Source organism: Chelmon rostratus, chromosome 18 (genome assembly GCF_017976325.1).
Source record: "Chelmon rostratus isolate fCheRos1 chromosome 18, fCheRos1.pri, whole genome shotgun sequence".
Lineage (NCBI taxonomy): Eukaryota > Metazoa > Chordata > Actinopteri > Chaetodontiformes > Chaetodontidae > Chelmon > Chelmon rostratus.
This window is the reverse complement of record NC_055675.1, coordinates 11,879,998-11,981,015: the sequence shown is the minus strand read 5'-3', so window position 1 is coordinate 11,981,015 and position 101,018 is coordinate 11,879,998. Positions and strand designations below refer to the sequence as shown.

Sequence of the window (101,018 nt, the reverse complement as noted above, 5' to 3'; positions counted from 1 at the left end):
GGTTGAGAATGCTTTTATTTTGAAACTCATAGCCGGAACAGCCATGCCGTTGCGCGGTGTTTGACTTGACAGATGGCAGGCGGGAGACGCTCCTCTCGGCTGTCTCTCTCGGTCCGTTGGTCCATCCCGGCTCCCATTGTCTCCCCCGGTTTCACTCCTTGAAGACAGCCCCGAGACGCCAAACTAAACTTAGCCGTTATTCCCGCTCGTATCGCCGTTTGTCCGTTCCGTTTGGACACTTACCTCGACCTGAAATTTCACCCTGTCCCACTGCATCCGAAACGTGGACACGCTTTTCAGTCATCTTTGCCCTTTTTTTTCTTCTTGTTGTTTAACGTTGTAGAGATTTATTTGCCGTGACGGAGGAGGCGGCGAGTTAACCGAGCACCGGCTGACAAACCGGCGGCTGTGTCGCGGAGCTGATGGGGAGATGAACCGGAGGAGGTGGACTTATTAGCCGACACAGACACCGAAATCAGCCTCCGGTGGCTGTTGACATATCACAACATCCTAGCAACAATTCCGATCACCGTCCTCTGAGTGGGTAAAACGCCAAAATTGGGGATCAAAACCGCTCTTTTGTCTTTTCCTCCTCTTTTTCGCCTGAGTGAGCCGTTGAGGATGTTGCCGCTTCATGCCCGTTACTTCCCCTGAGAGGAGAGAAGAAGAGAGGAGGAGCAGGCACCGCTCGCACTTGTTTTCTCCACCCTAGAACAAATTAGCCGGATCCAAGTAGCTCTTACTCGGGATTATGCAACAAAGGGGCATTTAATCCCGGGGAATGCGTCCTCCTAATCTCACCATCTCTCCCCCCCGCTTTTATTGTGTGTCAGTGTTTGTGGAAGTGGCGGCTGTGCGGTGCTAATTCAGCCTGAGATATTCAGCGTCGATAAGGATGCGATCAACGGACGCGGCTGTCGACCGGACTTTCTAGTCCAGCGGGCGATGACTGGACAAGTGGACCCTGTGTGGACGTAACTGGAGAGTCAGTTGGTTTGTGAATAGAAATCTGAATTAATCCTGGGACCGTTATTCAGAATGCACCACGCCACCTGATTTATCAGAGCTGCCTTCACTTGCAAATGCTTGGGAAGGGTTTGTCTGCAGATCCAGGCTCTGTTGGCACATCAAGAACAATCTGTGGACTTGAATCATCCCCGAGGCCCACCTTCCATCTTTGATCCCTGACCCCTCCCAGTGTGTTGGAAATCCAAGGGGCCACATTTCCCTGCTGTTTACCTGTCAGAAACCCCTCCATTTGAATGAAGTGGTAGCCTTTTATTCCCCTGAGCTCCGGCGAGCGCTGTCGCTGCACTCTGCTCAGTGAGGCCGAGCAGGGAGCGCCTCCACCTGGGCTGCGAGCCAGCCAGACGGCCCTCCGGGGGCTTTCGGGTTTTGAAGGTCCAGCTGGAGATTTGGGAGTTTTACCCAGAGTTTGTTCTCCACGTGGATCACTGGAGAGGGGGAGGAGGACACCATGGGGTGCTGTAGTGGCAGGTGCACCTTGGCCTTCATCTGTGGCATGCAGCTGGTAAGTGTTAAGATTACTATTGATCCTGTGCAGAGGGGGCTAAATGGGCAGATCTGTGTGGAGAAAGAAAAGTTTTTTTTTTTTTGGGGGGGGGGGATTTTGTAGGAGTTCAACAAAAACAAGTCATGTCAGGCAATCGGAAAAGACACATTTTTACCTCAGTAACTAGACATGGAGCACAGTGGAAAGATGGATGGATGGAGGGGAAAAGATGAATGACTGAAAGGTCACATTTGATCAGTTAATAGGTGTGTAAAAGGTCATGATACAAGGTAGGATCTGGTTTGAGGGACAGATTGACGAATAGGTGAAGTAAATGGATGAATATCTGTTGGCGGGAGCTCTAAGACGGCACTGAGAATCCATATAGAGCACTGATGGATAGATGGAGGCTGGGAGTGATGAACTGAGGCAGTCAAGTAAAGGATTGATGGATGGCAGGGACAGATGTATGGGAAAAGATGTATGGACGGAAGAAAGGAGGAGCAGACCTGATAAAACTCATAGAATCAGCTGCTGCCAGTCCCTCTGTGTCCGTCTCTCCCTGTGTCTCATTCTCCCATCACCATCTGTGTCAATGGGAACTGGTGCCAAGCAAGACAATAGGGAGGGAGGGATGGGTCTGTAGGTGTGTATGTGGTTGAATCCTTCACAAATCGCATATAAAACTCCAGCTATGAAACGAAGCAACAAACGCGAGTTGGTTGGTCCTCACGTTTCCCAAACAAAAAGATGGACGAGCGCGGGCAATCTGCTGTCAGGTCTAGAAATTTCCAGGAGAGCAGTACAGCACAATGGATTTGATTAGCAGAGAAATGTTCCCCAGAAACATTCAACAATCACGCAGAGAGAAATCCATCACAGGGAAAGGAAGAGAAACTTAGTGCAGTATTGATTGCTTTGCCGACTTAGAGGTAGTGGAACAAGCAACAAGCACAACATTGACTGCTGCCTGTTGACTGACATCGATTGCATTATGGTCTTATAAAACTGATATGGCGAACATGTTGGCAAACAGTTGCCTATTTACAGTGCTGCTCACGGCATCAGTGTTAATTTGAAATGGTATTTCTGGCCATTGATGTAATCTCTCCTGTTAGCTTTGTTTTTGGTCTCCACCACCTGCTGAGGCAAACATCTGGCTAACTGCTGCACTGTGTTCACCAGCTAGTCGCTAACTCTGTTTGTCTGCCGTTTGATGCAGAGCAGAAAGGGTACGGGGGGTATAATGGAACTTTTTCGTTGTAACTGGAGGTGATAAATCGCTGTGGGCTCACATTGTTTATGTAAAGAATATCAGCTAGTGCACCTTTAATACAAAATACAAAGTTTCCACTAAACTGAGTGAGGTTCATGATCATTTTCAAACGGTGGATGCTTGCTGTGTGAATTGCTTTCATCATTGATTCCCCACATTGGCTAACCAAAGGAGCATCATTACTGTACATAGTAGCAGCAAGAATAACAGCTATACATGGACACATCAGTTCAGGCAAGATTCTCTGGATGCCTCTCTGGAAAATGAATCAGTGCTTCACATCGAAGCAGAGTAGGGAGATTTAGGCAAACTGCTAATTCTCTCCATGAAATAAATAGATTTCTGAAATTCAGCAGTGTTGGAGGGTCTTAGGGTGGACCTTTTTTCTCTCCATGTGTATAGAAACTGAAGGCATACTGTGATGTAGACAGAGACATTGCACATGCATGTGCATAAATGCATAAATGTGAGCAGAAGTGCTTGCGCTGTAGCATTCTCAGCTCATGGAGTCATGTACAGTAGGTGTGTGCCAACTGAAGACCCATTGTCACGTTGAATAGGACACTGTCATCGACGTGATTCCCTGCGCGTGTGTGTGTGTGTCTGTGTGCACACATGTGCGTTGCTGCTCAGCGCATGATACATGAAAATCACCTAATTTACCGTAGGATATTAATGTGCCTGACCCTCGTGGCGCGAAGGTGTGCTTGTAAAAGGACTATTGTGCTCTGAAATGGGACATTTCTGTGCATATTTTCATTCAGAAAAGGGCCGACCGCGGTGTAAGTGATCACGTCTGCGGGACAATGCCGGTGAGATTGCCACGCTTGCCATACATACACGAAACACGCCATTGTGCTGTAAATGGGGATGCTGCATGCATGTGTAGGTGAAAACGAGGGAGGGTCCGTGAGTGTGGTGGTGAATGAGTCGCTGTCACAGTGATAGTCATTGTGTCTAATGTGGTGGAACTAATGCTATGCCATAGTCAACAGCATGTTTTGCTCTGTTAACTGTTGTAATAGCTAAGCCAGCTGATACCACCGCTAGCTGAGCTGGAGGTCTAACACTGCTATATGTTACAGTTTGGCCATGCACAGTTAGCTCTGTTACAGTTGCAGCCGTTTAGACAGAAGTCTCCTAATGCTGGAATCCATGCCTTCACAAGAAAACACAAATTCTCCACAGCGTGCAAGAATAAAGATACTGAGATGTTATCATGTATTTTTTTTGTGAGTTTTTCCATAAGAAACCACACTGCCCACAATCCTCTTTGCTCAACGGAACCTAATTGACCACAAATTAAAAGATAGCCGATTTTCCCTCTGCCTGCCTCTCTGCTCACCCCCTGCTGGAGGTAATTGTTTTTGCGATGTGAGCTTCCACCCAATAGTTGACCTCGCAGAGTAGAAAACAATGTTGGCCGGGTCGCCTTATGTAGTGGAACTGATGTCTTTTGTAACTCTTAACAGCAGTTTTTTCTCCTGCTTCATTAGCGGGGTTAATTGGCAAGATATGTGATGTCACCATAGCTGAGCAGAGATCAATGATCCAGGCTGGAGATGTGTCAGCTTCACAGCTGACAGCACCATGTGGCAAGTGTCCACTGTCCCAACACATGAAATTCTGCCAGTGTGACTCAAGTTAGAGTGAATGAAGTCATTATTTTCATTATTGATTACTGATAATAATAATAGTACATTTTATTTATAGAGGGCTTTTCATGGTACTCAGAGCATCCTAACAAATGCCTCTCACATATTCCTGAAGCCCAAGGTGACATCTTCAAATTGGTTATTTAATCTGACAAACAATTCAGTTTAATATTGCAGATAAAGAGAAAAACAAGAAAACAAATCCTCATGATAAAGAAGCTGGAACCAGAGAACGTCTGGTCTTATAGATAGATCGATTATGATACTTGCAGATGCGTTTTCTGTCAACGGGCCAATTCGATTAATCAGCTAATTGTTGGAGCTACATTTGAAAGCCTGGAGGGCTGATCGTAAATGCTCAGATTCAGTGGGAGACACTGATTGGAGGATTGGCCCAAGTACTGTGATCATGTGACTTGGTTCTCACACTCTGGGATCATGTGTATACATAGGTTTTATGAATCAACATGTCAGCCTGCAGTGAAAATTATACAAATCCTGAAATTACAGTTGATTTTTGCACATTTATAATGTTTTGGAGAGATTTTTCTTTGTTTGTGACGATATCAAATAATTCAGAATTTTTATAGTTTTGACCGTTTTACTTGAAATGTCTGTTTCCCTGAGGAAACGTTGGCCAAACGGTAAAAATCACAAAGTGATGCATTTATAGGCATAGTTTGGCTTACCCAGAAATACGTTTATTTGCTTTCTTTCCCAGAGTTAGATGAAAAGATCAGTGCCACTCTCTTACCTGCATGCTACAGCCTGCAAGAAATAGTCCACATAATCAAACAGAGGAGATATGATATTTATTGTATGGGCGTGAGAGTGATATCAATCTTCTCATCTACAGGAAACAAGTAGTAGTAAATTCCTTATTATGTTGTTATTTTGAGTCCCAATGAGTTGAAAATAACTACAACAGTTTTCTTCGTTATTCAGTTCATTTGAACTTGAAAGGTTTTCGAGTGGCAGTGGTTGTGGTGCAGAAGGCACAAGGCATGCAAAGTGCGAGGAGTGTGTCGTGGCTCCATGAGCCAACAGAGAGGACGATTTTTAAAGTTGGTGCAAACAGGAGCAGAAAGACCACAGCAGATCAGATGGTGTTTTTATCAACACCTTTTTCACACACACACACACACACAGATGCACATATGCCACTGGTGACTCACTTTCTGTGGCGATGGTTGTGGTCCTTGTTGCTATATTAGTTCATACACCCACATGCTGCTGTCACAAAGATGATGACTAAATTATCCAATGGCGTGAGAGCTAACAGGACGGCAGCCGACGGCCTCGCTCCATTGGCTGGTTCAGTGGAGCTTGTGCAGAAGGTTGGTGCGTCGGTGGGTGTGTATGATGATGCAACGTTAATTATGCCGTTGGTGTGCAAGTTAATTGAATAGAGTAAATGAAGTAGAATTATAGCTTTGCAATTCAGCGTCGTGCACAATCACAGAGACGATAATTGACGATCCAATAGAATAGATATGGAATTGATCTTTCAAAAATTAACAAAACAAAGCTGTCATAGCAGGCAGTGCAATTTTCCTGAAGCAAATTTTGAGAAACATCTTCAGTCATAACCCCCATTGTTCAAATACACTTATCTTTGTACAGCAAGGGGACAAGATGAAGATTGTATATATGTACTGTAACAAGATTGGACATATACAGCAGCCATAGGCTATCTGAGACACAGTGTTTGTCTGTCTGTGGCACTACATTCCTGTGACATTTCCACCATCGAGGGACGTAATGAATAATTTACCACTTGGAAGCTGCGACATGAATACAGAAATTGTATCTCTGCATGTGAGCGGTGTGTGTTACCTGATTGCAAAACAGTGACTGTGCAGTCGTTCAAACCCAGAAGTCACTACTCATCAAAGATGCATTTCGGAAAAAGATAAATCAGAAAAAAGAAAACATTTACTGGTGGCTTTGGTTTAATATAATTTCAATTGAATTGGTTTGCAAATTGGAATAAATTGTCCATTTAAAGTCAGATGTTGCAGTTATGGAAAGAGGTTCCGACTCAGTTTAATTGTAGCTCAACTCCCATACTATTTTGTAAGCGATATTCAGTCATTTTGCAACATGCTGCATATGCATCATGCTGGTGGTTTTACAGCATGTTGAAGTACTGCACAACAGTTTATCGAAATATTAGTGAAATCGCAATATGGCCAAGTGCAATATCAAAATCACAGGAGGAGCAGTTTCTTTGATGAAGGTAACACTAAGGTGTCATGACATGCTATTATACATGAAGCCTCGTGGCGCTGCAGAGATGCCCAGGTCTACAAATCATGTTCTCCAGATGTGAGGGAACGTGCTTGTTTGGTACAGACAGCGAAAAATTCCACCATCATTTCTATGCCTCTGTGCCGGCGGCTGCTTTGGCCAGAGGCGTTCTGTTTCAGGGTTGTCCCTCTGTATGTCTGTACATCCGTCTGTCTGTCCCGTTCTCATGAGAGCAGACAAAACGTCCGCTTGGACCCGAGGATGAACTGGTAAGATTTTGATGTTCAAAGGTCAAAGGTTACAGTGTCACAAAACACATTTTGGCCATAACTCAAAAATTCATGAGCTAATTATGACAAAATTTAGACAAATGTCTCAGGGAAAAAATGATGAAGCAATGACATTTTAAATCCAAAAGGTCGAAGGTCAGCTTCACTGTGACATCATGATGTTCTTCAAAAACTCTTTTCTGACCATTTTTCAACACCATAACTCAGGAACAGAAGGAGAGATTGTGACCATATTTCACATTTGATCAGATTCTGGATTGTTGACACTAATCTCGGGCGTTCCCCTTGAAACTGTGCTGATTGTATAGGTCTTCTGTTCTGCCGGGTTGAAGGTGTGTGTGAAGCATCCACGTTTTACAATTTGTAGCTTCTTTGCAGCAGCATCTATGTATACTTGATGCATTGTTGTCCACCACAAGTTCATTGGCTCTGCTGATATGGAGCTTTAGGTGATTTTTGTTGCAAAATCTGATGAAGCTCAGTCCTTTGGAAAAACAGTCTCTAACTGAAGACAGCAAGTTTCTCACTGGACTTTATTCACTAGAATCATACATGTCAGTATAGTGACAACTTCCATCTCGCCAAAGAATACACTAACTACTTCTTATTAAATTCCTTTGAAATCTTAACTACACATATTATATGAATCTGTACAGACATGGATGTAAACCGCTGAAATCGTGACTCGTCTCACAATATCTGTAAAAATAACCACAGTATGCTTTTTTGTTGCAATATCGTTCAGCCTTATTTTCAAGCAAATTCACTTTGAGGGCGCTTTGAGTTGAAGGCGAACAGAGGTCCTGCACTCTGGCAACAATCTTCACGACTCCTTCCTCATCGCACAGCTCGGCGAGATAAAAAGGCTTTGCTATCCTTTATGTACAACGCCGCTTTCAACAAGGGCCACACACAGTCTCAGCTCTGAGTCAATAGATTTTCTGTCACTTTTTCTTTCTTGCAGTCTCTAATTTGTCAGTCTCTTTTCCCCCAGGTCTGTGTCTTTCTTGCCTTTTTCATTTCTTTATCTGTCTCCCCCTCCTCTCCTTTTCTTGGTCTCTGGCCGCGCTCGGAGGAATATAGCCATCACGCCTTGGCCACTGACTTGACTGGCAATTCATTCAATATTTTTCAATAGAGTCTGCGAACAAGACGAGCTCTCTCATACCAGTGCTGTTCAGGACCTGTAGGTGAAGTACTGTTCCATTGTGCCAAATCAGATCTCGAACCTGGCAGATCAGACCAAGCTGCGACCGTATTGTTCAGGCTGTGCTCTGTGATTAAGGGTTATTGTACTTTTCCTGCTTTCAGCTGTCAATAAAATACAGTGTCTTGAAAAGTGGTGCCTTTTTGAGAAAGTGCTGGTGAATCTAGGCGCTTTAGAGGCAAAGGTACCTTTCTGCCTCGCTTGAGCTACTTTTGATATGATTTGTACCTGTTGAGGGCTCTTATTTTTACATATCTGACTTTTTCTTGTAGACATTATTAATTGACTGTTTTCTGTTTGCAACCTCGAGTTAATATTGCTACACCTGTCAGGCTTGTTCTCTCACTCAGCACGTCTGAAGTTTGAATGGTAACTTTGGCAGATTTACAACTCAAAAATGTGCAGTAATTTTTGAAACAATGGGTCTGTGATTTCTGTAAACTAAAGCAGATTTTGCAGTTTAGCCAGTGATCATTTATTTTCTCGGCTGAAATGACGACTGCTGCTAGCTGACCTTGTCACCTGCAGCTAGCTAGCTTCAGCTAATGCTAACTCCTTTAGTTGGTTAAAGCCCAGTTTCCCGCTGACTTTTTAATTCAGAAAGTTCTGATTTTATTTAAAACAAAGCCTTGTTTCCAGTTTTAAACGTGCACGTGAAAGCTACATACATGGTACTATGCTAGAAGACTGGCTAAAGCGTCATGTCCCAGACAAAAACTCAGCATCTTCAACAGCCGATGATCCTTATAACACAAAAGAGCATCATTTATGTATTTCAGGGTATAGATAGTTTAACACAGGTTAGATTTAACCTTTAATATTAGCATTGTCCTTACCTTTGGAAATAACGGTAGGTTGCGACTGGCGGTAGTAAGTTAACTGGGCATGCTAATGTTGCCTGCTTCCATTGGAGCCAACAAACACATGTATTCTTGGTTTTGGAAAGGCAAACAAAAGTGACCCGAACCTCTTATATCTTTAGTACGAAGTACAGCTTCTGTTAGAGCCTCGTGTGCACCACTTCGCCATGGGAGATATCAAAAACTTAACATAAAATTAAAAATAATTAAGTTTTCAAAAAAAAGTTTGTCAAACCTGCAGTGTCTCATCATAGTTGCTAATCCGTGATTGGACAACCGCTGTTCGGGGATGGGGTTGAGCGAATGGGCGATTGCACTGTAAGCGTTTCTGCGGTGTAGGTGTGTTAATCCGCAGATGCTTGAAAGGCAAAGACAGGAAAACAACAGGCCAATCAACCTGCATTGCGAAACAGTGCTTGAAGCCATTTTTTGCAGTGGTGCAGAAGTAACATTTTTGCTGCAGGAAGTGTACCTGCAGTGGCTGAACTCTCCCAAAACAATTACTGTTCACTTGACAGTCAGCATCACTAGAAGATGTTGAGCTTATTTCAGGGCAATGTACTGCAGTGCTGTGATACGCATTATCGTAGGTCAGGCAAATGGATCAGCTCTGTTCACGCTCACAGATATTTTTAATTACTCTTGTCGGAACCCCTGTTTCCTCCGCATCAGAACACTAACAGGGAATGAAAGTACTTCTTCCTTTCTTAGCTCTCAGCATCAAGTTCTTTTGCTCTAGTTCTTTGCAAATTAACTTGAAATACCTCTATCCTCAAATGATGGATAACTGTGAAGTTACATGTATTACACACCAGAAAATATATGCGCTTAAAAGTGCAAGTAGCCCTGCTTGACACTGCTGTTGATCACAGTACACTTTGTGCATAATCAGGGTGGTCGGTTGTCATAGTGAGCATCTCTAGGGAAGGGTTTGAAAACTTAGCTTGATCAAAAGTGTGTGTGCGCACAAATCCGCAAGTTTCTTTGCATTACTTTGTTGTTACGTTCCACTCAAACTAAATGAAACCGTGGATACAGTTATTCAGCATTAACCACTGGTCCGTCCCAGATGTTCTTCTAATCTAATTTAACTGAAGCTGTCATGGATGATGAGTTTTAACATCTGGAATGTTTGGAATGTTGTGATAAACAGCAAGCAGATAATACTGTATAATGGGATAAAACTTGTCTAGTCTGCTAATGCTGTTCGGCTGTAAATGTGGTGCCATATTTGTTGTGCCGACGAAAAAAAAATCCATCAGCCGACGAAGTCTGTCAGGTCCGTCAAAGCTGTCACCAAACAGCACATAATTCTGCACTCCCGCTCAGATTCAGTAGATACATTAGGGCTTGGAAAAAGACCAACTATTGCGATGGAAAATGTGCAGTAAGATGTATTTTACGCTGGAATGTGTCCAAGGGCTGAGAAGAAGGCTGTTAGAGCCTCCCATCCTCCATGTTAGACTACGAGTGCTGCTGGTGACGAGGTCTCAGTCACATCATCTGGATGTGACAGAACTTCTCTCACCAACTGATCGCTTACGGAAATGTGCCGTTCTAGATATTTGAGCTCTACTTTTAGTTCCTCATATCATATTCAAGTCAATGATGAGTGCTTTACAGAATTGTAGACCCTCCCCCCGTTAGCCTGTGCTCCATTAGCCTATTGGATAGTATTGGATAGTACATTTTTAATGATTGTTCTCATGAAACCAGACTTAATCAGTAGTTGTCAGTGGGGGCTCCTTAGATCTCAGCCCAAAAAGATCGAAGTCTGCAGTCATGCTAGCTGGAAGGCTGCACTTGAATGGAAACACTATGTTTTTAAATGCTAACATCAGCATGCTAACATGCTCACAGCAGCAATGCCAGCATGCTGATGTTAACCAGGTAACTTTTGAAACATATCTCAGTTTAACATGCTAGCATGCTAAATTTGCTAATTAGCACCAAACAGAAGGTACAGCCGAAGCTAATGAGAATGCCATCAGTTGGAGGCATTCCGGCATTAACCGAACAGTCGGGCAAACTGACCACCAAGGTTAGGACACTTCCTCCTGAGGGGGGACACCAGATTTCATGGCAACCCATCCGGTAGTTGTGTAGACATGTTACACAAATGTGAACCTCATGGTGGCGCTAGAGGGAAGTATTGTGAGGGACAATCAACGTCTGCAAAAATCATAACAGCGATCTATGCAATAGTTCTTTAAATACTGGATTTTAGTGCGCATCTTAGTGGTGGACTGACCAATCGACCAGTTGACACACTTACATTGCCATCTTAAAAATATAGTCACTGACTCCATGTTTCCTGTTGTAATAACTAAAGCACATACTGTATGCATTCAGCAAAATGCTTGCAGATTTGGGTCTCAGTTCATGTGTTCTTCTTTGTGGCGGTCCTTGTGATAGACCCTCAGACGACCAGAAGTGTTTTCATTTGCTTTTGGCCCCTCCGTGAAAGATACAGTAAATGTTCCTGTTGGATGCAAAGCTGAAGAACTTTTATATGTAATCTAAAAGCCGGCCTCACCACCACCAAGCTCACCGCAGCACCGCTCTTCTGCTTTTTTCTTTGGAAAGCTTTCTCATAAACTGCAATTTTCTACACTAGATGTTTTTATTGTAAAAACAACATGAGTTCTCCTCGCGGTTGTGGCATGTCTGGTAAACGCATTTGGAGGCTCGCAAAAAGGGTGCAGAACTATGATGGTGTATCAGCTTGCACTGTCATCATAAAACAGTTTGTGAAACTGGAGGAGTGGAATCAGGAAGAAGTGAAATCTCTTGTTTGAGCTGGAAAAGCTGACTCAATCTATATTCTTCCACGGCACAGTGGAGACTTTAAATTGAACCCTTACACACTTGGATTATTTGTTCTGTAGTCTCAGTGATGCTGACACGTAATGTGAAATCACATCTGCTGTTCCACTGTCGTGCCTCTGTATGTTGAACCACGCTGTGCCATAGCACACAATGTTATCTAACAGCAAACAGTTTTAATTATCACTGTGATTGCAATATTTTTTTAGTTTGGACATACAATGTTTTGGTTTATCCAGGTATTCTATGTATAATTTTGTCCAGATAAGCTTCTAAACTACAGTCTCTGGTTACGATTCCAACATGAAAACTTGTAGAATTTACTGCAAACTGGGAGAGGCCACTGGTTCTCACTCTTAATACTACAAATACCCATTAACCTCTGCCACTGTTGCTATGGAAAGGACAGTTGAAGGGCTAAATCTAAGTGGTAGCAAGTTAAAAACACTGAATTATTGCTGAATTCATCCAAATTTGATTCAGATTCCACAACTGAATTAAGTTAAATGATAGATTGTAAATTGTAAATCAGGTCTCTCCAATAAGTATATGCCTTTTTCACAGGAGACAATTTGATGTGTAACAGCAGGAAAAACTCAGGTTTCAACGCTAAATGACAAGACGGCTGCTTCACTTTCAGGGTCCTGGTATTGTTCTTGCTGGCTCACTGGCTGTCAGGGCTTACTGGAACACTTGAATAGAAATGAGCCATTAATAATGTTATTATTAACACCTGTGCTTTTCCCTCCATCACAAGTCAAAATGTCCGCCGTGAAAAAAGGCTGTTAGCTTCCGTCCACCCTCAGTGGCACAAGCGAGAGGATCTGAAGCTCGGTAATTGGATATTTGTTACCTTGGGAGTCACATTGTCAGATATTTTCTAATGCATCTGTTATTTCACGTCAGTCCAAGTAAAAATGCTCCAACCGTCACCTGTTTTTGTCTATGGACGAAATGAAAGGGGGCCTACCCAAAATACGTCCTCTTAAATCACGAGTCATTAGAGTCCACTGGCCTGCCTTGATTCTGTATTTCAAATGCAAGACGTTTATGACAGTTATTATGCCATTATCATAAATGCGATTTCTCACGAACAGCTTGAGGCAATTTTTATAAATTTGGCCCAAATGGTTACTTAAGCTCAAGGATGAACTCATCAGATTTTGGTGGTCAAAGGTCATAAAACACATTTTTGAGACATGGCTCTTTCCATCTGTTGCGACAAACCAAAAGGCAACATGTCTAGAAGGTGATACAACTTCATATCGGCACACTGCCATATAAAATAACAATGTTTTGAATCCTTCAAAGCATTCTTTCATACATGTCATTAGTGAGTGCTTTTATAAACCCAAATGTTCAAAGTTATCTTCCCTGCATCCCCCAAAAACCCTTCAGGACCTTTCATCTTAAACCGGAGCTGTGGAGGGCGCCGACAAATCTCCTGCAGCCAGTCGATTGCTTGCCTCTTCACAACAATCTGCCGGCCAATTTCAACCCTCCCGCATCGCATTCCTGAGCCCTGACCACTTTTTCTAAAAACCGCTGCCAGTGTCACATCGACGCTCTGCGGCTGAGAGCGAGGAGGGGGGGGGGAAGTGAGGCGACGACATGCAACAAAGGTCGTGCGCCGGATTTGAGCGAGCGATACCACAGGCGCGTGTGCCTGCTGAGCTGCAGAGATGCGTATCGACGGAGCTGGGAGCTGACCTTGTGTGTGACCACCACTGATGGATGAGCTGAGATGGTGTTTGGCCAAATACTGCTGCCTCAATATTTACGCAGAGGCAGACATCCAGACAGACAGCTTGACATAAAGGGCAGGCAGACAGACAGACAGGCAGACAGACACTTGATTTTCTTTCTGTTTTGTTTTAATACGCTTCAAACTGTTGTGGTGCTGACTTTATGTTACTCGCTGCTCCTGTATTGCTATTTACCCCTCAAGGTGAAACACTTCCCTATTGTTCTCTGAGAACTCATATCCTGTTGATGTGGTTGTTGCTATTGTTGTTGTTGCTGTGAATCCCGATATTCCGCCTGCACAGTGGTTTTGATCTTATTACATCAAAGGAGCGCTTGAATTATAATGGCGAGCGACTGCAAAGCGATGCCTCGGGCTTCATTACACATAATTAAGAGATGGAGATATGACTGGTGTCAGATGAGCGCTTCCTATCTGAAGAAAAAACAAGCATGTTTTCAAAATGACACTGATATTTTGTTGAGTCTAATGGATTCCAGGGGGCTGCGAAGGTTGCTCGGCTCAGAAAGGAGTATGAAGTTATAAAAAAAACTTATATTTAGCTGAAAAAAGCAAGAGAAATGAGGTTTTCGGGCAGGATCGGTGCTAAAATTTCATTAAATTGTTTTTCTTGCTGCTTGCCACAGAAGTAAATTGTATTTCAGCAGTGAACATACTCCTGATGAAACATCCTCTTAGACGGCCTATAAAGTTTATCACATTGTGTAGAGTTACATAAACATGGTTGGAAGCTTGTAAATTGATCCTATGTCCAGTGTTATTCAATTCACCCTCTTTGGTTTTCTTTTGGTTTCTTGTTCTGTGCCACCATATTTTTCTCTCTCTGTATCATTGTTGCCCTTGTTGCCTTGTAATTTTTCTCTCTGTGGCTCTCAGTCTTTCTCTCAGGCTCGCGCTCTCTTTTATTCTCTCCTCTGCTGCTCTGCACAGACTCTCCCGGGCCATTTGAGTTGCTCAGGGAGCTGTGAAAACGATGTCTGTGTGTCTTTGCGTCTGCATCCTGTAGGGAGTGCCTTTGTGTGTGTGTGTGTGTGTGTTTGTGTGTGTGTGTGTGCTCGTGCAGGGACAGCGGAGGTGGTGGAGCGTGTTAAGTCTTGCTGTAGAAGCTTCTTGACTAGGATAAGGAGCCAAGGGAGGAAGGAGGGAGGAGGGAGGAGGGAGGGAAGAATGTATGGTTGGACAGATATATTCATAGAGGATAGATGAATGTCTGGGTGTGGATCGATACTGGGATGGAGGGATTGAGATTTGGATGAATGAATGGAGAGAGGGCTGGGGGAGACGAGTCGGGGGAACCAGGGAGGGGTAGATGATAACAAGAGGGGATGGATCAATGATAGATAGATACGCAAGATGTATGGATGAATGGATGATTAATGGATGAACGGGTCGTTTAACACTGCAAAGTTGTCAGTAATGACCATAGATGGCAGACAGTGGAGAGCGGCAAATGTGTTGGGTGTTGACTTTGTGAAAGTGGAGCAAACAATGTGTCGGTGCTGTAGTCTGACAAGAAAAGACGGTAGTTTAGTTTAATGAGCCTTATGGCCTACCTGCCAGGGACCACTAAGATAAATAAGAACAGGAATCCAAAAGGTCCATTAGCGGCCACTAGAGGCCACAATCAGACCGTAGTGGTTTAAACTAATGGTCCTCACAGGTCCAAACGTTTGTGCCCAAACCTGAAAAGACCCGTAAATGTACTATCTGGAACCAAACCGGACCCCTTTATTATTTCAAAGCTGGGACCTGGACCCCTGCAGAGCAGAGAAATGCCAGACCCAAACCTGAACCAGACCCGTCTATTGTTTGACAACTGGGACCTGGACCCATGCAGAACCCAGAAATGTCGGGCCCGATCCCGACCGGGAGACACAGAGTGTCAGCAAGCGATGTCTGCCACCAAATGAGAAACATGTTAAGATGGTTAACCACCATCCAAAGAAGCGATACAACCTGCTTGGCTGGGGTCACATGACCGATAGGGGCCAGCCGAGCAAGCACTACTGCTAGCAAGCTAATCCGTTAGCATGTTTCCCGCGTGAATTGTGTTGTCACGTATCATTGGCCTCTGTGCTTCGGGTCACGGCATAAATGAGGCGTCACGGTGGTAACTGGCTGCGGCTCGGCGGTGAGGTTAGGAATCATAGTAAATGGCTGGTTGGAATTAAAGAGTTTTTTGGGCTCAGTCTAAGGTCAACACAGAGTCCTTCAGATTAAACATCAAACACGCCATCCGTCCGTGCCCTCCAGAGCGACGCTTTTCTGATCTGACACCATTGCGACAACGTTGCTTGATGAGTTTTTATGAAAAAAAAATGGCGCGACAGATACACTCCAGCAGGAGCTGATTATTGAAGATGACATTTGCTGTCTTTTTACTACAGCGGCATTCAGCTGTGTCCCCTTCATTATCTGATATTTCTCCAGCCAGTCAGTCTGAACAGAGCTGATGGAAGTCTTTTGCTGAGTTACACTAGCAGTAGATAGTAGAATGGTGATAAATTGGAGAGTAACTTGCATTGAAGGGATAGTTTGTTCCTCTTCTAATCACCTTTTTACATTTGAAAAGGTCCCTCTCTGTCAAAACTAAGCAGAGGTGAAAGAATTAAGTATGGCAGCTGGTTGATTAACAAGCTTTATCTAATTTTCTTTTAACCAGAGAGTTATATTATGAGCTTCTTCGCTAATTACCTTATTATAGCGGACTGAACAGCAGCCCGCTGACTGCCACTGACGCTTTCAGCTGTCTCTGTCTGATACATGGCTTTCTCATTTGACTCCATAGTCTCCCTTTTGATATCAAGCCTTTCATTTGCTTTGATGTGATTGGCTCACAGTCAGAGGGAGTGGACAGCGGCCAGAAAGCGACAAAGTCTGAGAACAGGCCAAAACCAAAGGTTATTGGAAGGAAAAAGTGACCGGCCAATAGAGCATGTGACCTTTATTGATTTATCTGCTAAAGATTTACTGCCTCTTGGTCAATATAGACTCTTCCTCGGGTTCAGGGGTTCGATTCGCTCAAAGAAGGTCTGATTTCTAACCCTGACTCCATCCATTCATGGCTGCTGAAATGAGGAAAATGCCTGCGGTCTGATGTTTCTCTTGCGGCAGCCATGAAAGAAACACAAGCTTTAGCGAAGGAGATCTTTCTGTTCTTGTTCAAATGAAGTATTAATCGTTTCAGGAATGTGAGAATTGGCAATGAACAAATCTCAGGACTTTCACAACACTTTTGCCACTGAGCACGTCCAGCGTGGAGTCAGATCAGTCTCAGTATTAATGAACACACACAGAAGGACTCACAAATGTATTTGGGGATTTGTATGGAAATGACTTTCTCCACATATATATTATATTTGTGGATGCACACATAAATAGTTATTGTATATAACTCTCTCTCTTACTTTTTCCTCTCATCTGTGTCTTCAAATGGCATTTTCTTACAATCCTGGGGGCTGACTAGAATTCCCTGTTCAGTTTGCTGAAATTTGTTACTCAGGTTCTTTCTTATGTCGTCGTTGTTATTTTTGGCACCGTTTTTTGACTTCAGCGCAACAACACAACAGATGGCACAGCATGTTTTGCCTGCAATCACAAGGTAGCGTAGCACCGTGCCTGATGTGATAACACCTAACACAATGTCTCTTTTCACGCTTACATTTATTTATTTTTTTTGCAAGTGTTTTTTTGCATTTATGCTCAAAAACTTACATCCTGGCTAATCGTGACTTCTGTAATATTCAGCAGGATCATTTAAAAGATGAAGAGAAGCAGATATACATGATGCTACATTTTGCACCGTGCCGTCAAAGAACCATAAATTTTGTACAGCATATTAGCATATTTCCAATGAATACATAATTCTGCCATTCTCCATGACCCCATTTATTTATTTGTATTATACACCTCGTAAAATGTGGCCTCGGACAAGGTGTCTTCGTCTTGTTTGATCTCTGTGTCATTCTGGGCCAGAATGTCTAACAAACTGTTGCCAAGGCCTCAGTGCATCTGGCCCAGAGTGTGCTCAGTTGCTACAGCTGAACTTGTTGCAATTAGGCCAGAAAGACCCTGAAGTGGGACTATAGAATAAATTATATAATGCTGAGCCAGTTTGTTTCCCACAGTTTTGGTCTTCTGGGCTCTCCACAGAAAGACATGTTGCTCTTTCGTTGTTCTGTGAAACATACAGAAAACTTTTCTTGTGAAAACAGCTGTGGGAGACAAGAATCAAATCCCCGTCCAGCCTCCACCCACCAGCCTACACATCTTTGTCTGCGTTTTAAACCTTGTTCCCCTCACTTTTTGTCTCTTTTGTCTCCAAATCTTCCCCTGTCGAAGTATTGCGATTGCATAATCAAGATTTTTTGATCTGACTGCGATCGTTTTGCACAATTATTAGATTTACCAATCAAAAGGAATTTTAAGACAATACATTGAACAAACATAAACGCCATATTTCCATCATGTTTTCCACATTGCTTTGTGTGTATTGCACTGTGACTGGTGCTCTTTTGATTACAGCGTCTTGTCGTGAGGACCTTTCTTCAATACTATTGAGTATCAAAAAATGCCTTGTCATTGGCACCAAATTGCGATACTAAGACGTAAAACTCATCGGTGGCGGTGAGCCAGTAGCATGCAGCAAGCTCGTGCCAAGATCTTAATAATGGTGGTGATTGGCTGTCTAACGTTAAACGTCCACCGGTGCATCCTCTCCTTGCCACCATGGAAATGGATAACCTGCAGCCGAAGTGGACCCAGGCTAGCTGCTCTTTAGCACAGAGACAGTCAGAGGTCTCACTCTGCCACTATTTCCCAGTACCACAAACATCACAGTGGATTAGGCAGACTAGACACTACAATGATTGTTCAGGAATTGGTATTGAAGGCAGGGTATCAGTACCAGTACCAGCACCGGTATCAAAACTTTTTGAATGACACCCAGCCCTACCTGTTGTACCCTCTTCTTCCGCAATGGTTTAATGGCATCTGACTCGATAATTAGTGCCCCCAACTGTTGATGCACTCAGCTAATGTCATCATAACAGTAATAGATGTAAAGGTGCATTTTTTGCCTGTGGCCACTGTTAAAAATATATCGCAGCAAATAGGATGCAAATTTCCATCTGTTGGGTTGAGGAAAATAAGCTGTTCACCTGAGCACAAGGTTCCAATGTCAGGACAAAGCATGGAAAAAAAAGAGCCTGGCTGTTTAGACCTTACTGTTCTTTGGCAGGTTCCTTTGTTGCAGGTCACATGAGACCATATGTCTTGCTTTCCGAAGCAAAATAATGACAGAGAGGTGCCAGTGGGTCTTTATAGCAGAGAGTCTCCCCTTAGGGTGCAGCAGTGTGTTTGACAGCTTTGGTTAAAGTTATGATGGAGCTCATGTACACACAGTCCTGTGCTGCTCCATGTCAGTATGTTTAAACCTAGGTTAGGATTGTTCTGCAATTTGATCGGACTAAACAGCTGGTCTGTCATATAACATTATCTTCATCGATTTATTTACTCGGCAACAAACACATTTCCGTTGCCTATTTGTCACATAATGTTGAACCTTTTTAGTAATATACAAGTTTTGTCAATTCTTTCCTTCCATTTTTATTGAGATAAAAAAAATGCTTGGATGGAAACCTGGCTTTGTGTTTCTTTGTTGCATATTATTTCCTGAATATAAAGCCAAGCCTTCTATTACATTAATTAACTGTCTTAAACCTCCTTTTATTTACATTAGATCGGCCTACACAGCAGCCTTAGAACGAGCGACTCAAAATAAACATGCAGTATGTGCAGCAGAGCGAGGGGTGAAACATTGTTCAGAACGCCCACGATCACAAACTATTTGAAGATTAATTGAGACTCTTCTTCCAGCAACTGCAGCTATTGAAATTGATAACATGGATTTAGACGGAGTTGCAAAGACAAGCACAGCAGCACCACTGTGTGGCAAGAAGTGAACCAAGTCGACCAGACAGTTAAACGTTGCTCCCCTCGCTAGTTGACACCAGAAGTACTAGCTGGCTAAACTTATTATTATTTGGTTAAGGCAGGCTACACATTTAAATTACAGGATAATGCACGGCAGGCATTCCATTATCTGGTAATCACTGTTTTTTTTACTGGGAAAGGTCTACATTTACCAGCACATGGACCGGCACCGAAACCCTGATACATGGCGCAAAATGCTACATATTTCAAAATGCAGTTTGGTTATTGAAGAACGTGATTAACGGTTTAAAATGACGCTTATAACATACACAATATTTTTCCAGACAACGTTTAACCTTTTCAATAAAATTGTGTTTGATTTGATCTGAGTGTTTTCTTACTTATACCAGTCGATCACTCTCAGTTCAGTTTAATCCTCAGGGAAATAAGTCGTTAGGAACATCCCTATCATTAATCACAATTATTGTATGTTGTTTATTTATCGTGCAACACAAGATAATTAGCAATGGGTTTGACAGTTAAAAGAATAGTTTAAAAAATTGAGAATATCAGTATCTTTGCTTTAGGGTTGAAGCTGGAGTTTGGAGTAGATTATTCTATTTTAGCATAAAGACGGGAAGCAGAGATACAAACATGACACGATGTGGTTTTACGGGGAGTTGAGAGCTTTAACCATTTCTCGGTCAACAGCAGCCAGTCACATCCTGGAGTCTCTACTGGTAGCCGTATTTTTGACAATGCTGTTTGCTTGAAAAATAACCTAAACAATTATTAAGATTGCTGGCGATTCATTTCATGTTAATTGATCGATTAGCACGGATCTTGTCCTTTATTCAACTAACACGCCAAACTTACGTGACTCAGGGAAATGTCTTTCTTGCAGTTCCTTACGCTTAATGTATTTGTAAATAATTATGGGGCATGTCGATGGCTTCCATTTTGACAAGCACATTCGTGTTTCCCACAGACAGGATTAAGCACATCATTTTACAGCCCTGATAGTTGCTGGCTTCTCCGTTTAGGTAGCATGAAAAGATAACGGTACAAAAGCGCGTTTTGACAGCAGCTTTCTTATCAGCGATGGGTCACATTTTCACTGCCGCCTGCCAAGGTCTGCTGTCACTACTCCAAAAGCTGCCGTTATTTTGATCTATAAATATATTACTTAGGTCTTTGTTCCCTTGCACACACACGCACGAACGCACACACACTCAAATGAACACACATTCCCATGCATGCACCAGTTCACATCCATGCAAGGCCAGGTGTGTACACACAGACGCCGAGAAGCCGTCTTGCTGTTCTTTGCTCTGATGTCTTTGCAATACGAACCCGGAGAATCCGCTTCTCCTCACATGGTCCCTGAAGGCACCATTGAAGAAGAGTTTTGTTTCAGTTTTGAATCCCTTTAAGGAACAGAGAAGATACTGAGAGCAGAGAGGGCTCAGCATTACACTTTCATCTTTACCTGTAATCATTTTTCCTCCACCACTCATCCCTCTCTCATGCCCTGCTCTCCTCTCTCTCTCCCTCTCCTCCCTCACCCTCTCAGTTTGAATTGATTTAGTCTTATTACCTTACACACCTGCCCTCTGGTTTGGCTCCACTCTTCTCTCTCTCCCTCTCTCTCTCTGACATAGACACACATATACCAGCCACTGCCTTCTGTTTTTTTTTCCGCTCCCCCTGTCATACTTGCACATGCACATGCACATGCACACACAGACACAGTAATCAGATCCGCCAATCTCTTGTATTTTTGAATACGGCAGCTAAAGTGAGATACGGCTACAGTCTCAGCTTTCAGCCCAGACTCCGTATCAGCACACCAGCCAATGGTATGCGTGTCCCACCAAAATAGAAGACAGTATGTTTTTGAATGTAGGAGATGTGGTGGCGGCGGTGTGTGTGAGAGAAGGGGAGCCCATGCATAGTCTTGTCTATAAAACAATGCTATGCCCCAGTAGCATGCCTTTAAGGTGGAAATACCACAAAAAGACCATATATATATGAATATATATTGAACATATAGTGCAGTAAGCTTGTGCAACCTGTTTCTGTTTTTATATTGTATATTTTAATATTAGACCATACATGCATATGTCTCAGTAGATGATATTACCCCTCAGAATTTCAATAGAATGTGATTTACATTCAATCCAAGACTCCAAGATGGTAATTGTTCAACATGTCCTCATATTTACTGTAAAGGACAAAATATCTTGTTCTGTATACAGTCTTCCAAAATGAGATATGATCAATTGAAACGTCACTCATATAAGCATCTTCTGATGAACCATGTCTATGGTTGGGTAGCAGGCTTAGGTTGGGGAAATACTGCGTTCATGGTCAAAAGAGTTGATCATGCGCCCATGCCTAGCACCCTGTCCGAAGAGTGCTGGTGGTGGTACACAAAAGTCATCCTACGTCCAACTTTTACATATTGGAAGCATTTTTTTCATGCCTCCAAGTTTCTGACTTAACTGGCTGTTAGAGTACTTCCAAGGCTTGGATGGGCATGAAACTCTACCGGTTGAATCATTGTGATAAGCGCTGAGCAGTTGTTCTGGGGCACTTCATGGTTTGGTGGTTGAGACGGTGACCATCCCCACCTCGTCCCTGGTTGGAGTCTGGCTGGAGATCATTGTTGAACCTCTCTTTACGTTTTCTTTAACTGAGCTTAAGCTCCTGTAATATATGCTGCTAACAATGAGAAGAAGCAGAAGGAAATGCTTTTTATTTTAAACTGACAACACAGTCTGCAGCTCAAGTGAATTCACTTCCAGACTCTGAGTCAAATTTGGATGAATTCAGCTCTTTTCCCGCCATGTTTTGTTTTGTGCAGTGACACATTGCAACAATGAAGCGGTTTTTGATTTTGCTACAGTTTTGATTCAGGCCTCTGACTGGCTCACTAGCAAAGGGGGCTGAGGCTTGTGGGTTTTGTGCTATGTGGGGCCATCTGCCGTCCAAAACTGACGGAAAAAAGCATGCTTCTTCTGAAACAAGATGGCAAAAAAATGTCAACTTGTGGCCAAAACATTGTTACATTATTCTGGAGCGTCCTGTGTTTCTGTGCAGAGTTACATTTTGAAGAAACATTTGAAACAGGAATTTACAGTCAGGAAAAACGCTTTTCTACAAACAACAAATGCTGCCTTTTTCTTGTGAGTCGGTCTCAATTATTTGTTGTTAAAATTAATTTAATATGTTGCACTACATGGCAAAATTGATGTTGAACCAAGAATTGTTTCTTGCAAACTGAAATTCTCGCAGTAATTGTCATACATTAGCATCCATAATGAGCGGTGCAGCGACATTACTTGCATCTGAAAGAGTTTCAACAAAAATGGAACATAATGACCTGCATGAAGGTGGGATTTACTGCAGGACTGTTCTGTTAGACTGCATGAGGAGTCCACAATCCCATCAAATCCACCTCCAGAACAGAATTCAAAATGGCTCAAATGAATGCATTACATAGAAAAGACCTTCATTCCTCCTGTTTCTCTTATCATACTGACAGCAGCGCCTCAGTAACTCAGGCAGATTGACTTTTTCTTTTTCACCTTTGCTCGAGGTACTTTTGTTGACACTTTCTTAAACTTTTCTTAAACCTCACACCTACGGCCATGTTTGATTTCGAGGTGATAAAAGAGGCTGTCTGTGTTGCCGCCCCTGGCAACGACAGTCCAAATTTTTAAAAACCAAACCAAATCCAAACTGTCTGCGTCACCGTCTGCTTTATTGGCCTGACAGCGGCATCGTCTTCAGCGCACGAGCAGCTGCACTTAGCGGCGTAAAAAACAATCTGCATTACCGAGTGCTACACTGCGTAGCTACGCCCTATCATAGCACATCTCTACCAGTTATTATTACACTGGCCTGGTGTATCAGAGGCAGCAAACTGGAAAGATTCCACTAAAAAACACAGAAACACATAACCTGAGCGAACGTTAACACAAAGCAAGTCTCCCCCCAGAATCCGACATAATAATTCACTGAGTGTGATGAAAGCAAGCCAATATCATTTGGCAATCTTAAGGCCTCTTGCAGTACTGAGGACATGATTGATCGAAATAAAAGGGGACGATGCGTAATGCCGACAGCTGTCCAATCCCCAGAAAGGATTTTATGATTGATGGCGGGCAGTAGCATTTAGAAGTCTCACACCTCTGCACTGCACTCTCAGCACTCATGGTGATTACATCTGAGGCTGTGTGTGTGTGTGTGTGTGTGTGCAGTTAGTGTGTACGAGACGTAGGTACAAGATGAGTAGAGCCGGGATGTTTTGTGTGTGATTCTGCATGTGTGAGGTTGATTACGGTGTCGAGTGCCTGCCTGCCTGCATGTATTTGTGTTTGTAAAGGTGATGGTGCAGTCTGTCCATGTGTGATTTTGTGGCTGTGTGTCTGTGTGTGCTGTGGAGCCCTGAGTGCTAGTGGTGATAATGTGGGACTAAAGGAGGGAGGCAGTGAAGGACAAGTGAGGATGTAGCAGAAAGGGATAGATGTAGGGAGGAGTAAGTCGGGGATTGAGCGATGCATAGCAGGGATGGGACAAATAAACGTGGACCAGACAAAGTCAGAGGAAGCAGGCGAAGGTGTGGAGGATGGATAGATGGTTAAATAAAGCTGCAGCAGATGGGGACAGAGAGTCAAGGTGGTGTGAAGGAGAGGATGGAAGGACTGAAAGATGAAGAAAAGAGGTGGATTTAAGATATAGGCAGGTGTAGGTAGGATAGAGAGGGAAGGACTGTAAGAAATATCGGAAGATGGGTCACAGGAGGAAGAGAGGGAGGAGGAGGCAAAGATGTACAGAGAGGAGTGAAGGGCGTGTAAAGGTGTGGCAAAATGGAATAAACAGGTGAGACGAAGGGAGAAATGTGCTGATGGGTAGGAAGCTTTAGCGATGTGTTATTAACTACTCTACGAGTGGTTTGTGTGTGTGTGTGTTGCTCTCTGTGAGCGAAGCAAAGGAAGAAGAAGTGTGTGGCTGCCAGAGAGCCGCAGAGGGAGGAGGTTGGAGTGGATGAATGGGTCAAAAAAACTAATACGTGAGGCCGTCCGAGGTGTCCTGCTGACAGTCACTGTTGAGTTCTTTTAACCATGACCGCGACCACTTGGTCATTCCCAAACCTTTAACAATTATTGTAGAAGACCCTTGCCGTGTCTTGGTCGGGTGACCGGCAAGACTATAGACTATAACATTAAAAGCAAATGCAAGAGGCGGTGTAAACTACGGCCCATTCGGTCATTATTTGTACATCTACTGGGTAACATCCTGATGACAGTTGGGACAGGTACAACCAGTTTCACATAAAGTAATTTTATTTCCGTAGTTATTTATTCTACATGGGGCTGGCTTGGCTGTGTTGGCCCCATCAAATAGGCTACTTTAACATTAGATCTGGAATTAGCAATGATAAACACATTCCTGCAGTTAGGACCGTGGATAATGTTACGGCAGCACAGCCAGCTGCTTTCCTAGGCTGATGAAGTGCTTCTACTGTTTCTCGCCAACATTAATAGGCAGGGGAACTGTTGCCACAGCTCAACAAACTTTTCCCACCTGACAGCAGCTACCTCAGCATCACTCCTCGCCATGTTGTCCTGAATGCGCTGTGGAGAGAACCTGATTGTGTGCCGTCGTTCTGAAGGGAAGTTAGAAGCAGCATATTTTCTCTTTTAATTTGAGGGACATGTGATGTCACACAACAGCACAGCGTCGACTGGTTAAGAGTCAGTTGACAGCTGGAGATAGATCGAGGAGGCCGCTGACATCCAACGCCAACGCCGTCCTTTAAGTAAACAGGGGTTATGATCCGCCTGCATATGTATATGACCACCTGTTATCATGTGACCAAAGCCCCATACTGAGAACTGTCACACGCTCCATGAAATGTATATCAAGTTAGTGTTTTTTTCCACTTTTTTTGGTCAAGCTGCCAAGAAAGCGTGTGAAGAAGCGTAGATGCTTTAACACTTTGAATGTCTCAGTGTGCCTACAGATTGAGTCGTAGTAAACATTCAGTAAACCTCTGTAAGGGTGAAGTTGTCATGTGGCGCAGCCAGAGTGTGTTGTTTTAAATGTGGCAGATTTCACTTTTATTGAGAGTTTATTCACTCCCCAAAAACTGCCTGCTTCTTGAACTGTTTTGCATATTCAGTAATTCAAGGTCCAAATTCTTTCGCATTCTCCTTGTGTGTCATTACTGCTGTCTCCTTGAATAATGAGAATGAACTAAATTACTGGGTTGTATTTTTACAAACACTCAAAAAGTTATTTTAGATAAGCAGCCTTTTTTTAAATGCTCGATTAAAAATGCAAATTGTGACCCTCAAAGATTGTGAGGAATGAATCATCTAGAGGCATGTGTGTGCTGTGTATATATGTGTGTGTGTGTGTGTGTTAACACAAAGGCTTCATTGTGTTGAGAGGCAGACCTGAATCCAGCACGTTCAGGATGTGTTCAGGTACAAGTGTTCTCGATTCTGGAAGATGTTGGACATTTCTAACTGATGTCAAATACTGGATCAAGTTTTTCCTCTGATGCTCGTTGAGACCAGGATCTTAGCTGCCAGTGAGGGAACTGAGGTCATGCCCTCTGTATTTCAGGGGATTTAGGAGCTTGTGCCTATGTTCCGGCTCCAGTGTAGCCAGGGATGCACAGAGCGTTTCTAGTCAGGTACTCAGGTGAGTACCAGAGGATGGTGTTTGGTACTCACTCCATACATAGCATTGTCTTGATAAAAAGCGCCTTTATCGCTGTCCTCCTTGGTCTCACTGTTCTCTACCTCATCTTCCTGCATGGTAGATGATGAAGATGCACCTCCCAGACCCTGCTTGAGCCTCAGATCAGCTGTCTCCATTTACAGGTCACCAGCTGGCTTTGGGTCCGACGTCTCTTTGCTCATCTTTGGCAGATAAATGCGCGTCAGGGCTGAGAGACGAGAATGTGACAGTCTTGATTTTTATGATGCTGAGATGTGCGAATCCCCTCTCACATGCCGCACTGCTCAAAGGAAGCGCAAGAGACAGTTTAACCACCTTGCTGATGTCCGGATTGCTTGTATTAACTATTTGGGCCAAGTCATGCGCAGGATGCTGCCGAGCGCTTTCTTGCTGGATTTAAGCACATCCATTCTCTCACAGTGCCGTCTCTGCGGGGTGGTGTTTGTGATGTCCTCTGATCCATCAAAGAGCACCACCCCAAAAGTCAGCAGACTTCAACTTTGCTCCTAAGTCCCCACGGAATTTGTGCCCCCCCCCCACCACTTCAATATGCACCTCCGCCATTCACTCCTAGCCGCTTCAATAAGTCAAAATCCTCAGCACAGGAAAACATAGGACATGTGTGCCTTAGTAAATGCTAGGAGCTTGCGGTTTTTCTTCATTCAACTTGTTTCACTATTTGCCGAGTGGACGACTGGACCTTTCAGACTGATTAGCTTGTTTGTTAGCAATAGATATAGATATAGATATAAAAAGGCAGCTTCAGGCCACGGCACATCTTGGAGCCACTTGACAGAGAAAAGTCTTTTCTTCTGTTTGGGTTTGGTTTGAAGTTTCTTTGTAGGCGGCAGGGCTACTTAATTGGACGTCATTTCATTGGGTCAAATGTGTCGACCAGAAACATATTTAGACATGAAATGTGTATTGATGTTGTTGAGTTTGGTTGAGTATAAATTTAACTTAATATTGTAAGTAATACTAATAATAGTATAGGGTTCAATAAGTGGAAGCCCACCCGTAAGCACAGCATGTAGGTCTGCACAGTTGACCAGTAGTAAGAGATGTTGCTTCACAGGAAATGATGCATTTGCATATTGGGAAGAGAAACATTTTACATTCTGCTGGTTCTTTTATTATTTACTCGAACAGCCTCAGTGTGGTGCGGCTCAAGCAGCTCCACTGAAGTGACTTCCCCAGTTTTTAGCTCCCAGTTTTCAGGAAAAGGAATTACATCTTTGAAACTTTGCAAGCACAAAAGGAGAGCCTTTCCCTGCACCTTAGAATTAAATATCATTACCAAATCAACTGTGCTGCAGCTTGCTTTTCTGTCCAGTTATCTATCAATGAATCATCACCGATATGGGGACTCTGTGTTGCACTGCAGAGTTTATCTGACGAGAATCATTGGTCTGGGACAAATATTGGACTTATATTTTTCAGTCTAACAGAACAAAGTCCATCCATCATCAGTGCATGAATACACTCCCTGCAGCTCACAACCACTGTAGTCACAAGAAAACTTACCTTGATGCACATAAAGCCATATGTGCATCCAGTCTGTGATTGGTGATGTTCGTCTCAATTGTTTGTAGTATATCGGCCGCTGTATTTAAATTTTTTACAGAAAGGGAAATTCTAACCCAACTAACAGTCTGTTGGAGAACATAATATTTCCTCTGAGCTTGTTATAACTCTCAGATCCATGTTCCGTACTCATACCATTTAGTCTTAATGACATTTTCATTTAATGAACGGCCTGCTCTATCACTGAGTGGCATTACACACTAGTGAGTCAATCTTATTATGATTATTAATAGAGCAAACTGAGCAGTTAGCCGGTGCAGTGATCAGTCTAATGGCAAACAGAAGTGAGAGGTTAGCACCAAATATGATGCCAAATCCCCCCAACAAACAAATGAATTTAGGCAAACCCTGAATACCATCTTTAATAGTGATATTTACTGTACATTCATTTTAAATCTGGAAGGTTTGCCACCACAACATTCACATAGTTCTTATTCTTATACCCAAGTTGCCACTATTGACTCCGTTGTCATTAGTTTAATGAAAAACAGACTTGCAGCGACACAAATATACACATGCAGACGGACACTCATCCTTTCACTCTTTCTCTTTGTCTGTGTTGAGAGAAAATCAGTAGAGACTGTGGAAGAGCTTTTGTTCAGTGCAGACAGACGATGCTGGAGCTAGGATTTTTCTTTTGGGGGCCTAAGGACTAATATCTTTAAGTAGTGTGACTGTCAGAGTGGCTAGTTGGCTTCAGGGGAAGACGGTCACAGGCACAGATGCTGAAACACACAAGCACACGTGCACACACACACACACACACGCACACACACAATTGATGGATTGAAATGGCTGATAAATCACATTACAGAAGAGCATGTAGAGGACCACACAAGCAGTATTGTCAGTAGCTACTCTGGCATCATGCACACAAACACATTTCCACTGGGTTTAATATAAAATAGAGCAGAAACAATCAGTCGTTTAATTGATTAGTTAAGAAGAAAAGTAATTGGTCATCAGTATTGATAAATGTTGATTTGTTGAAGTAATTCATTCAGCAGAAATGTCATAATTTGTTCCCTCCACTGTCTCAGATGTAAGGATTTGCTGCTTTTGTATGGATGTTAATATCTTTGTACATGTGCAACATAAACACGTCACCTTTTTCACAGCTCTTCAGTTAATCAAACAATTAACCAGCAGATTAATCAATAATGAAGACAATCTCTTGTTACAGCTGGAATGTAAAATATCAGTTTATTGCTCAAAGTTCCTGTTTATTTATTAGTGCTCTGATTTCTTCTTGTTATGACTCTGTAAGCACTTGCATCCCTATTTTGTCCTATAAATGAGTCAGTTTCTATGAAGCCATGCCAGCAACAATGTACAAAACAAATCACAGGTAAATTAAGGATTCGCAGACATAACCCAGTTTGGAAATCAGGTCAAGTGTGCCAGGAAGCGGAGACCAGGCCAGCCCGGCTTCGAAAGCGCTGTCTGTTTAGCCTGTAGTAGCAGGTAGGCCGCTGATGGAAAAGCTGCAGAGGCTTCCAGATTCCCAGCAGCAGAAATGGCTCCAGTGCAAGCTGCTTGTGGGCGTTTTCGTACAGTAAGCACACAGGCGAGCCCTAGTGTCCACACGCACCGGGAGCAAGCGCCGGCTGGATGTGCTCCGCTGACACTGAATGGGCGACCGGCAATGCGGCCTCAGTGATAGCACCCGGAGTAATATCATGGAAATGCGGCCACATTTTCTGCTTCATAACAGTGAGCAGGAGGGAATAAAGCGCCCAGCGCCCATTGATGCTATGAGCGCTGTGAGCACAATGAAGCTCATTTAAATAAGGTGACAAAGTTGGCCGGCAGTTCATTGTCAGCCGGGACACCACAGGTTCTTTTCATGTCTCCCATTCAGACGCAAAGTTAATTCAGTCTTGGCCCGTGACCCAAACACAATAAACCACACTGATGCTATTGTCTCCTGACTTAGTGGAGCAGCTGAAACATTTCTGGGGAACAACTTGTGTTTAGAAGGTCTACCTGGCTGTTTTCACGCTGTTGTCACTTCTACAGTAAACTGGCATGTGAATCACACTCCTTCAACTTTTATATTATTTATGGACTCAAATTCCTCCTTTTTTAACAAAAAACATGCAAGACACACTCACTGGTATCCCTCTCTTGTACACAACTGTATAAACACACATGCACACACCACAACCACCAATGATGTGGTTGATTTCATTCGGCTCCCGTGAGGTTATTCAGAGACAGGGAGAGGCAAACATCTACTTACCATTCTGTGTGTTAGTGTGTGTGCGCGCGCGCGTGCGCGACAGAGTGAGTTTGTTAATGTGTGTTTGTGCGTTAATGTGCTTGTGTAGCCTTAATGTTTCTTAGCCCGCTGGGCGTCCATCTGTGGGTTTGTCTGGTGTCATTTCCACTCTACATATCCTGCTACTCCTCACACACACACACACACACACACACACACACACTTAATATACTAACCACACAACACAAGCACTACCATTACATAGTTCATGCACAAATAAAAAAGCTTGGACAAAACCCAGGATTGTACAATGAACCGCACACATTAAACATGTGGACATGGACACACACACACACACACACGAGAGCCCCTGGGTACAATAGAGGTGCTTCCTAATACAGCCTATTTATCATGCAGCAGTTGAACCCCCCTCGTTCTAACCAGCACACACACATACGTACAAACACACACACGCACACACACACACACACACACACACACACACACACACACACACACACACACATTTTATCCTCATAAAAGCACTGCCTGTATAGATTGGCCATTAAGATATAAGAGTGTACGAACGGGAAAACCACTGGTGGGCTGATAATTCATTTACAAACTGACTGAGGAGGGACGGAGCTGTGTGTGTGTGTGCGTCGGTGTGTATGTGTGTGTGAGGTGAATAGTAACACACAAACTGATTAAGAGAGGGAGGGAAGGACGGAGGCGTGGGGCGAGCAGGAGAAAGGAGGAAGGAGAGATAATGGAAGCGGAGGCAAGAAGGAAGGAGAGAAAGTGTGATAGAAATAGAAAAGAAAGAAGAGAGGAGGAAATAATTGAACAGAAAGGAAAGACAAAAAGGAAGGAGAGAGAAGGAAGGGTAAAGAAAAACTGACAAGCAAAAAAGCGGCGCGGAGGAGGAAGGCTTTTGATAAAAGGAAAGAGAAAGGGAGAGCCACTGGGAGTGTTGGAAGATAAAGAAGGAGGGAAAAGGCAATAAGCAGAGGAAGTCCAAGCCATTAAGCGGCCAGGAATGGAAAAGCAAAAGAACAAAAACGTTTGCACAAATTGAAACTCCTGACATCTATTTGAAATCACGGCAGCCATACAGCTCACATTCTTGAATGTACAACCATGGGGCATAACAAGGTTTTACCCCTAACAGCTCCAAAATCCATCATGGAGTTCTGACTAATGTACCAGGAGTATAATTTGAAACGTTAAGGGCTGCCACTCCTTTCTTTGAACGAGTTATCTAATCCGACCGAGTTTTGTCCAGCTTCTGTTGTCTTCCCCTCTCTTATGTGCTTTTGTCAAAATCGGTCCAGTTTAGATCAAAGCGGCAAGGAGATAAAACATATCGAGACAAATCCAAAGCATTTCACTCTCTTTGCCTTCCTCTGATAATGTCAGCGTGTCTTTTGGTCTGGCCGGATCAGACAGGAAAAAGGCAATCTGACAGATAGAGGAAGAGAGGGCTTTCAAAGGCAGCAGCGGGGAGACAAACAGATGGACAAGCTTTCCATCAAAGACATTAAATTTGCTACTACATAGCTTGATTAATAAGGCAGAGATAGAGCATCCGAGGGAGGGCGATCAGGCGAGCGAGACAAAGAAGTAGAAGAAGAGGAAGACAGAAGGCAAGGCGGAGGATAAGAAAAGACGGCAAAAGGACGTCAGGTGTTTTTCTTTGGATGATGTGTATTATAGTCATCATAATCAGTCGGCCAATCATGGTAAATAACTGTTAAGAGCTTCTGCTGCAACCTGCAATTATTAATAATGACACATTCAGCTCGGTATCAGCCCAGGGCTGACACATAGTCCAACACACACACACACACACACTCAAACACACACACACATGTTCTTGTTTGAGGCAGTCTAATGATGTCTGATTGATAGTCTGCAGAGAGAGAATGTCCTCCAGCGCTGTGTGTGTGTGTGTGTGTGTGTGTGTGTGTGTGTGTGTGTGTGTGTGTGTGTGTGTGTGTGTGTATCTATGTATCCATGTATGTCTGGCTTTTGTTTTGTGTGTGTGCTTAACAGTATGTATTGGTGTAGATTTGAATTCACGCGGGTGTGCTGTTGTGTGCGCACCATTCAGTCGCTGTCGCTATAAATAACCTTCCCTCCGACTGAATTTTGGGATGGGGACACGCCATCAATCGTGCCTTGTTGTTTGAGGTTGTACTCGGGTCTCGTTTGACACGCTCCGAGTAATTTGATTGGGGGAAAAAATCTTACCACTGAAAGTCAAGTCAACATGATATTCCTATTCTTAGTATTTTTGCCAATGAGTGCACATTTGGATTTTTTGCAGTCAGTTCATCAAACATGTAAGCACCAAAATGTGGAAATTTAAGTTTCATTTCTGACATGGTAGCAACTCGCACAATAATGTTGACCAGAGTGTGTCAGTGTTTGCTTCTGACTGACAGTGTTACTACTGAAAATTAGACTGCTATGATATCTGTCTCGATGGGCACTAACAATTGTTAGATATATAATTTTAATTCCATCGGTGGAGCAGGCAGTTATCTGTACCAGCATGCTAGCTAGCCCTAACATGAACAAAAAAGTACATAAGTAAGACAACGTAACAGACAACGTACGTAAGTAAAAAGTAAGTAAGACAACAACAGGAAGAAGTCAGTGCACATGTTAGAAAGCTAAGCTCACTAGCTTCAACTTTCTAAGTGGAAAGTAGCTAGCCTAGCCTGCTAGCTAGGGGGACCTCCATTTACCACTGTTGCTAGGTTACAGGGCAATTAGGCAGCCAATGCACCGCAGAAGTTAACAACGCATCTCTTGGCAACACTGGCTTCAAATGTCCATCAGCAGCTGCCTGGCGAACAACCAATCAGAGGCCTGAATTTTAGAATTAGAATATGACCAAAAAAATTTTTTTCCTACTTTTGAAAAATGAAAAAAAAAGTTATATAATTATATTATATAATTATATTATAGTTACACATGAAGTGAGGTAAATTCAAATTTAGCTCATCTTAAGTTATAGGTCCAAATCACTATATTTGGTACCTGCCATGCAGCACAGTTCCCCTGCTAAAAAGTTCTCCAGTGTCAATCAATATCAAAAACAGAAGAAGAGAAGAAAAAAAGAAAGGAAGGAAATTCAAATGACACTTCCAGAATTTGCACTTCCAGAAACCGATTTCAGGCCAGAATTTTTGTCATTGTTGTTGCCAGGCAGCATGCAGCTGACAGAAAACAAAAGAGCACTGCAGAAATAGATGGAGACAGAGGGGTGGACAGTCAGAGACAGGGAGGGAAGATCTGTTGAAATACCAAACTGATTAGCCGGTGTTTCTGACATTTAAATGCCACGTTTACATAAAGAAATGTTTCATAGGAATATTAATCAATCCAGTTAATTCACAAGGAGAACCGTGTGAAATGGATCCATGGTGCTCGTGATGGGAGGAAGGGACAGAGGGAAGAGGCTGTCAGGGACAAATACAGAGGAAACATTGGCAGAATGGTGTGTTATTGGTATTAATGGCAGTGTCACAAAAATAGGAACCCCTGCGTGCTGAAATGTTAGTTGAGTTATTATTCTATTACAAGTCCGACTTCTTTATTATCAGACAAAGATAAGAATATCCTGATGACCTTCAAAACCAGTGGTGTTCAACAAACCATCATAGGACCTGCAATACCTAAGAAATGCCATCTATTTAATGGCTTTTATCCAAAGTACCTTAAAGTAGTAGGGATGCAAACATTATCAGCGTACAGTAGGTTGTTTCAGTATAAAATGAAACCTCTTTTAAGTCAATGGTCCGAGCACAGCACAGCCCATTGAGCTAATAGGTGAAATCATGTTGTCTACCTCGAAACGTCTTCATCTTGACCGCTGGGCTGAAACACCCTCTCCACATGTGGCACCGTGGTGCTCTGATACTCGTTTCAAGGGAGCAGGAACCTGAACGCACCGTACTGCAGCACTGAAGCTCTTTTGGCTGTGGCATTCTAAGCCGAGAGTAAAATCGACAAAAGGACAAAAAGAAGAGAAGCAGACACAGAAACAGAAAAAGGTAATTTCCTCTGTGGCAGTTCTGGTTAGGTAGCAGAAATAAGATTTACATAAGGTCTATCCGTCTGTCTTTCCACTGACATTCCATTTAAGTATGTTGGATGTCTGTGGGACCTAAATTGCAGTTACAATTTGTGCAGGTGCTGGGGCTTATTATTGCAAATTAGGCGAGAAACTGGATTTTGCCTGCGGGGCAGCAGTCGCTCATCACAGTTCTAAGTAGCCTGTCTAGAGCTGTAGTATAGAGATGAGTGACCATAATGACAGCCTACGAGTGCTCCTCTACAGCACAGCTTTCATTAACACGCTGCCATCTTGATCCATCTCGGTTGTTCCACATGACACATCGGGGTACTTACAGGGTGTTGCTAACTGGCTAACACTGCCTCCGTCCTCTATTTCCATCTGTTGACAACCATGGCAGCCAGATACATAAAAACTGACATTCCTACGGGCCAACAAAAGTGCAAAGCAGATTAATCAAATGCGCATAATCTGGACAGGGATCTATGAGTTGTGACAAGTCTTTGGTTAGACTGATTTGTTGGGCCAATATTTTTAATATCAGACATTGGCAACTCATGCAGCGTACTGTAATTATGATTGATGGTTTTCCTTTACAGCTGCATAAAAACAGATAACAAAAGATGCAAATATTCTTGCACGCTGTATTAATTCTGTGGGGGAATTGGGGGTTAGGGGTACACATATGCCATAGGGGGGCCATCCAGTTTAAAATAATTTCTACAGTTGTAGCTTGATATGATGTGTGAGCATTTGCAGTACAGAAGTCATTTAAGTCACAGAAGACTCTGGTCTTGAACCTCTTCCAATGGACGGAGGTGATTTTAGTTTCTCCACACATTCTGAGACCCATGTTTTTTTTTAATCTCATCATTACAAATTACATGCAACCAGGGCATTTGTTATCTGGTCATTACTGGATTACCTGGGAAATCTGTCGATGTCCGACATATTTAAGTCTGTCTGGTCATATTAGGGATCTGCAGGATTAGTTGACTAGATGGTTAAACGCTGGTACCTTCACTAGTCAGCACCAGAAATACTAGTCGATTAGACTCATTATTATTATCTTCTCATTGCACACATTTAAATAACAGGTTAGTGTCTTTATAATGCATGGCAGGGTTTCCGCTATCCAGTAATTACTGCTACGCTTTTACCTGGAAAATCAGTTGACATCTGACTTTTTAAGTCTTTCTGGTCACAATATCCGGTGAAATTAATTGTCTGTTTCGACCAAGCCAGAGTTGATGGCGATTGTTGGAACAGTGGAAAGACAAGCAAAGAAAGTTTTAAATCTGCGCCTGTCAGTGGCAAAAACGAGCGCTTTTAGTGGACGTGCATTGAAGGTGTGCAGACGCACAGAGGCGTTACATTGCAGCCTGTTTCACAGCTGCTGGCTGCAGCGCTCTTGTTCAATACTGGACCAATTTCAAAAATTGTTGCCCCCCATTAGTCATGTACACACAAAAACATGGGAGAATAAGGTCCATAGACACAGATATCTTTTGACTAAAATTTCTCCCATTTGTCTGGGACATCGAAATCTTCCCATGGACCATTTGTTTCTGACAGATACTCTGCATGCAGCTGTAAAATTCCTCTAGCTAATCAGCTCAGTTATTTGCTGTGTTATTTTTAGCTTTGTAAGGATGTATAAGCTAACCTCATCCTCTCACCATAGCAACAATTTCCCACATCACGCAATATTATTTGATCCCTGGTATGTTGTCTTTCACCCTCACCTCAGCATATAAAGCTGCAGAAACACATGATGAAATGCGAGCACAGAACTAAAAATTAAGCTGTATCTCCCGAAGTATTTCGATAATCTCCTCCGCCAGCCTAAAAAGCGCACAGGATCAGAAAAACTGAATGGTGCACCTCAGGGCTCAGAAGGAGCTTAATGCAACTCTCTGGAATGGTCTGCCGTATGAGTCACAGGTATGTTACCACTGCCTGTTCCCATGAAAGCAGTTAATAAGGTTTATTACCACAGCCTTAAGTATATCAGTCTCATGACCATCCTGTAATTTTGATTTAAGTGGAACTCTCTGTTGGAGTTGTGTGCAGTCTGTCTATAGCTGAGTGACTACAGACATTATGGCTATTACAGATATGACTGAATAGTTGTGATGACAATGAGTGGGCCTAAGAGGGGAAATTGGATATTTAATGGAGAGATTTTCACCTATGATCATCATTGTCACTTTCCATCTTCCATCTCTCTTTCCTCTTCCACCATTTGCTCCCACTCCTTCCTTTTTCTTTCCTCCACATCCTTTTATCTTTCCCCCCCTCACGTCGCTCGCCCCATCTTCCCTGCCGTCTTTCCTCTCTCTCCGAGCCCTAAGTAGCCACAAATGGTCCCTAATAGCCTCCAATGGAGATGAATTGATCGTAGTGTGAACCGAATCGATAGGAGATTGCTTTTTGCTGTACACAGTGGGATACGGCGCAGGCAGGCGGCCTTAATTAAGTTAACAGTAAACCACGATTGCTTCGGAGTTTTATTAGGAGAATAAAGTTTACGATGAATACAGGGACGGGAAAAAAAATGATGGTTTCAGAATGAAAGCTGAGGAGAGGATTGTATTTACCACGATGTGTCTTTGATTTGTTGCTACTCAGTCGTGATGCTCCCTGTCTGACTCATGAAGTGTTTGTTGGACATTTTCTCACTTCCTCTGCCTGTTTTCCTCCCCGCTCCGCCCCTCAAGCTTACCTCTTCTCCTCCACCATCTCTTCCTCCAGCTTCTTCTCGCTCTCCACCTCACCCTACCCCGTCTGACCTCCTCTCCCTCCTCCCTTTCCCTCCCTCTCTGTCGTCTATAATGGGATGAGCAGCAGAATTTGATCAGCAGTTTTTTAAAGGTCACAGAACCAAGCGAAAACTCTCAGCCAAAGCGCCGAGGGAACGAGGGAGGGAAGGATGAGACTGAGGGAGGGAGGAGGCAAGAGAAAGAGAGAGACAGAGACACCAGCCGGCAGGATGTAGGGAGGGGAAGGAAAGAGAGCTGGGGAAGGAAATGCTGCATGAAGAGAAGATGTAAGGTGGAGAAGGTAGTGCAGTGATGAAAAAAAGAGACGGAGCAATGGAAGGAAAACAGGGAGGAGGCAGATGAGGTAATTTGTTGTTCTATGACACATCCGATCTGGTAACAGATGAATGCATATTAAATATGTAGTAGAGGAGAAGAGATGGAGAAGAGCAGGGGCTGATGAGGAGAACAGGAAAGAAGAGAGAGGTGGGGAGGAAATGAGGGGATGAGGCAAGATTAGCAGAGAGAGGACAGAGTGGGCGGGAGAGGGAAGAAGGTAAGGATGGAGGAACTGAGAGACAGAAGACGTTTTCATTTCTCTCATCCACTGCCTCCCTCTCATCTCTTCCTCTTTCCTCAGTAAGTGTTGAATCTTAATCACCCCTCCATCTCTTCGGGTCCCTCTCATCAGATCCCTTGGCCTCTCTCTCCGTCCCTCGCCGTCTTATTCTCTCTCCTTTCTCCCCCGCTCTGTCTCCTCTTCCTCACTTTAAGATAAAAGACACTTTCATCGCCCTGCAGTGTCTCATAATGGTCACACGGTGCAGCTGTCGCCCTGTCTGGGGCAATAATAATTCTTTGATATCATTCTATCATTCATTATCAAATAGACAGAAATCTTTTGCAAACTCGCTGGTGAGTCTGTCTTCCCGCTCTCTCCTCTGCCTCCTTCTACCGTCCCTTTCATCACCCTCAGTCTATTCCCCAAGCGTTTGAGTGTGAGTGTCTTTTTCAATCACTTCAGCTACATGTCTGTGCGCTGGGTGAAACACGGAACACACACAGGAATCCATCATCCACCTCCATAAATGACCAATTTCTGTCTCACTTTGCGCTTTTAACCGCACTTTTATTTATTAAAAAAAAAAAGCCCCACTCCCCTGCTGACATCTGAACACTGTGGAGATAGGTCCGGCTATGCGAGGCTGGCCCCTGCAAGACCCCATAGCAAAAAGCAGATCGTTGCTATTGGGTTTACTTTTTTTAATAAAATACATTTTTTTTCTGGTGCCACTACAAAACTAAACTATTTTGGCCGTATTATGTGGGTAGAGGACTGTATACAGTGATGGATGCAGCCTCTCTGCTAACTGCTGCATTTGGCAAACTTGTGCTAACAGGAGCATGAGCATCAATCTATGCTAACAATACAGTAGGTGGAATAAACATTCTTGGTCCCTGAGGGATTTTGTTCTGCCATTAGATAGACTGACAGAAAGCTGCATATCAACTTGTTTTCTATGCTTTGTGAGGCATGCATACACACACACACGCACACAGATACATACTGTACAGTAAATGCAGTCATAGACACATGAAATACATTCATAGCAGACTTGACAGTGTTTATTTAGCTCTATAGACCGTTATGTGCAGCCACTGCAGAGCTATATCAGCTTTATGAGAGCACAAAACTCTTCAGTCAATACTCGCAATTAAGACTAATGCGCTGTGTCCACAGGTGGATGTACTGTGCAGTGTATGACTAGATAAACAAGCTGAATGCGAACGTGCCCCTGCCCTTGCGCTTTAGGCTGCAGGACCGAAATGAACATCTCTGTCGGCAGCATCAAAGCCTGTCGCAGCAGATCCCAAAGGGCCCTGCCAGCCAGCTTGAAGCTCCACCTGTACAGCGCCGAAGCTTTCATCAGCGGCGCATATCACAAAACTGCCATATCTGCTAACATGGCTGCTGCTAGAGACAAGCCCCCCCCCTCCACCCACCTCCCCCGAGTCACAGTTGTTGAAAGGCCGAGAAACTTCACACCTTATCTGAAGCCTCTGTCATTTGACACATGCGAAGGATGCTGGGATTATGGCAGTGGTGGCTATATGCACGCTTTGTCCTTTTCTTTTTTTTTTTTCGTCCGTCAGGAGAACTGACTTAATTACAAAGAATGATGCACCGAGGCGGCTGAAGTTAGTTGTTTTGCAGCTGAGCCATGTAATGAGACTTTCACATCAAAAGACTGTGAGTGCGGTGAAAATGAACAGATGGTCTGGTTTTCAGTATTGCTCTTTAAAGGCCCCCGTGTTAACCCAGGTTAGAACAATACAAAACTAGCAAAAAAATAAATAAATAAATAAATAAATTGCTGACTGACCCTTAAGGATTTGCGTAATAATTACCAAGAGAAATCAAAATGGTTGTTGCCTGTAGTGTGAAAACAAATTCTTTGTCCCTCCCATCACGTTCTCTCTGTGCCACTTGTGTTTGTGTTTGATTTATCTGAGTTTTTTTTGTGTGCGTGTGTGCGTCCCAGCTGGAGTGAAGACTGTTTATATTATTGGTGATGAAAGAGGGGCCCCCAGGGGCCCCAGTAATGGGCTGGGAGGCCTCTGACTTCTCATAATGGTCTCTGTATGTGTGTGTGTGTGTGTGTGTGTGTGTGTGTGTGTGTGTGTAAAAGAGGCACAATTGCAGCAGTATATAATTGTCAATGGGACACACTTGTACGAAATAAAATGAAGCTGATACACAAAGAAACACAGAGACAGAGAGATGGAGCCTGTCCCACACATAAAGGCATGGACACAAAGAAGCACAATCTCTCTCTCTCTCTCTCTCTCTATCTCTATCACACACACACACACACACACACACACACACACACACACACACACACACATACTCACACATTGTGGTGCCAGCTGAGCCCAGTGTGTCCAATAACAGCAGGTGCTGTCAAGTGCAAGCACAGCAGACCTGCCCTGACATGGAAACACACATATGCGCGTGCGCACACACGCACGCACACTCACATGGGTGGATGCACATATGTCAGCACACCACACACTTCATACACCTTCTTCTCATCCCGTAAACATTCTCATAGTTAAAACTAATGTCTGATAGGTGTAGTTTATACAAGGTTACAGTTTACGTATGTGTGTGTTTTTCAGTGTGTGTGTCTGTGTGTGTGTATCCCTGCTGCTTGGCTGTGAAAGGCTGTAGTGTTGCCATATGGTCTCACATTAGGGCACTCCAAACTCAGCCATCCAGAAGTGTGTGTGTGTGTGTGTGTGTGTGTGTGTGTGTGTGTGTGTGTGTGTGAAAACTGAGAGTAATGGAAGACAAAGCCCTTTATTTCATATGTAAGCCGTTCGTGTTTAAATACTCCTACTTGATCGTGTAGAACAGTAAAGATCAGTCTATTTTTGGGCTAAATGAAGCTAATAATTGTATCTCTTTCTTTCTTTCTTTCTTTTTTCTTTCTTTCTTAATGTACATCCTCTTTTGTATCCTGCCTCTTCCCTCCCCGTCTCTCCCTCGTCTCCCTGTGTGTGTGTGTGTGTTTGTGTGTGTGTGTGTGTGTGTGTGTTAATATATTTAGCAGTGCCATATCGTATGCTGTGCTGACTTCATTAACTATCTCAGCGTGATGCTCCAGTGACTGAATGATAATAAACGTACACACACACACACACACACACACACACACACGCACACACACACAGCCCTGGCAGCAACAGTAATGCATATATAACTGATTACAGTTTACTCATTATGATGAAAGTGCTAATTGTAAATACATCCTCTTTAACCCCACAGACCTTTCAGCAAGTCCATCATTAAGAATTGGACTTGATCGTCATTCAAAGCTTAATCAGGGATCCCGATTCTGAAAATCCCATATAGGCTCAATGTAAGATATTTGGCTTTTGTGGATGATTTTGTCTCCAGCTAAAGAGATTTTAGTTGTCACACACTCTTCACTTTAAAGTTGGGTGAATCATTCTGGAGAAAGATCTCTGATACCGGCTGAGTTTGAGTTGAGGGGAGCGAGAGGCACGGTAAATCTGGCGTGCTAACATCACGCGTAATCGCATTGTGGTGAAGGACATGTGGCGAGATCAGCAATGTTTCCCCAGAATGACTCAGCTGATGCAGAAAAGTATATGATGTCACTGTTGATCTGCAGTTCTGTTGAAAATAAGGGCTTAGCATCAAACAAAGCTCTGTTTATCAGTGTAATGTGACTGATGACTGCTGACTCCGTAACAAAACGGAAAATAAACACATTTGTCGTTGGCCATGACACTGAAGGCTGATTAATCAACTAAAACAGGGAAGTAAACTAAATTTTCTTTTGATTAACAGTGGAGCCATTGACAATTACAAAAAGCCTTTATAGCAGGTCTGCAATCAACATCATCATTGAGTAATCTGCCGATTGTTTTTCCACTTGATTGACAGATCGTTTTGTCTGTAATGTCAAAAAATTGCAATGAATGTCAATCAGTTTCCCAAAGCCCAAGGTGATGTCTTTAAATAGCTTCTTTTGTCCGACCAGCATCTGAAAATACTCCATCATGAACCCAACAGAACCATCAGCTGATGCTTGAAATGCGACTGAAACAACGATGAAAATAGTTGCTGGTTAATTTTAGGTCGGTCAACTGATCGCTTCAGCTCTACATCATAGATTTTAATAGATTTTAATGTTTCACAGCTTCATTACATGCTGGATTTTTTAAAATTGAATTTAGGGTTCAAGCGGTTAAGGCTCTTACCAGCTTAAAGAGGTGGATTAACTGTTACTGCAAGTTAAAAGGATGACACTGATGGTTCGCTCTTTACAGCGTTCACCTCTGTATTTGCACCTGCTGGTGGTTTTCTTGCCGTGGCAGCCCGCAGCTGTCGAGTGTTTTGTACAAAACATGACATGCTGTTGTTGATTTGCTGTTTCTCACCCCTAATCTCCTCTCCTCTTCCTCCTCCCTCCTCCCTCCCCCTCTCAGGTCAGTGTGTTGGAGCGTCAGGTGATAGACTTCCTGGGCTACCAGTGGGCTCCCATCCTGACCAACTTCCTCCACATCATCGTGGTCATCCTCGGCCTGTTCGGCACCATCCAGTTCAGGCCGAGATACGTCACTGGGGTGGGTTTTCCACGCTCACACATTTGAAACAGCCATTTTACTTCTCCTTCAGCAACAGCCAATATTCAGCTCTTTCTCCATCACACAAGGACTGAATATGTTTGTTTCTGTCTCACTGAGAGTTAGTTAGTCATTTGCAGGCTTCATAGCACTGATGTCCATGAAAATTTAATCATAGTGACCTCTACAGCTGAACAATGTTAAATATAATGTTTAACAACTGATCTTCTCTCAGATTTTGAAAACATTTCACACCTAGAGAGTCCGCCTCTCACTTCCCTCTCCTTCCCCCTGCTTCTCTGTGCAGTATGCAGCCTGGCTGGTCGTGTGGATGACCTGGAACGTTTTCATCATCTGTTTTTACCTGGAGGTCGGAGATCTGTCCAGAGTAAGAAAGCATTTCCTTGGATTATTTTTGATCCTTGTCAAACTGTCTACTGTACATGACCAGAGTAACAACCACTGTCACTTCACTAATACTAAGATGGAGCTAGAATGGATCTCTTCATTCTCTTCTATCACAATTCAAATGCAAGAAAAAGGCTTCTATATTTTCAACATATACCATGAAAAGACCAAAACAAGCAGTAAATCTATTGTGATCATGCCAAAAACCCCCATTGTTGTCCAAAAACTATTAAAAACACACCATTGAGAAACATTGTTGCACAGGGTGACATGTTCCTATTTCCATGAACATGGACACCGTAGTTTTTGTTCAATCTATCCCACATTCACCGTGCCATTAATACTCACTACTGTGAGCAGTGTGTATTAATGCACAGCTGAAAATAGTCCCTAAAATGCCCTATTTACTACCCGTTTGATTAACGTTTGTTGGAAATGACAAACCACTGGCAGGCTAGAGAAGTACTGAGACTAACACATTTTTGGTTGTGGTCTTTTAATGGGATTTGTTCACATGAGAATACTTTCACTTAACATTTAGCCACAAATATCCTTTGTGATGACGGCTGCCTCCCACGAAAGGTTTTCCTAGCTGACAAGCTGTCGTTAGTTCAAGCCATCGACTTGTCGTTGCACGCTTATGATATTAAGGTAATTATTTAGATAAAGATTTTTGTGGCATCAACACGATGGATGATGCATACTTACAAATGAACTAGCTACAGACTTGCTCCACTCACAACTGGTCTCCTTTGATGACGATTAGGGGGCAGCCCTATTAGTCAGATCACGAATCTTACACGTTGCAGACATGCACAATGCAAATGTGAGTAGACCCTACTCCAGTCCAGAGAAGGGGGGTAATATACTTGAAGTGCTTGAAGCTGAGAACTATGCAAAAAACTAACTCAAACCCATGGATGCCTCCCCTGAAAGAACCGTGAGAGAGACAAAAGTTGTCTCCGTGTGCACTCACTCTTACCTCACACAGATGCAAGCCGGCGTCTGTACTCGCGTCACTGTGTAGCATCGCTCTGCTGTTGCGAGTGGAAGGTGCGTTTGTTAGTTCACAAACATCCTGCTCGATAAAAGGCTGAGGAATGATCTCCCTGCTTTGCCCGCAGGCGTTGAAATCGGCTTTCTTCCTGTCTCTGCTGACAGGAGGGGTCACATAATTTCCGTGTAAATTCAGCTGCCTTAATCGTGGGGGTAAGACCCTGTCAGTGGCTACTTCCACAGAATGCTTACTGACACAGCAGACTACAGTAGGCTGCAGAGGAGTCACGACCAGGTAGGCAGATTGGAGAGATTTACAGCTATTCAGCATCTGCCAAGAATATTGACAACATGAGATGATTTATGCGATCGGATTGAAATCATTCTCTAATGCTTCTTGTTCGCATTTCTACTTGGTTTTGTTATCGGATCAGATCTGATTCACCAACAAGTTATAATTCTCACAGACTGGTTTCCGATGATGTTAAGTGTGTTTGTAAGAAATGCGGGTCTGTTCTTTGCATTGCTCTTACACACAGATTTAGATATGATACATGACTTGAGGTTGTTCAAGTCTTTTCAGACTAACTTTGCAACAATTTTGACTCTCTGCAGCAAAATAAGTCGATTATCAAGTTGGACAATTAATTAGGGCCAATCAGCACTTCTGTAAACAGAAGAAATCAGTTGATGGGGAGTGCTGATTATGGCTGATTACACTCTGTGGTGTGGTGTTGAAAAAAATGTAGTTTTCCCACCACGATTTGCTCCAAATTACCCGTTCTGTTGGACGGTTATGTAACAGGTCTGCTACTCGTTTAATAAATTGCACAAATTGCAGTTACAGCAGCACACATCATCTATCCTAATCCTCGTTTTATTGGTATTTCCAGCTTTTCGATCATAATTACCGTTAGTTTGGACTGAAACTTAATTGGTGCATATTCTTCTGCTAGTTTTTGTGTTCCCTGTGGCGCTCACTGACTGTTCAATACACTCATCCCCAGCCTGCCTGCTCTTCCCACACACACACACACACACACACTCGCACACACACACACTATGCACCTTGTTAAGTTTTGTTGCCATCCAAACTATGTACAGAAGTTTAACAGTGAGTCAACAGTTGTATAAAATCCCCCCACCTTCTGTCTAGAAGCCTGCAGCTTCATTGATCTATGATTTTAATGATATTTACACCTCTCACTTCCCAGACACCTTGTTTTTAACAGTTACAACAACCACTGGGAATACATGGCACTGCTGTTTGGCTTTTGTCTTTATCACACCATTTTGGAAGGCTAAAGAACAAGTTAGAAACATCTGGAAAAGTGAGGTAATAATGGTTCAAAGGTTAGTTAACTAGAATAAAATTCATTATATCACCAAATGTATCATTTATGTTCTGTTATAAAATTATATGAGTCTAGTATTTCTCTTCATTTCATTCGAAAAGTCTTTATTAACAGGCTTCAGCCCTCCTGGCCCAAATCATCACATCTGGTTTCTAACGAGGGTGAAGCAGCTAGTTAATTAGGGCCACCTTTATCAATTACCCGCTGACCAATCAGAGAGAAGCACGCTCGAACCAGATGCTGAACAGCTTGTTTTTATGACCAGAGCAGTTTGTGTGCGTCTCACTCAAGGGCACATCAACCTTGACCCAGTTACTGAGGGAGAGGGGAGCCACAAATGTACCACCACCACCCTCACCACCCCCACCCCTGCCAGATTCACCAGCTGTTGTATGAGATATGAATCCATCATCTACCGTTCCCAGGGCTTGTTTACTGACCTGAGGGCTATTATTACACTGGACCACATGTAAAACAAGTACGGCTATGTTTGCGATTGTTGAATGAAGAAACTCCCCAAAAGACGATGAAATCAGATTTCTGCTTTGTTTAGGACGACTGCATACTGCTGAAACAAAGAGGATCATTTTACTGTTGTGCTGTTTGTTGCATAAAAAGATGTATGATGAAAAGTATTCATTGACAGACTGCCACTCAAATATGTCTCCTCATAAGTTGATTACCTGTTGCGCTAATAAGCAGCATCTTGTAGCAGTAATGTGTCTGTAAAGTATTGCTGGTTCTAACAGAACTACATGTATCTATAATCCCTCTAAAAATTAGACAAGAAGTGAGAAAGAAACTGTTGGGAAAAACACAAAAACCAGCAGGCTTGTATGTTAGCATTAAAAAAAAAGTAAGCTTAGCCTTAACGTTAGCTCACTTAGCTCACGTTAGCTTGCTTTGCATGTGGAGGCAAAGTTGTAATGCGCATTTTCAGCCGCTAGCTTTCGTGTTTACAGACAGTAAGCGTGAGTGAATGGTTGATGTGCAGCAGGCTGACGAGCAACAAAATCTGTCTCCACATGTTTGCTAAAGGAATATGGCTGCGTCGAACATTTTAGCAACTTACGCTAAACCCAGACAGTGAAAGTATTTGAGCGAATGCTGAACCACACATTAGACAAGAACAACACCCGTAACCACTGTAACTCCCAAGCCTCCCAATTTACACAAAAATTAAAAAGATTTACGTCTTCATTTTTCATAAGACGAAGACTAAAACTGACTGAAAATCAGGTGCCAGAATGAACTCCTCACTACGGTCGGCAGCTTACCAAATGGTCACAAGTTGAAATCTAACGTCGTGTACCGTAGACTGTACAGGTTTAGATTTGGGTCACAAAAGATCAAAAAGACGAGCAAGATGAGCACGTACCAGAGTGACATTTTCTCCCTGCTCAGCCTCGCCGCTTTTTAATGCGTCGCTCTCGCTGAGCGAAGTGGATCAGAATAACTCGTTCCTGTTTGATAAGGGTAATGATGGTGTGCTCTGCGCCTCAAGAATGCTGCGATGTAAATGAAAATCTCTTAATCTCCCTCTCTGTCACTTTCCGATGCCGCTTCCCTCTTTGTTGGCCTCTCTTTCTCCCTCCTCCTGTGCCTCGCGCTCTTCATCTCCGTGTAATTCATCCCTCCTCTCCCTCTGCTCACCCTATAATCAAGTCTTTTTCATGTTGTTTTGCAAAGTGCCATGTGACTCTGTCCCATGCTCCTCTTCTGTCTCGCTCTTCGTCACCTTCTCGCCTCCTTTTCATTCACTCTCTTCCTCTGTATCCCCAATGTCAAGACTTGAGGAGATGTGTCCCTGCACTTCTATTTCATAGCGATTCACAGTGCAGGGCTTTATGTATTGGCCAGTACCGAGTGCCAATTTAATACATTTCTTTATACACTAAGGCCATTACTTTGGGGTCACAGGACAAAAGTGATTGCGACAGACTCCATTTTTCTTCATTACAGAGATCCGACATCTTTCTGTGTATGAAAGAGGCAGAGCATCAGCCCGGCTTTGATTTGTGCCATGCTATCAGTGACTCTTGGATTTGTATTGTAGCTTTGATGTAATTTTCCAGTGTTTTATCCTTGAATAGACCCGATATGCGCTTCCCCGGTGCCAGCAGTGTACGTTTATTAGAATACTGATCAGGCTGTCAGGGAGGTAAGTGAATACGTAGAAGCTGGGCATCCTATTCTAAATGAACGAAATTGAATTTACATACATTTGGATGTTGTATTAAACAACAGAAAACAGTGCAGGCAAAGAGAACAAATCCATTCAACGCCTTTCATGATGACAGACATATTTGTTGTGAAATGCGTCAGTTTAAGTGTGCAGAACACTCTGTGCAGACTGTTTGATGTTCTGCAGGTGAACTGCAAACATTCCTGGCATTAAGTCAGAAAGATTAGGACTGAAAGATCTGAAATTTGCCAAAAGCCTATGGCATTTCATCTTTATAGGGAAAAATAAGCCCCAGACAGCGAGTGGAAAGGTGGAAGAGACAGCGAGGAGCGGAAATGCGTCATTGCTTGTCAGCTCAGTTTGAAGCCCTGATGTCAGGCAGCCAGATGGACGGACGTTGGAAGAACAACACAGATCATCATGATGGAGATAATAGTGAAGTGGCTCTGATGAGGCATCATTTGCGTCAGTTAACAGGACATTGTGAGGCGCATGTTGCATGTCAGTGATGAGTCACTGACATTGTCCCACGCAGACAGTAGGCCTGTAACTCAAAGTTGGAGGCAACACCGTCAATTATTTTGAGCTTGACAGTCTGAGCTTGACGTTGTAAAGAGCAGCTGGAAAAACACCCCAACTTAATGTCCACGCATTCTCTCATTCTGGAGCTTTCGACATTGCCACGCAGTTCTCATCTGCGTTTTCAGCTTGCTCAGTTGCAAGCGTAGGTGTTTTCTAGAATTCAGAGCAGCCCCCATTATTCGTCTGGCAAGGTACTGCTGCGGCCAGTCAAACACTTGAGAGCCCTCATTCCTAGTAGATTGCTTTGTACAGTGAACGCAATGCTTCTACTGTTCACCTCACAATCCTTGCAGCAAAACATAAAAGGTGATAAAGTCCTGTGGATTGGACGGATCTATATTTCATTGTCTCACAGTACCTGAAGCAGCACACCCACGCCAATTTCAGTCTGAGCGTCCGCGAAGACTTCTTGTTCGCGTTGACTAAGAAGTTGAGCTTGACAGATCATTCTTGACTGTGGTACGAAACTTGAGAAAGCCTCCTTCACAACCACAAAATATTTTTTTTTACAGCTGTTCACAGATTTTCACACAATGCCACTCGCATATCAGCTGCTTGTCTTGTCAGACGGCGGAACAGCATCCTTCCACACGTCCACCCCCCCCACACACACACCTTTCCAACATGGCAATTTCGTGACTTTCTGGAACCCACAATCCGAAAATCATGCATACTTCAGGCCGCAGTTGGCCGGGTATGTGGAGGTGTGAAAGTAGACTCTATTTTTTAAGCCTATTTTTCGTTCTTCACACAACAACTTCCTGCACTGCCAAGTTCAACAGTACGAACGCCTTTCAGAAGAGAGTGCCATTATTTGCATTTGAAAGAGTATTGCGTCTCATCCTTCTCCACTTGCTGGAGCAAGTGGAGAAGGATGAGACGCAATACTCTTTAAGTGTGACCACTCAGAGCAGCTAAACACTTTTGCCTCCAGGCTCGACTTGACAAACCAGTTTGTTTCAAACACACCCAAGAATTTCTTATTTGTTTGTTGTTATATAATGATATGAAGGAAACAAAAAACCTCTGTATCTGGGAAGCTGTCACCAGAAAATATTTAATGTCAAGACACTAAAATGGTCTATTAAATTTAAAAAGATACTGATTGATGAAATGCTTTATCTCCAGTCTTGTTATGACATGTTTGCCTTCTCAACCGTTCGCGTTTGATGGAACTTTCTATCTAATGTGTATCTTTGCCTTCCATAAGGCCCCTGTAGAGCCCCAGAGGCAAGATAAGGTGTACATCCAGTCTTGACAGTAATTTAAGTTTAAGCCTGAGATTCATACCATATATCAGGCTGTCACACTCCCATCCTCCCTGTCACTCGCTACTGCACTATCTAATATAGCAGCAATGCCATAAAATTAATCTTTAAAAAGATTTCTGATGTGGCATCCCTGACAGATTTGGAGAAGGAGCCTGTGGAGAGAGAGAACTGTCACCGTGTTGCAAAACACACACATACACTCGCATATTCAGCTCTCTCTTACACACTCACACACATGCACACACTCTTAGACAGCTAACTGTCAGTAGTCCACTGTGTCATATAAAGGATGCAGCCACCCTCTGGGCGTCTGATGACACACAGATACATACACACATACGCCACACTCAGCTGTCAGTCATTTACTGAGGAGGTGGGGTGCTGTGTGGGAGGGTTATCCCGCATGCTTTTTTGCATACTGTATGTGTGAAAGTGCATGTCTGCAAGTGTGCATGTGTTGGCGTCTGCCTGCTCTGTCAGTTGTTGGAAAATCTGTCATTCATTGTATCAGTCGGAGGAAAACATGAGGGACACACGCTTGCATATGTGCACGCACCGGATCCAAACAATCCTAAAACAGTGCCATTTCCAATCACACATCCGTCCGGGCATCCAGTTTCAGTGGGCACACACACAATGGAGCGGTGACAGAGAGAGGGAGGAGTGACCACAGGGAAAGTGGTAAGATGGGAGATGGAGAGTGAAAGATGGAGAGAAAGGGGGAGAAGCTGAAACAAAAGAAGACAGAGAGACCTGCAATAGAGAAGGCAGGCATCAGAGGCGGACAGAGAGACGGAGAGGTTCAGACAGGCGGAGGTATGATAGGAGCTATGGAAGATGACATGTGATGGGACGAGGCCACATGTGAATCAGTGTCCCTTTCAAGAGAGGAAAGCGAGACGAGAGGGAAAGAGGGGACAAGGGAAAAAGTAGAAGCAGAAACACTGAGAAAGTTAGAGCTGCAAACCTCTTAGGAAGATGGCCTTGTTTATCTAACAGGAAGAAGTCAAATATGTCCCTTTCCTATCAATTTCATATCAACATCAATAGCTGCTGTTGTCAGTGCTTTTTACTGCAGGTTATATTATACAAGAAATATGACAGTAAATCAAATTGAAAACCGCCCAATTCATCCTCGAAGGGAGTAAAAACCAGATTGCTGGGGCCAGTTTGAATGCTAATAGTCACTTAATTTTACTCCCCTCAGTATTCATTCTGCGCCACCAATTGAGACGATGAATGAGAGGAACCCACACATTTAATCATAGACGTTCTAGTTAAAACATCGACCCTGATTCACTGAGTTAATGCATCAGCCCTGGCTGTGTTTGATCAATGGATGCATTTGTTGAAATCATGGCATGAAATTGCCTTTTTTCAACACACCTCTAGTGGGACATTCCTACCAGCCAATTTGATCATTTTTAGCCCTGAGGTGATTCGATTTGATTATTCTTTGTTACTGTATAGTTTCGTGCGCAATGACGTCTTTGTTTTCACCCGTTAGAACAGAACAAGCTGATTGAACAAAGATTGGCTGTATGCCGGAGTAGATAATGGATTTGATTGACTTGCCTGCTGCAGTCAAACTTGTTCCGGGGTTTGGATGGTGGCTGGTGTTAATTTCAAGCCTTGATTGTAATGGTTTCACCCTGGCTGTGTTAGCAGTAATGTTTGTTTTATTGTACATGCAAGAGGACACTGCTTAGGTACCTATACTTTGAAATCCCTTTAATGCTTATTTCTTGATGGTTTGGTCAAATAAGTGTTCTCAGAACTGAGTAAGGCCAGAGGAATGTCATTTCTACAGATTATAACATTTTACTCAGAAAAGTTATTGGACTTCTGATCAGTGATGTCACCACCTTCCCAGATATCAACAATCAGAGGTAATAACATTGTTATTACAACCAATAGGAACGATCTCATAATTATAATCATAATAAACCACAAATGTGCCTCATTAGCTTGATCTTGAACAGAGGGTCAATATTGATGCTCATATAAGCTCTGTTTTAGTCAAACATATCGGCAGTGTGCCAGATAAAGTTACATGATGAAGAAGATGTAGAAGCTGCATGTGGACAGAGGGGTGGGTGGAGATAGAGGTGGGGACTACTTAGATCCATGCGTACAACATGAAAGCTAGAGCTAGAGCTAGAGCTAAACCTATGTAAGGTATGAAGGGTTTTTTTTCATGGAAAAAACTTCTAAATATGTAATTGTGATTAAACAATTAATTAATTACTAGAATTTTTTTTACTATTAATTATTCATGTTTTTATATTCATTTAATAATGTTGATTACAGCAGCATTAATGGGCAGCTACTTCGTTCATGTGTGCAGATTTTTACTCATTTTCTCAATGCACCAAAATAAAACACAAGCAAGAATTCTGGCATAGTGCATAAGGCGTGGCTGGTGCGTTTTCAAAAAACCAATTAACCCACTAAAAGAATAAATTAGCCACCCCCCGTCCTTCGTGCGATTGTGGATCCCACCTGGGGTACGGCTAGTAGCGCTATAATTGGCCCACCAATTTGAGAGATCGACAGGGTTAATATGGTTGTGTTGAGGCATTTGCTTAGAGATGGTAATGGGTTTGTAGTGGTTAAGGTCAGGGTCAGGAAGAGACTTCATCTTTTCCCACCCACCCCTGAACCCCTAGAACAAACGTACACACACATAGACACAAGCAATTCCCTAATACCCCCGACCAATCTGATAGGGGAGAAGTGCTTTAGGCATTATGGGTTAAGGCCTCATCTAACACCCATGGGAAATCACAGCAAAACAATGTAGGGAGATGCACCGTGACTGATGATATTGGTGCGAAATAACGTAGACAGAGTGACATACAGAGAGTCAGCGGAGAGAGAGAGAGAGACTGATAGAAAAGGCTATAGAGCCACAGATAGAGGTTCAGTTAAATAGAGTGAAAAATTGACTTCGGAGAGAATAAAGCTAATATCGTCCCCTCCCTGATTTTCTGCCCTTTGGTTTGATGATGGCCGATCATTCTCGCTGCCTGCTGGACGGACTGAACGTCTGATTGTTGTTGTCTGTTTGAATATCAAGCTGAATGTGTCTTGTCTGTCTTCTCCGTCTCATGGCTGCCGGAGCGCGCACTGTATGTGTGGAGTATTTGAAAAGGTGTTAAATTATGTGCCAGTCGGTATGCAAGGTGTGCGTAATCTGTGTGGACTCTCCTTCCTTATGGGGACAAAATGCAAGTCACCATAATGTAATATATCCTGAAAAACAGTGTTAATACAACAGCAACAACAGCAACAGTAAAGTTTTGTTTACATCACATCCAACGTGATCAGAATTGAATACCATGTTGCTAAATAATTTATTTCCCACCTTTGTATTATACTGTCATGATTTAGAGCTGTATTTTTTGTTGGAAACAAACATTTTTTTTCCGGTTTGTCCGTCTTTTTTATTGATTGTACAACTACTCTTAAATTTAGCTTCAGGTAGCATCTGAAGGACAGACTGTCAGACTGTCCGAAGAAATACCGTTTTCAGTGGTCTTTTCCCCCTCAGTTCCTCTGTCTCTTGGGAGTGGAAGACAAAGGAAAATAGAGAAGTGGGAAATAGAGGGGAAATTGAGAGAGAGAGAGAGAGAGAGAGAGAGAGAGCAGGGTGAAGAAGAGGAGTAAGAGGTGGAGAGAAAGGCAAAGGAAAAAAACAGATGTGGTTCATTGAAGCGGCACTAGCCCACAGTCAGAGACAAAGACCTGAGAGCATGAGTGCATGATCCTCAACTAGCACACTGGAAATTATAGACTGTGTGTGTTTATGTGTGTGTGTGTGTGTGTGTGTGTGTGCGTGTGCGTGTGCGTGTGTTCGTATGAAGGAGAGGGTGAGAGAGAAGGGGATAAGAGAAGAGAATATGAGAATATGTGAGGGAGAGATGTGGAGAGACTGGAGACTAAAAGTCAGAAGTGGCGCTTACACACACTAGCGCACACTAGCACACACACACATACACACGCACACACACAGTTAGATGTATTAATACAAATCTAGCCAATATTTTTTTGTTTGAGCTTGCGAGACAAACAGCCCATTCATCACCAGACAGATTAATATCTCAAGATTATTTTGGAGCTATGGCTTCATCATCCTGATGGGTTAAAAGCTGCAATGCTAAATAAATTCCACCATATAAAATCAATACATCAATGCCAGTGCACAACTGCAATTTAATTGTTTTGTATTCCACTGGTGAGTATGGAATAATTTGAGTTTTGCCTCCAAATCCTCTGTGCAGGTTGTGAACAATAAAAGTGTTTATATTTGTTATTACTGAAGCGCTATCTCCAAACACTGGTTCTCTACTTTCTTTTGGAAAAATAGGCTTAATTTCAAATGTGTTTTTTATTATTAGATTTTTTCCATCTGTGGTGGTAGGCTCAGTGCTGCTGGATTAATGGAAAGGAGATAATACCATCTTTTATTATTAGTACCAGTCTGCTTCCAAGCTATATTACAGCCCTGTAACCTCAGTGAAGTCATGCACAGGCGCAGGATCATCAGACGCAGCTAAGTAGAAAAGGAAAAAACAATGGTGCCTTTCTAAGTCTCCTTTATGTGTTATGTTTGGTACTGATGTGGCTAAGTGACACCATATAGACAACATGACATCATGTTGACATCACTTCAGTGCAGGTACAAAGGAATGCCATGCAATAGCTCTACATTTTGAGAAATGTGCTTATTTGAGTTAGATGAGAAGATGGAGACCATTCTTGCTAAATATGAAGCTACATCCAGGAGATGATTAGCCTAGCCTACTTTAGCATATGTATTGGAAGCAGGGAGAAACAGCTTCCCTGCCCAAAGGTAATAAATCTGCCTACCTGCATTTCCTAAATCTTGTTTGTTTTATCTAAAAAATGATGTGTAAAAACAACACAAATTGACTGACGCTAAGAACTCCAGCATCCACTAAAGCCCCTGTTAAACCACAACACATTCACTTGTTGCGCTTCGGTTTATGTGCAGATATACAGATTAGAGGCGCTGTAGGCGGATGTTGTGACCTTTGGGCAAAGCCAGGCTAGCTTCTTCCCCTGGTTTCCAGTCTTTAAGCTAAGCTAAGATAATCGTCTCCTGCTGCAGCCTCATAGTTAACAGACCAACAAGACCGCAAGAGTGGTGTCGATCTTCTCTGAGGAAGAAAGCAAATGAATGTGTCCCCCCGAATGTCAAGTGGTTCCTGTAAAGTAGACGTACTGAATAAAGAGTGAATACTAAGATTTGAAGCAGGTTAACTCTTTCTACACAGTTTCTACCAGAGTGGGTTGACTCACTTTTTCTTTTCACCATTTCTCTCTCCATCTAAACTTTTTGCTTCCATTTTTTATTGTGAAAGCTCACCTAAAACTGCTCTCTGTGTTCCAAAAAAGCTTCGTGTAAATTAGGTAATGTTTTTTTGTCCAAATGGAAGGAAGTTGCATCGTGTTTTGTTCCTGTATGCCACAGGTGTTAAGTACAGCTACTTTTGCCAGAGTAACAGCTTGGTCGAGCGCGGACAGTCTTCACGATGCGTCCCTTTGCACCACCTTCACAGGGAACACTGCGGGATTAGCAGCAGCGCGTCCTGCTTTGCCTTGCTGACATTTTGCCAAATTCAGCTTTTGACTGATAATTACTTTCGTGTTTGTGTGTGTTTGTTCGAGAGGCTCATTAGGAAAGCACTGATAGAGACTGTACTGAAATAATTATTGCCCCCCCCCAGCCCCATTTAACAGAGAGAGAGTGAGAGCAGTGAACTACAGAGAAACAAAGAGGAGAAAGAAAAGAGGGGAAGAAAGGAAAGACATAAAAAGAGAGGGGGAAAGATTTGGAGCAAGGCAGTGACAGTAAGAGACAGACGGAGGCAGAGTGATGTCAGAGAGGGAGCAAGAGAGAAATTTAGAGAGATTTTACTCATTAAAAAGAGGAGCACAACAAGGGGAGATGCCATTAATCAGAGCTCTGCACTAATGAGGCATTTACTCATTACGCTGAAATAGAGAGGGGCCGAGGAAGAAAAGGAGGGGAGGAAAAGGGGAATGGGAGAGAGGGAGGAAAGCGAGAGAGAGAGAGCGAGAGAGCATAGTATAAATTAATAGAGAGGGGAACAAGAAGAAATTAAGCAAGAGAGAGAAGAATGTGGAGGGAGGTGACAGTCAGGTGTGAATGTGGAGGGAGGATAAGTGGCTCAGGTCCACGTCTTAGAAATGAATCTCTTTGGCTCACTGTAAAGATCTGCCGTTTGTGTTCTTTACTAGAAGTCGCATTAAATGCTGCTGTGAAAAAGTGTTTCCTGTTGGAAACTGGAAGTTTCAGCTAAATAGAAAGAGTACGAAAACGCCCAGTGACTTGCTTTAATTAATTTCACTAATTTATACAATGAAGAATTGTCAGATACGTGACAAATATTAATCCCTATTCCAGGCCAGACCACACCAGCATCATCACTTGCCCTGCCCCAGCATGCCCAGCAGTACCCAAACCTTTAAAGGGAGCTGCAGTGCACCTAATGCAAAGGTGCTTCTGAGGCAGACAGACTTCTGGGTGTCAGGACTGTGCATTAATATACAATAACTGTAATTGATGTTTGTGATTTGGATTAAAATGTCCTCACTGACACACTCCCAGTCTGCTTTTTAAACTGTCTGTTTCCTTCCATGTGATTGCAGTAGATGAACAGATACAACAAAGCCCTCTGTTTTGCAAACAGACTTAACAGGGGTGGATTACAAAATGAAGTACTTTTGGCACGATGACTCCTTCATCAGGATTACTAATTTATTAATTTTAATTACTGCAATAATTAAGCTGTCATGAAACAAATATTTGATGTCTTGTGAGAAAGTGTGAGAGATGCGTGAAAATCAGTAGCTCGGGATGCCCAGGGTTTCTTGTGAAACCTTTTCCACAGTGAAAGCATTTCTTAATTTAATTCTGGTGTAATAGCACTCTGGCTAATATGTTCAAGTAATGATGCAGGCGCAGAGTGAATCTATGCTAGCTGTAGCTTTGTGCAAAGACAAAGTCTAGCAAGAAGCACAAACCTTAGATTTTCTGCTGTTTAACTCTGTGACATCCAGTAACAGAACAAATGACGGTGAACAGATATTTATCGTTTTATTCATGACAGTTTTGGAAATATATGAATGAGCAACCTTCTGTTGCACACTGCAATGGCTCTGTGAGCTGAATGCTCTGAGTTGAGTTGGCTGCAAAAAAAGACAGTCTTTGCGAGGTGAACTTATTCAGCAAAGCAACTTCAAGGCGCTTCATCAACATAGTGTATCTAACAGATATGATATCAGAGTGTGTCCTTGTTGAATGCAATCAGTGGGAGAATGTAAAAAATCCATGATGAATTAGGGCATCATAAGATCCACTTTTCATAAATATGTTTTCCTTGGTTTTTAGTTTCATAGGACCAGGACTAAACTATGTGTGCCATGCAAGATGACAGTTCCAGACTCCTACAAACAGCTGCTCAGGGCTACTAATGCTAGGCTAACCTCTGAGAGCACCGCCAGGTAACAAACTGGGGCAGTGTATGTGCTAAGCTAGTCTTGAACGGGCCTGATAAAAAACAAAGTTTTATTGCATGATTTCATGTTGCAACTCTGCTGTGTTAGTGACAAACACTGTCGCTGTTGCACTCAGTCTGTGCTCAGATGTCCGTTTCACCCCGCTGGCCTTGCTTGTTTTTTCCATTTTATTTCAGAATAGGAAATTTGTCTCCAGCACTCGTCGGTGCATATGTGGCCCAGAGCCTTTGTGTAACGCTGCACATGCTTGTGCACCTTCCTCTGCAACATTAGATTCAGCAGCTTCAATCAACAGAACCTGACCTCTGTGAAATTCGCTGCAGCACAGAGACTCCACTTCTGTTTCCATCAGAGCACATTTACTGCAGGCGTCACCAGTTGTCCCCGGCGCAGGGCAGCTCTGCGACGCTGTCTTCATCAGCTGCCGATGTTTGACCCACGGCTGTGGCTGCCTCTTGCTCCTCCATACACTGCAATCCCTCCGCACTGTATTCTGGCTCATGTAAGCAGCCCCGAATGTCCAGATTCCAGCATTGCTGTTAAAGGAGAAATTCGCCACTTTTTATGTGGATATCCAGTAAGATAAGGAGGAAGATTTGTTTTTAGCGGCATCTACAGCATGCCCCCTTAATACCCTGAAGCGTAGACTAGAAATCCAAGATGAAATGGCCTGTAATTCCTTCTTAAATCAATGACATCACTGATGGAACAACAGATTTTAAAGAAACGCCCCAGGGACTCAGAAACATTAAAAAACAGTTGTTGGTCCCACCATACCCCTAATTTGGATATAATTGAGAAAAGGCTGAAAATTGTCAGTGTGTCCTTTAAGGCTTTTCATTGGACTAATGCGCAGTGCAAGAGCAGATGTGTGTGTGTGTAATGTGCATTAGTGTGTTTGTGTGTGTCAGTGTGGTTTGCACGTTGTCTGTGGAATGATATATGCGTCCCCTTGCTAAGTGGAGTCGTTAATATGTGCATTATTTAAACCAAGACGACTATCATAACTGATTTATTGTGCGTCTTTCAGGCTTTTAGAATTAAAAGGATTGAACCGGAGCCAAAGCAGATACCCTGCATTACAGCTGCAGGGGCCATTGCTATGTGGTCTTTCTCTGCTGCTGTGAAGTATAACTGAAACAACGAGGGACAGAAAATGTTTATTTACCTACTTGTTGTCAGTTCTGCTGTTCTTTGCAGCTTCTGGCTTATCTCTGCCAGTGATGCCACTGCTCAAGCTGCGGTGGACAAGATGGACAAATATAGAGAAGAAAAATGTCTTCATATCTGCAGAACAACAAGACCAAGAGTCTGCAGCAACAACAGTGGCCCTGTGAGGCTTCACTGAGACACAGCAGTGCTTTGAGCTAAATGCTAATGTCAGCATGCTAACATGCTCATAATGAAGCTGTTAACACGCTCTTGTTCAGCTGGTAATGTTTACTTTGCCCCCCCTCTCAGTTTGGCAAGTTAGCATGCTACCATTTGCTAATTAGCACTAATAAGTACAGCTGAGGCTCGTTGGAATATCATTAGTTTGGCAGATCATAAAAACACAATCTGTAAGTCATGGCGGCAGTAAAGGAGAAGTCAGGGCCTTGAAGTCAGTTGGAGTCATCCTCTGGGGACCATGCACACATTTTTTTTGGATATCGTGGATATCTTCACACTGTGACACACTAAAAATGTCAGCCTCTTGGTGGCGGTGGAGCACAAATCACCAAGAGGATATCACCAAAGTCAGTGGGATTCACTCTCTGGGGACCTTGACTGCCTCTAAGATTTCATGGTAATCCATCCAGTATATGTTGAGATATTTCAGTCTGGATTAAAGTGGCAGATTGACCGACGTAGCTATTTGTGGACCTTAGCTATAGCCCCCTCAGTAATGTTGCCACATTCACATTAATGTGCCTCTTAATATTTAATGGCACCCATATTTTTGGGATTGTACTGCTTGGGAGAAACAAATGAGGAGAACAAATCAGAACTGTGTTGATAAAGCTGAAACAGTAACATTTTAGTTAGTGACCCTCCCATGACACCACAACACATCATACCAGAGCTTTTAGTGCATAAGGAAACACAAAATCAAAACCGAGCTTCTCTCCCTTTTTCCTCCCTCTCTCTCTCTGTCTCTCTCTCTGGCCTTCTCCCATCATTACTCTCTCTCCCCCCTGATTGTCCTTATCATAACCCTGCCTGTGTATGATTCAGATCTAATCTGAGTGATCCCAGATCATTGGAATTATAAATATGAGGTCTATTCTTAGCTCGAGCCAAACCCTCTCCCCTCCTCTCTCTGTGTCTGTCTCTCAGGCCTTGATATGACAAACACTTTGATTTTAATTAAAAGTGTGGTTAAAACCTGCCCTGACATTCAGCCCGACGCCGCCTTGTTCCTGACCTGTATGTCTGAGGATGTAATTCAACTCTCTGTCTGTCTGTCTGTCTGTCTGTCTGTCTCTCTCTCTCTCACTCTTTCTTGCCAGGACTCTGACCTTGTCCTGACGTTCAACCTGTCCATGCATCGCTCCTGGTGGATGGAGAACGGCCCGGGGTGCAGGGTGACACCCATCACCCCTCCTCCCTCCTGGGCACCTGAGGACCACCGATATATATCTATATCTGGCTGTCTGATGGATTTTCAGTTCATAGAGGTGGCTCACTCCTCGTTGCAGATACTCCTGGCTGTAAGTACTTGAGCTAAATAGGTACTCTATATTATGCATCACAATTTCAAACTCAAGTACATGCATGTAGTATACAAACTGTTCGGCTTATGGCTTTAAACGGCCTTTTAACTAATAGGGGTGACCTGTCGCTCACATTGGGTGCTACTGTAGATGTGTTGCACAATACTGTTATTTTGCTTTCTTTCTGGCATTAGACAGTAAATTAACCTTTTGTCTGCATCATAAGTAAGTAGCTGGAGTCAGGCTGTGTTCAGCCTTGCTAGCATGGGGACTAGCGTAGCGGCAGGGGGAAACAGCTAGCCTGGTTCTGTCCAAACAGTGGTTTGTGAGCACAGGTGAAGAGCGCCTCGGGGTCCCCCCGAAAGAGCTGGAGGTAGTGTCTGGGGAGAGGGAAGTCTGGGCATCCCTGCTTAGACTGCTGCCCCCGTGACCGGGCCCCGGATGAGCGGAAGAAAATGAATGGTTGGATGACTGGTGAAGAGTGCTAGCAAATTAGCATTGAGAGAAAGATACTGAATTCAAGAGGAGTCCAGTACAAAATGTTTTGGATGTCTGTTATGACAAAGTGGAAGTACTTCTCCAGAACTGTCCAAGGATGACTGTAACCAAGCACGGTAGGCCTCGCAAGCTTTGTATCTTTCAACATGCTAAAGCTAGTTGGGTTCTAGGAAGAGTGGCATTCAGTATCCACGAGAGTTTGAGAGATTGTGTCTTTTGTATCACCTTTCTATATCCAGCATGTAAGGAATCAGTCATCTCACAGAGTTGATGTTAATTAGATAGCTATCTACAGTTGACGAAAATCTAATCTGAAGTAAAAGAAAGTTCCCTAAAATGCTCCAGCATGTAACCAGCAGCTAGCCAACCCCATCTTAGCTTAGGTTACAATTAGCTAGCTGGCTGCCCCTGTCTTGCATTGCTCTTGGCTAGTAGAAAGTATTCCTTAATTAGTTTGCTTTGCACCATTTTATCGTTTATTGTTGTGTGAATCAACACCGTTTATCGTAATACACAAGTTAGTGTCATGTCGTAGCCAACTAACTTATCCACGCTGATAGTATTTTGCTAGCGATAACGTTAGCAAGCAAACAAGCTAAGGTTAGCCAGCTAGCTGTAATTTACAAGCTACACTGCATGGAGTTGGTTGCCAATGTTATCTGAAAAAGTAATTTGCAGTCAGCAAACTAGGCAATTTATAAGACAGATCAGCCCCAGCAGTCTAGATGAATTAGCTGACGTAATCCACGCCAGAAAACATTTTGCTACATTAGCTAGCTTGCAATTGATCCCTGTTAGCAAGCAAGCTAATGTTAGCTAACCTTGCCAGATAAAACCACAATTTGTGTCACCTACTGCAGTAATGTTGACTTTGGACTTTGCATTGTGGTGGGTCCTGGTCGTTTGTTAGCTAGTGCTGCACACTGTTGGTGCTGTAGGGGAGCAGAACACTTAGTACATACAGTGTCACATCGGATTCGGATTTTAGTGGAAATAGAAATCAGTCCACAGGCTGTTACAGACAACTGAGAAAGTTGTGGACTGCCTTTTTTTTCTTAAGTTACATTACAATCCATCACACATTGGCAATGCAGAGTAATTAATAGATGTAATTTCCTTTAGATTTTTACAAATTGTACATTTAAACATACAATATAAACGTTAATTAGTCAGCTTGTAAGCAGATTTTTTCATACTTTAGACAGAGCCAGGCTAACTGTTTCCTCTTGCCTCCAGTATGTAGGTTAAGTTGGACTAAATAGTGACTCAGCACTGTACTCAAATCAGGCCACTTGGAGGCAGTGAAACAAGCTGTAAACAAAAATGACATAGTATCACCTTATAACGTTGTTATGGTGAGTGGGTTAGCACATTCAGCAGACAGGAAGCAGCATTAGCAGTGGAAGTCTCTGCGCTAGTGTTCAGGGAACTAGTAATAATATGCTGGAGCTAAATTCCATGCTCTGATGGTCTATAAACTTACCTCAGTATTATACCTAATGTATTCTAAAGTGTTTTAACAACCATGCCAACTTCTTTGTCTATTGCAGTGGGTTAGGGAATCATGGATTATTGTGCAACTTTGCGGTATCCGCTTTAGTGAAAAATAAAGCATCTAGGCTCCATTAAGTTAATAACTTCATACCCTCATTAACATAGAATGGTCTGGATAAGCTGCTTTAGAGACTCCATCTATCTAGTTTTTTTTGTCTGTCTCTCTCTTGTTCTCTGTGTCTTATTTCATTGTTACAAAAACAATTTCCTTCTCTGTGTTTCCCTCTGCCTGTCTCCTACCCTCGCCCTCTGTATTTCTTCCTCTGCTGCACCGTCAAACTGCGATAATTAGCAGGATCAAAAGAGACAGCAGAGAGAGAAGTAAAGAGTGAGAATGAGGGAGGCCTGTCACTTTTCATCTTAGTCTCTTCCGTACTTCCGCTCTGTTTTTCGGGGTGTACGCACACATATCAATACAGACGCAGTAAACAAACTGACGCTTAAATGCGACTGCATGCGTCATTACACCAACGGAAAGAGAGAAAGAGTTTCAGTGTGCCTTCCTCTTTTCTTTTTCATTCTGAATCTTCCTCCCTCACTTAGCATGGCTCTCTCTCTCTCTTGCCAGCTCTCCTCATGCACTCTCTGTCAATCGATAGTGGTACTTATAGTGTGGCTGAGTGCCAAGCCACCACACAGCTGTACCACTGTCTCACTGTAATTGGTGTGTGGAAACACTGTCATGCTCCATGAGCACACACTCACCAGTCTGACTAGTTCGCTGGCTGACTGGCTGGCTGCTTTGCTGTAATTGGTGGAAACACTGTCAGGGTTCTTAATAATATCCGTTCAACCAGTCGACTGGCTGACTAAGTGAGGGGTTAGGGCTTGGTTGTGTTGGACTCTAAACTGACTGGTTGCCTGCATGTTTAGTGGTTAGCTGGCTGGTTAACTGATACTTGGCAGTGGCGAAAGAAGGAGGGACATCCGTGACGGGTGAGGCCGTTATTTCTGGAAAACGTTTTCCAGAAATAACGGCAGTTTTTGATAGACAGGATAAAAAAAAAAATTCTGAAATGAAGATATGTCTGGACAGTGTGGGGAAGAATAACCACTGAGGCATTTCAGCTGTCAAGGCCTTCAGCAGAGCATGTTTTTGTTTGGCTGGGTGGTCAGCTGGGTATGCGATGCACTGGTTTGCCTGTCTAACTGGCTCGCTGAGTCTCTGATTTTGTCTCTGGTTTACAGTTAAAGGTTCATGTGTTGTAGAAGTTCAGGTATGGCCGCACACCAAATCTTGAAATTATTCTTTACTTCTGCATAAAATGATAAGAAAATGACATGTTTCACACCCAGCTTCTTTGGGCTTCTTCATATATTTCATATGGATTTTATGTTGAATTGTTAACGAATTTACTGACTTGTAATGTTACAAGCTGATTGGTTGGTTAACTGACTAATACAGTGAGTTACTGTTTTTGAAGAGTTGACTATCTTAATTTCCTTTCGAAACTGCAAAACATAAAAGGGTTTCATTAGAGTTTGGTGATTGGAGCTTCTCCAGGGAGAACCACAGAGTCCTCAGTGAAATGTCGCCTAACACCATCACTGCCAGATTGTAGCACAGTGGGGGAATGCGCAAGTATGTTTTCTGTGATTACAACTTTTTTTTTCAGCGTTAGTCTACCTGCTAATAGCACAGAGTGATAATTAAATGATATTGTACAACAAAAGCTGAGGCTTCCTGCTGGATCAGTGCTCTAGAGTGCAGGCCTGCAAATAATTTCAGTGATTAAGATAACTTCAACTAGTGTAGAGGAACTAATCAGTGAAATCACCTACTGCTGTTTTTTTGTTTGAAAGTCAACGTGCATGCACCCAGCCCTACTCTGCAGACAGTTGGATGTGAAATGTTCGGGGTTCATGTGATGAAAGTGAATATCTTTTGCTGTGCTGACGGTTTGTATGTTCCACACAATAGCAAAACTGCAACAATTTACCGAGCAAATTTGCACAAATTGCAACCTTTTGATGATAAATACTGAACGTCATCAACACCCTTAGGCAAACATGTTTTGCTCCACATTGGCTCATATCCTTGACGTATTTCGGGTGTAAAATCCAAGCTGTTGAGACAGTTCTGTCAGAATGGCTTATAACCAACAGGCAATATAAACTTTTAAGACAGCGATGACCCTCTGCTCACCCTGCACCCTTTCAAAGTAAACTTTTCAGTTGCAAATAAATTTTGTGTACACCAAATAAGCCCACGATGCAAACAGAGAACAAACAAGTGGCGCTGTCAACACAGGACCCGGTTATTAGGTCACTGAAGAGATGAGACCTTGAGGCTGCACACAGCGGTGCTTTGAGCTAAATGCTAATGTCAGCATGCTAACATGGGCACACTGACAATAGTACTATGCTAATGTTTAGCAGGTACAATGTTTGTTTGTACAATGTTTACTAGATTAGTTTAGTATGCTAACCTTTGCTAATTAGCACAAAAGTACAGTTGAGGCCAATGGGAGTGTCATTGCTTTTCAAGCGTTAAATCATAAAACAACCCACTGACTAAACTGAACTTTTGACCTGATTATGGCGCTAGATGAAATGTTAAGGGATCACCAAAGTAATTCTAGTTCATCTTAAGGGGGGCATGAACATGTGTACCAAGTTTCATGACAGTCCATTCAATCATTGTTGAGATATTTCACACAAAACCACAAATTACCACAAATTGCTTGAGGAATAGTCAGGAAATCAAGTCATTATGATTCATCATCTGGGGACCATGTATCTCTAGGAAAGAAGAACTGAAACAGTCTCTAGGCTTTGTTAATCATTGCAGAAAGAAAATTGAGTCATTAGCATAAGAAGTGCTGTTTTTATTTTCATTTTTATTGACAGAATTGAATGTGACGTTGTTGTTGTTGACCACAGTCATGTTAGGGTCAAATTGTATTAAAAAAAAAAGCAGCACTGGGACCAGATTTGTTTTCATAGCTGTTGTTATTCAAAGATCAGTGAAGAGAAAGAAAAGAGAAAAGAACAATGCATGTGAATTGAATGTCAGTCAACCAAGGCAACCGCTGTGCTCCACAGCACTAATCCCATATTTGTTGAATAACCTCCCATCTTTTGTTTGTTTTTTTCAAATTAGCACAGGTGAGGACTTCTTGAATCAATTTAAGAAAAGGCTAGCGACAAGGCATCTTAAATTGCAGCTGCAAAATAGTTGCACTTAAGAGCTGTGACTTCTGATGATGTGAGGGGGAGCAAGGTTGGGACTGGATTTTACTTAATTTGTGATTCATTTGTTGTTGCTATAAATTGTGTGCACTTTCACGCAAGCTCCAAACAGCACAAACAAATCTGGATGAAAGTGATTAGACGTAATTATTGATTGTTGCATTGCAGCGATTTTTCAATGCAGCTTTGACAGGCTGACAAAATATTTTCATCACAAATAATTTACAGACCGCATGGGGGACAAAATGAGGCAAAACATTAGTGTGAGTGTAAGCATGCATCTTCAGCGCATACAGAACAACACATTTAGTCCAATGAGTGTGACACCTTCATCACAGCACAATCTATCCGCAGTAGAATGATGAAGCTGTAATGAATTCTCTCATTTGAGATTAATGCATTTTCATGATAGAGTAATGCATCCAGCACAAACAAGATTATCACACAAGCAGACAACTCTACATTTAAGATTCCTCATAAACAGTGCAAAGGTTGTGGGTGTAAAGACGCAGGAAATGGGAAAAAATTAATTATGGATCTAAATAGCGTCATGATCGTCTGAGAAATTGGTCGTGCATCAGCCTCTGAGCCGATTCGCTTTTGAAAAAACCTTAAGGGGGATGATGCTGTGATGTCAGCGCTTTCCACTGCGATTGTTTTGGCAAAATGCAACCTCACCTTCGTCCTTGGTGGAGGACAGACTGCGTCACTGGGTGACTGACCTATAACTGCCTTCCCCATGGCATCTGTCCTTGCTTTTGTAAAAGGTCTCCTCCCATGATGCTTCCTCTGAATCTTTGCTCTGGGGCTATGCAGAACACATAGTGGAGGTTTTCCTTTCCTCATCAAACAGCTGTTTGACATTCAGCTAATTTCCCCCCAAGCTCCTTTCTAAACTTCCAGGTGTTATCAGAATCTCTGCTCAGGGAGCATTTGGGACTTGGTTATTGTAGGAGAGAATGATGATTCAGTTATCTTTTTTTAGTTTAATGATATTTCTTTGCCACATGGCAAATGCAGCCCTATACTTTTATGAGATTATATATCATTTTGGAAACTGGTGTTAAACACTGTCATAAATCTAGTAATATCTAAATATCCTGACACTGTATGCTACCTCATAACTGTAACAGGAAAGACAGAACAATGGCCATTTTAAAACCCCGCTGGAGTTGTTGCATTGATTTATTCTATATTAAAGGTAGAAGTACAAAGAGCCATGAAAGCCTGTGGTTGGCTGGTCGGTCCACCACTTTGGTCCTGGCTGAAACATCTTAACTGCTGCACTGTTGACCTTGAAATTTGGTACATACATTCATGACATACATGTATTCTAATGATTTGGTGATCCCCTCACGATTCTTCCAGCACCACCAAGAGGTTCACATTTGTGGTTTTGAGAAACGCTTAAAAAACTGATCACTTTGGTGATCCCTTAACCTTCCATGTAGTACCATCACCAGGTCAAAATTTCATTTTGTCCATTGTTTCGTTTAATTACTAAAATACAGGCAAAACTGTTGACATTTACATCAGCCACAGTTGTGCTTTGTGTTTAGTGCTTATTATCCTATGCTAGCATGCTGATAAGCTAAACCAAGATGGTAAAAAAATAAAACTGGGAGGACATTGTGACACCAGAGGGTGTATCTGCAGTGCAGGAAGCCCACTTTGCAGTCATTATCATTGCAAACATTTATTCGGAACATTCTGTTCAAGCTCTGACGGGGAAAATGTTCCCCTCAACTATTGTGGAGAGGCAAGAACATTTGACAGTCTATTACCCATACCATTACTCTTCCATGCCTTAAGAAAATGCTAATAGGTTTTGCTGACTTGCTTTTGCATAGCTAACTACATCGTTTACTATGGCAACAAGCACCTGCTGCACAGTAAGTGTAAGAAATAGGATAAGATTGTCCTGCTGCCTCCTGGGATACTGTGCATCACCATGCACACAACACCCCATGAGAATTGTTTTCTGCTGTGAATGAGGTACATGCCTCTGTGGGTGGCAGTGGTTGAGTTATACAAGTTATTGCTTGTCGAGCTGATCAGGGCAGGACAGGATCCTGTCCAGGCTGAAGTGGTGCTATTTCCATTACCACTCGTCGGACCGAACATCCTCCAGTTGTGCTGCAGTAACTAGGTAACCCTGATCCACAGATGAAATGAAAAAGGGAGCCGTGTCTGTCTGAGAAACCCGGGAGCAGCTCGCTTTAATTTAGTCCATCAAAATGCAGACAGAAGCTGCAAACCAGGGAGGAAATGTTTACAGCAACAAAAAGGAACAGGGGAGAAGCTAAGACACTTGATCTCATTGTTTTTATCTCTCACACAATCACAAACTGTGGTCTGTCACCATTATTAATCGTTAATCATTAGCTCATCAAAAAGAGTTTGGACCTAGAAATGGATGTGTTTTCTGAAGAAAATTGAGGTGTTCTTGCGGCTGAAAAATTGCAGCTGCAACAGGTGAAATACTGAAAGAAGCTGAAGTGGCATTCAAACTTTGATCAGTGAAATGTCACTGTCAGTGCTGGGTGGAGTTGAGCACTGAAAGGAGTTGAAGTTCAAGCACTGAGAGGAACTGAAATCTGCAAAGTGAGATGAATTCAGGCTGGAAAGTGTGAGCCGAAGTGCAAACACTGAAAGCAGATGAATTGTCATCTACAGTGTAAGAGGTGAAAGCAGTGGAAGTGTCAGATGACATAAAGGCACTGACAATTCAACTGTTAGATGAAGAAAGCGGTCGAAATAAAACCTATAAATGATTCAAACGTAAAAAACAAAAGCAATGTGAATTAATTAAATGATTTTGATAATATGTATAATACACATAATAGTAATTAAGTCATCAGTTCAGTCTCAAAGCTTATTTTTCCCAAACATAATCCTCAGTTAGACGTTCACTTCCCCACATTTGCTTTCTCGTTTCACTTGTTGGTAATATAATAATAAGAATGCTGTGAGCTCAACGTATGAGTCACTCTTGAGTAATATATTGTAGACTTGAAAATAAATAATTAAAGTTACCTTCAAGGAGAATGTCAGTTCTGTCTGAATACAAGGCTGTGGGCTAAGAGCCGTGGATGGTTGTTTGGTTGTTTTTGATCTTCATCTTAGTCATACCAACATCTGTTCCAGGCATCCACTTATATATTTTTTAGAGAATTTTTTAGACCTGCAAAACTCATAATGCTAGATACTTAAGTTTACAGTCAGCAGAATAGTCCAAATATAACTGCAGGCACCAAACCTACTCAAACCCAGAGCTCCAAGAATAAACAAGATAAGGCACACACACACGTCACAGCCCCATGGCTAATGTTGATGCACCCCAGCTATCTTATTTGGGTTTCTTCACATCTTGAGAAGATATAATCAGACTTATTGTAAACAGGATATTATGTTTACATGCAGCAACACCAAAACGGAATACTTGAGCATCCAGAATATTAACAGGATATTGATGTGCAGAGAAACGCACTCTGTCACAGCTGATCAAATGTTCTCTATTGCAGGGCGGCACAGCTCTCTGCACTCTGTTCAGTGGCACTAACAAAACTGCACCCGAAAGTCATTTTCAGAGGCAATGAGGCTGCAGAAGACAGAACAGGCTCCGGTTCAGATAGCAATGCAAGTGACAGAAAACTCCCCAAACTCTTGAAAGCCTTTTAAACAACATTTTTGACTTTGCAACACTGAAAGTCTCCTTTCTGTGGATACTAATAATAAATCATTTTAGCCGGAGTGGCAGCGGACAGGGGGTCATCTCGATTTTTTCAAAATAAAGGTATCCTGTTAAACCGCTGTCAGTGGCGGTGACAGCTGAGACTTTGTAGCCAGTAAAGTTTATCAGCCTCTTTGAGCAGTGGTCATTTCTCAAGGCGTCTCTGATACACAAAGCCTTCTACTTTATCCAAATTGATTTTCTCATCACCGTTGATCCCCATGCTGATACTGGCAGCATTGTCTACTTCCAGTATTTGGCTCCGCTTTAAGTAAATTTTCCCCCACTGAGTAAAACACTATATTCCTATGACTCATCTACTTGTCAGAGGCTGGGAAGACAGGGAGAGGAATCGGAGGAGATAGGAGAAATACAGAAAAGGAAGGCAGAGAAAAGGATTGGAAGGAAATAGTGATTGTGGAGGAAGACGGAAAGGAAGGGAAGCAGGCAGAGAGGGAGAAAGAGTGAGAAAAGGAGAGAGGTGCTTTGGGGGGGTGAACATTATTTAGACTAAATGAGGTCAAGACCTTGAGATATACTCTGAATCTCAAATGTAGTTGCTCGCATTTGCAGCTCGCTGTGTGTTTACGTGCTTGTGTATGGCTCTGTGTGTGTGTGTGCTGGCTCGTGTCCATGTAGTCAATAGAATATCAACCAGGTCAATGTCATTTTTCCTACACTTAAAGCCTTATTTGAGCAATAAGTAACATATAATATGTTAGTTTGAGGCCTCATATAAACACACACACGTCCATCACTGCCTGCCTGCATCTTCCTCTCTCTTACGGCTTTCCTCTCCGTCTCCCTGTCTCTCTTTCCTCTTCTATCATTGCGGGGTAATAAGGTCACTAAAAAGCTGACCTTACATTGAACATGCTCTCCTCTGTCTTTGCTCCAATCAGCCGCTTCCTGCAGGTCGCCTAGGCAACAGACAGCCAATGGGAGAGCAGATCAGAGAGCAAAGGTGCTCTGCTAGTGTGGACTGCTATATTGCTGTCTAATCACTGCGCGCACACACACACACACGCGTTTAATGTGTCACACAAAAACACAGCACTGAAGCCCCTTTTCTCAGTTCAATATGCAGCCGTTATTGTTTTCAGGTTTGTGAATGGCTTCAAACGGAGGTGAGACCATGAGGGAGGACAATGTCAGGTACACCTCTGCGTTTAGCTACGAGCCCGACACAACAAAGCCCTGTCAGGGTGGGTGGAGGTTTACATTTGGATGATAGCAACAAACACGGAAGTGTTGTTTCATCAGAATGCCAAATCAAGAGAGAGAGCTGAAAATTCAATTTGAGTTTCAATGATCACAATCTCACTAAGGTTTAATCATGTGTATTAAAACAGTGTCAGTACACCTGTGAAGCCTTAACATTGTGGTCATCATTAAAGATGCCTGACCGTCAGTAAGTGTATATGTGTGGAATGAGCTGCCACATTTTTGAAAAGTGAGGACATTTTGGCCAAATCCCAACTACAAAGGGTTTGTTCTTTGAAGGTAAAGACTTGGTTTTAAAGATGAGGTTGGAATCAGGGCTCAGGGTCGGGGTCAGGGCATTTAGTTGTGATGGTTAAGGGTAGTGCAATGGGCTTGGGAATGCATAATATGAATGAGGGTCCTCACAAGGATAGAAGTATAAGTGTTTGTGTGTGTGTGTATGTGTGTGTGTGTGTCCATTGATTCAAGTGTTCTATTTTGGAGCAAAATACCACAGAGCTGTTCTGCTCCACTTACACCAACACCTGTTTTCTCTGTCCATGCCAAGTCCATGCTGTCTGTCTGTCTGTCTGTCTGTTTGTCTGTCTGTCTGTCTATCTATCTATGATCGATGGACGGATAGTTTGTATGTTAGTCTTTGTTTTACACAAAACAATAATCCTTGCTCTGTTTCTGCTGCTCTCTTTTTCTCCAGTTGATGGGGTTTATCTACGCCTGCTATGTGGTCAAGCTCATTTCAGAAGAAGAGGATAGCTGTAAGTGCACAGTCACACACATGCATGTACACAGACATTTTACAACAGGCCAGCAGGAAAGTCTGAAACAACAGACATGATGAGTTCGTCTGCATCCTGTGTGATCCAATCAGGCGTGACACATCGCCATTAATACGTGTCTTTCATGCGTCTCCATTATATGTACGGGCTATTCCAGGGACACATCAGGATGCATTAACCTTTACACTACAGGTCACATGTGTCCCAGACCACCTCGGCAAGTAGTTTACGTGATCAGATCACAATGCGTCTTGGTGGTTGTTTACACCTGTATTTAGCGCTGTCCACCAGATCACCCAAGACACATGTTAATGCCAGGTGTGAACAGGGTCTATGGGTCTCCAGTGTGCCCACTGAGATCCAAAAAAAAAAAAAACTGCAAGAAAAACACAAGAAAGAAAAATGGCAGCCACCAGTGAAGCTCCGCTATTGTGTGGACTTTTAATTGCTTTTCTAAGTGAGGGATGAAGCCGTCTTCAACAACTGGAAGAGAAAGCTCTTTATGCAACTGCTTTCAGGTCAGCTGTGGTGAGAGCCACCACTGTCCAGAGGATCATCAGGCTGCAGGAGTGCAGTCAAGACTATGCACCGTCAAACCTTTGACTTTACTTGCGGAAGACTGCAGCCAGTGTTATTCAAAAGATGAAGTTGTTGTATTGCATCCCCAGAGCTAGTTAGGCTTAGTATTGTAAGGATGATTAGAATAAGGGACAGGACAGACCTGCCTTGCTTGGCTACGGTTGCTAAGCTATAATTGGATGATCGCTGTTAAGTGAACTGTCAGTTTGGAATATATTTGGTAAAGTATGTTTGGGTGTAAAGTTTATGTGGCTGGTAGTTCTGAGTCAAACTTACGAAGTAAATTCAATCTGTGCCTGTTTTCTCTCCATCCCTCTTTCCTGACATGTCCTCTTGTTCATTCCCTTCGTAACGAACCAGCAGCTTTGAATGAAGCCATCTTGGACTGAGGGCTTTTGCTGACCCTTAGACAGAATTCAAAGTGAAGACTGTAGCCTCCAGCTCTCGCAACCAGCAGCTCATTCATTTACGGTAGCACATGGGGAAAGAGACGAGGGAGAGTGTGAAGGACGAGGAGAGCTAGGTAGATTCATGCAGGATCAAAGTTGCCTTTCATTCATGCGTCTCTCCCACATACTTACCACTTTTAACCACCATCACCAAGCAACAGTCACAGCGAAAAACGAAAAGGATGAGGAGGGAAAACAACAAGAGATGATCATGCATCCATTCATGCTTCATTTCTCTTTATCCAGTCTTCTATCAATACATCAATTCATCAATTACAACCATGTTGATTGGGAGGTATGCAGCTTCTGCAGTCTTTGACAGTCTAAATGAGTTGCATTTGAAGTGTGATACCAGTAACAGACGAGCAAAATGAGGCAAATCAACATGTTAATCCTGTGATCGTTGTATTTTGAATGCAGAGCGCGTCTGCGAGCATTAACTGGAATGAGCCCATTTACCTGAGGCCATCAGTTTAGTTATTCCATTAAAGAAGACGCAGCCATTCTGTAGGAGGATCAATACCCAAGCATGTCTTATTCAACACTGAATTGAGGATGCTGTTTGCTAACGCATAAATATTGATAGGTAATAAATGCAGGCTGGATCCGTGGAAATAGTTTGAAGCTCTGAGAGCAGACAGGTTTTCCTGCTTTCCTTCCTGCCCACAGCAGGTTGGAGAAATGATCTCCATCTGCTATAAAACTGTGGGTCAGGAGCCGGAGACAAGACCGGCTTGTGTTTCTACAGGCTCTTCAGGTGACAACACCACCGCTGCGTTCATTGAGGTCAGGGATGAATATTAAATCGCCAGACTGTTGAAAGATCAGTAAAGAGCACAGTATTTATCCCACTTTGATGAAGGTATGATTGAGTTTCATGGGTTTTTTTGAAATGTTTTAACACTGCATTTAAATCAGCTTTGTGGTGACAGGAACCCTAAAATGCCACTTGTTCCATGTAAACAATTAACATCGAACAGTTACGAATTAGGCCTTATTCTGAATGGAGAATTTGCTGACCAGACATGTGGGATAAGCTGATGTTATTCTGGTTTTCGGAGCATTCTTCAGACATGTGCGCATTCAGAATATGCGTCTCAATTAGGGTTTGTTCTGCAGTTTGCGATGCACGGCTCTGTGAGCTGACTAACCAACAGTTTGCAAGGCTGCAGCAGCGGTGCATGCACAAAAGAAAAGCTTACATCTCCGGTCAGAAGGAGAAACACACCTACTTTTTTTGAAATCAGAGCAAAAACTGTAATATTTTGTGCATGTAAACCGAGTCAATGTATAATATTCCCATGAACCAATCAGAGTTTAGCAACATTTGAATCAAATCATAACGGCCATGTTTCCAGCACTGTCAGTCAACTCTGATCAAACCACACCCTCACAGTCCTGATGGAACAGATTAGCTGAGTTGTTGACTGTTAAACAGAAATAAGAACTGCGAACACTTTAGCTGTGCTTATTTATTCCTAAATATTTAATGCTGTGAAGAAACACTTGTCATTTGAAACCAAGACACATTTCACTGCCACGCATCATCAGCTAACCATCTACAGTATTTATGCATTTGTAAGCTGCTTATGCTGTTAAAGGTATTTGGAAGCTGGAGCCTGGCACGCATTGGAGCAGCGGACATGTCATCACAGGGCTAACGCATGTAGACAAACTCATTCACACTCAAACCTACAGGCAGTTTAGAGCCTCCAGTTCACCGAAATTTCGTGTCTCTGTACTGTGGGAGGAAACAAGAGCGTGGAAATGGGAATTCAGGCTGCACACACGAGCGCTAATATTTTAAGCTACACAAGTGATTCCCACACGTCTTCTCGAGGGACAAAGGTTATCAGAAGGAATCAGGATTCAAATTGAGGTTTCAGGCATCTCTATTAAGGCTTAATGAATACGTACGCAATGGCGGCGCCGTGTCACATGCATCAATTTCATGTGACAAAAAGCTAATTTTCCCCATAATAATTTTGGGATTCATTGTAATCTTCATGTTGCTGAGTCTTAACTCCTGAGCATGGCTGTGGAAAGTGCTGCGCGATAATGCGGTCCGGGGGACTATACAATAATCAGGGAGCTTTGTTGGGAAATGTGCCTTGGGTGAAGAAGCTAATACACACTGAGGACCTATGAAGATTTGGAGTTGCTGAGAAAGCTAATTACTCTGATAATTATTCTGTGCATGTGTGAGCGAGCACGCGTGCGTATAGGATGCGTGTGCGTGGTTGTGTCTGTGTGTGGGAGATTAATCATTACAGTCAGTCTTATCTGTCTCACAGCAGCTCGTACGTGTCAGACAGATTCTTATCAGAGACATGAACATCCCCCGTACAGACACACAAACACAGCAATGTGCTGCAATCTGTGTATGATCAGTGTTTGTGGAAGTGGCACTTCTGTCCAGCGAACATTTGCAACTGGAAAAGAACTAAATACCAAAATAATTTAAGATAATTTGCCCCCCCTCCCAAAAAAAAAAAACAACTGAAAATCTGTTTGCTGCTGTTGTCTCGTGAATTTTTGACACATCAAACTTTAGTTTCTGGCTTCTGGAGGGATACACTCGTGTTCCCACATGCTCATTGGACAAACCTGGGCCTTATGAATAACATATCTGAATTTTTAAATTGGGCCGCTACAGCTAGACAGGCGGCACACTGACAAGGTTAGAGGCTCCATTTCCTCTCGCGTTCAAAGGGTCGAGCATGGCAGAAAACTCTGCTGAGGCTATTTGACTGCAGCATGAATCAGCAGGAAACCCTCACCGTTCACACCAGGCCGTTCCTCCACAAAAGGATGCACACAAAGAAGGAGTACATCAGGCACAGGCAATGGCTCTGCATTGTCTGCGCGGAGCCGCCGTAATGAGCCCGATGATCATAAAATATCACCGTCTTGCAGCGGTCCAGGAAAACCGCCGGTAGACAAAGAAGATCATCTGTCGTCCCGTTGTGTGGCGGAATCAAAATTTCACATGAATGCATTAAGAGGATTAAGGGAGACGTGTGAAAACTTGCAGCTAAGATGTGGTGATTTATAATGAATTTTTATGTAACTTCAGCGGAATCAAAAGAACAAGAAAGGCATGTGAGGACAGACTCGCAGACTCAAATGACTCCTGAAGACTCCTGAACCTTGAGAAAACAAGATGCATTTTGTAAGAGGATCATTTTGGGGGGATGTGTGCCTATTTGCTTTCATGATACCAGTTAGATAAGAATATACCGCTCTCATGTCTGTCCGTTGACACTAAAGCCAACAGCTAGTTAGCCAAGCTTAGCTGGAAATGGGGGAAACAACTAGCCAGGCTCTGTTCAAAGTTAAAAATCTGCCTATTTGCACCAAATTCTACTAAATTGTGTTGTGTTTCTTTCATCTGTACAAAAAACAAAACAAACTTGTGGTTTTAAGGCTAGTTACGTGCTGAAAGCCAAGAAATACATAAATTATATAAAACCCTGTGAAACAGAAAATTGCCATGTGCATTTCTTTTTTTTTTGTAAGAATGAAACAAACTCAATATATCATGTTAACTTTTGCACTTTAGATTGCCTGTAGGCAATTTTTGCATGTTTGGCTAGAGCCAGGCTAGCTGTTAGCCTCTTTTTCTGGTCTTTATGCTAAGCTATGGTGACAGGGTGATGGCTGTTGCCTCATATTGTGCATACAGACATGAGAGTGCTGTTGATCTTCTCATCTGTCACTTGCAAGTAAGCAAATAAGTGCAAAATATCAATGTATTCCTTTAAATCGAGCATGCTCATTATAATGAGATGTAAAGATGCGAATACGGCGCACATTCGTTCATTGTGCAATTTATTTGATTGATAGGCATACACAAGCTAATCAGTGAAATCAGCGTATGTGTTGCCCGACTGCGTTTGCCGCGGGCTCCCGCGTGATGTTTGCGACTCATTGCAAGCTCGAGGTATACTCACAGCTACTTTCATCTCTGCAGCGACAGCCAAACTCCACATTGTACTATATGCTATGAAATCATACTGAATAAATAAGAAAGTGTGCAGCTGATCAAGGCGAGGAAGTACCATTTTATGAGCTCTACAACATCAAAGTAAAAAAAAAAAACATCATGGCTTCCTCGCTTCAAAAGTCCAGGCTCTCTGCCTCAGTCTGAGGAAAACAACCACCTGCTGGCAGCTCCTCAGCCCGGGAATCTGTGGAGCTATCCTAGATAATTTAGGAGTTAAGAGTATTCTCAAGGCATAAATATATATCGCTGCATAAGTCTTAGTCTTCCTCCTAAAAATAGCAGTAGATTTGCATCGCAGGATTTTCATACAGCTGAGGCCAAATTTTCACTCGAAGCAGTTTTCGCCCTACAACTCTGATTAGCTGGAAGAGCAGCAGCGATAGAGGTGGTAGCTCTGGATCTAAATGTCCTGCTGAGACCTCTGCAGGTGTAGGCGGCCTAATGCGATGAATCATCTGTGGTGGGAGGTTCCCAGCTGATAACCACAAAGGCATACGCTTTCTCTAATTGATGTTGTTTTTCTGCAGTTGATTTTATAGGAGGGTTCGACTCGTACGGCTACCAGGGGCCTCAGAAGACCTCCCACCTCCAGCTGCAGCCCATGTACATGTGAGTATACTCAGACTCAGCATTACATGCCGATGTTTGATGATGTTTTTATCACATGCCCACAACATCAGTCTTAAATACGAGGATAGAATAGCACATGTTGCGCAAAATGGTAATCAGAAAACCCAGTTTTCATTCCTCACTGCCTTGAATCTTCCTCCAGATCCTCAGGCCGACCCGCGTCATCAACAGCACGCCGCGTTTAGGGACTAACTTTCATCTGTGTTTGATCTCTTGAGTTCTGCAGTGAGGGTGATATAAGCACATTCTCGCTGTATCAGCATAAGGGCTTATCATTTATCAGCCCAAGGTCTCATCAGTTATCGCTGTTGTAGGGCTTTCATCACCCCCCCCCCTCGCGGTGGCAAGTAAAGGTGGGGTATGTGATGAAAGCCGCCGCATCCTTGTCATTCTCGCTAAAGCTGTGTTTCATAATTTGCTCTTTTACTCACGTCCTCCTGAGAATTGCTGTTGTGCTATGAAATCGTTTTTGTTGTTTTGGAGCTGTTGTTTCATCTCCGCAGGTTAACTTCTGGTTTATACAAGAAACCATAGATTCCAGTTTCATGGAGACCTTCAGGTATTCTTTGGCCAATCGGGTAACACCAAATGAGTCCAGGCTCAGACAACACTGAGCCTGCACTGTCTCACTTTGCCCTGTGGAAAGCGGCAAAAGCAGCTAAAGCTACACTATTGTAACAAACAACAATACACAATAATGGTGATTCCACTGATGTGCAGCGGACAGGTGATCAATATCTGTTTTTATTAGAGAAAAGAGCCAGAGCGAATTAGAGAGAGATACGGCGGACAGAGAGGGAGATGGAGAAAGAGAAATTGAGGTGAAGATGGGCGAGAGACCAATAGGTAGAGAGAGAGAGAGACAGGGGAAGAAAAGAAACACAGAGTGATGGATGAAACGTAAGACTAAACAAAGAAGAAAGGCAATAAAGGGCCATTCTGTAGTTTTATATGTCCCTTGTGGAAGTCATAACACAGATCATAAATCACCAACCCCCGAGATAATGGCTGCAAACGCAAACACACACTCTCACACAAGAGCTGGGGCGTGAATACACATATCTATGCACATACAGATGATTGCACCCACACACACCCGCGAATGCAGCACACACACAAACAAACACGCAGTAAATGTGCTGATAGACATCTTGTGCTGGCACATTAATGTACGCACACATATAGGAACACACACACGCGTTTATGCACACACACAAACATCATCAATATGCTATCATTGTTCCCCAGCTGTTGTCCCCTCACTTTGGTGTTTATTGGCTCTGGCCAGAGGGACCAATAAAAAAGCATCAGCTGTACCGTCCCAGTGGAATGCTCTCCCTCCCTGGCAACACACACGCTCAACCACCCACACACACACACAAATAACAACAACAATTACCGCCTCCAGAATTTTGTAGAAATGTGCACTTCTTTGCAGAAGAAAAAAAAAAAAACCTCTCACATCAACTTATTGTTGACCTCCAAAAGCTTGTGTTTCTCCACGTGCATTCAAATGAAGACGAAGAGAGTTTGGCATAATCCCAAACGCATCCTGAACATGAAAAAATGACAGCACGCGGCCAAAATATCAGGTTCTGACTGTAAACGACTTCATTCATTATTCACGCAACTGGTGTTTTATTCCTGCATCTGTCATTACAAACTCGTGATTATGCTCCTGGTTGCACTCGATGGAGAAAATTAATTCTAAATTAAATTCAGGAATCCGGTGTACTGAAATGAGGGGTAGATTGGTATCAGTGCTATAGCAGGATATTTCATCTAAGAAGTGTATTAAGTAAAGGTATGTTAGCGCTGTGCTAATCAGAGGGAATATGCAACTTATCTCAGCACATGCAAGTGACAGTTATATGACAAAGCTAAATGCTAAAACTACTATTGCTTTTTCTCTTTAGCGTCTAGCCAAAATGCTAAGCTATTGTAACAGCTGCAAAAAGTGGAGAAGAATCATACATTCTGGGAAGCTAACTCAGTGATGAGCTTGCTAGCATTAGCTACCATAAGATACTGGTCATACCAGACCAAGTAAGGCTGTCACAGCAAAATAGCTTTAAAGCAATAATTTCATTCATTTCAGTATTTTGGGTGAAAGTACCAAAGCCAGTGTACTCATGAAAATGTTAAGCTGTCTCTTCAGTATCATTATCTGTTTTTTTTAAAAACCCAGTGCCTCTGATGTCCTCATCAAGTGTAAAACGCTTTATCAAGGACGACACTGAGCAAATGCACTGCTAAGCATCTCATCATAAACCTCTTAATCTTTACTGTTCTCGATTATTCCTCAACTTTCTCAAGTAGCTTTAAAGTTGCATGAAACATTTTTTTCTCACAGTGCACCACATGACAATGTCACATATACTCTGTGTGGCTATTCTGAGGCTGATGCTTCTTTTCATGACTGACCAGTGGCAGTCGTCATTTTGCGTAACGCTCTCCTTTCCTCTTCACGCAGGTCAAAGTAAACCCAGGAGCTACTTCAGGAGCGCTGCCTTACCAATCACCACTGCTTAAACACCCAAACCACTCCAACTGTAATAAACAACAACCAAGACACAGACAAGTAGACAGGATACGGAAAACACGAAGATATTCTGCGTTTCAGCCTACAAGCCCCCGGTCCGATCGCTTCCCTGCTCTGCCTGTCCGTCTGTCAAGCAGTTAGGTCTGTTCCTGATGAAACACTGGCCTCGTGTGGTTGAACACGGTAACTGCAGGACATGTATGCCACACCAATACAGGCAGCTCTAGCATCAACTGCGTTCTGTTTTTTTTGTTCGTCTCTGAGGGATGGAGTCAAGAGCCAATGACTTGCTTCCTCTTTTGTTGTTGGGTATCTTCTTTGTGAAAGCCAACAAAGAGGCCACGAATCATTGGTGAATTACTGACGCGTTTCTTCAGGCTTCCAAGGAGAACTGATGTTGTCAAGCTACTGCAGAAATCAGCTGCTGTGTCAAGCGGTGTGGTATGTAACAGCTCTCAAGTGCAGATATGCCTGACCAAAGAGGTTAAAAAACCCAGAGACACGTCCTCACGTACTCAACAGAGCCCGTTTAACCGTCTCTGGAACTTTTTGGTCACAGTGCCTGACAGGTGAGACACTGGACTTCCGACCATCAAGCATCTACTAACAAGACTACCGATACAGGAATGTCAGACACCTTTTTTCTAAGATTACTTTTTGGTGCGTTTAGGGTTCTTGTTGCAAACGGCGACAAAGCAGTGATGGGAGTCATGGGCTGGACTCCAGCATGAGTACACGCCACACATTTTCTTCTGTCGTTTCATCAGAAACGTTGAATGTTAAATAACAGCGCAATGTATAGATTAACATACGTTCATTTCATATGTGTACAGGAAACAGACACATCCACACACACAGGCGTTAAGTAATGCATATGTGAACTCACACATGCATGCAGACACGCACACAAACACACACACACACAACAGATGCGTATAACCATTTAACTTTTTTACTACTAATGTGAATCTTAATGTTTACAATAGAAATTCAGTCTGCCAGGACAGGAGGACTGAACACCTGACAGACAGATGCAACAGGTCGATGGACAGGCAGACTGAGACTGAGACATTTTCTTAGCTGCAGTATCCCAAAGGCCATGGGGTGTCTTCTGCCATATTAACACAGAAGGGACAGCTGTTCCAGACGTGTCTTTTAGTCTCTTCCTGTCAAAATATTTTGTCTTCCATCCAAGACAGACCGGTAGAGGTAAATAACATGACAAAGAAAACTACCACTGAGGAGGGATTGAGGTCAGTCAACAGTTTCCCTTCCGTCTCAGTCCTTTTGTAGCTCTCGAATTGTATTTAAAAAAAGAGCTGGAAGCCCAATAGCTACCCAGCAGATCTGCAGCATCTCTTCCTAATGACAGAAATAGCTCAAGAGTAGCCAGAAATCTTCCCCAGGCTACGCTTACATCAAGAGAAAAGACACACCCTTTACAGACATGACAATCACAGTCAGAGTGGCCTGAATCTCATCATGGATTGGCTTCTTTTTGCCCTTTTTTTTTTTTGGTATCATTAAAAAAAGGTGACAAAAGTTCTGACAAATGGCTGTCGTCATCGTGTGGGAACAGAGAAGCATCAAAGTTAGATTATCTGATTAGTTATTGTTTTGATCGGAGAGATGGAACGACTGAGGCTGAATGTGCATGTTGGTCCTCGTCTGCAGACTGACGAGGGCAAACATTATACCAGACTTAGCAGCCCCTCCACCCTGACACACATACACACACACACACACACATCTCACTACTCGAATTTTAATGTTGAAAGTGCCAACTCTATCACCACCCCATCTGTAGAGCCTGGTTTCTGAAAGCCTCAGACTGGGACCAAAAATAATGGGTCTCAGGTTCACTTTTCTTGGGTTCACATGTAAGAAAAAATATTACAGATAAAAAAAAAAATCCACATTTGCATTCCAGCAGGCCAGCAGGTTTCCTCTTTTATTCTGCTCAGAAAAAAAAAGCAACTGATTCCTTCTGGAAATGTGACTAAACGTGTTGCATTTGTGTTGCAATCACTGGACCAAACGTTTGAGGCCTTCTCCGTCGACCAAGGAACAAACACTGGCTTCTCTTGACATTAGGAGTGACGGACTACGTCCCCTCTACAAACTGATCTCAAAGTCCACTTTCCTCCCCCCGTCTGCCAGTTACCTTCAGCAGTTCATGTTTTGTAACAGATCTCTGTGGGTTACATTCAGAGTCGCTGCCCCGTGAGGCTCCGCTGACGCTCTGGAGGACAGAAACAACATTTTGTGTGTTTGCATGAGTTGTTTCCAAACTGTTGCGTATTTAATCTCATGCTGCGTGTGACTAACTAGCTACTTAAACTGGGAACTGTTTGGTTTGTTGAATGCTCCTCAGCTCTCTTCAAAGAATCCTAAATGTGAACTTTGTGATTTTTCTATTAATAACACAGTCTGAAATGTCTGCCGAGTAAAGGAGTAAAATAGCTACTGCAATGTAAAACGATGAAATGTAACTTTGAACTTCTAGACGTTTTTTAATCACATGTGGCCGTGTTTACTGTTTTTTCTAGTTGACTACTAATGTATGATGTTGTGTACAAGTGGGACTACTATGTTTTATTTCTTCTAACTGTACAGCATATTTGAAATGAGAGAGTCAGAGGAGAATGGGAGGAAAGAGAATTAGTTGCACTATAGTCTGTAATTCTTTCATTAACCACTCTGTCAGGGTTTGAAATTCACTTTCACCTCAGCACATCATTAGCTTTATGATATTAATTTATATTTGAATGATCAACCAACACCCCACATGCATTTTTAATAAATAGAATGACAGCAGATAAAGTGTCTCTTTTTCAGAATTCACAGCAGGAGCTAATGCTGGGAAAAGGGTCACATATTCATTATTTAGAGGCTTAATTGAAAAAGATAGTTGGTCGTGTCATTAGCAAATGACACTGAGCTGAAAGTGAATTTATTTGCTAATTTATTTTCTTTAATGGAACCAATTTAATATTACCTGACCAACCTAACTGCCAATCTGGCGCATATAACACCAGACTGAAGCAATTATTCCCAAAATCAGAAAGGATTTCAGATATATAATGTGACTCAAGTGTGTGTGTTTGTGTGTGTGTGTGTGTGTGTGTGTGCACGCGTGCGTGTGTGTGTTAGACTTTGTACTGCAGCACATTGTACTTTTCTGTGTCATGGTGAACCGAACGACACTTAACCCAGAGGCTGCAAATCCACAACTTGAACCCAAATTACGCAGGAGAAGGAAATAGAAGAGCTCATCAGAGATTGTCAATAAACAGCAATAACAGCAGTAATAACATCTTTTAAAGTGATAGTGAAGACAGAATCTACACAGTTCATGATGTATTTTTATCTTCACTGTCGTTTGATCACAGGTAGACTTTGGAACGGTCAATAGAGCTTTTGTCTGTAAATCTAAGAATGCGCATCTGTACAGAGAGAGTTAAACATTTGCAGAAGCAGCTGTTATTTTGTTGATTGGTGCCAATAAACATTCAGTTAAGTCACTGTCTCTCAATCTGTCCTGAAATATAACTTCTAAAGCTTTGCAGTTGTGACAAGTGTATACACGTATTTGTCTTATATGGCACTGAGTAAATGTGGGAATAATAGGGAAAGATGTATCGTACTGTGTTTGGCCAAATTTTCACAAAAATCTAAAAAGAAATGTTGCATTTGATGCTCAACAGTTAAAAGCTGCTGAAAACTTGTCTTCAAATCTAAAGTATTTCTCATTAACGTTAAATTTTTATTATTAAATCAGTTGCAATAAAAGTAAATATACATATATGTGCATTACTTATGAAAACTTCAACACTTAGAAGCTCAGCTCGTGTTTCATCAGGACTGTGTTGAGCAGACTTGACAGTGGCAACATGCAACAAACAGCGAACAGCAGAACTGTTTCATCATCTTTTGATTCTTGATTGGGGCACACAAGCACATGACATCACCCGCTGCCCTCTGAGCAACATCCACTTCAGCTCAGTAATGAAAAATAAGCAGAACTGTTTTGACTTTGACTGAACTTTTTGCATTCATATAGGATCCCATCACTTGTTAAAGAGGCTGATTGAGAAAATAAGTTTTCAGGGTCTTGTGTGTATTGTCAAAATTTCTTGTACAGTTAATTTAACAAGGAAACAGATGTTAATAGCAAAAAATAATATCATGTATCAGTCAATAACTGCATTACATGATCAAGTAGGAATATCATGCAAGCGAAAAGTGGGGGACCCAGGATAGAACCCTGAGGCACTCCACAGCTCAGCTCAGCTTCCTTATAATAGTAGTTGACAACAAATGTGTTACTATAAATCGTCTGAAACTAAATTTGCTTTAAATTAATGTTAATTTGATGTTAATTTAAAGGAAATTTGGCTGTGTTAGAGGAGCAATTAGGAAGTGCAATAACGCATAATCATAACACATTACACAACTACTCACAGCGTCTGTACGTCAATTCCCAGTGAAAACTTGCTCTGTGGCTCTGGGTTGATTTGTTAATGTTCACCACTGACTAGAACCATCTATGTTGGTTTAACTCCTTCTCTCTTCATGATGGTTTTCCCACACGTGACTGACTGACTGTACATAAACTAGGCAGTTGGGAATAAAGTAGACAGAAAGTCTTTGTCGTGTCCTCTGTTTACTGACACATTTCAGACATTTTTCGTTCTTTCCTGGCCTCAAATTATTTACATCCGCTATGATATGCATGCGAATGACAAAGTATTCTTAGTTTGAGTCATTTCTTTGGGGGTTGAGGGGCTCTTTCTGTCCATCCAAGTGTTTTAAAAGTATGACAGTTCAGAAGGAAATCCACTTACTAAAATTACAGGAAGGAAGATAATCTTACTGAAACGGGATCCTAAATGACAGCCGAGGGCAACATTCAAAAACCCTGATCACTTCCTCTTTCAGTTCAGTTCACACATCGTGACCAGTCATAAAGTACATCTGTATATCCTTAACTTGCACACACACAGATACACTATTGTTCATTTGCAGAGGAAACATAGTGGTAAATCAGTCAGAGGAGCAGAGTGGGTGGCATTCTTACATTCTCATCAAGTGCTCAAAGGCAAATTTGGTGTTTGAATCCCTGAGAATAATGGTGTTTCAGTAAAACATGAAACATCTTGCCAATTAACACTAAATACCTCTTGACTGTGAAAGAAAACCCCTCTTTATGCAGATGCATTAGACCGAGTTTAAGATGGAATAAGTGCTCAAGGTTGGAAGTACTTAAAATATTTATTTGTAGCCTGCGGAGCGTCCACACTTTTTGACCTGTTTAATGTGGAACAGCAAACTCCAGAAGATGTCTGATGGGTTTACTGGCCCTACGTAATAAGAGGAGGCACACACTTGTTAAGGCTTTTTAACATTGTTGGCATTCTCCACTAAAACCAATTGGGCACAGCCAGGACAAGCAAACTAATTACGCTGTGGCTTACGCCCTGTGGCATTAATGAGGAATTGTAACAGAGCTAACAACCCATTTTACATGCGCCCCAGTTAGGTTTATTTGAAAGTTGTGCCAACAGCGTTGCACTAAAAATGTGTCCATCCAAATTACTTTCATTCTTATGCGTTCAAGAGTCGCTTTCCCTGCTGAAATGTAATTTATTCTGGTTAAAGGGGTGATTTTGTGTGTGAAATGCGCTGAAAAGTAATAGATGTGTAGCCTGGAACTAGCCTGCAATCACACCATCACTACTTCCACTAATAATTATATAATAGTGATAATAAAAATAGCCTAAGTTACATTTTTTCTAGTAGATGGAGACTATTTAAGATCACAGATTCAGTGTCTTGCTCGAGGTCAGCGGCAGGGCAGATGTGCACACAAGGCTGAAAGGTTTTGCCCCTTTTAATTATGCCACCATACACAGCACATACTTCATAACGATGGCTTTGTCCCATAATCAGGCAGTTCTGCAACTAAAGCCCAAATTCTGCAAGGCCTTTTTCATATTTTGTCTTGTGTAATAGATACAAACCACTGCATTCCATGTAGGTGAGCTGGTTCCAGGCCCCTGTTACTGTGCATACTGGGTCACTGTTATGACTCACTGGGGCTTTTCCTGCTATGACGCGAGTTTCGTGATCCAGACATTAATCATAGAGTTCTACTTGAGCATGAAAGTTCACTTGACCTTAGAAATAGAAGATTCAAAGTCCACTTGCTATCTTTCGCCAGAGCTTTAAATCACACCTCACGGCCTCCATCAGTGAATAGAGTTTGCTCGGTTGTCATAGAGATGTCATGCCTCAGCTCACGTTTGGTCATGTGATGACAGCTGAGCCATCTCTGTGACAACTGTGTAAACTTGAAACTTGGTTGAAAGCAAGTGGACTTTGATTAAAGATTGTTTTGTCAAAATCATACTTAAACCTGCAAAATAAAAGTGTTTCGGGTTTCACTGTGCGCACTCTGTCCTCGCCACATTATATAAATCCAGAGGGCTAAAAAGTGAAACCAAATTTGCATTGTGTTATGAGCCAGCTCAGTTCATACTTCTGACTATCTGAATACAATTGATAATGTATGATAAGATAAGTTAAAAAGCTGCAGTTAAGTGTAAGAAGCTCCAGCCTTTGATGCATCTCATCCATGATAGCAGACACACATTACGCGTACATAAATGAGACAGTTTTCTGTACTTGAAACCACTACAGCCACTTTGCAACAACTTTGCCCCGGGCTGGGCAAAAATAAGCTGCAAGGCCTCTATTCATTCCTCACACTCTCACTATAGCGTGTCTGTTTTTCAGTGTCGTTACACTACCTGGCCCCTGGCTAACTTTGTAATAATTTAATGAACACATTAATGCAGTCATAGTCACACAAACCTGAAACAACTCAGGTCTTGGGATTAGATTTTGGCGCAGGAGCTCTTTTCATAACAGGGACCTTCAGATTAGTTGATAAAGCAGGATCCACTTTATACAACCCACATTCCAAAAAAGTCTGGATGCTGTGTAAAAACATAAATAAAACAGGATGTGATAGCATCCTGTTAACTGAAAACAATACAAAGACAAAATATTTAATGTTTTACCTCATCAACTTCTTTGATTTTTGTAAATATCTGTTTATTGTGAAATTGATGCAGCAACACGTTTCAAACAAGTTGGAACAGGAGCAACAACGGACTGGGAAAGTTGTTGAACGCTCCAAAAACACCTGTTTGGATCATTCCACGGGTAAACAGGTTGATTGGTAACAGGTGGCAGTATTAGATCGGGTATGAAAGGAGCATCCTGGAATGGCTTAGTCGTTCACAAGCGAGGATGGAGCAAGGTTCAAAACTCTGTGAACACATGATTGTATAAAGGATGTTACTGCATGGGCGTAAACACAGTTTGTTTGCAAATGACTGCATCCTGTTTTTGTTTACGATGTGCACAGCATCCCACTTTTTTGGAATAGGGGTTGTAATTTTGGGCCAAATTGTAAGTTGAACTCAGACCAAATGACACACAGTAAAGATGGAGCCTGTGGGGTCCTTGGAGTAGGCCGAGTGATGATATGTTCGTGAATTATCCGGTTCTTTGGTACAAGCAACGGGAGAAGAGACGTACTTGGTGAGAGCCGTTCTTTTTTATCGTTGTTCCCAGAATTTATAATCTGACGTGCCAGATGTTTTTTTAAACAGAACCATCTGAGAAGTCATTCTTGGAAAGTGTTTGGAAAAGGGCAAAAACTAAAAAAAACAAAACAAAAACAAAAACAGGCAGGTGATTGGATGAACTACCTGTCTGTCATGGGTAAAGCCAGTCTGAGAAGAGAGAAAAGATTTCAATGAGGAAATACTCACCACTTCTCAAATAAGTGATGCTCCAGCAGCAGCTACGCTAAAGACTCTGAGTCTCTTATTTTGGCCACTGACCTGCATTTGTACAATGCAGATCATTCACATTAGGTCTGGCAATTTGAGTAAATAAGTGCTGCTAAACCTAGTCCATACATACAAAATTAAATCTGATCCAAATCTTACCCTAGTAACCCTCACACCCTAAAAAAAAAAAAATCAAAAAACCATAAAACCCGGATCAAACTGCCCCCTTTGACAATCCAGCCTTGGCCACTCACGTACTGCTGGAAGTCTTATCAGCTCCAGTGATACTGGATCCGCTGTGATATTTGCCGATGCTTGTGCCAGTCTGCCAGGGCCGGACTCCACCACTAGGCTTCCCATCGGCCTATCGCTGCTCTCCGACACACTGACGACGACACCCGGAAGCGCCGAGCTGCCTGTTTGTTTTGTTTTGGTAGTAGGAGTTGGGTAAGAGGTGGACAGACGGAGGTCCGTGCGGGAGACAGCCGCTCGCTAAATGGGGAAAGCCGTATCGGGGATGGAAGATGACGGACCGACAGCCGACGCCTGTAAAATGCCGAGTTTAATCAGCAGTTTCGATGAGGGGAGGGTGAAAGTGTCCCGCAACCTGCCGACAGAAACTTCCCTCGCGGACAGCAAAGTTGAGCGGCCGGTCCGAGATTTGAGCCGCCGTCTCACTGGATCAAACTCATCCCTGGACGGAGGTGAGAGGGAGTCGGAGGAGAGGAGCAGCGAGGAGGAGCGGGATGAGAAGAGCAACAACAACAACAACTGCAACGGCGGAGGAGGAGAGAGGAGGAGGGCGAGCGCGGTGGAGATTTTGAGGAGGAATTTCGGGGTTTCGAAGTCTCCCTCTCTCCGTCTGAACGCGAACAGTCGGATGCAGCGCGGCGCCGAGCAGGAGGACCACGACGGAGACGTTAATAACGACGCTACAAGCGGTTCCGGGAGGGAATGTGGCGCCCGCGAGAAGTCCGACCGCGAAACGCGCGAGGCGGGGACCGAAAACGAGCCAACCTTGAGCGAGTTGACGACTTCGGGTGTCCAAGGAGTTGAATTAGGAACCGTTACCGGACAACGCCATCAGAGGGGTGACGGTGACAGCAACGCGGTCACTTCAAACGAGTCTTTTAACACTAAAGAACACGTCTACTGCACGGTTTACTGCATCGCTAACGACAGCCATCGGAAAGACGCTGAAATCTCAGACGATGAAACGGTCACGTCTGACGCACCAGAAATGGACTTGGAGACCGGACAGGAAGCTGGTTCGAGTCCCGAACCGGCGCCGTACACATTGGACGACCTGGTGGATCCTTTCGGGTATATGGTCCACCGGCTGTCCATTGTGCAGGCCGGTGCAGAGACAACGATGCAGAGTTGCCGGGTGTGCCTGGAAGGGAAATCCATCGCACCCCTGCCCTGCTGCAGGAAGGCCGTGTGCGACGAGTGTCTGAAACTCTACGTCAGCTCCCAGGTTGGTGGGAGGGAGGGTGAGCAAAGGTGGTGGGGGTGGGGGGGTTGTGTAGTGCAGCAGGGTGTCACCGTGCTGAGGCTGAGCCTGTCCCAGAACCAGGCGATGGGGTGATAAAGCAGATGGTCGAAGTGTCCTTGAAAAGCCCAACAGCACAGCCACACACATTTCTGTCACCCTGTCATGTGTTGTGTTTGCCATCTTATCTGCCCCAAGGCAGCGGCATGGCTAGGAACTCTGGGAACCATTAAAAAATGCCCCAGGCCCTCACCAGGAGCTGGCACTGAGCAATCTGGCTGCACGTGTTTTGATTAAGGCTCTAAATTGGCTCTCATAAGGACAGTGTTTCATGGAATTAATCCTAAAATGTCTCAGGCCAACATTTCCAGGTTTCCTCATCTTGTGATAACAGCTGTTTTCCTGTGAATCTGGGTCGCTGACAAGTTCTGCACAAAAATTGGGATCCTGTCAGGGAGGATTTTTACAATAACTGACTGTGCGCTGCTGGATTCGTTCAGCAGAATCTCCTTCTCTCAGGCTCACCTATTTAAGGTGAGCCCCCTCTGGTGCACTGCTTGTATTCTGTTTTACATTAATAGTCCAGTTGCAATCGGACAAAGTCTTTTTCTGTATTGATTTGTTCACGTCCCAAAGTACCTTGTGTCCGTGCCAGAAAATATGCCAAGCATCCCGACAGTGTGTTTTTTATATGGAGAGAGCAGCGCAACACCAAAATATTTTTAAAGTAAGCCAGCCAAACTAGGTCACAGTAGGGACTCAGCATATCTCGTGGCTACAACGCATGCTGGCTTATTCTGCAACAGCTTTCTGCCTGCATGATTTTTGAAAGTTGGTGCTCCTGTTCGTCTATTCTAGTGGCAATTTGCACTCATAAATCAAGGAAATGAATAATAGATGGATGAAACATTTACTCCATTAATTCAGTGTAGCTGCCATGGAAATAGGGACTCAGCAATGAAAGGCAGATTGCCAGCCATTGCTCTCTAACAGAGCCCAAGTGTTCCAGGATCTAATGTTTTTAAAGTGCTTTGTTCATGAACTGGTGCCAGAGATGTTACAATTTTAGCTCCTTGCTACTGTAACCATAATCTGCTTCACTCTGCTTAGATGAAACAGTTTTTATCAGTCATTCAGAGTAGTTTTTATCTGCAATTATCTTGCTTTGATAACAAGGCATGAATAATCATACAGACACAGAGACAAGCAGACTCTCTGATAAGCACGCTGAGAATGAGATAAGGTTGATGTACTGTAAACTATCCTGTGTAGGAGGATTTTTTTTTCCGTTAATGTACTGCAAACTTCCTGCACACATGCTTGGTGTTAACCCTTAGTAGATACAGGAAGCGTTATGTCAGAGAGATCAGAGTACGTGGTCATAGACGGGACCCTTGGAGGGGAATCAGTGCCTTGCGCAGGGGCTGGGTTAGGATGCAGCAGGAGACTGGATTGCATTGGTTTGGATCTCATGTTGTCGTGCCAGTTATTAATCCAGCAACCTACTCGTTAGGCAATATTGTTTGTCTTATTTTAAGAATTAGAAATAGGAATATAGTAGATGTTGATTTTTCTTAAGTTTGAAGTGCCAGTCTTAGAATTGATTCTGCCTTAACAATGTCAGGTGTTTAGATGTATTAGGTGTGTTTAGATTCACTGGGAAAATGAGCTTCTCTCCATCTTATCCTTACTATTTTTGTCCATCTCCCGCAGCCCTGTCAGATGATTACGTACATCTTCATTGGCTCCACCCATCAAGCTTCATATTTGGTTTTATAAACTGGATTTTTGTATGAATTATATCAAAATGGATATTGTTACAATAGATTTTTCAGACACCCAAATTGTCAACGTTTACAGTTTGTATTTGTTCTGCTGCCACTTGGAATGGCAGAGGCTTTAAGTTTCAACCATTTCTCTATTACTTTTAGCTAATTATTTAAATTGTTAATTTATTACTTTTAGATCACAGTTTTAACTGTTTATCCATACTTTTTTTTATTATTTTAACTGCTTGTTTATCACTTTGAGCCATTTCAACTGCTAACTGCAGCTAATAAATTTAACTGCTTATCCATTACTATGGCTTAACTATTTCAGTCTTTTATCTATTACTTTAGCTAAAGATTTCAACCATTAATCCATTACTTTAGTTAGAGATTTCAGCCATTTATCCATTACTTTAAGTAACTTTTTCAACCATATATCCATTACGTTCGCTAATTATGTCAATTAATCTTCTCACTTGCTAAGTAGTTTTCAAGCCCTCTTAATTGAAGCATGTGGTGTTGGGGGTTACAACTGACTTGGGTTGATGGGCAGCTTATTGGTGCTAAAAAATCTGCATCACATCAATTTGTAGTCCTATTTGGTGGTTTATTGTTGTCCTATAAGAAATATGAGGATATTTTTTTTTTATGAAGTAATTTAGATTTGTAGGTAAGTAGTGAAAGTACAAATACTGCACCACATTGTGCACAAACCGTAGCCATTCCAGGCTAGCTATATCGCCCCTGCATACTGACACTGTATGTGGCTTTATGTTGGCTTATATTTTGTCTTATGACAGGGAAAATCCTGAACCCACATTTTAAGCACACCACCCGCGGTGACACATGTATGTGAGAGATAGAATGGAGGCAGCCCTAACCCGTCCAACCAGTCTGGTCATCACAGTGTTTTGGCAACAATACCAACACATCAGCTCTCATGCCTGCAGAGGATACATTTATATAATCATGTAATAGGGTTTTAGTCTTTGTGTGTTTGTGTGCATGTGCTGTAGGGGAATTTTGGGGGTAACACCCTCAGACGCTGATGCTATTGTTCTGCGCTTTGTGCCTGCTGTCATTTCACACACCCTCTCACAGACACACACACTGACAAAATGCCTTATCATGTGTCAGTACAGCAGGTCTCACCATCTTTGATGGACTGAAAGTGTGAGCAGAGAGAGGAGGAAACAGAAACAAACTATGAAATGATGAAGAGAGGCAGAAGTAATCAGAGAAAGAGATGCCCTGAGAGGAAATAAAGTCAGAAAAAGCTACATGGTGAAAAGGAAACAGAATAAGAGATTGACTTCACAGCGGAGCTTCGCTATGACGCTTAATCTATCGTGGACCAGATTAGTTGAGATCTGAACACACACTTGTGTTGCTTGTTTTTTATTCAACCCTTAATGATGGAAAATGTGTGTTCTCATCTAACAAAGTGTTGTAAGATTATGAAATAATGCACCGTGAAGTGACAGCATCCCTTCTATCCTGCGTGCACATGAAAAAATGTCAGGCCCTGACAGTAGTGAGTCGTGTTTGGACAAGGTCGACTCATTATAACTGACTGCTAAGCACTTGGTCTGGACTAGCTAATGTGTGTCTGTGTGTGCTTTGATACATATCTCTCTCTGCTTCCTCCTTCGGCCTTCCATTCATCAACATTTACTCCCTCCATTCTTCTGTAAATTATTAACCATTTCCCATCAGTGGTGTGAATATGCTCCATATGTACGGTGTATTTCGCACTGATAGTCCACCACAATAACAAGGAAACCCACCATATTCAGATCCAGAGCACACACACACACGCACACTGTGGAGCAGGTGATTTTGTAACTCACTATGCAACTGCATCTGGTTTTCCAGCAGTAACGAGCGCTCTTGTCTGTCATGTCTCCCAGGTGCGAATAGCCAAATCTTACATCAGCTGTCCGATCCCAGAGTGCAGTGGCTACCTGGACGAAGGAGTGGTGATTTCCCATTTAGCCAACGAAGACGTGGCGAAGTATCGTTACTTTTTGGAGCTGAGTCAGCTTGACTCGAGCACCAAACCCTGCCCCCAGTGCAGTCAGTTCACCTCTCTGAAGGAGCACAACCCCAACCGCTCCGAGCACAAGTACAAGGTAAGATGACTTTTCCGCGTGCCTCCAACTGCACAGAGCACCAACAAAACATGAGGAAGTATCATAACAATCTGCAATTTTCAGGGATATACATATATGTCTAAAGGTAGGTGTCTTCTGTCTTCTGTCCCAACTTAAGATCCAGTGTAACAATTGCCAGTTTGTGTGGTGCTTTAAATGCCACGCGCCATGGCACAATGGGCTCAAATGTCGCGACTACAGGAAAGGAGACAAGCAGCTACGAACCTGGGCGAGTGTCATAGAGCACGGGCAAAGAAATGCCCAGAAATGTCCGCAGTGCAAGGTAAGAACGGAGGATGGTGGAGGACTCAAACTGTTATGATACTGTGCTTTGCTGTAGAACAGTATGGGCAGAGGAATGCATGTGAGGTGGGTGTGTGTAAATGGAAAGAGGGTTGACTGATGGAGGGTGGAACCATTGTAGATGAATAAATCAATGAGGGTTAAGAAGCATGAGAGCAAGGACAGATGATGGATGGAGAGCTGTAGAGAACGCGATGGAGGCACACATTTTAAGTGCATGAGACCGAGCAGAGCAGAGATGCAGAGACAGTGAACATATTGAAAAAATAATGATGTCTCTGCTGCACAAAACCAAATCTGGTAGACTGACTCTCACAGTCATAAAACAATCCTGGGCTAAGTTAGTCTACACAATATCTAATTTGACTGTCAGAAGATGACTAAAGCGAGACAGAGATTAAGCTAATGACCAATTTATGGGAACTGTTTGCTCACAGCAGCAAACACTTCCCATCTGTGCTCATCGCGGTGATGCTCAGTGTCTCTGAATTTCTGCTCTGGAAGCAGAAGAGAGGATCCTGTTTGACTGTGAAGCCAACAAATTGGTGTCACGCTGTGTTTAGCTGGAAAAGAGGCTGAGAGCAGCTGAAGTTAATGCCCAGTTTATAGAAGGCTGCCCGCTGCTGCAGCAGCCAAAAAAGCAAAGATCCCTTAAGTGTACTCCTGCATGCGTTTTAACAGTGTGCTTCAATAGACGACACTGAGCCAGATGCTTTTAGTTTTCAGCACGAGAATAAGAGTAAACTCTGCTTGTGTCGCATTTTAGTGTTGCTATGATTGTCCCAATTTTACAACAAACTGAGCTGAAATGACTCATTATAGTACGATCTGGAAGTAGAACATAAAGATGAATTCAAATTGGGTTCAGAGATTAGAGTGAGGGAACTTCTAACTTTTGCTGTAATACAAGTAGCTCTTTAACAATATGATGTATAGTATATAGTAGAAAACAAGACAGCTCTCTTCTTTTCGTCCTTCCCAGCTTGCTTTAGCATCTGTTTCAACTTCTGTCTGTCTGTAGATCCATATCCAGCGTACAGAGGGATGTGACCATATGACATGCACGCAGTGTAACACTAATTTCTGTTACCGCTGTGGAGAGCGCTACCGACACCTGAGGTTACAACTTTTTACTTTCTTTTTCAACTTTTTTTTGCCTTCTTCATCCCGTCCTGTGTGATGATCTGATTTCATCTTAAACTTCCTGTCGTCAGGTTTTTTGGGGACCATACATCCAACCTCAGTGTGTTTGGATGCAAGTATCGCTATCTACCTGATAAACCTCACCTGAGACGGCTAATTAGAGGCTCTGTGTGTGGTAAGTGTGTGTGTGTGTGTGTGGAGAGAGTCTTGAATCTGACATTCATGGTCCCCAGAGGATGAATCCCATTGACCTTCTTGATCATCTGACCTTTCCTGTTATACCATGATCAGGCCAAAATTTTATTTGTCCAATATTTAAGTTTGTCATCAAATAAAAGTGTAGATCAGTGTTTTCCAAAGCCCAGGATAACATCCTCAATGTCTTATTTTGTCCACAACCCAAAGATATTCAGTTTACTGTCATAGAGGAGTGAAGAAACAAGAAAATGTCCAAATTTCAAAAGCTGAAGTCAGAGAATTTGACTTTTTTTACTGTTAATAAATCTCAAACCAATTAATCGATTATCAAAATAGTGGTGATCAATGTAATAGTTGACTACTAATCGATTAATCGTCGCTGCAGGCTAATCCCATCCTAGAAGCCTTTGGAAATGCCAAGACTGTCAAAAATGACAACTCTTCCAGATTCGGAAAATTCATCAGGATCAGCTTTGATGTCAATGGTTATATCGTTGGTGCCAATATCGAGACTTATCTGTTGGAGAAATCCCGTGCCATTCGCCAGGCCAAAAATGAGAGGACCTTTCATGTCTTCTACTACTTGCTCACAGGGGCCGGGGATAAACTGCGCAATGAACTCCTCCTTGAAAATTACAACAATTACCGCTTCCTTTCCAATGGCAACGTAACAATTTCTCTATTCTGCTCTATTCTGATCTATTCAGTGTGGCAGTTACCATTATTAGGCTCTTATTTGCCAAATTTCCTATGTAGCTCAGAATGCCCATGACCCAAAGTACATCAGTATTACCATGTTGCTCTCAGCCGTGGATTGTAGTTGAAGATTAGTGAGAGCATCAGTGATAGAAATCGCAGTGGAGTAGCTTTTTTCTCTTCATGTGCTGAATAAATACCTTAAAATGTTGCTGTATTGCCTAATGGCCTGTTGAGACTCCTACTGAGAGCAAACAGCCACTTCTCATCTGTCATGAATTTACCCCAACAGCAATGAGCACTTCCATATTTAAGGCCACTGAGGAGAGCTTTATAATGGAAGCATCACACATCATAATATATTAGTTCTTATTATCCACTCACAGCTATCAAACATATCCATGAGCAAGCCTCCAGGAAGTTCAGCTTCTTTGGTAAATTTGTTTGACTCTGCTCTCCGTGACAGCTACAGCTAGTTCTACCAGCAGGGTGCCTGTTGAAACTGGAACTAATTTGTCCCTTAACAAGACTCATTTACCCATCACAGCTCTTTTCACTGTCTTCACAACATGGGTTGTTAGCGGAACAGATTTTGCATGTAATAAGGGACATTTTACTGGAGAAGTTGATTTTTTTTCCCCTGCTCAGCCTTCAGCTGTCATTCCACAGTCAAATTGTTGCAACGGTGGCCAAATATCTTAAATACGTTGCAGGGATGCAGCATTCAAATTTGAGCAAAAATGCAACAAACCAACACGTTGATTTCTGACATTTATTCATTATGAACCATTAAAATTCTGCTCCTCTCTCTTTCTCTGTTTTTTTTTTTTTCTCTGCAGCCACTAAGGTGCTGATAGCTCCTGTGGTCATTTTGCTGGTCGTGGTGCTTGGAGCTCTCGCACTGGTGATAGGTAACATAATTATACGCATGAACACACATGCACACTAATCAGGATGAAGCTCCAGAGGGAGCGGTATACAGATAACGGCTAAATGGTTCCACTGTATTACAGATATTTTTTCCACACAGCCAAGCAGATACACTGTCTATGCAAAAAAACAAACAAACAGTATATATCATGCCACAAACACACCTGCATATTGGCATGCATGACACACTCAGTTTCATGCATGAACACAATGCGCACATGTCCTCATATAAAGTACAAGTAAACTGTTTTGCATCCAGATTATCGCTCTGTCACTGTCACTGGCTTTCACTTCCCGAAGCTACATTTAGCAGCAATATCATCCAGCTGCTCTCTGTGTGCACTCTGTCAGACAGTATTGTGAACTATTGAGGCCTCAGACGAACTGTAATTAGTGTTAATCTCTTTCCCGTGTCTGTACGTCTGACAGATGATTCGCTGCAGGCTAACATGCCGTGATGGCAGATTCATATTTATTTTTGGCATTATTAGAACCTGTGTTGTGCTGCTGTCTGTCTTCCAATTCTCTTTCTGTCTGCTCAGAAAATCTTTTCTACTCAAATCTGTTTGCAGTGTGCTGTAAGATGGAATAATCAAATTAAATCCATATAGAAAACTCATCAGAGCTCGTAATAGTTTATTAAATGTATTATTAGTATTATTAGCAACAATGATCGTTTGCTCCATCCATCTTTCTGCCTTCATCTCTACAACCACCACCTCTGTCTGCAGGTTTGGTAGTTTTCCCAGTCTACTATGTGTGCAAGAGGAGGAAGAAGCAGCGCACGCAAGGCTCCGGAAGGTGGATCTGAAACCGGCCCCGGACCTCATCCAGATCACGCACACACAGCTTGAAAGACGACGCCCACATCTCCTCAGGGATGAACACGCCGGCCCGAGTCATCGCAAAACTCTGAGCTGAACATCGCGAAATTAACACCGGCAATTAGGCAAGTACATAAACCAGTAGAGCCATGCCTGGACAACACACGCGTCATCACGTCGGGAATATTTGTCTCTCACAGGAGCGCCAATGCGAAAGGAACGCTTTGTCAGGATATTCAAGCGCAGAAGCAAATGTGACATCCGGAGCAACCGCTGTCTCGTAAAGTGTTTGAATCCTTTAAATCTCAGCTAGATTTCACAGCCGTCAGCTATTTCACTCAGTGAACTTTCTCGCCGGCCAACTCTTTTCCCGTGACACATGACAGGAAGGTTCAGCAGTGTACATTTTCAGCTTTTTTTACTCCTCTGCCACACATTTAACAGCAACTGTCTTTCAGGAGAACAAACGCAGTTAATAGACAGGTACAGTTTTGTTTACACCCTCACTGGTGAGAACGTGTGAACTGGAGCCTGTTGATTTGCCTGATGTGATGACACACTCTTGTGGATGGAAGGTTTGAAATGTTTGACAGTGTCGGATAGCAGAAATCATGAACGCTGACTGCTGGAAGACTGTGAAGCGGATAGGAGGGAGCTCGCAGATGGATAACAAGTGTGGGGAGATAAAATGTTCCTCATTGAACTTTTGCAAAAGCTTCTTCAGTCATTTGTGCTGCAGTTCACAAGTGAAAGATGGAAACTGAACTTGGAACAAGCCATGATAGAAAAATGAGGTGTCACTGATGCATCAAGCCTGGACATTGTTGATCATCCTTTGCTGGAAACTCAGTTTTCATTGGACATTGAAAATTCCCATAGAGGTTCAAGTGTTTGACAAGCACACACTTTTAAAAAAATAATATGATAGGACAGACCTTGTGATGGAAGGATGATGCTTCACTGTTACTGGCTGATTTGGATTAGCTTGACTCTGCCTGATCTCAAGGTTTTCTGAAAGGTTTGATCAGATCGTGTTTCCTCACCCTAAGAGCAAACTATTGGAAATGCCAAGTTTTTAGCAAGCCTCCATTGTTTTCTGTTGAATCCTCCTCCTTCTGTCTGTCCCTGTCTTCCTCACGTCCCTTTGCCCCCCCCCCTCTCTGCCTGCCTGGCTGGATGATGGCTCACACACCCTCCCTGCCTGGCAGGTGGTCTCTGCTGTGCCCACATACTGTATGCCAGTATCTGCATCATCAAAAAAAAAAAAAAAAAAACAATGCTGCTGTGGCAATTGTGCCAAAACAAATCGCTGAATGTGGCAGGACAGACCTGTCCCTTTGTTAGATTTTGTGTTATTTGTGTTTTAGGGGTTGCCTGTTGGTTTGGGTGATGAGGCTGTGAGTGTGTGGTGGAGTCTGCAGAACGAAAAGGACTTAGGCTCTCTGTCAGATCACTTCGCAGGAGAAATGACTGAACATACAATTAGCAAATGGCACCTGGCGGCAAACAGAAGTATTTTAAGATTTCGCTTTGAATTTTTATCTAGTCTGGGTGATGGTTTGCTGAAGAGCTCAACAGTTTGTGTTTGAAGAAATGAGTTCAGAGGTTATCATCAGGTTGCTGTGCACTGAATATGTGGTGGATTCGATTTGGATGTTCATTATTAGGTCATCGGGTTTCGATGCAGAGAGTGTTTTTTGTCACATTTTTTGCGGCGATGAGAGGACGTCCGTCTGCTTGAGAGTTCGAGTGGTGACGTGGTGGCTTTTTAATGTACACATGCGCCCTCCGTCAGCTCATTCACGCTGGCACATACTGGGAGAAAGCACACACGTGGATCGCTGCCAGGAAGCAGGAGATTTACAAGAGCTTTAAAGGTCATCACCTGGCAGCAACCAGCTTGCTGTCCTTCACTTATCCCTCTATCCTCTCCTCCCTGCTGTCATTCCCGAGTTTTGAAAATGGGCGCATGTCCGCTGGAGCTGTGGCAGGTGTTCAGCCACAAAAATCCCCCTAACTGGATGCTTTTGAGCCTCTGATATGTGGAAATAACCCAGAGCTGTGGGTACCTGTCGTGCACGCTGCTGTCAAGTACATATGGGTGTGTGTGTGTCTGTGTGTGTTCATCCCACCACTGAATGGAGCGACCTGTTTTTTTTTTTTTTTGTTTTTGTTTTATTGTATTATGAACACGTTTTAATGAAGAGACTTGAGGAAAAGACACACAAAGACAAGGATGAGCACAATATGTCTGCACATAGGAGCTGCCACAGTGAGAAAAACATGATAAAATGATAAAAAAGCTGTTGGGAAACATCTCCTCTAGAAGTAAACACTCACAGTTAAGATAATAAGTCGTAACCAGTGGATGATATCCTGAGTGTTACAGCACATTTCATCACTGACTCTTCACTAAAACCAGGACTTAAGGCATGAAGGAAAAGCACGGTTGATGTATGTGCATGCTGGACATTTAGCAGTGCAACGCCATGAGCTTGGCTTTTGTCCCAGGGATCCGAAACATTTTCTACATCTAGGAGTTAATAGATACCAACTTTTCCTAAAGGGCACAGAAAAATTGATACACGCCGCTTTCAGTAGGTCTTGACTCTGGGTTTGAATCCACTCTCAGGGAGTTTGCTTTCTGTTCACTGTACCCAGAGCTCTCCATCTTCTGTACGTGAGCTGTGCCACACAAACTGCTGAACTGCACCGTAGAGTCAAAACGCTTCTGATGTGTTTGCCCAGAGCTGCTTAGAAACCGTATTTAATTCCAGGAAGCAAAAACAGTGTAGTGTCAGAAGCGATCCAAACATCTCAGTGATGCGAACGTTGTCTGTGTTTCCCGGGCTGACTCAGCTGCTTTGTGAACGCTGCGTGAGGGTCAGGGCCTGAATCTAGGACTGAGAAGTAGAACAAGAAAATATGCATTAGTTCTGCAGCACTGGGAGGTTGAATGTGTAAGTTATGCGCCACACAAAAACATCGATCTGCTCAATTGTTCACTTGCATCGTATGCACTCATGTTTTATGTAACCAGCTTGTACCACACTGACATGTTGAAATGCTGCATTTTATTATTTGTTTGAATGACTGACATGTGATTGACATATGTACTTAAATTGTCTTTAGCACAGAGAAATGCATCAGCAGAGAGAAGTTAGTTTAATGTACTGGGGCTGTTTTTTTTTTAATGTCATGAACATACATTTTTAATATCTCCATGGAATTTTATTGAAAACGTTGCCCCACAGTTTTCACTGCACCACCGCTGAAACGAGTAGTCCATCAATTTACTCACTGGCAGAAATGAACAAATAGCATCATCGATGTGTTATTAATCATTTACATCATTTATTAAGTACCAATACCTAACATTCGGTCAAAATAAGCAACGTGTTCGGAGCACGGGTTTACGGTCAGATTTATTTTGCTGTCAGACAGTGATTACAAAGGAGAATTAGTTCTACCTGGTCAGGACAAAGGTTAATGTTTTCTAACATGTTCTGGTTGACCCCTCATGTCTGATTTTTCACATTTATAAGTGTTAATTCGGAATTCTGCTCGCCTGTTCAAAATGTCAAAATGCCACGTGGAAATGCCATCATTGCTTTGTTTTGTTGTATTCTTACATGTGACTGACTTGATTGCTGACATCGCTAATCTGAACACTCAGCAACTGTTTGGGCAAAGCTTAACATGCAACAGTTCATTCAGTGACATGAGAGTTATTTTGGCCAATAATATTTCCTTTGCTGGGGTGTATCGGCTGGCTGATGCCCCTGGCCTTTTTGTATGTGTTACAGTTCCAGTGATATCGGCATAAATATGCAATAGTGCCTTCACAGCCATTATAGATCAGGGTTTGCCAACCTGTGGTTCAGGGCCCCTGCGTGACTCCAAAGATAGCAAATGGGGGTTAAAAAAAAAAAAGATATGGGATAGATATGGGGCGCCTAATGTAAGTGAAACCACTGGTGAATATATCAACAGTGCAATCAGGTCTTCAATTAACAATTTGTGTTTTTCTGCTAAAACTGTGATTTTAATCACTAAAGATTAAACCAAACCTCTAAATTTTTTACAAGTACCACATTACAGGGTTTCAGCTACGTCCCAAATACTCTTGTACTTTTGCACAAGTTAATCTGTCACTTTACTTTGGCTCATACCCACCTCACTCTTAGGACTCTGTAGATTAAAACGAAGAAGCAGCAGCACTATGAGGCCTGTTTCCAACACTGGATGAGGCATAAGGCTGGTATGGACTAACATGCTCAGTGAAGGACGTGACCATACCAAAAAGAAGTGTCATTTTCAACAAATCGAAAGTCTAATTCGGGACAATACACCTTAGGTCAATTTCAACTCAGGAGGCCTGTGGTTAATTGTTTTGCAGGAAGTCGTGTATTACCAGTAACATCAGGATTTTTCACTATCTAGACATGCAAACTTCTGGAAAACTGCAACATTTTTGTCTACACAACACTTTGTTTTCAAAGGTATTTTGATTAAAATACTTACTTACTGCGCTACTGGTTTGCACCAAGAACAGATTCTTCCCCCTGCTGCCACTGTTAAACATGTCTGCTGGTATGTTATTATTGCTCACTTGGCCAGGCACAACGTTTTCATCTGAGAATATGATGAAAAATAAACTGGGTCAAATGCCAAAATATGTTGGTTTGATTGATTTATTTAATAGTAATGTATTATACCAGACTGTTCCCTTGTCTTTTTGTAGACAGGTTTGTGATTTCCTCTCTGATTTATTGCATGCATTTGGGTCATTGACAGTAAACTTAACAATCTGTATGAATGTGTGTCTGTGGATCAGACCGCCTGCTGTCTGTCTGTCTGTTACAGCAACATCAATCTCTCTTTGCAGCCGCAGCCACAGTTGTGACTACAGTTTTGTGTCAGCAGGGGTCATAAGTGCTCTGCTGGAGGCAAAGCCCTGTAGCCTTGATTTATTTTTAAACTGAACAGTGCAAATGCAGTGTATTGCAGGCATAGTCAGTCACAAAGAAAATCACATTAATTAACGTTACGTGGAGGTTAAAAAATAATAATGTTTATTCCACAAATTAAATGGCTTTATTATGCTACACTACTGTATGCCATTATTATCATAATAATTGCAATTATTATTAATATTGGTAATAGCAGTTGGTGTATATGTTTAGGATTGCACACAACAATACAAGGAAATACACTGTATAAAAGGTTTAAAAGGAAACATTTTATACATACA

At 42.7% G+C, this 101,018-nt stretch overlaps 2 protein-coding genes across 3 annotated transcripts; both read left to right on the top strand.

Moving 5' to 3' along the window:
* The first annotated feature begins 1,477 nt into the window (after positions 1-1,477).
* nkain2 (sodium/potassium transporting ATPase interacting 2) lies at positions 1,478-78,435 on the top strand. Of its 2 annotated transcripts, XM_041958948.1 has the most exons (7): positions 1,478-1,531; positions 42,009-42,146; positions 42,454-42,534; positions 59,005-59,205; positions 70,104-70,164; positions 75,747-75,828; positions 78,323-78,435. In XM_041958948.1, exons 1-7 carry the CDS (start codon positions 1,478-1,480, stop codon positions 78,330-78,332), a joined length of 627 nt encoding a protein of 208 aa, XP_041814882.1. In that variant the 3' UTR covers positions 78,333-78,435. The 2 variants fall into 2 exon arrangements, with proteins under 2 accessions (XP_041814882.1, XP_041814883.1); XM_041958949.1 differs by lacking the exons at positions 59,005-59,205; positions 78,323-78,435 and having other exon boundaries at positions 75,747-75,832.
* Positions 78,436-86,676: 8,241 nt separating this feature from the next.
* Positions 86,677-99,735, top strand: rnf217 (ring finger protein 217). Its single transcript, XM_041959248.1, has 7 exons — positions 86,677-87,733; positions 91,428-91,649; positions 91,789-91,953; positions 92,995-93,092; positions 93,188-93,291; positions 94,850-94,921; positions 95,672-99,735. Exons 1-7 carry the CDS (start codon positions 86,753-86,755, stop codon positions 95,749-95,751), a joined length of 1,722 nt encoding a protein of 573 aa, XP_041815182.1. The 5' UTR covers positions 86,677-86,752; the 3' UTR covers positions 95,752-99,735.
* Positions 99,736-101,018: the final 1,283 nt, after the last annotated feature.

What these genes read in the sequence shown, in the direction of transcription:
- nkain2 (XM_041958948.1), top strand. Translation starts at nt 1,478, where the DNA reads ATGGGGTGCTGTAGTGGCAGGTGCACCTTGGCCTTCATCTGTGGCATG. An exon ending in GGCCGAGATACGTCACTGGG is followed by an intron (nt 42,147 to 42,453) that starts GTGGGTTTTCCA and finishes TTCTCTGTGCAG; the next exon opens with TATGCAGCCTGGCTGGTCGT. An exon ending in TTCAGAAGAAGAGGATAGCT is followed by an intron (nt 70,165 to 75,746) that starts GTAAGTGCACAG and finishes GTTTTTCTGCAG; the next exon opens with TTGATTTTATAGGAGGGTTC.
- rnf217 (XM_041959248.1), top strand. Translation starts at nt 86,753, where the DNA reads ATGGGGAAAGCCGTATCGGGGATGGAAGATGACGGACCGACAGCCGAC. An exon ending in GAGCGCTACCGACACCTGAG is followed by an intron (nt 93,093 to 93,187) that starts GTTACAACTTTT and finishes TCCTGTCGTCAG; the next exon opens with GTTTTTTGGGGACCATACAT. An exon ending in AGCTCTCGCACTGGTGATAG is followed by an intron (nt 94,922 to 95,671) that starts GTAACATAATTA and finishes CTCTGTCTGCAG; the next exon opens with GTTTGGTAGTTTTCCCAGTC.